Source organism: Ovis canadensis, chromosome 4 (genome assembly GCF_042477335.2).
Source record: "Ovis canadensis isolate MfBH-ARS-UI-01 breed Bighorn chromosome 4, ARS-UI_OviCan_v2, whole genome shotgun sequence".
NCBI lineage: Eukaryota > Metazoa > Chordata > Mammalia > Artiodactyla > Bovidae > Ovis > Ovis canadensis.
Window position 1 is genome coordinate 94,525,063 of NC_091248.1, and position 144,179 is coordinate 94,669,241.

The window sequence follows — 144,179 nt, forward strand, 5'->3', positions numbered from 1 at the left end:
ATAGTATTTAGCCTGATGCTCAGTATTTAGCACTGAACCTGATACTACCCATCCCCCACCCACCCCAGCTTCTTTCTCCAGCACACTCTGACTTGCAGTTGGTAATTTTTTTCTAGGTTTCAGTTCAGGAAGGATAAGCAGACTCACTTTCCTTTTTTAACTTCGAGGTTTCAGTGTTGTAGATTTGCCATCAAGTTTACTATCCATGGGCTTCCCCAGTGGCTCAGACAGTAAAGAATATGCCTGCAATGCAAGAGACCTTGGTTCGATCCCTGGATTAGGAAGATCCCCTGGAGAAAAGCATGGCAATCCATTCCAGTAGTCTTTGCCAGGAAATCCCATGGACAGAGGAGCTTGGTGGATTACAGTTTGTTGGATTTTGATCCTTTATTTTCCTTTTGAATCAGATTTCCAGGCATATAGACAACAAATCCCTTAAGAACAAAGTCCAAGACTCTTGTACAAGCAGGAGTGGGCACTAAGGGATGGCATTTGAATGAATAACCAAGAATGGATGAGTGAAAGGATTGGAAAGCCCACCTTGAGAAATGCCTCCTGGGACCTTGCATCTGACTCTTTACTGAACATGTGGGTATCACTGTACCTCCTACCCACCAAGCTCTGTTCTGAGCACTGTGGGTTTAAATACAGGATCTGTCTCTAATTTAGCTAATGCATTGAGAAACTAGTTACCACTAGTGGGCAAAATACATGTCAGTGGCTCCAATGCTGGATGTTACGGGCCGTAATGGAAGAGAAGGTCAGAGCACAGAGCAAGTCCTGAGGTCCCAGCTCAGCACTGAGCAATCCAGCCACAAGGAGATTGTCCTCCATCAATAGACTCACATCTGCTCTCAGGAACCACTGCCCTTTTCTAGGGACAGAGAACATGATTTGTGAAACTCCCCCTAGAGCTTTCATAATAGACAAGGTCATGGTCTACTCACACTATTTTTAAAATAACCTTTTCCCTTAATTACAAATAGAATGACATACAGGTTCCTTGTAGGAAATATGAGGTCATCCAGCTCGTACTGTGTGACCTTGCCGCTCTTGAGAGCATGTTTTATAAATTTTATCAATTATTTTTAAGAGTGCTGATTGGACAATAATTGTACCCCATCTCTGGACTAGGGAGTCCTGTGAAAGTGGCCTGGTGTCTAAGCTCCATTAAGCAGAGATAGTGATGATTAACTTGATAGGAATTTGACCTGTAGAGAGAGCTAACTATTGACAGAAAGGGGGAAACAGAGGACAGAGATTAGCTGGGTCAGTAGGACCCAGTCAAAAAGAAAAGAGCATGAAAAAAGGATCAAGAGTGAGCAAATGACAGCTGAAATGTACTGTTTATTATATGCCAGGTATGATGCTGATTGCACTTCACATCAATTAGCTCACTTAAATCTCACAACATCTCTAAGGGGTAGAATTTGTTTCTCTATTTACCAAATGAGAAAATGGAGGAAGACCATTTGCATTAAACCCAAACAGTCTTGCTCTAGAGTCCAAGCATCTGCCATTATACCCCACCATCCTACAATGGAATATATACATATGTATGTATCTATATGTGTGTGAATGTACATGCATATTTCGATACTGATGTATCATCAGTAGAAACTGACTGGGGATTGAGTGACCAGATTATCAGTCAGTAGATCCAGAAAACTCTGCAGGTCCCCCAATCAGTTCTCATAGTCTGGGTAGTAGCTACTATACCTACCAAAGTTCTGAGTAGATGATCAGTCATCCTAGTTGCCCAGGGTATTCCCAGTTTTACCACTGAAAATCCCATTTGGTGGATTCTGGTCTTCCTCATTTTTCTCCACTTCTCACAATAGTGTTAATTAGAAAAGCCTGACTGTCTCTCTCTCTTCTTTGAACCTTAGAAAGTCTGATTAACATCTACACTTCTGGTCACTGGATTCCCTTAGCAAATCCTCTTTCCTCAGAATCTTATTGCTCATCCTGTCCTTCTGTTTTGACCAGGGGAAAATAAGAATTCACTCTCTCCACCTCCTCCATCTTTGCAGGATCCCCTCAGGCTTCCTCCACCTTGTAACAAGAAGGATAGACTCCACACTGACAAAAGCCTTTCCTTAGAGATCACCTCACCCTTTTGAGTCTCTAGGTTAGGCGGATAGGCCAGGGAGGGAACTCACTTGGAGAATGAACCTCAGGATACAGTAATCACATCTTCCCATCCTTTGCAGAAATTCTTTCCTCTCCTGCTCTTCTTTCCCAAACCCTCTATGCTGAATCTTTCTTTTCATTTTCCACAACTTTAATTTTTAGAAAGTCCTCCCTTCTGATTATGTGAAAAATGACAAATCCCAGTTCTGCTTTCTGAGGTCACCAAGAATAAGCTCACACCAGTAGAATACTGGTTCCCTCCAAGGAATCTACAGAGATCACACAGACTGGAAGGAAAGATGACTCTAGAGACTGCTGTGATGCCCCAGGTATATCCGTGGAAATGGAAGGTGTGGTATTCAGAAGCAATGTGAGAGCCTCAGGGAAATTTATAAGCAGCAGGAGAACACATTAGAGGTTGGAATGCTCCCTTAGTAGATAAACTGTCTGAAACCCAAGTAAAGGACAAGAATTGCATCTATTTAATGATGGCCTAAAGTGGAGAATCCCAGGGACGGGGGAGCCTGGTGGGCTGCCGTCTATGGGGTCGCACAGAGTCAGACATGACTGAAGTGACTTAGCAGCAGCAGCAAAGTGGGGGACAATGCATGCACAGCCTGGAGCAAAGGTAATGAGTAAAGTGAGTAGGATATTGGAGTCCATTTGACAATCGCAGAGAATCGTCGGGAGGAACTTATGACTAGAAGGCAGCAGTGAACCTCAACCTTCAACACTAGTGAAAGGATGTCCAGGTGGTGGAAGGGCATGAGACACAATGTCCCATCAAGAAGAGAGCAAGAAAACTTTTTCAAATTAAAGGTATTCAGTCATCCCTTCGTATCTGCAGGGAACTGGTTCCAGGATGGCCTGCAGATACCAGAATCCATGTATGCTCAAGTCCTTATATAGAAAATGACATAGTATGTGCATATAATCTACACATATGGTCCTATATAATTTAAATCACCTCTATATTACTCATAATACCTAATACAGTGAAAATATTTTGTAAACAGTCTTGTAAATGTAATGTAAATTGCTAAATAAATAGTTGCAATTTCTAGTTTTGCTTTTGGAAGTTTCTGGAATTTATTTTTTTGACTAGTTCTGATCCATAGTTGATTTCATGGATATGGAACCTGTGAATTAGGAGGGCTGACCGTCTTCATTCATTATTTTTGTGCTTAAAATACTTTGAAATATATTAAACTTTGAAAGTAACTTTTTTCACCTGCAAATAGTAGTATTAACATTTTAAATTTTTCCAAGTTTATTTTATGCTATGCACAGAGATCCTACTGTATATACAATTTCCTGTCCTAATTTTATGCTCAACATTGTATGTTCTCCTTTACTCGTGTCATTGAAAACTCTTCATAAGCATAATTTAAAACCACCATAATATTCCTTAATATGGATAATCCATAATTCACTTCATTATTTCTGCATTAGGCATTTGAGTTGTTTCTAGTCATTAAAGTAATGACACCGTGATGAAAATAATCATACATTGATCCTTGTTATTTGTGGATAATTTACTTAGCGTTTTTCTAAAAATAAAATTACTTGATCAGAGAATATGTTTTAAGATTTTTAATGAAATTACAAAAAATTTTTCCCAGAAAAATGGCAAAAGTTAATACTGCCATAGTACTGTATACAGCCCTTCTTAGACATCCCTTTCAAACAATCTTCTTCTATAAAAGGTATTATCATGTTAAAAATTTGCTAATTTTGTAGATGTGTGCTGTAGTTTTCAATTCATTTCTCATTGTGAAGTTGAAAATCACAATATAAATGAGGACAAATGTCGTGCAGAAAGAAGTAGAAAGTCTGAGACCAAGCCCATAAATACAAGTTTTAAGTTCTCTTAACTACTCAATTTTCCTTTCTTCTCTCAAAAAGTGATACCTTCAAATCAACTAGGATTTAAGCAAGAAAGCTAGGGAATTTAATAATGAGAATTTGATTAATTTAATCATTTTAGTCAATTGAGAAAAATCATATGGTTATCTTAGTTGATACTGAGTAGGCATTTGGTTAAACTTAACCAAATTTTTATTTTTATAAATTGTCAACTAGAAATACAAGAATACATTTACAGCATGATAAAGATTTTAAAAAATGATATTTTTCTATTGGCAGGAACATGAATGGACTTGAAGGGTATTATGCTAGGTGAAATAAGTCAGAAAGACAGAGAAAAACAAATATCGTATGATATCACTTGTTTGTGGAGTCTAAAAAATACAACAGACCAGTGAATATAACAGAAAAGAAGGAGGATCACAGAGGTGGAGAACAAACTAGTGGTTACTAGTGTGGAGGGGGAGGTACAAACTATTGGATGTAAGACAGGCTACAAGACAAGGATGTATTGTACAACATGGGGAATATAACCACTATATTGTCATAACTGTAAATAGAGTGTAACCAGAGAAGGCAATGGCACCCCACTCCAGTACTCTCGCCTGGAAACTCCCATGGGTGACGGAGCCCGGTAGGCTGCAGTCCATGCGGTCGCTAAGAGTCGGATACGACTGAACAACTTCCTTTTCACTTTTCACTTTCATGCGTTGGAGAAGGAAATGGCAACCCACTCCAGTGTTCTTGCCTGGAGAATCCCAGGGACGGGGGAGCCTAGTGGGCTGCCATCTATGGAGTCGCACAGAGTCAGATATGATTGAAGCAACTTAGCAGCAGCAGCAGCATGAAAACTATAGAAAAAATGAAAAATTAAAAAAAAAACATATATATACCTCACACCAATATCCAACTTAAAAAATTAGTGATGAAATATTCAAGATGCTACCATTAAAGTCAGGGGAGAAAAGATGTTCGTTTATCACACTTTGATTTGATAACATACCCAAACAAAAAGAAAGATAAATGTATTATTACTCCCAGATGGTATGTTGTCTGCACAGAAAATACAGTAGAATAATATGAAAAACAAACAAACCATTATCATGCATAAGATAGGCAGACAAGAAGGCCAGTCACTTCATCTGGTAGGTTCTTTGAGAAAAGAAATAGCCTAAGTGTACTTCAGTTCGGTTCAGTTTGGTTCAGTTCAGTCACTCAGTCGTGTCCAACTATTTGAGACCCCATGGACTGCAGCATGCCAGGCCTCCCTGTCCACCACCAACTCCTGGAGCTTATTCAAATTCATATCCATTGAGTCAGTGATGCCATCCAACCATCTCATCCTCTGTCATCCCCTTTTCCTCAGCCTTCAATCTTTTCCAGAATCAGGGTCTTTTCAAATGAGTCAGCTCTTCACATCAGGTGGCCAAAGTATTGGAGTTTCAGCTTCAATATCAGTCCTTCCAATGAATATTCAGGACTGATCTCCTTTAGAATGGACTCATTGGATCTCCTTGCAGTCCAAGGGACTCTCAAGAGTCTTCTCCAACACCACAGTTCAAAAGCATCAATTCTTCAGTGCTCAGCTTTCTTTATAGTCCAGCTCTCATATCTATACATGACTAGCAATGGAAAAACCATAGCTTTGACTAGACGGACCTTTGTTGGCAAAGTAATGTCTCTGCTTTCTAATATGCTGTCTGGGTTGGTCATAACTTTTCTTAACCCTGGTGGCTCAGAGGTTAAAGAGTCTGCCTGCAATGCAGGAGACCTGGGTTCGATCCCTGGGTCAGGAAGATCCCCTGGAGAAGGAAATGGCAACCCACTCCAGTGTTCTTGCCTGGAGAATCCCATGGACGGTGGAGTCTGGTGGGCTAATCCATGGGGTCCAAAGAGTTCTACACGACCGAACAACTTCACTTTCACTTTCTTAAAAGGAGAAAGTGTCTTTTAATTTCATGGCTCCAGCCACCATCTGCAGTGATTTTGGAGCCCCCAAAAATAAAGTCTGTCACTGTTTCCATTGTTTCTCCATCTATTTGCCATGGAGTGATGGGCTCAGACAGAGACAAGACAGATACATTACTTTGCCAACAAAGGTTCATCTAGTTAAGGCTATGGTTTTTCCAGTAGTCATATATGGATGTGAGAGTTGGACTATGAAGAAAGCTAAGAGCTGAAGAATTGATGTTTTTGAACTGTGGTGTTGGAGAAGACTCTTGAGTCCCTTGGACTACAAGGAGATCCAACCAGTCCATCCTAAAGGAAATCTAAATATTCATTGGAAGGACTGATGTTGAAGCTGAAACTCCAACACTTTGGCCAACTGATGTGAAGAGCTGACTCATTGGAAAAGACCCTGATTCTGGGAAAGATTGAAAGCAAGAGGAGAAGGGGACAACAGAGGATGAGATGGTTGGATGGCATCACTGACTCAAAGGCCATGAGTTTGAGTAGACTCTAGGAGTTGGTGATGGACAGGGAGGCCTGGCACGCTGTAGTCCATGGGGTTGCAAAGAGTCTGACACAACTGAGCAACTGAACTGAACTGAACTGATGGGACCCAAGCCATGATCTTAGTTTTCTGAATGTTGTGTTTTAAGCCAACTTTTTCACTTTCCTCTTTCATTTTCATCAAGAGGCTCTTAAGTTCTTCTTCACTTTCTGCCATAAATGTGGTGTCATCTGCATATCTGAGGTCACTGATATTTCTCCCAGGAATCTTGATTCCAGCTTGTGCTTCATCCAGCCCAGCTTTTTGCATGAAGTGCACTGCATATAAGCTAAATAAACAGGGTGACAATATATAGCCTTGGTGTACTTCTTTCCCGATTTGGAACCAGTCTGTTGTTCCATGTCCAGTTCTAACAGTTGCTTCTTGACCTGCATACAAATTTCTCAAGAGGCAGGTAAGGTGGTTTGGTATTCCCATCTCTGAAGAATTTTCCACAGTTTGTTGTGATCCACACAGTCAAAGTCTTTGGCACAGCCAATAAAGCAGACATTTCTGAAACTCTCTTGCTTTTTCAACAATCCAATGGATGTTGGCAATTTGATCTTTGGTTCCTCTGCCTTTTCTAAATCCAGCTTGAACATCTGGAAGTTCACGTTCACGTACTGTTGAACCCTAGCTTGAAGAATTTTGAGCATTACTTTGCTAATGAGTGAGATGAGAGCAGTGAGGTAATTTGAACATTCTTTGGTATTGCCTTTCTTGGGACTGGAATGAAAAGTGACGTTTTCCAGTCCTCTGGCCACTGTTGAGTTTTCCACATTTGCTGGCATATTGAGTGCAGCACTTTCACAGCATCATCTTTCAGGATTTGAAATAGCTCAACTGGAATTCCATCACCTCCAATAGCCTTGTTCTCCTAAGGCCCACTTGACTTCACATTCCAAGATGTTTGGCTCTAGGTGACTGATCACACTATCGTGATTATCTGGGTCATGAACATCTTATTTTGTGTAGTTCTTCTCTGTATTATTGCCACCTGTTCTTAATATCTCCTGCTTCTGTTATGTCCATACCATTTCTGTCCTTTATTGAGCCCATTTTTGCATGAAATATTCTCTTGGTACCTCTAATTTTCTTGAAGAGATCTCTAGTCTTTCCCATTCTATTATTTTCCTCTGTCTCTTTGTATTGATCTCTGAAGGAGGCTTTCTTATCTCTCCTTGCTTTTCTTTGGAACTCTGCAATCAGATGTGGTTCAGGTCTAGGGTTTTTGAGATGTTGTATTTGAAGAGTAGTCAGTCCTCTCTCAGTACAATGGCCATTTTGCTCAGGAGCTACAACAATAGTTTACTGGTCCAAGAGCCACGGTAATGACTCAGTGGCTCCTCCATTGACTGCCTCCTCATAGGCTGATGGCCACCATTCTGGGGATTTCTCTCCAGTTCCTTAACCAGTGAGCAATATACTGGGGAATATACAGTTATTGGCAATTGTTAATAAAACATATAAAACACCAATGCCTAAACTTATGAATATGAAGGAATTATATCTTTTAAACTTTAGCAAATAAAGAGAGTCATGTTTTAGTATCTACAGGAAACTGTCTTATTTTGAGAAAGCAAATGTTAAGGAAATATAGACAATTTTCTGAACACCACAATGTAAGTGCGTTCTCCAGAGCTGAAATCAGTTTCTTTTTGGTTTGAGATCTTGATGATGGAACGCACAATGGAATTTCCAGTTCTGAAAGTGATATTAAGCTCACCCATTGTTCGAAGCAAGCTAGGGCCACACCAGAAAGCTATGTGGGTGGTAAGGAGAGGGCTAGATATAGTTCAGTGTGGGCAAATGGAAAGAAATAAATTTAGAGAAAAGTCATCTAAACTTGATTTATAAAATAATGAATGCCAAACTATCAGCTATAAACCAGAAAAAGAATGTTAAGAAAAATGAACTTTTTTCCTAAATTCCTATACTTGTGTGTTGAAGCCTCACACAAAAGTCAGCATGACTTTGGACCTTACCAGGAAGGGCACAAGAAAATTAATGGAAATTCCACATCCCACATGACATTCAGCAAACATCTAGTGAATGTCTACAGTGCACAAGGTGGCCCTCGATAAGGGCAGGTCACTGGAATAATAGGTGTAATAAAAGAGGCAAAGAATTCTCTTGGGATACAAAAGACTGAAAAAAGTAAGGATTACTTGGGGAGGAAGTCAGTATATGAACCAAATCCAGTGGTTTCTCAGTGTACAACCCTTGCAGATACCAAAATTCAAGTATGCTCAAATCTCTTACATGAAACGGCAGAGTATTTGCATATAATCTACACACATCTTTCCATATACTTCAAGTTTTCTCTAGATACTCATAATGTGTGTGTGTGTGTGTGTGTGTGTGTGTGTATGTGTGTGTTAGTCCCTCAGTTGTGTCTGACTGTGTGACATCTCATGGACTATAGCCTGCCAGGCTCCTCTGTCCATGGAACTCCCCAGGCAAGAATACTGGAGTGATCAGGTCTCCTGCATTGCAGACAGATTCTTTATCATCTAAGCCACCAGTGATCCCAGAGATAATCCACTCTAGATGCTAGAAAATAGTTGTCAGTGTGCGGCAAATTCAAGTTTTTCTTTTGGGAACTTTCTGGCTTTTTTTCCAAATATTTTTGATCATTCAGGGGTTGAATCTGCAGATGGAATCCATGAATTCAGAGAGCTGACTGTAGGTTGTAAGGTCTATGATAAGGTAGTAAGTGCTTAGCAGAAAAATGAAGCAAGGAAAGGGAAAGGAGTGAAAGAAAAGACAGGGTACAAAGAAGTCAGATTCTGACTCTTTAAAAGAAGAGTCAAAGGGGCATGCTGAGGTTTCTGATGTAGAGTGTGAAAGAAGAGAAGCATGAGAGATGACTAAACTTTTTGGACTAAGCAACTGGGGAATGGGATGGAGAGAATTCAGGAAAAACAGGTTTCTTTTGGAGCATGATGAACTTAAAATATTGTTAAATAGCAAAAGAAGATATTAAGTAAGTGGTTGCATATATGAGTCCATAATTGAGGGAAGAAGTCTGGGTTGACGGCCTAAAGTTTAGAGTGCTTACCACAAGGATGCAGATAGACACAGAGAAGTTCAAAACTTTGAGAACTCAACATGAAGATGTCAGAAAAAGGGAGGAGCCAGCAGAAGAGAATGGGAAGAAGGGATTGGAGAGGGAGAAAGAAAATCAAGCCAATAGACCATTCTGGAAGCCAAGCAGAGACAGAGATTTAAGGATGAGACAGTTATCAGCTGTATCAATTCCTGAATATAGGTCACCTAAGATGAGGATGTTTGAGGATAAGTGATTGAATTTAACAAGGTGGAACTTATTAATTACCCAGACAAGAGAAGTTTCACAGGAGTACTTGAGGTCAGAGCATCAACTAACTGGACCAGCTTCAAAGAAAATGGAAGAGAAATTGGACATAGCTAGAGACAAGTATCTCAGGAGTTTCTCTGTGAAAGGAAAGAAATAGGGCAGCAGATGGAGTGTGAGGCAGAGTCAAGAGAGTGTTTTAAGATGTGAAGAAATAACAGCCCGCTTATAGAGGAGGGAGAGACTGCTGGTGGAGGAGACACAGGAGAGAAAGTTGGAGGAATGTTTTTGAGTAGGGAGTAGTATCTAGTGCACAAGTGGGGAGGTTATACATGGATGTAGCATGGATGGTTCATCCCTGGAACAGAAGGGAAGTGGGCATGGAGAACAGGACTACAAGTAGCGGAGGTAAGTAGATGCAGAGAAGCTTATAAAAGTCCTCTCCTCATTGCTTCTATTTTCCCAGTAAAGCAGAAAGCAAGGTTGTCAGTGGAGAGTGAGGATGGAGGAGGAGGGGGTGGAATTTTGGAGTGAGAGAAAATACAAAATAATAATCTAGCAAGTAGGATGGAAAGTGTACTTGGAAAGAGTATGCTTGATGGTCAAGGATGATGGTCAAGGAGAATCAAGTCTTCCCTTGAGGTTCACGGTCATAAATTATAAAGAGGGTACCATGGCAGTGTGTATGGCTCAACACACTCCAATGAATCTATCGTCTTTAGAAAACTCTGAACGACTCACAATATGACTGACAAGGGTCGTTAAAACCTTGCCGGGGCAATCTTCTTCAGCACGGATCTGTCAGTACTTTCCTGCTAACCCTTTTCTCAGTTGTTTCCCCAAGAGCTGCTGCTTTGGCACTCCGATCACCCTTGTCCTCAATTACTTTTCTTTCAATATCTAGCTCCTAAATTGCCTTCTCTAAAAAACGACCTATGTAGTAAGTGTCCCTTGTTCCGTTATGTAACTTAATGATTGTTCCATCTTAAGATTTATCATTTGACAACTTTATAAAGTAGGTTTCATACATCATCACCACTGCCATCATCATCTTTACTTTACAATAAGCAAAGAGGAGAAATAGAGATATTAACTAACTTGATAGTTTCCTGCAAGTAGGGGAGTAAAGGTCAAAGTCAGGAACTGAATGGCAGTAGGTCAAGTCTAAATTTCATGCTCTTAACCATCAGGTCATGCTAACTCTCTTCTTTTGGGTCAAATAAAGATGATATCATTGCAACAGAGGAAGACTAAGTTGCCTGAATCTATAATTTTATATAATGCAGATTATAAGATACATTGAGTATTATGATTTGTTCGACATTGAATACAACTCCAAGGAATCTGGGATTCTTCTTCTGTGTTTCTTCTCAGATTGTGAGTGTTAACTATTGTGTCCGAGAGGCAGTTGGAGCCATGAGATTTAATGTGCTTTAATATCATTCTATTTAAAAGCAAGAATTGTGTTGTTAACATGCTATTGTAAGGTCACTGAATAATTGTATATTCCACCATAGGGTTTTGATTAAGAAATAAACATTTCAATCTTGAATTCTGAATACTGCCCCATGAAAATTCTGAGGGATGGATGTTCAAAATCCTGGCAACAGCTATCTAATTTTCTAAGCTTATGTAGAAAGAAAAGTTTTTAAGGGCAAAATATATTCTCTCATAGTTAAAATCAAAACTGCATACAAAAGAGCCAGCAGACTTGACACTAGTACTCACAGGATTTACTTCTTGGAAAGGAATAAGCTTTCCTTAAAAGCTTTATCCAATGGCATGTCTGACAATAGTGAATATAAGCAATTTGGCTTCCTGAGGCAACTTCTTCACATACTGTCTGATGGCGTTCAACGCTGTCTGCTGGCCCCCATTGTATTCAGTGCAGCAAAAGCCACGAGGAGCCTTGAGTTGCTGTTCACAGCTGAGTCCCATTAGTGTGTTCACCTGCAGAACTGCCATGCCTCCCCACAAGCCACTAGCCTGCCAGTGAGTGTGTCAATGGGATCCCTAAGATTTGAAACCAGTGCAATCAAAGGGCAGGCTTTTAATTGAAGCCACCAGAAAGAGAAGAGAAAGATGTTTGGGTCACCATGCTTTTCGTGTGGCATAGAAGGGGTAGGCAAGGGCCAATGTGGACTGTTTGTTAGATATCATTTATTGCTTACCCCTTGTTTTTGGTTGGGCACAGTCCTTTACGTAATAATGTATTATTTCATTTAATCTTCACATCAACACTCAACCTCAGATATTTCATTTAAGAAACACATGAAAAGATGCTCAACATCACTCATTATCAGAGAAATGCAAATCAAGACCACAATGAGGTACCATTTCACACCAGTCAGAATGGCTGTGATCCAAAAGTCTACAAGCAATAAATGCTGGAGAGGATGTGGAGAAAAGGGAACCCTCTTACGCTGTTGGTGGGAATGCAAACTAGTACAGCCACTATGGAGAACAGTGTAGAGATTCCTTAAAAAATTGCAAATAGAGCTGCCTTATGACCCAGCAATCCCACTGCTGGGCATACACACCAAGGAAACCAGAATTGAAAGAGACACCTGTACCCCAATGTTCATCACAGCACTGTTTATAATAGCCAGGACATGGAAACAACCTAGATGTCCATCAGCAGATGAATGGATAAGAAAGCTGTGGTACATATACACAATAGAGTATTACTCAGCCATTAAAAAGAATACATTTGAATCAGTTCTAATGAGATGGATGAAACTGGAGCCGATTATATGGAGTGAAGTAAGCCAGAAAGAAAAACACCAATACAATATACTGACGCATATATACGGAATTTAGAAAGATGGTAATGATGACCCTGTATGCGAGACAGCAAAAGAGACACAGATGTATAGAATGGACTTTTGGACTCTGAGGGAGAGGGAGAGGGTGGGATGATTCAGGAGAATGGCATTGAAACATGTATACTATCATGTAAGAAATGAAGTGCCAGTCTATGTTTGATACAGGATACAGGATGCTTGCGGCTGGTGCATGGGGATGATCCAGAGAGATGACATGGGATGGGAGGTGGGAGGGGGATTCAGGATTGGGAGCTTGTATACACCCATGGTGGATTCATGTCAATGTATGGCAAAACCAATACAGTATTGTAAAGCAAAATAAAGTAAAAATAAAATAAAATTAAAAAAAAAACACATTACATCCCCCCCCCCCAAAAGAAATATATATTGAGAGAAACTGTATCATAAGAAATGGACTATTTCCTGCCATATCAGTAAACAAGAATGTCACATATATACATACCAAGTTCAGTTGTGTCTGACTCTTTGCGACCATATGTACCAGGGCCCACCACGCTCCTCTGTCCATGGGATTCTCCAGGCAAGAACACTGGAGTGGGTTGCTGTGTCCTCCTCCAGGGGCTCTTCCCAACCCAGGGATGGAATCTGCTTCTCTTATGTCTCCTGTATTGACAGGCAAGTTCTTTACCACTAGCACCACCTGAGAAGCCCAACAACGATGTCACAGTCATCAGCAATTGCATGAATGGTGAGACAGTGAGCCCTGAGGAAACTAAGGATGTGAAAACACAAGGTACTGGCCCCAGCTATCTTAGGTGCAAACATTCTGACTTAGTTGGTCCAGATGATGAGACAATTATAGAAATAACTTTTATGAGGATAAATGTGAAAGTCTCCTAGGAGAGGTGCAAAATGAAGGGACTGTACAGAGGATAGCAGGAGAATATTAACTCAGAGGGAAAAATGAAGGTCTTACAGACGAGGTGTCTTCTCAAGTAGGTAAAACATGATGGCTACACTTTTGAGTAGCAGAAACAAGGGAAGAAGTTTTTGTTATTCTAACAGTAGAAGCAAAGGCACACCAGTAGGCAAAGACAAGTTCAGTGTGAATATGGGGAAGGAAACAATAAAATTGAGGGTTGGGGTCAGGTAAAAAAGGGCTGAAAGCCACATCAGTGGTTGTAGTCTTAATCCAGTTGGCTGCTCTTACAGGAATGAGCTACCCAAAGCTTATGATAAAAGAAAAAAACAGGATTGGAGCTGCCTTTGGGAAGGCTGACCTGGCAAGTATCATCACTGGAAAAGAGACGGAGTAAGGTACCCCAGTGGCAGGCTATTCATTGTTTAGATGGGAAGACTGAGGGTTTGAATTAGGTTAGTGACAGTGAGAATGAAAAGGAAGCAGTAGAGATGAGGAAATTGCAAGGGTCTTGGCACTTGGCTGCCTGGTGGGAAAAGAGTCAAAGTTTCGAAGTTGGTAGACAGCTTTAAGTCAGAAAACAAATATGGCAGTATAATGTGAGCTCTGGCAATAGCCTTGGCTGGGAATTCAAGGTCCAGCATCTACCTAGAAGGTTCAATCAGTGACAGCCCCTGTCCAGGAATAAATATGGTGATGACAAGATGAGTAGAATGCAAGGATTCAAATCATTTCATCTTCAGGAAACCCAAATCATTATTTTTGCATATGAACAAGTAAAATGAGAAGAATCAAGCATTATATGAAGATTACATCACTGGTTCTCAAGCTCTACACTTGTGAAGATCACCCAAGACGCTGGTGGAAATTCCAGACACTCAAAAACAACTCCTAAAGATTCTCATTCAATAAGTCCTGAGTGGGTCCCAAGAATCAATAATGTTCTGACCTATACCCAGTGATTATGGATTAAGTGATCAGAAAAAGAGACTTTGAGTAACATTGGATTTTCCATCATAAATAGTACCCTACTCATACATAAACTTCAGGTAATCACAGTGTGTATTGTGTATTCTGATGTGGTCACAAATCTTCCCAAGAGAAGTGAAAAATTTCCCACCACAGACAGCCAGAGAAGAATTCTCTGACTCATCCTAATCTTTTGTTCTCTTTTAAAACCATATTTAAACCATCTTCTCTTTGCATTCCATTTGTTTATTAACTTTGGGAGCTTTTATTCCCTTGAATGCTTTTTTTATAAGAATGTCGCTGCTGCTGCTAAGTCTCTTCAGTCCTGTCCGACTCTGTGCGACCCCAGAGACAGCAGCCCACCAGGCTCCCCCGTCCCTGCGATTCTCCAGGCAAGAACACTGGAGTGGGTTGCCATCTCCTTCTCCAGTGCACGAATGTGAAAATGTATGCAAAGTTCAGTCCATTTTAAAATAGACAATGTATACAATTGACTGCTTCTGCTCCCACTGGTAGCGTTGGAACAATAGGAAAGTGACCTAACCTCGCTAGGCTTTTCTCATCCTTAAAACCAGATCTAATTAGACCAGTTTTATTATCCCCTCTCTGATTCTATGGTCTGATGCCTTATAATCTAGATGCAAACCTATTTTAGGGTTAGAAAGAGTATTAAGTGGGATCTTGCCACTTCCAATGGGTTCTTTTAGCATAGGGACCACGATTTCCCTCTTGGTAGCCTGTTACCAGCAAGGGCACAGGACCTGCTTATGTGAGGCTGGGATGTGTCTGTGTGGACCCTCCCATTTCAGAGATGGCCCACTTGAGACATTCTTCTTGATCTTCAGGGCTTTATGATTTCAGCAAACTTTCCCCCCTGATTTTAAATGAAAAATAATAATTTCTGGACAAGTTCTCAGAAAATTGCCCCTGAGAGAGCAATAGGTTTCCTTTCTGAGGGAACAGATTTAAGTTTTTTCAGTGAACAGAAAGAAAACAGTAACAAATGGACCATGTCAATGTTTTATTGACAAAAGAGTAATTAAAACATTTTGTACTTAGGGTCCGAATCTTGAATGAGCTGTCATAGCTTCCATTTTACTTTGCAGTCTTATATAATGGCCTGATCCTTTGAGATAATTTTATGTAGTTATTTCTTATTATAAGGTAATAGAGTTTGATGGGGAAACTTCAGAAAAATATAAATTATTGAAAAGAAAATTCATCTAAATTCTTCAAAACAGAAAGAAATGATTATTTGAGTATATAGTCTTCTACTCATTTCTTTCTTTGTGTCTCTTTCTCTGGGTCTTACCCTTTTTTTTCTTTCTCTTTGCATTTTTATCTTTCTCTCTCTTGCTCTCTCTCTCTTTCTCTCTCTGTGCATATATTGTGTGATTTTATTTAAAATGGGCCAGTACCCTAGATGCTAACCTGATATTTTTCTCCAGGTCACTATTTTTTACTTTTAATTTATTTTTAACAGAAGTCTTTTTTTCCCATCTTATAAACATATCACAGTGTATTCATTCTATTCTCTTGATTTTAATGGAATTGATCTTAAGTGGTGCTTATGACATAATGATAAATCTTTGCCTTCGATTTCAGCTGTTTGATCAAACCCACCAGCAAAGGTTCTCAGTCCACCTAACAGCAGTTAGTTCTTATCAGTCAACCCTGTAGAATCAAAGGGTTGATTTCTTCATGTGTGGCTGGATTATTTCAGTTGAGCAGCAGTGGGCCCACATGCCTCACACTGGACCACCTCAGATCATGTATGCCTTTTCCTTTGGGAACTAAGCAAGAATCATGCCAGCAGAGCTTGAAAACATAAGCTGTAGCTTTATCTGAAGTGCCACTGTCCAGAGAAAAGTAACCTCTCTGACCCTATGCAATACCAGGATATATGCGCCAGAGCAGTTCTTTGGTTTCCTAGCATTACAAAGGCTTTGTCCAAACCAAGAGGCTTAAACCTTACTTTTAGTTCCTGTGAGCCTTACTAACACATTTTTGAAAGTGCAGGAGGAAACCTCTGCGTGAACAGTTCCAGTTGGAGCAGGAGAAAGTTGAATTTTTTTTTTTTTTAATTCCAATAAACCATTGGCAGACTCCCCTGCATGTACATTTGTGCCTCCTGCCTCATCCAGCTGAGCCAGAGATTCTAGATACAACTGTCTCGCACGTTGTGAAGGACCTGTGCAAGGCAGGGTCTGTCCAGAGACTCTCTTTGCGTTTAACCTTTCAAAAGGCATGCCTATAAACGTTCTCATTACAGCCAGGCTGGGCTCCCTACGGAGTAAGTACCTGGCTGAAAACCACTTGGAATAACTTTCAGCTAAAGTGTAAAAATATATACCTTGGCCAACTGCAAGTACTACACCACATGACCCAAGACACAGGCCAAGCGGAGCCATCTTGGCACCAGGCTGGACCCAGCATCCCATTCCCCAACATCAGCACAGTGACCCCTTCCAATGGATTCTCCCTCGAAATCATCTCAAACTCATTCTCCTCTGCATGCCTCTACTGCTACAGCTTAGCCCAAGTTACTGCCTTATCTCCTCTATGATACTTCTAGAGCGTTCTCTATTGGTCACTCTCAGTTGTCTTCTGTCACTGGCCTGTTCGTTCCCTGCATAACAGCCAGGGCAAGCTTTTGAAAGTGAAAGTCTAGTTATGTCTTTCCCAATAGATCTAAAAATGTGACGGTGATCCAGCAGGCCTTCTCTGACTTGGCTTCTGCCAAATCTCCAGCCTTACTAGGTGCTCCAGTCCCAGATGCAAACAAGGTCTGCCTTATGGTTTCCAAGCTTTTTATTCAACAGATATACACACTACTGTATATAAAATAGATAACCAATAAGGACTTACTGTATAGCACAGGGAACTATACTCAGTATCTTATAAAATAACCTACAATGGAAAAGAATCTGAAAAAGGATATATATAAAAATCTGAATACATATATGCTGCTAAGTTGCTTCAGTCGTGTCTGACTCTGTGACCCCATAGACAGCAGCCCACCAGGCTCCCCCGTCCCTGGGATTCTCCAGGCAAGAACACTGGAGTGGGTTGCCATTTCCTTCTCCAATGCATGAAAGTGAAAAGTGAAAGGGAAGTTGCTCAGTCATGTCCAACTCTTAGCAATCCCATGGACCGCAGCCCACCAGGCACCTCCGTCCGTGGGATTTTCCAGGCAAGAGTACTGGAGTGGGGTGCCATTGCCTTCTCCAGAATATATATATAATATAGGCTGGTAAAGAATCTGCCTGCAATGCAGGAGATGCAGTTTTGATCCCTGGGTCAGGAAGATCCTTGGGAGATGGAAATGGCAACCCACTGTAGTATTTTTGCCTTGGAAATCTCATGGACAAAGGAGCTTGCCAGGCTATACAGTCCATGAGGTCTCAACTCATCCACCACCACTACTATATATATATATATATATATGTGTCTGTGTGTGTATATATATATATATATATATGAACTGAATCACTTTGCTGTATGCCTGAAACTAACACATTTCAAATCAATTACACTTCTTTTAAAAAATAGACAAATACTGTTTTAAAATTTTAATTTAAAAATTAAAAAAAGCCACATACTGAGTGAAGTATTCCCGAATGAGGATTTTCTAAATTAGCCCCACTCCATACTCCCATCATGCGCTCAGGTCCTGCTCTTCCTGCTTTGTTTTTCTCCCTAGGATGCTTCCCTTCTAACATACTTTACATTTTATTTCTTTGTCTTGTTCATTTTTTTCTCTCCCCTCCCTGAATGTAAGCTCCATGGCACGTAAGGACTTTTGTCTATTTTGGTGGTGGTTTCATTCCTAATATCTAGAATAATTCCTGGCAAGTAAGAGATATTAAAAATATTTGTTGAATGAGTGATATTTGTTGAATAAACTCTCTGTTTTGAGGTCTACACACCAGTAATGCACATTTGTGAATATTCTATAGCATTCTGAAAAGTTGGTGGATTCATCACAAGATGTTTTATAACTAATGATTTAGAAGGGGGAGGATAGAAATAAACATTTTTTTTCGATGCTCCTGTACCACATCTTCTAAATTAAATCACGTTGCTTAAAATTCTTGCAATATGCTGTACTGTTTTTTGGCAGCTTTTATCATATTTATAATTTTAAAATATTTTTGGTTATTTGGGGTTATTATCTGTTTTCCTAATAGGTTAGAAACATCATGGGGTGGAGACCATGTTTGTTTCACTCGGAGACAGTGAACAAATAAGTGAGTGCCTCTTTTCCAGCAGCTATATGTAATGGGGCAGGGAAATTTACCCTTAAGGCTGAAAAAAATCATTTATTAAGTAAAGTCTAAAAATGGTCTTCCTGCCTGAGAGGCATTAGATCCCTGGCTTCTGAGAGAAACAGCAGAATTATCTGCCTCCAAGTCTTTCCCCAAATTGCTGGGTTCCAACATGCTAGGTCGTGTTTAGATGAAAAAGGAGATAAGCTTGCAAGAGAGAACTCCATCCCTGGGCAGCTGTCCTTTTGGGGGTTAGAAAACAAAACGGTTACAAGAGTCTTTGCTTGTATTTTCGCGAAGTCTTTGGACTCTATCGAACAACAGTTAAAAATCTGATTTAAGAAGCAGTATCAGAAACTGATCTGAAACCAAAGCAGAGCACCCTTGGCATGAGAATTAGTTTAATCCTTTGGAGGATGTTCTGCTGATCTTGGGGTGGGGGAGGAAGTTTTTCTTCTCTAATTATTCAATTTCTGCTCTAAAAACAGTTTTCATCCTACTTTACTGAATGCCAGATGGTAGAAACTTATGAAGAAGAAAGTATTTGTGAATAATCATGCAGCCTTTTGATCGCCAGCTTTCCGAGTTATCAAGTCAAACGTTTTGCTCTTCCTCCCCACCTAGAACAACATGGCAGATTTCTCGAGTGAGAGGGGAGTCGCTGGTGAACTCAGCTTCGGAAATCTCCCTTCTAGGTGGAAAGGTGCCCGGTCCAGGAAGGGTTCCAAAGTTAAGTGCAGGATACTTTTCAGGTGGTTAAAAATGCAAAAGAGAGGAGCGGGGGTGCCTATGCAATTTTCTCAGCAAGGATTTGCCACAAACTCCTCAAGCACTTTTAGCTAGAGTGAATTATGCTGACATTTTCCTTTTTCACTGTTTTCATGAGTTTTGAATATTGAAACAGATTTTGCTGGGGATAATGGAAAGCAGACTTGGGAAACACTTTTTTGTTTTTTTTTAAATCTAGATCAGATCTAGCTTTTAATGTAGGACTAACAATAGGAATATAATGAAGCAGGCAAGTGGGATTATACAAGTTGGTTTTGTTGATAGTATCTAAAAACATTTTCACTTCAAACCATTTCCTTAAATATAATATTTGCCTTTTAAAGTTCTGGACTCTGCCAAATGTTTCCCAGTGAAAAGTTTGCCTGTTATTTACATTATGGTTGCATTTTGATTTTCTGGTCATTGGAAGAAGGCTCCATGGACATCCATCATGTGGTGATCTTCATTATTTCAACTGCTTATTGGAACAAAATGAACAAGACTCACTGCAGTGATAGCCAGATCACAATGAAAAAGTGTCTTCAGTGTGCTTAAACCAAAGGAAAGTGCAAACTCAGAAAGAAAAACTGTAATGGCCCTGGTATTACTCCAAGCACTCTGTATCTACCAGCCAATTTAATTGAAGCAACACCTTTCTACAGTGGGACTATTATTACTAATCCCATTTTACAGATGAGGTAACTGAGGTACAAGGATTAAATTGGATTATATGACCACCAAGAAGTAGAGCTGGATTTGAATATGGTACCTTCAGCTGGAGTTCATATCCCTAACCACTGCCCTATACCATCTGCTTGATCATGTGACCAAAAATTCACACCAGAAGATCTGTTTTCTTAAGAGGAATCAGTTGACGTGATATACTATCCTTTCTTATAGCCTTCCTTAGATTTCTCACCTTGGAAATTTGAAAACACTGGTAACTCTCAGTGGGAGCTGGAAAAACTCTTTAAATCTCAATTCCTCCTTGCCCTGATGAACCTATTTGCAGATCATGAATAGAGATGCAGACATAGAGAACGGACTTGTGGACAGAAGCAGGGAAGGAGAGCATGGATAAATTGAGAGAGTAGTGTTGACATATATACCCAGGATAAATTGAGAGAGTAGCGTTGACATATATACCCTGCCATGCGCAAAACAGCTAGCCTAGCAGGAAGCTGCTATGTAACACAGGGAGCTCAGTTTGGTGCTCTGTGATGGCCTATAGGGGTGGGATGAGGGGGGGCATGGGAGGGCAGCTCAAGAGGGTGGGGACATATGTATACATATAGCTCATTCACACAGTTGTATAGCAGAAACTAACACAACAATGTAAAGGGAATATAGTTCAATTTTTAAAAAAAATCTGAATTCCTCATCTTCTCATTTGTGAAGTCACTGTAATCATAATTCCCATCAGTTCAATTCAGTTCAGTCGCTCAGTCGTGTCTGACTCTTTGAATGGTGAAAAGTGAAAGTAAAGTCACTCAGTCGTGTCCAACTCTTTGCGACCCCATGGACTGTAGCCTTCCAGGCTCCTCTGTCCATGGGATTTTCCAGGCAATAGTATTGGAGTGGGTTGCCATTTCCTTCTCCATGGAATTTTCCCAACCCAGGGATTGAACCCGGGTCTACCACATTGTAGACAGACACTTTACCATTTGAGCCACCAGGGAAGTCCCTTTGCATGGAAACTTCCAATTCTGGGATTTGGTTTCTTCACTGTACAAGGTAACCTACATGTGCGTATATGTGGTTGGGAGGTGCGCTATGCAGGGCAGGTGTGCACGGGATTAAGGAGATGTATGAAAAAGAATACAGTTTTTAAAGAAGGAAAAAATAGAATTAAATAACTCATTTGCATGAGTGTGAAAGCACATTGATTTCTCTTGCCAGCTGTGGAGCTTTCATAACTGACTGACTAAAATCTTCATCGCTTGGAAGTTTTATGCCCTGTGTTTACTGATGGGGATTAGGTGTTACACCCCCTGACCATTCACTAGTGGTTCAGATACATAAATGGTTTTGTTTTCACTTCATCAGACCTACACATGGTAGTAATTAGATGCTTCCAATTACAAGGGAATCCTGTTTGATATCATCACCTAATGCTTTCCCCAAGACAGTAAGCAGAGGCTAATTTGTTTTCTATGGGAAATAAATATCTTGAGAAATGCAGATACCCATTCTCCTTGGGGATATTTAGAAATTCTTTTCGTGTGATTTATAGGATTAGTAAATCACAATAACAACTAGAAAAATACCAGTGCTTTTTGGTGGGTGCCTGGTGGACATGAAAATCCATATATTCATCTCAACGGTCATATAATGTTAAAATTGTTAGCATCAGTAGATTTGAAAAATGAGAAACACTATACTGGAAAGGGCAGAGACAGGATTCAACCCCAGGACTATATGCCTTTAACTACATAACAAGTAACACAGATTCATTCCAAGAACATGTAACAAACTGCTGATTTAGTAAAACAAACTGTTATCATTTTGTGGGGTAATATTGAGACTTACATTCTCTGATTCTCTCATCTCTCCCTGCTCCCCCCTTTCCACTGTCCCTGTTAATTCAAAAGCATTCTGAACTCCTGACCAGATTGTGCAACAAAGGCCTAACTGAAGCCACTCAATATATCCTTGGACCAGTAACAATAGGCCTTACCTGGGGGTTTCCTAGAAATGCACTCTGTTCTCTAACAAGACTTCCAGGTAATTCTCAAGCAAATGATAACTCAAATTATAGCAATCCTCAAGATTCACCTGATTCAGAATTGAGTCATATAGTCTGATCTCTCAATTTTTACTATTCCCCAGTGTCAACTCAACCAGACAGTGGATTAACCCAATGTTCATGGGTCAGACTGCTTTTGCCTAAGTGGCTTTCTTCATGCTGTTCCACCTTGCCTGATGATGTTCCCTGTACCTGTTTGTTGCCTAATCAAATCCTACTTTTCAAGGACTCCTTGCTTCATGATTTAAAAGGAATCCCAGCTCTGTGTTTTTTCTGATTTTTTTTCTTTTTTTTTCTTAGTGGCTAGTGGCCTCCCTTTTGCAAACTTTGCATCACAAATAAAATTGATCCCAAGGGAAGAAAAATTAAAACTTAAAGCACACTTTGAAAATCAGGGATGAGTTCATCTCCATTGGTCCTTCTACCTTTTAAAATTGAGAATTAACTAGGATTTTACCTTTGAAATCCTCACACCTAGGGTTTTACATTTGAAAATCAGAAACCCTAGTCTGTTTGTATTGAGCACTATCAATAACACCCAGAGCCTAGTGTGTTTGCAGAAAATAATCAAACCAGGTGTGTGTCTAATGCAGTTGCTAATTTAATTGGTGGAAAAAACTCAATTAAATAAATTTTGATTTTAGTTTTCTGCAAATCTGTAGCACTATTTCAAATGAACTGGTCTTAACTGAGGGTCAACAAGCAAATAAAGGCAAATCTTGAAAAATTAGAGCATCTGGAAAGGCAGTTTAAAGGCGAGGAGTAGAAGGTGGGAGAGATTCAATTATGTTAGTTTTTATCATTTTTAGGAATTTAATATACTCTAGACATTTCAACTTATTTCACCAGTTACTTGTTTATGAATTATAGCAACCAGATTCTAGTTCTGGAAAGAGTAGAGATGCAGGTTCAAGTAATTTAGTACTTTCGGTTTTCTTTGTTACACTATTTCACAGTTTTTCTTTGTTAAAAAAATTTACAATGGCAATTAAACACATGCAGTTGAGGAAAGTGTTAACACACACACACAATCTTCTATTGTTTATATTATATAAGAGTACTGTTTAATTCCCAACAAATCTCACAAGGCTGTTATGAAAGGTAAAAACCCAAGTTTGCCACAGAACAAACAATTTCATACCAAGTGGGTTCTCAAGTTTTTTCTACCATTCCAAAAATTCTAAAATCATAATTTAAATGTTGTATTTATGCAGTTGGAATGCATTTGGAAGTGATCAATAGAGTATTCAATTCATCGTGGCATATGATGAATTGAAACTACATTCTCTTAGACAGCACCCAAAGGCAGAGCCCAGCATCTGCACCCGGTCACTGTTGAAGAGTAAAGACAATGTTACTAGAAGTCTGTCCAGTAAAACATGCTAGTCACTAGTAAGAGGAAAGATACTGACATCATTGTTTAGACTAATAAATACCAACTCCTCACTCCACCTCCACTCCTGCCCAGCCTGAGAAGGAGATCCCCAGAACAGATGGCTTCCCAGTATCAGAATAGAACTGAGAATCAGGGAGGAAGAAAAGAATGTAGACTGTTGGGTCGGCAATCAGCATAGTCTGCCCCAGATATCACTGGAGAAAGGCAGCTTTATAGTTATGTGACAAACACTATTTACACAGAAATCTTTCAAGAGCTCTTACTGAAAAGCACGTTGAAGATCTGGGATGATCTGTGCGAATGAACTGAGGAGCACAGGGATTAAATTTCCCCTAAAATATACATGGGTTTAGATTGTGGGACGGGTGTTCTTGGGAAAACATGTTCTGAGTTTTACCAAACCCAGCATTTTGGGCGGGGGAGGAAATAGTCTCTGACAATTGACAACCAAAAAACAGAGCGAGAGTCATCTACTGGGAACTCAATCCTAAGTGTGGTTTGTTGAAAGTTTTGAAACCCTGTGGGACGGTCCCCGAGGAGTTGGTGCCTCTGACCACCTACAGCTTCCTGAGATGGAAGCAACCTGCAGCAAAGCTCAGACAGGAAAATGCCAAGCTAAGTGAGTACAAGTTGATTAATTAATTCATCCTTGGATACTTTCCTCCATATCACAAGGACTTTTTTTTTTCCTCTCCTAATAGGCAGCAAGCATTGTATTGTGTTCTAGGAAGTCCAAGACAAAAAGTTAAGACTCCTTGCCCTTGAGAAGTCTGTCTCATGGAAAAAAACAGTCAGTTCTAAGTGGTGATTGGTGATGGTCATAATGTAGCATCTCCAGGTGTAATGGAAGCTGAGAAGGAGTGTCTGCTTGTCCCTATCTGCTGGTTTCAAGCTTACTCTTCCTTCCCAGTGAATTTTAAAATACAGTTCAAATACATAAGACTGGATAAAACTCCAAACACAGGTTTCCAAAGCATTTCCCCCTTTACTGTTTGAATCCACATGTATGTGGAAGGAAATTTAGTCCATATGTTTCTGAATCATTCATACTTAAATCATCATAATTCATTTTGTAAGAGCTGTTAAGGTCCAAGAAGCCTTTGGGGCTTTATTTTTTGTCAACAGGAAGTTGATGGAACCAAGAGAAAATGACCTCCGATAGCAAAGTCAGCATAGCCCAATACTATGAATTCATGAAGTTCAAATGGCCTGTGAGCTTGGCAGACACTGCCACAAACTCAAACACAGTGACTCTGGTGCAATCACAGGCCCCTTTTCCAGGTTATGACCCTTCATGAAAAATCCTTCCGGGAGGTATTTAGATTATAGTTGCCCCAATTACATCTTCTTTGTGTGCTCATATGATGCAACATTCCAAAGGCCAAGGGAACCAAAATGCTAGTTCGATCTTGAGCCATCAATGAGGCTTTTCTGAAAACTGGAAAACTGGTCTTTTCTCTGTTGCAAAAACTACCCTTAATGCCCCCAAACAACTGTTACAAAGTTTTCTTTGGGATTTAACTAAGATTCCCGGGGATTTAAGACACCTGCTGCCAGATTGTTAAAATGCATTAATGTTTATAGTGATTATGATTACAAGAACTAATAATAAATACTTGCATATATTTGGAGCAAAGCCCAAATCCTACTGTTTTCAAAGAAAGACTCAGTGTAAAGCCATAGGTTTCTGAAACTCTTCACACAGCAAAGTCTGAGATCGGTCTAGACCCACACACAGGACGGCAGCTAAATGTCAGAAGCAGGCTTATTGAATTCTCTAGAGATCCCCTTCCAATGCTTTAGTAAGTGAAAAATGGCTATCTTCGTTGTAACTTTTCCTTACTACCCATTACGATAGACTGCCGGCATAAAAAAGAATGCATTTCTGATTGTGTCAAGCACCAATCAAAGAAAGAGTTGTGGCTGAAGGCTCTCTTAAGTGCTCTACGATTAGTTCCCACGTGCTGTTGTGGTGTGAAAGGCCAGTCTCATCAGTCCGTCTATGAATGATCCGTTTCAGTACTAAAGCATCTTGCTGGTGAATGAGACTCAGGTCAGAGATTCCCCTGCTTCACCGCGGGCCCATTCTCTCTCCTGAACCACACAGGTCACACCCAGGATGGGGTCTCGGGTCCCCAGAAACCAAGTTCTTCCTGCTGCTCAGCTTGGAGAGCCGTTCCTGGTACGTTTGCTCTAATCTCCAGCCTGTAGCACTGCTGGTACGTGTGAAGGACAGCCTGATCTCTGCTCTGATTCCAAAGTCCCTGTGCCCCTCTTAAATTGCATAACACACATTAATCCACTAGAGAAGCAATGACACAGGCTGCTGACTGCTTTGTTCCCAAAACAACAAAAAAAGGTTTTCGCACCTTTTGATAGTCATCTTAATACTTAGGTATCACTCAGAATGTCATTTTTTCTTTTACCATCATAGAAAAGGTTTTCATCGTAAAATATATCTCAACAGAGATGATGATAAGGAGAACGACAATCACATGAAAAGAAGAAAATGTACTTTTCCAAATCAACGAGGTAAAGTTTACCCCAAATAAATGTTCGTTGTATTTTTTTTTTAAAAGAAAAACTGAGAAACTGATGAACTTTTTCCTCCTCTCATTCTTTATTAAAGTATGAAAGTATGGTAATACATTTACAGGAGGCTTGGAAAATACAGAGCAAAGTTACATATAGTTACCATAGTTAGGCTATATATTACAACTATTTTTAAGCAGATAAACTAAGATCTTTAGTTGGAGTTTCAATATTAAACTCTCAAAAATTAACAGAATGAAAATACAGAAAAATAGAAGGATCTAGTACACCTGAAAAGCACCATGAATCAATTCAACATAATTAAGATATATGCAATTTTGACAGAACAGTAGACTACAAATTCTATTCAAGTGAAACTGATGAACTTTTAAAGCTAATCTTAGGGGGTATTGTGCATCCTTTTTATAGGATAAAGTAACCTGTACCCCACACATAATACCAGGGACTATATAAAGCAAGTGTTTATAAACTGTGCTGGATTGTTTAATCCAAAATGTTTCCCTCTAGCCTTAGGATTGTGTGTCTACATGAAGTTTAAAGGGCTTTTAAAGATAAGGAAGGCCAGCAAGCACTGGGGAGCAAATGGGGGAAGCTCTTTGCTCGTTAACCTGATATGGACTGATGTAGTGATAGCCAATCCAGGGCTGGAAAAGTGATGAAAGAAACGCCAGCAGAGAAAAGTGTTAGTGCAGTCCCCAGAAAACAGCATGGGCTTAAGCCAAAGGGTGAGACACAGAGCACAGTGGGAGAGAAAGAGCATACTTTATAGTTTCATAGTGTAGCCACCATTTCTAAACATGTTTTTTAGAGTGATAATCAGTCCCTGGACTTGAAGTTAGAGGATCCCACTGAAGGTCTGAGGGAGAAGACTCCTACTTTCTCTTATTTAAGAGTCATTAACGGCTCACTTAAGTGGCAGGGACAGGTACCTGCTTTTGACTAAGATTTCCTCACACATACTTCTATTGTATTCACATTCTAGACTGATAGAATATTTTGGCCTTATTTTTATTTTCAACAACTTTATGATGGAGTAATTGACATACAATGACTCGCATTTGAAGTATTAATGTGGAAAGTTTTCAGGCTTCCCCTGTGGCTTAGCAGGTAAAGAATTCACCTACAATGCAGAAAACACTGTAGATGCGTGTTTGATCCGTGGGTCAGAAAGATCCCCTGGAGAAGCAAATGGCAAACCCACTCTGGTATTCTTGCCTGGGAAATCCCATGGACAGAGGAGCGCGAAGAGCTGGACAGGACTGAGCAACTAAATAGACACGCATATGGAAAGTCTGCACATTTGTATATACCCATGAAAACTTCACTACCAATAAGAAAATGGACACATCAATCAAGCCCTCCTCTACAGATGTCTCACGCTTCTTTAGAATCCCTTCTTTCTGCCCTTTCTCATCACTTCTTTCCCCAGGCTACTGATCTGGTTTCCATCACTATAGATTAGTTTGCATTTTCTAGAACTGTGTAGAATTGGAATTATATGGCATAGACTTTTTTTTTTTTTTAAGTATGGCATCTTTCATTGGATATAATTATTCTCAGATTCCTTCTTGCTGTTGTGTGTAATTCATTGCTTTGTAGTGCCAAGTCTTCTTCCCTCATATGGATAGATCACACTTTATTTTTCCATTCATTTGTTAATTAACATTTGGGTTTCCAAGTTTGTTCTATTTCCAAGAAAGCTTCCATAAGCATTCAGGTGCAAGAGCTTCATTTCTCTTGGGTAAATATCTAAGAATGGAATAGCTTGCTCATATGGTGGGTTTAGGTTTAACTTTTTCTAAAGAAATTGCTGAACTGTTTGCCAATATGGTTGTACCGTTTTACATTACCTTCTGTAGGATATGGAAGTTCCAGTTGCTCCATATCTTCATACTTTAGAATAATCAATTTTAAAATAACAGCCTTTTATTTTATTTTCATTTCTCTAAGGATTCATGATTTTGAGCATTTTTATATGTTTATTTGTACCTGCATATCTTCTTTTTCAAAATTTTTTGCCTATTTTTTGGAAGGGGATTATTTGTTTCCTCAACAGTGAGTTTTGAAATTTTTAAAAAATATATTCTGGATATAAGTCCTTTATCAGATAAATGATTTATAAAAATATATTCTCCTACTCTGTGGCTTACCTTTCCACTCACTTAATGATGTCTTTAGCAGAGCAAAATTTTTAATTTTGATGAAATCTAATTTGTCACTTTGTTCTTTTATGAATAGTGATTTGGCTACTGTGTCTAAGAAATCTTTGTGTAACTCAAGGTCATAGAGATTTTCTCCTATGTTTTTGTCTAGAAGTTTTATGGTTTTGTGTTTTACATTTGTGTTTATAATCAAGTTTGAGTATATCATTGTATGCAATGAGGAGGTATACACCGAAGTTTTTAAAAATATGGATATAAGCAGACAGAGTTAACTAGATTAGTGAAGAGATATATAATAAGAAAAAAGAAAATTTTAGCCATATTCTGATAAGGCTGAAGACAAAAAAAGAAGCAACTGATGTGATGTTCAGAATGGTAAAATCATAGTGTTTCTTTCTTCTGCTGAATCTACAAAATGTGTATGCTTTTGGAGTGGCTTTGGGAATTTATAAGTATTTTAATTAATTGGACATAATTTATAAAGGAAGTCAAGGACAAATAATGGCAATGATGAAAAATTCAGCAACTCAGAGAAGTGTTTGCTCCCATTGAATCAGAGAGTGTGCAACAAATGAAGGAAGCCATGGGAACTCTAGGAGGATAGGCTATACCAAAGAAAGAAAGAAGAAAAGAAAAAGAAAGTGCTATGTTGGGGATTGAAAGTGTCCAAATCCAGGGACAAGTCATCCCTTGATGATTGGACTAGTGTCTTTGGCTGCTGAGTCATTATCAAAGGGACTGATCCAGGCTTGCAGAGGGTGAAATTTGAAAGAACAAGAGAGGCTGTGGGAAACCAGTAAGATTCTTTACCAAGCAATACAATACCTCCCTTGCCTAGCATTTGAACACTACCTTACCAATGGCTCTTGGAATCTGGCATGAAGATAGAGCAATGACTTGGCTGAAACTAACCTAAAAGCACAACAAGCCAATATGGATTGATTAATATTAACTACTACAAGGCATTGTGATAGGTGCTATATGTGCTTTCCTGTCTGAAAACCTCCCAAAGGTCACCCCAATGCTGTCTGTTATATCATTCCTACGAGAGTAATGACATTTCTCTACTTTTAGCTCCAGAAGGAAAGATGATTATTCATCTCTTGGATGGCATGTAGGAAAATATAAAAGAGCAGAGGAAAAAGGCCTCAGTTGAACTATACTGGTCCTTTCTCTCTGGTCCTTGCCCTGTTCCTGAGATGAGGGTTGTTTTAGTAGCTACTTGAAGACCTGGGGGAAAACCCTATTCATTCTAAAGGTGAGGAGTGTGTATGTGTGTGTGTGTGCTCCTGTGTGTGTGTGTCTGAGTATAGAAGGGCATGAGAATGGCTAATGTATGATAAATTGATTATAGCTAAAACCTTTGCTGATAAATCTTGACTTTTTTTGCAAGCTAATTACATAGGTCATTTCTACCAGTAATGAAAAGTCACCAACACTTATTGAACATCTAATACCCTAGATTTTCCTGGGCCTTTTATTTATGTCATCTCAATTATTCTTCATAATAGCCTGAGAGTCAGGTAGTATTAACATTGTCATTTTACAGTGAAAACCACAGAAAGCAAAAATTGAAAGTGTTAGTCGCTCAGTTGTGTCTGACTCTTTGCAACATCCCCATGGACTGTAGACTGCCAGGCTTCTTTGTCAATGGAATTTTCCAGATAAGAATACTGGAGTGGGTAACCATTCCTTTCTCCAAGGTATCTTTCCTGACCCAGGGATCAACCTGGGTCTCCTGCATTGTAGGCAGATTCTTTACCATCTGAGCCATCTGGGAAACCAGAAAACCACAGAAACTCCAAACCATTCAGTAACTCAATTGAGATCACATGTTAAAAACTACAAGAGAGACTTGAACCCAAGGTGACCTGACTCCAGAGCCTTGGCTTTCAAATATAAGTACTACTTTCCACAATCCAATGCAGGTAATATTCTGCAAAAACTCCACGGCAAGAAATTTAAATTATTTCAGTGTAATATAATTCAATTTCTTTTAAAAATTATTCGAACTTTTTGACAACTGGAAGCATATTCATTATGAAAATTTTACCACTATCATTTTATTTTGTAAGGGTTAAATTCTGTTCCTAAAAAAATAAAAAGTCAAAGGGAAAAAAATCCAAAAGATTATTTCTGACATCTACCTTTCACTGGTGAAAAAATAAAATAAAATCATAGCTGGACCAAAGTAGCTTTATCTGAACCTGAAGATTCAATTGACCAATTGTGGATAAATGAATTAAAATTGAAATTAAAAAATTTTTGTGTGTCTAGGTTATTGGAAAGAATACTGCAGTAGGAACCAAGAGAACAAGGTTCCATTTCTGCCCCTGCCCTGAACACTGTACAATTTCTTATAGGTTACTCCTCATCCTGCAATCCTGTTTCCCATCTGTAAAATGAGGGTTGAAACTCCATAAGCTTTAGGATTCCTTCCAGCTTGGGCATTCAGTGACAAGGGACAAGCTCCTGTTGGTTTATTCTTTTATATATTTGCAGGAGAGAGGGCAGATTTTTCACGTCCTTCCCCAAACCTACCACTTCCAACAACTAAGATCAAATTTAGATTCTTTAAAGAAAGTAGAAATCTGTATCCAAAGGGCTCATTTATCCCCCCATCAACAAATGTCCGGGTTCCCAGGCTTCTCAGCTGACATTTCCAGGATGTATGTCTTTGCCTCTTCACAGCAATACTGTTTTGCACACATAGAGCAGTAGGGAGAAGATGGCTGCTGAGACACATGGCTGGACTATGGTCTGGAGACAGTGGTCCATACTTAGCTGTTTGTTGTCCAAACGGAATTTAAGAAACGGATAACTCGCCGGAGGCACAGTTCATCCTTCATGGTTCCTTTGACATCTTTGCTTAGCAATGGCATGTTCATTTCTTTGGGTACATTTTATTGAAAGAGTGTTGCGATTTTGTTTTTATTTCTTTCTCTGCCATTTGAGTGGTGATTTGATTATAAAGGCAATTGTGAGCAGACCTACATAAGAAAAGTAGGGAAAGACACTCCGAACTCTGCAGTGTGCTTCAGTGCTAATGGCACCACTTGCCTTTCTCACTCCCTAAGCCCAGGGGAGGTAAATAGATATTAACCCTCATCTCTCCTTCCACACTGGTTGTGTGCTTTCCTTAGGGGTGAGATCTAGACCACTTGGTTGTGTATGTTTATGTCTAACAAAGGGTTGGAGAGAAAAAAGATATATTGGGAATTAAGCAACATAACATTTACACAACAACCATTTATGACTTTGGGGGGTCTAAAACAATGGAGAAAACTCAGTGCAAGGCTGAGGTTTCCAGTGTAGGATTCCCAGGACCATTAATGAGAAGCGTGTGGCTGAGTCCTGTCACATCTGCTGAGGACTTAGTCTGAAGTGTTCTCATTATGCTAACCTGGGGAATTTCACAAACAGTGGCTTGAGCCTGGCATGCTTTTCTCTGGATGCCAAATGCTCGCTCATTTCCTTTTTGTCCATTTTATTGCAGCATGCAGCTTTCTTTCTATCTTGTTTGATTTTTGGCTGATTATCTCTGAGTCACAACTGGGAAGGGCAAAGGGCAGACAAATAAAACAAGTTCACCCTGAGTATCAGCTTCATCAGACCACTGCCCCATGTACAATGTTGTCTTGAATGGGAAGACCCATTTAAATGGGGTTTTTATTGTATTAAAGATAAAAATTGCTATCATTTTCAACATCTAAACTAGATTTATCATAAGAACATGGCCCCCTGTTGGGGAGTTCATTGTAAGCAGGTATTAATATTAAGGGGAGTCCAAGGATGTAGCTTCACACACTGGATAAACCGCATTGTCTACACTCCAGGGATGAAGCACAGAATCACTCTCCTCACCCTCCTCTGCCAGGCTAGAGAGGCCCAAAGGATGGTGTGATGAGATGGCTTATCTAGGAACCATGTGCTTTGGAAACAAAGAGCACCATTTAGCAATTTCTCCTGCCCTTGAAGTCTGTATCTCTCATCGTTCTGATGCCTCAAGTTGCACTTTTCACGTGGGTACCCCTAGCCCAGTAACAATGGGAAAGTCCCCGTTCAATAGCATAGCAGGTTTCAGAGAATTTAATCACATCACAAACGTTGGAACCTGGCTCAAAAACAAGGAGAAAATACCTTCTCAGGATCTGAAGAGCTTTTCTTTTCTCCATTGAGTTCACCTCAGTTTCAGAAGTTATAGCCAAGGTTTTTCTTTGGCTTGGTTTTGTTTGGAGCATAAGTGAGGGCAATCATCAGACAACTCATTATTCAAATGCAAACCTGCTCAGTGATAGGGACTTTATTTCATTTGTTTCAAAACATCCTTTCAAATAGCAAGCATGAAATTCAGTTGAATGGTAAAAAGTCCACTTGCTCCTTTCTTTTTCCCTTAAAAAATGTCTTGACTTCATGATCTATCTCAAAGTGAAAAAAAAAACATAACACGTGGGAAAGATGCAAAGTTCTGAAAAGGAGCCAATGATAAGCCAAAACTTAAAAGAAAACCTTTTCAACTGCCCAGGAAACACAGAGATACTTGGTGACTCACCCATGAACTGAATCTCCAGAGTAAAGTGTCAGATCCAAGAACCGCATCTCTAACTTTCTGGAGGAAAAGAGGGTGGCTCTAAATATCCAAATGCTAGTTCACAGTATGAAAAGATAAAATAGTCCCAATAAGAAGATCTACTAAACTTTTGGCAGCAAAGGTCCTTTTATTTTCAAGAACTATAAGAAGCTATTTTCAAATATAGTTTCTTTGTGTCAGATTGCAGTGGGAAAGAACTGAATATTGAAAATGGATATTCACCTTTCAGTTCAGTTCAGTTCAGTCGCTCAGTTGTGTCTGACTCTTTGCAACCCCACGAATCACAGCACGCCAGGCCTCCCTGTCCATCACCAACTCCCGGAGTTCACTCAGACTCACGTCCATCAAGTCAGTGATGCCATCAAGCCATCTCATCCTCTGTCGTCCCCTTCTCCTCCTGCCCGCAATCCCTCCCAGCATCAGGGTCTTTTCCAATGAGTCAACTCTTCTCATGAGGTGGCCAAAGTATTGGAGTTTCAGCTTTAGCATCATTCCTTCCAAAGAAATCCCAGGGCTGATCTCCTTCAGAATGGACTGGTTGGATCTCCTTGCAGTCCAAGGGACTCTCAAGAGTCTTCTCCGACACTACAGTTCAAAAGCATCAATTCTTCGGCACTCAGCTTTCTTCACAGTCCAACTTTTGCATCCATACATGACCACTGGAAAAACCATAGCCTTGACTAGATGGACCGTTGTTGGCAAAGTAATGTCTCTGATTTGAATACGCTATCTAGGTTGATCATAACTTTCCTTCCAAGGAGTAAGCGTCTTTTAATTTCATGGCTGCAGTCACCATCTGCAGTGATTTTGGAACCCATAAAAATAAAGTCTGACACTTTCCACTGTTTCCCCATCTATTTCCCATGAAGTGATGGGACCAGATGCCATGATCTTCATTTTCTGAATGTTGAGCTTGAAGCCAACTTTTTCACTCTCCTCTTTCACTTTCATTAAGAGGCTTTTTAGTTCCTGTTCACTTTCTGCCATGAGGGTGGTGTTATCTGCATATCTGAGGTTATTGACATTTCTCCTGGCAATCTTGATTCCAGCTTGTGCTTCTTCCAGTCCAGCGTTTCTCATGATGTACTCAGCATATAAGTTAAATAAGCAGGGTGACAATATACAGCCTTGATGTACTCCTTTTCCTATTTGGAACCAGTCTGTTGTTCCATGTCACACAGAAATATATGGGTATTCTCATTGTTCAATTTGATAATCCATAATAAAGAGTTTAGATTACCGGCCAGCATTACCATGTTCTTAAAAAATCAATACTACATCTGACTGGTATATACTGATCCCTGGGAGACTTAAGTCTGATTTACCGCAGTCTCCTAGTTGCTCAGCTGCCTACTGTCTCTTCCTCCTGTTTTATCCTTCGTGTTGTGTCTACAGTCACTTTTCTAGAATAAAAATCCTAATTTTATCACTTTTCTGATTAGTGAGCTCTGCTCTTTCTTCTCCACAAATAGCCTCTAGTGTAGCAGACACTCATATTATGGTCAGGTCTGCCTTCAGAGCTCCCCTGTGGCCTTCTGCTCTGAAAGAGGTGGATTCTTTCATGTTCCATGGAAACACCTACCTCATACAGTCTTATCTATGTTCTTCCCTTAGACCAAAACCTTTATCTTTACTATGGCACCTGGAAATATGCCTCTCACCTTCAAACTCAGCTTGGAGATCATTTCCTTCATGAACTGTTCATCATTTTCATGCAGGATCAGCCACTCTGCCCTCTAGCTTGTAGGGTGATTTTTTTGGTTGTTGTTTAATATAACATTTTGCTATCCATTTGCTTTTCTAACATTTTCCCTCTGGAATATAAGCTCTTCAATTCAGGGGACTGTGACCATATCTGAAATCTCTCGCCTACCACATAGTAGGTGGTGTTCAATAAATTTTGTTGAAATGGGGAGTGAGTGAATGACCATCAGTCATTGGATTGTCATACAGAACCTTGAATATTGAGGGCAGAACTAGTTCTTTTCTTAAAAAAAAGTTTTTAAAGAATATTTATTTTTTCACAGCGCTGCACAGCATGTGGGATCTTAGTACCTGACCAGGGATCGAACCTGTGCCTCCTGCAGTGGAAGCATGGAGTCTTAACCACAGGACAACCAGAGAAGTCTCCAAAATTAGCTATCATGCTTCATTCCTGCATCTCTGCTCTACATACTCTTGTACATCATGATTTTTAAAGGCTTTTTATAGGCATGTTACAACTGTGTCTTCCTCTTTGCTTCAGTGGATCAGAGCCATTTTCTGAAGGGAATGGAAGGTGGCATTTAACCGATATTCTTGTTGACTCTAGACCTAGCAGCTGCTATCACCTTATTAATGATTAGTGAAATGGACTCTGATACAAGAATATGCAGAAAGGTTTTGTCTCTGCCAGGTTTTAGAAAAACAAGACCATTGGAATATGAGCCTTTCTGACGGTTTGATATACAAGAACTAAACATTTATTTTTTTCCACTGATAAATGAACAGAGAAACAATTGACACAGAGTAACAATTTGCAGAATTCTTAATAAATTTGGACTAAGGTATCTCTTAAAGACAGAAGCTACCTACCAGGCCTCAGCAAGGAGTGTGAGTTTGGAGAATCCAACCTGTTTGGTGTTGGAGGCAATGGAGGCCACCTCGCAGTGTGTGCCCGCCATCACTCCATGCTTCCTGCATGTCACAGCCAGGGCTGCAGTGCTCGTCTTTTTGTTTCTCCTCCAGCAAAATGATGTGAACAACTTGGAGCATATGGAAGCATTTCCACACTGCAAGTTATTCTGAGGGGGAAAAATGTGATTTGCAAATCTTGTCAAATGAAAGAGGCATTTCCAAATGCTACTACGATGTTCAAACACATCCTTGTGTGTCAGAAGCGTCCTGCAGATGTTCTGCTTTGCTTGCTTTTTTTTGTTCAAATCCTTGTGGCTGCCACCGAGCAGGATAAAGGAGTACAAGAGGCTCGTCCCGCTAGTCATAGCTCCAGGCAGACAGGAAGACACTCTTCGGCTGCTGTTTCTGTATCCTCAGCTTCCTCACAGAGGGTTGTTTCATTATCCTCAAGCAACCACGTGGTGCAAGTGGCTGGATATCAGAAAAAAAAATGCTGCAAGAACACAGTTGTAGACAAGATGATACCTGAGGATCATGACAAAACAAACAACTTCTTGCAAGCATCTCCATGCCCCTCAAGGCTGACAGGGGATGTTCCATCCTGAGGCAAGGAGGCAGGATTTCCCATGGTGGGTTTGGAGTGAGTCTCTTTGAGCATTTGAACATGAATGGGTGGTGATGGGGGTAAAGGGAACAATAAAGACTGCATGACTGTAAATGCCAGATTGATGGTGAGACAGAGGAACAGAATTATTAGTTTCCCAAAAATGGATTCTTAACTCATTTCTTAACAGAACAAAAAATAAGATAGGGAAAATCCATTACCAGGAATGTCAGTCCATCAACAAAAGATGGAGAGCAGGGAAAAAAAAAAATCTATGTTTGTTTACTGATGGTAGAATAAAATTAGTCACCTACCAGTGGACACCTTTATCATAAGGCAATAGAATCTTCTCCAGCATATTAAAAGGGCTTGTTTCCCAACAGATCTACAGAAGAATAAAAAAGAAATTGTCCAAAATAGATGAAATTTTACTCTTGTAACAGCTGTTTCCTTTCTGAAGCAAGAAGAAGAATATACCACAAAGTAAAAAATGAATAAAACTGCATCTATCACCCTGTAGGAGACATTCTTTACAAATAGCCTTAATAAAACAAACTGACCATTTGGCCTGTGTATTTGGTTGTTTTAGACCTAAATGATATTTTAATTTATGAAGGAAGAAGATGCTGAAACAGAAGATTATATTAATAACTGGCAAGAAATTTGCTATGAGCTATCTGATGCTGCTAAATAGATTCAAAAGGAGATAAAGGAAGCTAACATTTTTATTTTTGAAAAAAAGCCGATCACAGAGTAACAATTACAGTAAAAGCCTGCATAAGAGAAATTATTTCTATGTTACAAAAAGGAGAGCATCTCTAGGAGTACACTGTAACTTGGTCTGGAGTTTTCCTGAGTTTAGGATTGCAGGTGCTGGTAAAAGCATTTATATAGATTATCTGGATATTTATATGGATAGTATTTCTCACAGCAACCTTACAAGATAGGCCTGAGGATTTATTCCTATGGGAGATTAAATCACAGGACCGAAAGGTACATGGGGGCAGAATTCTCTCCCAAGCTGCCAGAGTCCAGACTTCCCACTCCTGATTAGCCAATGATGCCCATCACAGGACACTCTCGCTTCTTCCCTGTTTAGGGTTATTTCTCTCACAGCAGATTAAAAAGCCTGGTCTTCACCTGCAAATATTTACACCGAATTTTAAAATAAGCTAATGGATTGTATTGGTTCTGATACCAATTCCAACGAGGGTGATGGTTTCCCCATGACTTCACCAAGCAGTTCTCAGACAGCAGTTGGGTATCCAAGAATTCAAGTCGATTCTGACACTGTTTGCCCAGAGACAGCATCAGATTTTACAGGTTAAGGGTTTGGTCCTACAAGACTGTCCCACCCCATCCACTTCAGACACCAGCTGCAAGTCCAGGTTATCACCTCTGCCTCTGGCCAACCAGCCACAGATTGGAGGTTCCCATAGCCCCCTCCTCGGGCTGAATTAATTTGCTAGAAGAGTTCACAAAGCTCAGAGAAACATTTTACTCACTAGATTACTGGTTTATTACAAAAAGATGTAATTCAAGAACAGCCAGATTAAAGAGATACAACAGGACAAAGCACAGAGAAAGGGCACTGAGCATCCATGCTTCTCCAGTAGTTCACTCTTCCCGTTAAATCCTAAGCCTCTAATTGCATTTTTTTGCTTTCACAGACAACCAGTCCACATCCTTAAGTGGGGTCCGAAAGTCATCTCATTAACATATCCAGAGACACCTATACCGCTTTAATCACTTAAGGCAATCCCAAGGGTTTTAGGAACTGTGAGCCAGAAACAGGAAGGAAGACTAAATATATATTTCTTATTATAACTCACAATATCACACATATCAAAGAGAATCAATATATAAATTAACTCTGGCTTATGGAAGTTCATAATGTTTCTATGAATAACATGATAACAATATCTAGCAAGCAAGACTCAAAGTTCCACCCATCCCAAGCTTCACCAAGGTTAATTATTTCTTTCCTTTACCCCATATTCTTTCTGCAGTCCACTGCTTTGGGTATCTACTTAACACAGTAAAGAACACAAAAACCAAAAAGCAAAATAACTTTCCCTGTGTTACTAAGAATATGGATGGTTTCATGGCTTTCAGTGTATGTCTGTTTCCCATAAATTGGCTTAGGAGAAATGAATTTAGCCACAAACATGTCCATTTGTAAAACAATGAAAAACATATAGAGGCAAACTCAATGAGTACATTTAAAAATAACTTCTGAATTAAAAAAAAAAAGCTTTCAGATTTTACATAATAAATGACCATTTATGAATGAAGTCATGTCAGATACACTTTTTTTTTCCCTAAAATAAAGGCTTGAGTTCAAATTTACAAAATTTCTTATTTCACTTTTTAATGTTCTCTTTGTGTAATTTGAAAATTTCTGTAAACTTTTAAATCTTTCATTAAGGTCTCCTGATTCCATTTCTAGCATATCATGTTAGATACCTTAAAAAAAAAAAGCTTTCTTTATATTGGTGTATAGTTAATTAACAATGCTGTGCTACTTTCATGCATATGGCAAAGTGATTCTCCACTTTATTCCCCTTCTCCAGTCTAGAGTTTACCATGACAGTTAAGGATTTTCTTTCAATTCTCTGGAATATAAATCCTGACACTCCTTTGTTGAGTTTTCTCTAACAATAAATTCAAGTCTCAATAAATCTGCATCTGAATCAGAAATCCCAAACCCCCTTTCCAAAATTATTTCAATAGTTGCTTAATTAATTATTGTTATTTGCTTAATTAATTCAATAATTGCTTCCTAATAGCAATTTTAAACTTACACCAAATCTGTATCCTGATGGCTATGCCCTGAGTCCATGCCTCTGCATGCTTTTTGGAGTGCTCTTCAATGTTGTGCTAAGTCGCTCAGTTGTGTCTGACTCTTTGCAGTCCCATGGACTGTAGCCCGCCAGGCTCCTCTGTCCATGGGATTCCCCCAGGCAAGAATACTGGAGTGTGTTGCCAGTTCCTTCTCTTTCAATGTTGTAGCTCCTTACCCATGATATATATTTTCTCCCCTTCTTTCTGCAATTTACACTGATTCTGCAATGCCCAGGCAAAGTCTCCCTTTTATTGGAAAATGAACATTAAAACACCTCTGATTCATTTTCATCTCTCCTCTTGAATTCCTACAGGACTTCAGTGGTTGACTGGTATAACAGAAGGCAAATTTTTACTGACTCAAATTAATTGACAGCTCCTCTCACCCTAAGGCCAGTTATTGGGGGTTTCTCTCTTTCCACCTTTTTTGTCTTCACTTCAGACTAGGATTTCATGGCCAGGAGTTTAGTTATTTTACCAACCTTTTGTGAACTATATGTGGGTTCAAAACAGACTTCCCCAAGATGTGCTACTTAGCATGTGGACTATTTTGAGCTAAAGACCCTGTGGATTCAAGAGAAACAACTACCCTTCTCTTAACTACCTAGAAGAATTTAAATTGGGGATTTTTCCTAGAAAAAGAGCTATTACTAGAGATAAATTTATCTAAGTGGTCCCATCTATATGGCAGGGTAAGCATCTAATTACCAACCATCTGCTCTTCTTATCATCCTGTGAATAACCCTCCTATCTTTGAAGCCCCAGGCCCCTTTCCCATTCCTTGCTCAGTATGGCATATAGACCTCATTTTACCTTTCTGTCTTTGAATCTCTCATGTAGGTGGGGTTCTGATATGTATGAAATCAAATTTCATTTTCTCCTATTCATCTGTCTCAGGTCAGTTTAATTCTCATACCAACCAGAAGAACCTAGAAAGGTAGAGAAATGTTTTCTTTCCCATTTTCCTGTGGGAGATGCTAATATCACGTATTTTAGTAGTAACAATATACCCCTTTCTAGCAATTTCTTATTGGTTCATGAGTGAGTAAAGTCGCTTAGTCGTGTCCAACTCTTTGCAACTCCATGGACTGTAGCCTACCAGGCTCCTCCGTCCACGGGATTTTCCAGGCAAGAATACTGGAGTGTGTTGCCACTTCTGTGATAGATATATACCATCTCAGTGGTCCTTGAAGGCTGAGACTTCCTTTAATGTCCCCCAAGAAGGACGTGATGATTCAGTGAGAGCACATGGTGGAAGGTATTACTACAAAATAACTGAAGATTTGATCTATCAACAGTCATTAACTTTATTGGTGATAGATTTTTAAAAAGCATTTTGTTTCATTAAGTACAAATTAATTCTAATAGACTGAGTATATCTCTTTAGTAAATGAACCAGTTCTTTGAGAAGAAGCTAAAAGTGGTAAAATCTCATCAGTTCAGAATTTCTAAGGAGGAGGTTTTGGTAGAGAGTGTGAGATTGACATGTACACACTGCTATATTTGAAAAGGCAGAACCATTGTTAATTTAGGTCTTTAGACCTCCAGACATGTGATATGAGTTACCATCGAGGGCATAAAAACTGTAAAGTGAGTTCATGGGTTTATCAAGTTAAATAAATACATTTATTGATTCTATAACTTGAGAGTCATGATGCCTCATAACAATTAAATTATTCTCATTTATTCTCCCTCAATTCTTCATCAAAATGTCCATGGATTCTATGGGGAGGTATAAAGTTGCACAAGCAGAGACCCCCCCCGCCCAGAGAACTTATTTATAATTTCCCCTCATCTGAATGCAATATAAAGAGTTACTTGAGTGATAGATGGGATTTAAAAGTTTCTGAAGCTGTTTGTTTTGAAAGAGAAGACATGGAGGATGTAATGTGGAGCAAGCAGGAAAGCACTCACATCTGTATGGCTGCATCTCACAGACATGAGACATTTCTGGAGCAAGGAGCCCTGCAGTAGCACTTGAAAGTGTGAGAGAGCCACTCTCTGAGGCAGCCAGGAACAACTCCCCATCCCCAGTTCCATAGCCATCAGTAGATCCCTCCATTGTTCATTTGAAGAGTAAACCCCCCATGAATGCCAAATGGTAGAATGAGGAAGCACATAGGCAATGGCACATTGCTTCATGAAATAAAAAGATCATCGAGGTGCAGGTGGACACAGGAAGAACAAGAGAGGAGCATGGGTTGGAAGACTGTAGTTATATCTACCTTTTATGGCAAATACTCATTTGCTGCCTCTTGGTATGAAGGAATAAATTATTTAATCTAAGTGACTAGGCCTAGCTATGGAAACAGAGGACTATTGTTACTGTAGCAGAGTAATGTGGACCATGACTCCACAACTTTTAAATTGGAGTAAGATTGGTAGAAAATGGACTGTTTAGTAAGGAAGAAACATCAGGTTTGCCTTGTTTGGCCTGCAGTGCTTACTGTTAGTAGTTGGAGGAAAGGTCTACAGAATTGTGAGTGGGAAGAGAAGACAAGATGTTTATTCCTTTTAATTATAATAAAATTGATAAGCTCAACAAAATTAATTTAATAAAATGAAAATAAAGGCTTTGCAAATAAAAACTTTTGGGAATGTGCCAAAGCACTTTTCAGAGGCAAATTAATGCCCTTAATAATGTTGTTAATATTAAAAGAATAAAATAAATGAACTGAACATTAAATTCAAGATATTTAAAAGTATACAGCAAAATAAACCTAAGGCAAATGGATCTAGAAAAGAATAAATTAAAAAAGCTGATGAAGTAGATAACAGACAACTAGTCAACTGGTAAATCTAGGAACTAGTTCTTCAAAAGAGGAAAACAACCAAACAAAAAGACACATTTTGAATAAGTTTAAAAGTGAAAGTGAGAGTGTTAGTAGCTCAGTTGTGTGTGATGGTCTGTAGTCCGCCAGGCTCCTCTGTCCATAGCATTCTCCAGGCAAGAATACTGGAGTGGGTAGCTATTTACTTCTCCAAGGGATTTTCTGGACCAAGGGATCAAGGAAAAAAGAGAGAAGACATTCAAGTAGCTATAATGGAATTTAAAAGGAACACTATGAATAAAGGTAAATTTTTAAAAATAAGAGAATACAATGTGAAGTTTATTGTAATGCATTTGAAAATTTAATTGAAAAGTTATTTTCTATGAACGTGTAAGTCACCAAACAAAACATGAATAAACAGAACACCAATGGGGTTAATAAAGACGAAACAAAAGAAAAGAAAAGAAAAAAAAAAGAGCTTGCCAAGAAATTCTTTCCAGAAACAACTCCAGGTTCAGATCATTTTACTACGATATTCTTTCAGACTTATAAGAAAGAAGTAATTCCCATACTTTTCAACTGTTCCATGAAAAAAGAAATGTGACAAAGCTGTCTAATTCCCGATGAATACAACTTATACTGAAAGTTGAGAACACACATTTCCAAAAAATTAACATAACAATATCAACATGGGTACAGATACGTGTTGTTTTTCAGCCACTCAGTTGTGTCCGACACTCAGACCCCATGGACTGCAGCACGCCAGGCTTCTCTGTCCTTCGTCATCTCCTGGAGCTTGCTCAAACTCATCTTTATTGAGTTGGTGATGCCACCCAATCATCTTGTCCTCTGCCATTCCCTTCTCCTCCTGCCTTCAATCTTTCCCAGTATCAGGGTCTTTTCTAAGGAGTCGGCTCTTTGCATCAGGTGGCCAGAGTACTGGAGCTGGAGCTTCAGCTTCAACATCAGTCCTTCCAATGAATATTTAGGACTGATTTCTTTTAGGATGGACTGGTTGGATCTCCTTGTAGTCCAAGGGACTCTCAAGAGTCTTCTCCAGCACCACAGTTCAAAAGCATCAGTTCTTTGGTGCTCAGCCTCCTTTATGGTCCAGTTCTCACATCCATACATGACTCCTGGAAAAACCATAGCTTTAACTGCTGCTGCTGCTGCTATGTCACGGCAGTCGTGTCCGACTCTGCGACCCCATAGATGGCAGCCCAACAGGCTCCTCTGTCCCTAGGATTCTCCAGGATTTAACTAGACAGACCTTTTTCAGCAAAGTAATGTCTCTGCTTTTTAATATGCTGTCTAGCTTGGTCATAGCTTTTCTTTCAAGGAGTAAGAATCTTAAGTTCATGGCTGCAGTCGCCAACCATCTGCAGTACCATCTATTTGTTATGAAGTGATGGGACTGGACACCATGATCTTTTTCTGAATGTTGAATTTTAAGCTAACCTTTTCACTCTCCTCTTTCATCTTCATCAGGAGGCTCTTTAGTTCTTCTTTTGCTTTCTGCCATAAGGGTGATGTCATCTGTATATCTGAAGTTACTGGTATTTCTTCCTGCAATCTTGATTCTAGTTTGTGCTTTATCCAGTCTTGCATTTCGTATGATGTACTCTGCATATAAGTTAAATAAGCAGAGTGACAATATACACCTTTGATATACTCCTTTCCCAATTTTGAACCAGTCCTCTGTTCCATGTCCTGTTCTAACTGTTGCTTCTTGACCTGCATACAGATTTTGAATTTAAATCCAGGTTGGTTAACATATCTATTAAAAAAAAAAACAACTTGTAATTATGTGAAGTGATTGATATGTTAACTGAAATTTTTCTCTTTTAGGATTTTAAAAAATGGCAAATTTCTCTTCCCCATTTAGTTACTCACTGCATTATTTGCTAACTCCTAAAACAAAGAAGGTCTTCCCAGGTGGCACTAGTGGTAAAGAACCCGTTTGCCAATGTAGGAGACATAAGGACACTGGTTTGATCCCTTGGTCAGGAAGATCCCCTGGAAGAGGGCATGGCAACCCATTCCAGTATTCTTGCCTACAGAATCATATTGACAGAGGAGCCTGACAGACTATAGTCCATGGCATCTCAAAGAATCAGACACAACTGAATTGACTTAGCATGCATGCATGCATATATATATATACCACACATGAGACGAATGTAATATTATATTAGTAGTATGTAAAAGTGACAAACAGAAGTGCATTCAGAATTTGTATACTAGAGAGATAAGTTTAAACCAAAGCCACTAATAACAGATGTGGTTAACCCTCTAAGGAAGTAAAGAAAAGGGTTGGGGGGAGGGGAGTATATCTGCAAATACGTGAGTAAAGGTTTCAATGACATCTTTCATCCACAATTAGCACAATGGAGGATTTTGTGTTTTCTAGAGGGCATAGGTACCACCAGGACACCTCTCCATCCTTCTGAAAAATCTGAATATATGGCCCAGCCAGGAGGAAGACTCTGTTTCTCAGAGAAAAGTGGAGCTTTTAGAGGCCTGAGTAATTCATACTCTTATAGGTGCCACCTAGCAAACAATAGAGGAGCCACAGAAAAAGACAGAGGATTGGAAGGGTGGTGTGGAGGGGGTGACCCAAGGTACTGGTGGATCATATCTTCCCTTCTTTTCACTGGTTGCTTAATTTTCTCTCTTTTATATATTGCACGGAGTTTCATGACATTGTACAGGAGACAGGGATCAAGACCATCCCCATGGAAGAGAAATACAAAAAAAGCAAAATGGCTGTCTGGGGAGGCCTTACAAATAGCTGTGAAAACAAGAGAAGAGAAAAGCAAAGGAGAAAAAATAAGCATCTGAATGCAGAGTTCTAAAGAAAAGGAAGGAAACATAAAAAACCCTTCCTCAGCAATCAATGCAAAGAAATAGAGGAAAAAACAGAATAGGAAAGACTAGAGATCTCTTCAGCAATACGTGAACCGAGAACTTCCTGATGTTCAAGCTGGTTTTAGAAAAGGCAGAGGAACCAGAGATCAAATTACCAACATCCTCTGGATCATGGAAAAAGCAGGAGACTTCCAGAAAAACATCTATTTCTGCTTTATTGACTATGCCAAAGCCTTTGACTGTGTGGATCACACAAAACTGTGGAAAATTCTGAGAGAGATGGGAATACGAGACCACCGGACTTGCCTCTTGAGAAATCTGTATGCAGGTCAGGAAGAAACAGTTAGAACTGGACATGGAACAACAGACTGGTTCCAAAGAGGAAAAGGAGTATGTCAAGGCTGTATATTGTCACCCTGCTTATTTAACTTATATGCAGAGTACATCATGAGAAACGCTGGACTGGAAGAAACACAAGCTGGAATCAAGATTGCAGGGAGAAATATCAATAACCTCAGATAGGCAGATGACACCATCCTTATGGCAGAAAGTGAACAGGAACTAAAAAGCCTCTTGATGAAAGTGAAAGAAGAGAGTGAAAAAGTTGGCTTCAAGCTCAGCATTCAGAAAACTAAGATCATGACATCTGGTCCCATCACTCCATGGCAAATAGATAGGGAAACAGTGGAAACAGTGTCAGACTTTATTTTGGGGGGCTCCAAATTCGCTGCAGATGGTGACTGCAGCCATGAAATTAAAAGATGCGTACTCCTTGGAAGAAAAGTTATGACCAACCTAGATAACATATTCAAAAGCAGAGACATTACTTTGCCGACTAAGATCCATCTAGTCAAGGCTATGGTTTTTCCAGTGGTCAAGTATGGATGCAAGAGTTGGACTGTGAAGAAGGCTGAGCACCGAATAATTGATGCTTTTGAGCTGTGGTGTTGGAGAAGACTCTTGAGAGTCCCTTGGACTGCAAGGAGATCCAACCAGTCCATTCTGAAGGAGATCAGCCTTGGGATTTCTTTGGAAGGAATGATGCTAAAGCTGAAACTCCAGTACTTTGGCCAACTCGTGCAAAGAGTTGACTCATTGGCAAAGACTCTGATGCTGGGAGGGATTGGGGGCAGGAGGAGAGGGGGATGACAGAGGATGGGATGGCTGGATGACATCACTGACTCGATGGATGTGAGTCTGAGTGAACTCCGGTAGTTGTTGATGGACAGGGAGGCCTGGCGTGCTGCGATTCATGGGGTCGCAAAGAGTCAGACACGACTGAGAGACTGAACTGAACTCAACTAAAGGGAATATTTCATGCAAAGATGGGCTCGATAGAGGACAGAAATGCTATGGCCTAACAGAAGCAGAAGATATTAAGAAGAGGTGGCAAGAATACATAGAAGAACTGTACAAAAAAGATCTTCATGACCAAGATAATCACAATGGTGTGATCACTCACCTAGAGCCAGACATCCTGGAATGTGAAGTCAAGTGGGCCTTAGAAAGCATCACTACAAACAAAGCTAGGGGAGGTGATGGAATTCCAGTGGAGCTATTTCAAATCCTGAAAGATCATGCTTTGAAAGTGCTGCATTCAATATGCCAGCAAATGTGGAAAACTCAGCAGTGGCCACAGGACTGGAAAAGGTCAGTTTTCATTTCAATCCCAAAGAAAGGCAATGCCAAGGAATGCTCAAAGTACCACACAATTGCACTCATCTCACACACTAGTAAAGTAATGCTCAAAATTCTCCAAGCCAGGCTTCAGCAATACATGAACAGTGAACTTCCAGATGTTCAAGCTGGTTTTAGAAAAGGCAGAGGAACCAGAGATCGAATTGCCAACATCCACTGGATCATTGCAAAAGGAAAAGAATTCCAGGAAAACATCTATTTCTGCTTTATTAACTATGCCAAAGCCCTTGACTGTGTGGATCACAATAAACTGTGGAAAATTTTGAAAACAGATGGGAATACCAGAGCACCTGACCTGCCTCTTGAGAAACTTATATGCAGGTCAGGAAGCAACAGTTAGAACTGGACATGGAACAACAGAATGGTTCCAAATAGGAAAAGGAGTACGTCAAGGCTGTATATTGTCACCCTGTTTATTTAACTTATATGCAGAGTATATCACGAGAAACGCTGGGCTGGAAGAAGCACAAACTGGAATCAAGATTGCCGGAAGAAATTTCAATAACCTCAGATATGCAGATGACACAACCCTTATGGCAGAAATTGAAGAGGAACTAAAAAGCCTCTTGATGAAAGTGAAAGAAGAGAGTGAAAAAGTTGGCTTCAAGCTCAACATTCAGAAAATGAAGATCATGGCATCTGGTCCCATCACTTCATGGGAAATGGATGGGGAAACAGTGGAAACTGTGTCAGACTTTGTATTTTGGGGGCCCCAAAATCACTGCAGATGATGTTTGCAGCCATGAAATTAAAAGATGCTTACTCCTTGGAAGGAAAGTTATGACCAACCTAGATAGCATATTCAAAAGCAGAGACATTACTTTGCCAACAAAGGTCCATCTAGTCAAGGCTATGGTTTTTCTAGTAGTCATGTATGGATGTGAGAGTTGGACTGTGAAGAAAGCTGAGCATCGAAGAATGGATGCTTTTGAACCGTGGTGTTAGAGAAGATGCTTGAGAGTCCCTTGGACTGCAAGGAGATCCAACCAGTCCATTCTGAAGGAGATCAGTCCTGGTTGTTCATTGGAAGGATTGATGCTGAAGCTGAAACTCCAGTACTTTGGCCACCTCATGCGAAGAGCTGACTCATTGGAAAAGACTGATGCTGGGAGGGATTGGGGGCAGGAGGAGAAGGGGAAGACAGAGGATGAGATGGCTGGATGGCATCACTAACCCGATGGACAAGAGTTTGGGTGAACTCCAGGAGTTGGTGATGGACATGGAGGCCTGGTGTGCTGCAATCATGGGGTTGCAAAGAGTCGGACATGACTGAGCGACTGAACTGAACTGACATATTGAAGTGAAGTCTCATTGTTAATTAAAAACAAACTTTGAAACTCACTCCTTAACCACTTGTCGGTATAAGCGTTCACACTATACATTTCAAACACTCTTTTTTATGTTTGAAAGTCACAGCTTTTTTGAGATTATTAGCAGGCACACATCCTGAAAAATATTCAATATAAAACATTATTTTGCTGACTCATTTCGACTGTCTGAGTGTGTGTGTGTGTGTGTGTGTGTGTGCATCTCTTAGTCTTACTCTCTTGCACATACAGACACAGAAAAACTTCTAATAGTTTGTGAATCACTGGACTCTCTATCAGTACAATTGTGATAATATTAAGAATGGATGAGTGGTTGCCAGGGGCCATTGGTGCAAGGTGGGATTAACTGAGGGAATTTTGAGGGGAGATAAAAAAACTCTAAAACTAGAATGTGGTAATAGCTGTGTATATGTTCAAATTTACTAAAACCTATTTAAGTGTAGATCTAAAATGGGTGAATTTTGTGTTATGTAACTTATACTTCAACAAAGCTTAAAAAAATAGAATCGATGAAATGCATTACAATACTCCAATGGTGGTGTGTAATAGGACATGTTTTCCAATTTATTGAGATATAAATATGACATCACTGTGCAAGTTTAAGTTGCATAATGTGATGATTTGATACACATATAAAGTGTGAAATGATTACCACAATAAGGTTGGTTACCATATCGATTATCTCACACAATTACAAGTGTTTTGTTTTAATGGTGAGAATATTTAAGATTTATTTTCTTAGTAACTTTCAAGTGTATAATATGCTGCTAAGTCACTTCAGTTGTGTCCGACTCTGTGCAACCCCATAGATGGCAGCCCACCAGGCTCCCTCGTCCCTGGGATTCTCCAGGCAAGAACACTGGAGTGGGTTGCCATTTCCTTCTCCAATGCATGAAAGTGAAAAGTGAAAGTGAAGTTGCTCAGTTGTGTCCGACTCTTAGCGACCCCGTGGACTGCAGCCTACCAGGCTCCTCCATCCATGGGACTTTCCAGGCAATAGTACTGGAGTGGGGTGCCATTGCCTTCTCCAAGTGTATAATATAGTATTGTCAATTACCCTCACCATGCTGAATATTAGATTCTCAGAAATTATTCATCTTATAACTGGAAGTTTGTACCCTTTGACCAACATATCCCAAGATTTTATGCATCCCCCTCCCCAGTCCTTGGAAAACACCATTCTAATTTTGCTTCTATGAGTTTGCTTCTTTTTAGATCCCACTTATAAGTAAGATCATGCAACATTTTCTCTCTTTCTCTGACATTTCACTTAGCCAAGTGCCCTCAAGATCTATCCACGTTGCTGAAAATGTCAGAATTTCATTATTTTGATGGAGGAATAATATTTTATTGTGCCTATTAAATATATGTATATATACCATGTTTTCTTTGACCATTCATCTGTTGATGGACATCTAGGTTGTTTCCATATCTTGACTATTATAAAAATGCTGTAATGAATGTGGGGGTGAATGTATCTTTTTGAATGAGTGTTCTCATTTTCTTTGGATAAACACCAGGATGTGGAATTTCTGCATCTTATGGTAGAGTTCTATTTTTAATTTTTTGGGAAACTCCATGTTACCCACAGTGACTGCACCAATTTACATTCCCACCAATACCATTTAAGGGTTCCCTTTTCTCCACATCCTCACCAACACTCATTGTGCTGGCTTATCTTTTTGATAACGGCCATTCTAACAGGTGTGAGGTGATAGTTCATTGTGGTCTTGACTTGCATTTTCCTGGTAACTAGTGACATTAAGCATCTTTTCATATACCTGTTGGCCACTTGTATGTCTTTGGAATAACATCTATTTAGGTCCTTGTGCCATTTTTCAATTGGATTATTTGGAGTATTTTTCCTATTGAGTTGTTGGAATTCCTTATATATTTTAGATAATAACCCTTTATTAAATATGTGGTTTGCAAAGATTTTCTCTGATTCCATAGGCTTGTCTCTTCATTCTGTTGATTGTTTCTTTTACTGCGCAGAAGCTTTTAGTTTGATTCAGTCCCCCTTGTTGACTTTTATTTTTGTTGCTTGTGCTTCCTATTCAAAGTCCTCAATAGCTTTTTCTTGCTTAAATACATAATATGAATCATTTTACTCTGGCTTTCATTCACTTTTTTTTTTCATTCACTTTTTGATTTTTTGTTTCACTGTTCCACATCATATATCTTATGCCCTAAATAAACTAAGTTATTTACAATTTCCTTTATATGCCCTAAACCCTTGAGCTTGATCTTGGAAAACAGTGTGGAATTTTCAAGTTGGAAATGATAATGAAAGACAATTCCTCTGGCTACTGGAAGACGGGCCTCATGAACACCCCCAGCTCACAGGGGAATATTTTTGGTTATGGAATTCACCACTTCCCAGAGAATCCATGGGCCTACCCTGGTAATGATCAATATTGCAGGCAGATCAAAGCAAATGAAATACTGGCATCTCTCTATTGTATGAAGGAACTGATTTCTCTACTGGCCAAATGCAACATTTGCAAACTGAAAGTCAAGATTTCATAGTTAGCAAAGTGGCAAGGGGTGAAATCCTATGTAGAAAGTAAATTCTAATTTCCTGATAACTTAACACTATTAATTTACCTTCAAGTAATTTTTCTGAAGCTTAATACATGTATGAATTGAAGGATAACAGATTCTTTTATTATTCCAACCCCAAACTACTTATATGCTCCTTTCTCAGTCTCAGTCGGGATCAAGTATCTCTTTTGAAGAGTAATGAGGAGGCAGTTAAACAGTGAGGTGAAGATTGTGTAAAATAAGGAACAGTGGCAGATATAAATTAAATTCTACTTTACTCTGGATCTTGACCTGGTTATGTGACTTAAATTTCCCCATCTGGAAAGTGGGAGAAATACTACCTTCCTGGAGCAACAAGCGCTCAGTGACAGTGGGTAGAAAATCTACCATGATGCTTAGTTCCTTGATGTTCAATATTGATGCTCATTACTGTATATAATCCATGCTCTATGCTCACAATTTCAGTGCCATTTTCCTGTTTGAGAGGGTTGGGCTTCTGTACTCTGGAAATTCCTGATATATGCAGTATGATTTTTCTACATCTTTCCTCATTGAATCCTAAATTTCTATGGCTAAGGCTTACTGCTGCAAGAAGATCCTCTCCCCTTCATCCATGTGCTGTACCATATAGCACCAAAGCCCACTGGGGTGTCTTCCTGCCAGACTGTCAGTGTTTGAAACCCATCTTGTCTTTCAAGGCCCACTTTAGGAGAATTCCCGTGGGCAGTCATCTATACATTTCTAGACAAACAGGACCCAAGAATCTCAAGAGGCACCAAGTCAAAGTTAATATGGAGATGGGAGCCATTATTCCTTCAGCTCATTCATTCATTCCACACATTTTTGAGGAATCTTACATTTTGCCAGGCACTATTCTAGGTACTGAGATACAACAGTAAATTAAACCAGCAAAAGACCACTGCTGTTAAGGAGTTACTTTCATTATCTATCATTCTATCATGTGAATAATAACAAAAGAATATGGTGAGAAAAAAGTGAAATATATATTTTATTAAATGATTATGGTCCATAAAGAGAGAAATAAAAGTAGTAAAGGGTGCAAGGAACAGGAAGGGTGGCATTGTGATTTTAGATGGGCAGCCAGGGAAGATGTGCAGAAGGCATCGACTGAGTGAAGATTCAGCCAGGGGAAGGAAGAAGTCAGAGATGCATGGAGATAAAGCACTCCCTGAGGCAGAGCCTGGAAATTCTGGAGAGGGCAAAGAGTCCCAGGGAGCTGGAACACAGCAGGAGAAGTAAGTGAGAAAACGCAAGGTCAGAGATCTATGGAGGGTAGAAGGGGTGCCTCTTGGATGCCATTGGCAAGATTTTGGCTTCTACTGTGAATGACACATGAGGCCTTTGGAGAACTCTGAGCAAAGAGGGGTGGTTTGACACACTTGCAATAAGACGTTTCTCTTGCTGTGCCTAGAACAGATTGCAGGGGCTGTGGCCCCACATGAACCATCCCCTCAGCATCCACAGCCTTTCATAGTCCCCTCCCACACTGAATGTGGGCCAGGCTTATGACTGACTTTCACCAAAGTATTCATGTGCTTATGAGGACCTAGTAACTCCTACGCTGGCAATTTTAGGAGCCCTAAGACTCCATGTTATGAGTTGGGCTACACTGCTGGAAAGCCCATATGAACGGACCACATAGAAAAACAGAAACGAAGACGTCCTAGCTAAGTACAGTGGAACCCAGACAAGCTGAGCTAAAGGCATGGACAGTTTTTTGCCCTCCACTTCCATCCATGCTTCATGCAATACAGCCACAGAACAGACCCAAGGAGACCAACATGAAAACCAGCCAGCTGAGCCCCAGCCAACCCTTTAGAATCATCAGCGATAATAGAAGTGGTGTTGTTTTAACCCACAAAGTTTGGGGAAGGCTTGTTATGGGGCCATGGATCCCTGGAATGGGCAGCATTGGGAAAACCGGTTCAGGAATGGTAGTAGCTTTGGCCATAGGAGAAGCAGTAGAGAGGGGAGAAATGATTGATCTCCCTGGTATCTTGGAGGCAGAGGATTTTCTGATGCTTGGATATGAACTGTGAGAAAGTGAAGTCGCTCAGTTGTGTCCGACTCTTTGCGACCCCATGGACTGTAGCCCACCAAGCTCTTCAGTTCATGGGATTTTCCAGGCAAGAGTACTGGAGTGGGCTATGAGAGGAAGCAGAATTAAGGATGACAGGGAGGGAACACTTGGCACTGAGCTGAGGACAGACCATCCCCATAGGGGGCCTCAGGGCGTGACACAGAAGCCTGGCAGCCTTCAAGTGGTCCCACACAGAGGGCTGAGCGGGGAGGTAGAATCCTGGCCCCAAGGCTCAGGGAGATAACAAAATCAGAAACCAAAGCAAAAGACGGTGACCAGACCCCACAGGAATTCGCTGAGCCAAGCAGTCTGGTTCTTGAGTTTTATAAGGTGCCAGTGGCTTCAGACACAGGCCTTGAAGGAGCCCTCAAAGCTACTGATCTGGCCTGGACACTCTCAACTTCCCTATCACCACAGAGCTTCATCCAAAGCATTGGTTCTGCCTTTCCGGGAAGCCTAATCTCCTTAAGCTAGGCAGGAGGCCTGTTTCTTCTTCAAGTGCCCACCACACCCACAGGAGCACTTACACATGAAAGAGCTGAAATGAGTCTTCTCCAAATTAGACAGCGACTTCCTTCTGCCACAAAAGCCCTGCAGATCCTGGGCCATTTCCGTTTCCTAGAGCCAGGGTTGTTCAGAGATAAAAGATAGTATTTTTATGTGTGAAAACCCGCCTTACTAAATGTCCCACTTCCTTGGGAAGCAATGCATTATTTTCTCCATCTGGCATATGCTAAATGGTTGTGAAAATACAGGAAGTTCCTGTGAATTTCCTCAAGAAAATCTTGACAGGCTCTGCACTATTTTGGACTATTCTGATTTTTATTATGACATTCAAACTGTTAGAAAAAAAGGTAGCATCATATAAAATAATAAAAATAAAGTAAAACCTAATCAGGCAGCATGAAGCTCTCCTCACCTCTTGTGAGAACAAGTAAGAACATTGGTATAAACAGAAAAATAAGAGTGAAAACAGAAAGAAGGGAAAATCGTGGTTTTGAAATGCATAGAGTTGAAATTAACACCATCAATGTAAGTTGTTTTATCAACATTTTAGGAACATTTGCTAAAATATTTAGTTTGTTTATATCATGGAATCATGGAGTATCTGAACTCCATCGAAGCTTAGCATCATTCTCCTTCAGACTCTAATTTTTACAGATGAAGAATCACAAGTCCAGAGAGGTTATGATTTTTCCAAAGGTCACACAGTTGTTTCAAGACGGAGGAAGTGCCAGAATGCAATCTTTATAATTCTTAACTTAGTTTTATTTTTTCCCCAGAGAGCTCCTGAAATGTTTCTGATTTTAGTATAAATATCATTTGTAATGTTGATATAAATATAAATATTGGTACTGAAATGGCCACATCCAAGCCAGGGAGGGAGGAGGAAAAACTGACAAGATGGGATAAAGAGTCATTTAAAGGAGAGTGGGAAAAGATGAGAGAAACTGCATATTTCTCTCACTTTCTTCTCTCATTTTTGTAGGAAGCCACAAAGGTGTGACATGAGAAGTTGAAAAGTGCTGTTATATAAGGATGACTCCTCTTTAACCTTACTAACCCCACCTCCTTTCACCCAGACCTGGAGCTTCACTGGGAAAAAGCCATAGGGTATTGGTTAAATACCCAGACTACAATGATTTCTTTCCTAGCTCCATCAATCAGAGCTGTGTGACCTTGGGCAAGTTTCCTTACCTCTCTGTTCTTCAGTCTCTTCAGCTGGAAAATGGGAGTAAAAATAATAACACCTAACCCACAGGGTTGTTGTGATGATTAAGATCAATATTCTTAAGGGCTTAGAACAGTGCCCAGCATGTATTAAGTATTATATAAGTATCTAATTGGTGGTACAAAGGAATTAAGCTTATTTCATAGTACTATACCCATCTTCCTTGAAAATTTCCTATCATGCGAGGGCTTTTCCTAAGACAGTTCCTGTCCTGTGACCTTCTTTCTGTTGGCCAGCCCCACCTTCTTATTACCCTGTTCTTAATGGGAGGGTCAGAACAAACATGGGAGAAGGCAATGGCACCCCACTCCAGTACTCTTGCCTGGAAAATCCCAGGGATGGAGCAGCCTGGTAGGCTGCAGTCCATGGGGTTGCTAAGAGTTGAACACGACTGAGCGACTTCGCTTTCCCTTTTCACTTTCATGCATTGGAGAAGGAAATGGCAATCCATTCCTGTGTTCTCCAGGCAAGTGTTCTTGCCTGGAGAATCTCAGGGACGGGGGAGCCTGGTGGACTGCCATCTATGGGGTTGCACAGAGTCGGACATGACTGCAGCTACTTAGTAGCAGCAGCAGCAGAACAAACATATAGAACATTAAGAACTGTATGTAACTAGTGGTCTTGAAGCTGTCACTGCCATCACTATCACTGAAGTGTTAGACTCATGGATGATTCATCACCCAACACAGGAACCTGGCTTCTTACACAGCGTAGAACCCCATTGCTTCCAGGTCTGAAGACACCAACAAGGACAGCACCTGTAGAACCCAGGGCCCGCTGAGGGAGAGGAAGTTCCCAGCTGCACACACTGACACTGATTGCCCAGTTCTTCAGCCCCTGCCCTTGTGTTCCTGATCAATGAAAAGGTCCTTGGTTCTCTTCTAGTATACTTTTTGTTTTTGTTTTTGTTTTAACTCAGGATCCTTCCTGCAGTATAGTTATATGTCTTTTTTCTGCTAGATTTCTAGGTAGCATCAGAAATTCTATGCAAATTTGATTATATGCTCTGCTGGCCCTTGCTAGCCATAGAAAATGAAGATATGTTATTTTCTGATGATTTGTATGTATATCCCCAAAGAATAAAAGTTTGGACATCCATTTGTGAATTCAGTCATCAACTAACATACATTAAATACTTGATATGTGCCAAACACTGTGCTTGCTTTCTTAGCCTACATCTGTTAGGTGGATTAACAGGGTCTCAGAGCAGAGATTGAGGCCAGACTTAGAAATGGAATGGCTTCATGAACCAGAAGTCTTATGTGTTAGTCATTCAGTTGTGTCTGACTCTTCATGACCCCATGGACTGTAGCCTGCCAGGCTCCTCTGTCCATGGGATTCTCCAGCCAAGAACACTGGAATGAATTGTCATTTCCTTCTCCAGGAGATCCTCCTGACCCAGGGATTGAACCTGGGTCTCCTGTATCACAGGTGGGTTCTCTACCATCTGATCCACCAGGGAACTCCATGCCAGATAACTAAAAGGTGTAAACAATAAGGAATCATGGGATTTGTAGCAAATTGGTAAGCATACCCCAACTTATTAAAATATAGTAAAAAACCACTCAAATATATATATTTAATTCAAAAATCATCGTCTGTGCCTAAGAAAATTTGTAGGGATGGTACAATTCAATAGGGAGCCAGTTAGAGTTCCCTAGGTCTTGACTGTCTGTATTTAGACCTGTCCAGGTGTACCTGGAAGATTGGGTTATGCCTGGAGCTACTCTGAAGTATTGATCTATAATTCATCCTCATGGGAAAGGCTAATGTGCTCCTCCCTAAAACCTACTCAAAGAGGACTTGGGGAAGTTACTACCTCCTTATCTCACCAACAGCATTCCTAAAAGGGAAGCCTCTTATACTGAAGAGAGAGGTTTAACAACTGATGGCTGGAGAGGAGGGACAATTGGATGTCACAGGACACATGAAACCGATGACTTCTAGCTCTGCCATGTTAAAAAAAAAAAAAAATTGAGTATCTGCACGGAATGAAGATGGGAGGGGCAAAAGACTCTACTTCTCGGTGCTAGTAGTAGGGCCGGTGGAGGAAGGAAGGTGAGTCCTGAGTTTAAAACTGTAGCATTTGTAACAGAACAAAACAGCACTGTGCCGACAACAGACAAGAAATAAAATTCATTCCTGGAGTACCCTGAGACCTCAAAGGGATAGGAGTGGTGCACTTCATGGGAGACAACCTGTCTGGAGTGTACTGAAGAAAATAGTGGGTACCAAGGGGTAGAAGAAATAGATCAAAATATTCTGAACATCTATCGAGGTGTGTGGGAAATCCTCTGTGCTAAAGAAATTTTGCTGTAGGAGGCTGAACCCATTAACTAGATCATTACTGTTACACTCCAGGGCCTGGGAGAGCCCAGGAGGAGACTATGGGGCAGCCCATTTGTCCCCCTGTCCGAAATGTCACAAAGTGAGAAGTGGCAGAGTTGAATATCAGAGCTAAAATAGTCAGATCTGTAACAGAAAGTTGAAAATGCCTAGAAGAGTGTTTAAATGGCGTCATCCCATGGCTGTGACTCCACAGCCTGAGACATCACGCAAAAACCAACAGCACAAAGAATGTTACGGGGAGCCTCTGGATGTCGAAGCTATGCATACTTCATAGTTTCAATATGACATCTGTATAAATGTAAATAGGCATGAAATTAGATATTTTTCACCATGAAATTGGATGATTTAGGATTTCCATAGGGTCCCCTCTTCAGACAAGAATATTAGAATGTGGCCTGAAGGCTCTTCTGCCTGCCCTCGTCAAGAACCAGATAATTGGTTATTTTTCTCAGCGAGGCACAACTGATTTCAGTTTAACTGAAGGTTGGGAATGGGTTCTGCCAGTTGGCTGATGATTGGCTCTTCTTTGACATTGTTCTTCTCCACCAATGGGTACCTGTCTGTCTCTCTCACTGCTGCTATCCTCTCTGCAAACCTTCAGGCATACCTGTTTGTTGTGTTCTATTTGTCCCTCGAGGATCCCCCCTGATGATAGCCACCACTGCATCTCATGGAACATCCCAAATCATTCTGTATTTTAAGAAGAAAGCCTTCCTTTGACCCTTTCAAAGGAGGAAGGTTGATATGGTTTCACAGGAAGCATTGCCCTCAAATATAATGTTTTCCTCTCACTTAACTATCTCTATATGGAAAAACAAAAATAAGAAACTCTAGGAAAATAAGATACATTATTTTTTTTGAAAATGAGAAAAACATACAGATACCCTCAACACTTCAACCTCCCATTCTAAATAATTCCCCAAATGAATACTAGAATAATTTGCATCATGCTGAAAACCTGAGCATTCCATATCTGTGCATGGAATGGGTCACCCTCAAGATCCTTTAAATTTTTAGAATCTATGATGTTAAGACTTTTAATTGTCATGATCCCTTTGGGGCTGTGTTCTTTAAAAGACAAAATGGAAAACAAGATTTAAGTTTTCAGCTCTTTGGTTTTATGGGCAATTAAATCCCCATCAAAAAAGCAAGAGAAATGAAGAAAGCTAAAAAAAAAAAAAAAAAAAAAACACAACTACATCTTGCCTGCAGTCCATGGCTTCCATTTTGTATTTCTTCCTGTCACTTTTTCTAAAATCTATATCCTCTTTTACTTCTGGTAGAATAGTAATTGATTGATGAATGAACAAATGAACAAGCGAGTGAGAAAATTTATGTATTTCTTTGGAAATATATAGAATATGTTTATAAATTTGTTGCAGCTTACAAATCTGAAGATAATTCCATGCGTGTACACTTTTAAGGATGAGAATTCATTCTCTTCTGAGACCACTTGGGGTAAGGTAAATATTTTGTACTAATTGGAATTGAAAAAGGAAGTTAAGGGTGACCCTGCATAATAAGAAATATTCATCCAGGTGAGGAAGAAAATGTCTTATCTTGAAGGGTGTCTCAACAGCAGGCCTAACTGAGAAATAGGAGATCCAGGAATGAGATTCTACAAAGCCTGGATCAACATGTACTAACTTTGAAGTTCCCTTGCAGTATTCTTTATGGTTGTGGCCAAGAGTGGATGAAAGTCCAGGTTAGAATTCTACTTGGAAAGATAGACCACCTTCAAATAAAGGAAAAAATATGTATCACTGTGAGACTGATATTATAGGTGACACCTATGGCAGAAGGCAATAAACAATGTAGTTCATGTGCAGATACAAAATTGGCACAGAGAATAGGTTGAGTACGGATGGAAAACCTCTCTCTCAGGACACCTGGAAATGCTAATCTTGCAAAAGCTCAGCTTCTGGCATGTCTTAACTTTCTTAGCTCTCATTTGTACCTGCTAACTGCTCCCCAGAACTTGGGTGACTTTGCTAAGTGGAAGAGATCAGAACTGAGAAAATGCATCCATGTGACTTGAAATTTTTAACAGCTAGGGAAAAAAAACAATTGGATATACTGGGGGATGTATTTTAAGTTATGCAAATGACAGATTAAACAGTGAAAGAAGGAATCCCTTGGCAGTCCAGTCCAGTGGTTAGGAGTCCACGCTCTCACTGCCAAACGCCTGGGTTCAATTCCTGGTTGTGAAACTAAGATCCCACAAGCCAAAAAACCAAAAGACAGAACAAAACAAAGCAGTGAAAGAGAAAAATAAATATTCCATAGTATGTGGCAGAAAATGATGGCAGCTCAATTGTCGGAGGTGACATTTATTGGAGACTAATTTCATGCCAGGCATTGTGCTAAATCCTCTACAAGGATTACTTTATTTAACAGTCATAACAATCCTATGATGTAGCTACTATTGCTTTATGACATTCTATGCTAATGTTGATACTCAGATTAAGCAACTTGCTCAAGATCACCCAGGTGGTAAGTGGCAGGGTTGGAATTTAAATCCAAGCAGCCTGACTGCAGAGTCTGTGCTCCTAACAACTTCAGCAGATTGCCTTCCGTCCTTGTTAGAAAGCTCTCAAAAACATAGTTCTGACTGATTGCAAATGATCTCAATGAAGAAGAAATATGAGAAGTGCTGTGGTAGAGCAGGAATCTCAGATCTGGTATCAGATTGGAACAGATTATTAAACAGCCTGATTCATGGGGTTTCTGATTTGGATACTGGAAAAAATATTAATTGTCTGCTGTTGCTGCTGCTGCTAAGTCACTTCAGTCATGTCCAACTCTGTGTGACCCCATAGATGGCAGCCCACCAGGCTCCCCCGTCCTTGGGATTCTCCAGGCAAGAACACTGGAGTGGGTTGCCATTTCCCTCTCCAATGGATGAAAGTGAAAAGTGAAAGTGAAAAGTGAAAGTGAAGTTGCTCAGTCGTGTCTGACTCTTAGCGACTCCATGGACCTGTAGCCCACCAGGCTCCTCCATCCATGGGATTTTCCAGGCAAGAGTACTGGAGTGGGGTGCCATTGCCTTCTCCAATTAATTGTCTAACAGGTTATAATATCTAAATTCAATACTGTTGTGCTATGTGACTCAACCAACATCTTCATAAAATATAGATGCTATGTGAAAAAATTTAGGGTTTTTTTCCCCCATGGAATTCCTTTAAATATTTTTTTTTTAATGTACAACACACATACTCCAATTTTTCTTCCAAATAGTGCTAGTCCAATGGAATCAGTAGTAAATTAATTTTCACAGAAAAGCTCATAAATAGGTCATCATGCTTGAAAAATAACTTTTTTAATGAATAGTGTGCACATGACCTTTTATTTCATATGCAAAATAGTTTATATGTTTTATTGACAGCTAATTTTGCTTTGGGGCTTCCCTGGTGGCACAGATGGTAAAGAGTCATCCTGCAGTGTTGGAGACCTGGGTTTGATCCCTCGGTTGGGAAGATCCCCTGGAGAAGGAAATGACAATCCACTCTGGTATCCTTGCTTGAAAAACTCTGGCCTGAAGAGCCTGGCAGGCTCCATGGGATCACAAAGAGTCGGACACAACTGAGCAACTTAACTAGAACTAGAATTTTGCTTTGTGTTATGGAATTAAGTATCTCGTGTTGCCCTGTAAAGAACAACATAACTTTTCAGATTCCCTCTTCCCTAAGTATGTGGAGAACCATTGATGTATAGTAGATGTTAGTAAGTAACAAAATTCTTCTATCATGTTTATTGCTATTATTACCCTCAAGAAATCAATTGTGTTGACTATGAATTAACATTTCTGTGACTTCAGATATTAGAAAGTTTCGTTCTAAGTGGGGCTCAAGATAAAAAATAAGATTTTCTAGAATTTCTGAAAATTATATTAGAAAGTTGCAAGTATAAAATAAACCTGGGCTTCCAAAAATCACTGAAAAACTACCAGGGCTACTCTGATGAGGTTTTTATTAAGAGGAAGCTCAAATATCTGTCTTCCTTAGGAGAGCCATGTGGGTCACATAGATGGAAAGAGCAAGAAGAAAACTTGCAGGATAGATTATTGATTTTTTAATAATATTTGAAGAATAACAGTGATAGGAAAAGTATGCAAAGATTGGAGATCAGAAAATTTATTTAATTTTGAGAAAAGGATATGTGAAATATATACTAGTTTAGTAAGGTGACTCACTAAATAGATGGGTGAATGGAAACAACTTTAAAAGAGATGAGTATTGAAATCTGTCTCTGTACTCAACAGCACTTTTCCCAATAACTTTATTATCAATTTCTAAGTTATATATTATTCATTTTATCACATTATCAACAATATTATATTGATAATAATGTTATCAAATTGTTGGTTATGTGTAATACAATGTACAGTCAACAATATTATAAATTACTTGGTTAAAGGAAACAGACGTGAAATTTTCAGAAGAAGTCAGATGGGGAGGGTTATAAAATATATACAACAACAAAATTAGATTTTAAAAAATGATCTCATTGAATTACAGAGAGTGACAAAATGGAACAACATGAAATTTAAGAGATTAAATTGAATAAATTGAAATAAATTGAATAAAATGTCTACACTTGAATCAAAAACTCCTCTAGGTTTCATGGAAAAGTATTGCAGAAAAGCTTTGGAAGTCATTTAACTCATTGTCAGTTTCCTTTTCTTAAACATTTCAGAATGAGTTGTTCAGTTCCTATTTAAACATTTCTACTTTACTTAAAAGAGCAGCTAATTTTGTTTTGGAAGTGCTGATTTTTTCAAGTTTCATTACCCCTTCCTAAAGTCTATCTACTTGGAACATCCAGACTATTGTTTAATACTAAAGCTAGAATTTTTAAATTGACCAAGTTAGCCCATGTTTTGCTGTTGAAGCTTCATCCACCATTTTCGTGCCCACTGTCTGACACCCAGACCATGAAGGCTACATCCTGGCTGCACAGAACAACCTCATCCTTCACCTGTTTCACCCAAACCATAATCCAAGCTCTCAAGGTTTTCCCACCTAATTCTTTATCAGAATTTATCTATGCCAATGACTGCTTTCTTTATGATTTTCTTTATCAATTAAGCAACAAGTCACAAATCTAAGTTAATATGATCAAATATGCTAGCAGATTATCTCTTTCAGGAGTCTTTGCATGATGCCATAATTCTCACATAATAATGGAATATTCAAATCCTTCCTTGGCCCTCAGATCACATCTAATGCCTATTTCAGGCAAGAGCAAGTCCATTCCATCAGCTCCACTTCAAACTCTGCTTATACGGCTGGCCCCATTTTTGGTCCATTACACATTTCTATTTGGTTGATGTGACCTTTGCAAACCCAGAGCAGTCTGACCATATCAGAACAACACTCATGGCTCCTGTGAGAGCTGGTTTCTATATATAGACTCAGTAAGGACTCTCTTTTCTTTTCTCATGGAAAATCATCAGATGCCTTTATTTACTAATATATTAAATTCTCCAAATAATTTCATTTTATAGACTCAATGGATGAGTGAATAAGAGATGGGATTGGGGCTATAACCTAATAATTCTACATAGATAAAGTCTTGTGTGACAGAAACTATAAGTGTTACGAAGCAATAGTTAAGAGACAAGCATACAGCTAAAACTCTGGATACACAGTAGCTGCTTCAACTGACACCTGTTGAAGGAACAGGACTACAAGCCCACCCTTCAGGCTCCAGGAGATTGAGGCTGAGGGCCGTCCTGGCTCACGCTGCAACCCCTGATTGGACAAAATGTCACAGTTTGCCCTACAGGAAAGAACAATGTCAGCCGTTCTCTGATTCCACTTCTCTATGGTGAAAGGTAGAATTAGGAGTGGAGCTTAGAAGTGATTTCGTCTGCTGCTAAAAAGTAGTTGTTAGTATCCTGAGCCTAAGAATGCTTGACTAAATCTCTGTGCTATTCCCCTAACTGGGACTCCAGGCTACACTGGGATGTTGATGCACCGTGACTTTTTCTCCATCCCATTCCATCTTTGGGTACACTTACAACAACCCTGCTGACCCTAAAGCCTCATGACTTCATCTGCCATCTCTCCCATTGATGTGATCCTTCCCTGCTTCAAAGACCTGTTTCCAGCATTAGGTCTGATATATACTGATAAGCCAGTGTCAATGATGTTGACATGCATTGACAGGACAACCATTTGCTCCAGGATGGAACAGGTGAAGTACAGGTGAAATCTGGCATCTGAATAGAGATCTTCTGCTGTGGTGGAGGATTGCTCCTTGAGGGGATCCACCAGATTCTAACTGTGGGGTACAGGTGTGATGGGTGTTCTTTTCAGGGTGTGCGGGAGTGTGGAGTTTCAGAGAGGATATTCAGCATTATCATGGCCAACCACAGAATTTAATTAATGCAGAAATTTTATAGAACATAAAAAGGAAACATTAGATATGTATGTTATAAAAGAGAATACAGTTCAATAAACAGTTGAACTGTAAAAAAAACAGTTAAACTTTGTTCTGAATTCACTTACATTAGAAGCGTCCCTGCAAGGGGACTGACCCACCTACTCTTGGTGGAGTGAGCCCAGTCCCTAATGACTGGAGTGACTGCAAGCAACAGGATAGAGCCTGGCCTGTAGTAAGTAGGCACTTGGTTAAGTATACGCTGAATATGTTATAGACATCTCAGGAATAGCCAGCCAGCCACACCACCTGCCCTAATATGCAGCTGGGTTCTGACTCAGGTTTTCTTATTTTATTATATTATAATCATAAGAGATACCTTGGCCAAGGGATAAACATACAAACTCCAGAGCCCTACCACAGGCATTCAGAATCAGTCTCCAAGGATGGCCCTAGAAATATGAAGGTTTCACTAAAGCCTCAGCTGTACATCCATAAGAAGAATTTACATTATAGTTGTTAACATAATCACCTAAATCTACAGCTGGGCTTTTAAAAAACTTAATCAACAGACTCTAGTTTCCTTAATTCTGCAGGGTAAGCTTTTATGTCTTTATTTAATACATACGTCCATTAGTCTCCCATATATGCAGATTTCTAGATGGTGAGATTACAGGAAGGAGAAAAGTACAACACCTGCTAATGAAAACTTGCAGTATAGCAAAGAGGGGGCTTCCTGGGTAGCCCAGCTGGTAAAGAATCTGCCTGTGATGCAGGAGACACAGGTTCCATTCCTGGGTTGGGAAGATCCCCTAGAGGGGGACATGGCATCCCACACCAGTATTATTTCCTGGAGAATCCCATGGACAGAGGAGCCTGTCCACGGGGTTGCAAAAAGTTGGACATGACTGAGTGACTAAGCACACACAGGGAAGAGACTGGCACATATAATACCAACAACTAAGGGAAAATATGGCCTGCTTTTGTCAGAGGAGAGTTTTGGTCATTGCTGCTGAGGTCAGACAGAAGTCAGGAAACCCACTCTGCCTGGATGATCAAGACATCAACGAAAAGGAACAATAAGGCACTGTAGGAAAGGAGAATGTACAGAGCACTCTGCCTGGGGAGACTTGATGTGGCTTTGCTGAGCAAGGATGCGATTCAGAGTGTTGTGGCAGTCCATAATGGAAGCAGTAACACCCACTTTGACCACAAGACAGCTGGAGAGAACTTTAGGGTCCTCATTTCTTAAAGTCCTGAAACTCAATCTACTTTTCTAAAAAGTGGTAATGTGCTGTGCTTAGTCGCTCAGTGTGTCCAACTCTTTGTGACCCCGTGGTCTGTAGCCTGTCAGGCTCTTCTGTCCATGGGGATTCTCGAGGCGAGAATACTGGAGTGGGTTGCATGCCCTCCAGCAGATCTTTCCAAACTAGGGATTGAACCCAGGTCTCCCACATAGATTCTTTACTATCTGAGCCACCAGGGAAGGCCAAAAAGTGATAATGGTTTTAGTTGAAACAACTGGTATAGGTATAAAGGGATCCTGGGTTCTTAAACAAAAATCTTCTTATAAATCCCTAACTCCCTCTATCAAGGGAAGAACCCATATCTTAATTTTATTTTTTTCCCCCAGAAAAATGACACAGCTCACATTTTGAATTTTTAAACCATATTTGAAAACAAAGCCTCCATAATTTGTAATCTCCTCTCTAACAAGTTTATTTCTCACCCTCTGTTCATAGAAAGAGAGACAAAATGTGGCGTTACTCCGACATGCCCTTTTTATTATATGAGCAAAAACCTTTGAAAAGATTAACATGGAGACTTTCATCTACCTGTGTGAGCTAGAATCTCCATCTGATTCTTCTTTCATGCCAGTGCCATGGTCTCCCTCAGTCAATGGACCCCATGGGAACACACGCGCATCTCAGCATGGATGGCTATCTGGTTTCCTGAGTTTGCTCTCATCGCTGCTCACATGTTTGCAAGCCATCTCCCTCTCTCTCTCCCCACCACCTGAGCATTTGTATAGTAGGGCTTTCCCTGCCTCAGCAGACTCTGTGAGGAGTAACTGACCTTCTGTGTGCGTGTTAACAAAAGATCGCTGTTCCCAAACAAGAAGGCCCCTCAATCCCCCTGAGGAGGCACTTGGAGAGTGTCCAGGCTGACACCTGACCCCCACTCCTCCGAGGTGAAAGGCAGCATGCACCACGTCACCCTTTGCCTTTGCACTTAGCCCTCATCCTGATAAAGGCGTTTGTCTGGAGGAATCCCAAGGGCACCATGTCTGTGCTTGCCCTCCAAGTTCTCACAGACTAAACAGCCAGGTTGCAGGACTACTGTCAATGACCATTTTGACCCGTTCAGAGGCTCTGCCCACTGCAGTGAGCTCTGCTGATCCTGGCACCATGCTCCCTGGACACCTGCTCCTTGGGAGGGAAGGACCCCCAGGCGTGGTCTGCATTGCTAGAACACAGACTCAACACTGCTCCCAGTGATAATCTTCTCCAGCTGGGTTCCAAGAGCTTCTATTGAAACAGGGGATACCACCAAATGCCCAAAGGACATTTGGGCATGTAGTTGCACAGAAATTATGCATCAGAAGTCTTTACAAATAAATACACACACACACACACACACATACACACACAAAACATAACCTAAAGGATTTGACTTTTAGCCTCAAATGGAGCAACTGAGTTACATGGTCTTAAATCACTGCATTGTTTTGAAAAGCTGATAATATCCATTTTTGTTGGCAAGGGTGAGGAGAGCTGGGTACTATTTCTTATATACTGATAGTGGGAATGCAAACTAGAGAACCCTATTTAGAGAGAAGTTTGACAATACTTTCCAGAATCTGAAATAAATGTATATTTTGACGCAATAATTTCACTTTAAAAAATCTACCCTGTGGAATCTTTGTATTTACATGTACACCAAGATATGGGTTTAAATACATATTTTGCAACTTTTTAATGAAGTGACCAAATATTAGAAACAGCTAGATAACCATTAATAAGGGGCTTCTAAAATTAAAAAATGAGAAATTATTTAACACTGTGTACTAACTACTGACAAAAAGTTGCCATGTTACCCTGTGAAGTCAAAAAAGCAAAAACAAGAAACTTACAAAACAATGTATTTATATATTATTCTCTCATATAACAAACAAAAAATGACATGTTTATGAAATCTCTCACACACATACACACACACACCCTTTTGCACTAAACAGAAGAATAGGTCAAGCCTGTTTTGAGAAATTACTTGTGGAAGTGATGTTGAATTAGGAGATGCAAAAGAAAGCATTAAACTTCAATATATTTCTGAATTGTTTGAATTTTTATAATTAGCTGTATTTGTGGACTGCTGCTGCTCCTGCTGCTGCTGCTGCTGCTGCTGCTAAGTCGCTTCAGTCGTGTCTGACTCTGTGCGACCCCATAGACGGCAGCCCACCCGGCTCCCCCATCCCTGGGATTCTCCAGGCAAGAACACCGGAGTGGGTTGCCATTTCCTTCTCCAATGCATGAAGGTGAAAAGTGAAAGTGAAGTCTGTCAGTTGTGTCTGACTCTTAGCGACCCCATGGACTGCAGCCCACCAGGCTCCTCCATCCATGGGATTTTCCAGGCAAGACTACTGGAGTGGGGTGCCATTGCCTTCTCCGGTATTTGTGGACTGATTTCACTTTTTTAAAAATAGAAGTATCTGTCTCTTTGTTGTTGCTGCTCTTTAGTTGCTAAGTCATGTCTGACTCTTTGCGACTCTGTGCACTGTAACCCGCCAGGCTCTTCTGTCCATGGGATTCTTCAGGCAAGAATACTAGAGTGGGTTGCGATTTCCCTTTTGAAGGGATCTTCCCAACCCAGGGATCAAACCTGCATCTCCTGCATTGCAGGCAGATTCTTTGCCACTGTGCCAGACAGATAGGGCTTCCCTTATCTCACTGTACTTTAACATTAGTGAGACAAAACATACAAAGTAACAGGAAGAGGATAAAGAGATTATTGCACAGTTAACATCCAGAGCTCCACAGCAAGGTAGGAGTCACAAGTGCTTTACTCTAAACCACATACTCTAAACACGTTTCTTACATCACCCATTTCTTTTTTGGTATTTATACATATATTGTAAATGTTTTAAGAATGGAAAACCTTACTTCTCTTTGATCCCCAGAATACTGAGAGTCTGGCAAGAATTCAAGTTGATAGAGGTTCATTCAGTTCATCAGTTCAGTTCAGTTGCTCAGTTGTGTCCGACTCTTTGCGACCCCATGAATTGCAGCATGCCAGGCCTCCCTGTCCATCACCAACTCCCAGAGTTTACCCAAACCCACGTCTATCGAGTCAGTGATGCCATCTAGCCATCTCATCCTCTGTCGTCCCCTTCTCCTCCTCCCCTCAATCCCTCCCAGCATCAGAGTCTTTTCAAATGAGTCAACTCTTCACATGAGGTGGCCAAAGTACTGGAGTTTCAGCTTCAGCATCAGTCCTTCCAATGAACACCCAGGACTGATCTCCCTTAGGATGGACTGGTTGGATCTCCTTGCAGTCCAAGGGACTCTCAAGAGTCTTCTCCAACACCACAGCTCAAAAGCATCAATTCTTCGGTGCTCAGCTTTTTTCACAGTCCAACTCTCACATCCATACATGACCCCTGGAAAAACCATAGCCTTGACTAGATGGACCTTTGTTGGCAAAGTAATTTCTCTGCTTTTGAATATGCTGTCTAGGTTGGTCATAACTTTCCTTCCAAGGAGTGTCTTTTAATTTCATGGCTGCAGTCACCATCTGCAGTGATTTTGGAAACAAAGTCTGACAGTGTTTCCACTGTTTTCCCATCTATTTGCCATGAAGTGATGGGACCAGATGCCATGATCTTCGTTTTCTGAATGTTGAGCTTTAGGCCAAGTTTTTCACTCTCCTCTTTCACTTTCATCAAGAGGCTTTTTAGCTCCTCTTCACTTTCTGCCATAAATGTGGTGTCATCTGCATATCTGAGGTTATTGATATTTCTCCCCGCAATCTTGATTCCAGTTTGTGCTTCTTCCAGCCCAGCATTTCTCATGATGTACTCTGCATATAAGTTAAATAAGCAGGGTGACAATATACAGCCTTGACACACTCCTTTTCCTATTTGGAACCAGTCTGTTGTTCCGTGTCCTGTTCTAACTGTTGCTTCCTGACCTGCATATAGGTCTCTCAAGAGGCAGGTCAGGTGGTCTGGTATTCCTATCTCTCTCAGAATTTTCCAGTTTATTGTGATCCACACAGTCAAAGGCTTTGGCATAGTCAATAAAGTAGAAATAGATGTTTTTCTGGAACTCTCTTGCTTTTTCCATGATCCAGTGGATGTTGGCAATTTGATCTCTGGTTCCTCTGCTTATTCTAAAACCAGCTTGAACATCTGGAAGTTCACAGTTTACGTACTGCTGAAGCCTGGCTTGGAGAATTTTGAACATTACTTTACTAGCATGTGAGATGAGTGCAATTGTGTGGTAGTTTGAGCATTCTTTGGCATTGCCTTTCTTTGGGATTGGAATGAAAACTGACCTTTTCCAGTCCTGTGGCCACTGCTGAGTTTTCCAAATTTATTGGCATTAGCTGAGGAGAAATTCACACTCCAGGCAGAGAGCCTGGGAAGTGTGTTATGTGTCATATGAATTGTGGTCACGGAGCATGCTCCCTGCACAGGTAGGTGGAAACGGAAGTCCAGCACAAAGTCACAGCACTAAGGGGCAAAACCAGAATCTGCATGTGAGTCCACCCCCAAGCTTGTACTCCTTATTCTGAAACACATTCATATGGCAGTGGCACCCCTGATGGTGGAAATAAAAAGTACCCGAAATCAATGGTAAACGAAGATGATAACAAGTTGATTAGGGAGAGAATGTAAGAGGTTCTCTCTCCTAAACTCCTGTGGATTAGAATTGACATATATACATTACCATGCGTAAAATAGATAGCTAGTGGGGAACCTGCTGTATAACACACGGAGCTCGGCTCAATGCTCTGTGGTGACCTAGAGGGGTGGGTTGGGTGTTGGGGCAGTGGATGGGAGGGAGACTCAAGAAGGAAGGGATATATGTATACATGTGGTTGATTTACTTTGTTGTACAGCAGAAACTAAAATACCACTGTAAAGCAATTATACTCCAATTAAAAGAAAGAGGCTCTCCTGTGATTCCTACTCTCAGGAGGCGATGTTTTTCTGTCTCATAGGGAAGAACAGTGTGTGTTTTCACTTGCAAGTGAAAAGAGCAAATCTGATTTGTACTTGAGGCTCTCAGTTTGTCTTACTGTTCCTAAGGCACCCTATATCTATGCCCTAGGCAGAGGCTGCTGGCATAGCTGGGCTTCTAAGCTAAAGACACTCCCTATGTCTTCCTTGTGTTCTTAGATATAATTTTAAATTATTTACATAGAGTACTCTTACATAACACACAGTTTTTCATAACTTGTGGTCGATGACTTTCTACACTTTGAATCCTTTTTACCCTTTAAAGTTTTTAAGCTCAGTTTTCTTTAGATCCCAGTTTTCTGCTCATCACCAATTTTATCAAGCTTATCTTCCATCCTTGAGTACTCTAAAATGCCCACTCTTCTTAGGCAGGTTGAATTGTTAAACTGTCTAATAAGGACATCTATTTCAGCACAAAACTTCAGAATTCTTGGTAGAAATGTTTATATATACACACACATTATCATTTTCTAGGAAAAATATGTGGGTAACAGCAATTGTGTGCTGGAAAATTTTTTTAAGAATTGACTCTCCAGGAAAAAAAAAGAATAGAAAATTCCTAAAGTCCAGCATTTGTGATTTCTGTGGTGTAAACACTTCCAACATGGCCAATTTTAAGTTACCAACTTGATGTCAAGGAAGGCAGAGTTGGAAAGGAAAACACACAATCAGTTCTCCTAAGCCAGTTCCAAGCACCAGTGGAAGACCTCCGTCAGCACTTGGACTACACTAATAGTTTATGCAGGAAAGCTCCAATCACTTCAGTTTCATCCATGTATTAATTCCTGGGATATTTATTTAGTGATGCATTGTTGTACTAAGCACTTAATGTATCAAACACTGCTTTAGGATGTGGCTAAGAATTTTGTAGCAAAACAAAGTTCTTGTCCTTTTGTAAATTATACATGTTCTAGTTGGGGGAGATAAATGGATAGATAGATAGGTAGGTAGAAAGAGAGATAATTTGTTTGTCATTTGGTGATAACTGCCAAGGAGAAATGCACAGAGTGGTAAGAAGGACAGAGAATCTGCTGAGAGAAGAGGATGGGAGAAACTTCTGTTTGTTAAAAGAGAGTTAGGTAAGGGCCACATGATGAAGAGGCTGAGAAAAATAAGAAAGCCAAATAGACATTTAGGCAAGAGCTTTCCAGGCCACAGAAACAGCATGTGCAAAGGTTCTGTGTCTGGAATATTCTTGGCCCATTAGAGGAATGGCAAGAAAGCCAGCAGAGCTCCAGCAAAGTAATGTCTAAACCTTCCAGTTTGGAAATCCATCGACATTTCCTCTACAAATTTGTTCCTCATTTCCCTTTTTCTTCCCAATGACATCAAAAATGTTTCTATTTAAAAGAACAGTTGACATTATTACTTTTCACTTTCTTTCAAAAGGAAATGAAGTATATAGAAATAAAACCAAAGCCCTAATTACAGATCCAAAATAATGATTGGTCTCTGTTTTATGTACACTGTAACAAAACCGGTGCCAGGCAAGTTCCTGCCTGACCTTTCACTGGGTCCAAAAACCACATGTTGGCCACTTCATGTATTTGTCTCAACATCTGCAATCCTCCAGAAAAGAAAATGTTCTGCAGCCATCAGCAGACTGTCTTTAAATTGTGTGATGTGGTTTCCATTAAAAAGTCATTTTTTCTGTAGTGAACTTATAATACCATTTGTTTACTTTTTAATTCATCCAACAAATATTTACTGGACAAACACTATGCTCTAAAAAATGTGCAGGGAACTAAAGATATAGCAATGAACCAAAAGTATTTTTCTCCCTACCCTAATGATGGTGAACATTTGGTGGAACAAGCAAACATTCAACAAACTTTTAGATCTTAATCCTATGTCTTATAGTGATGATAAGCACTATAATAATATTACATATTAGAACAGAAATGTTATTGATATATGATACATGAGAAATTAAGATGTTTCTGACAAAAGAGGATTTTTAATTTAAAAAATGCCTTGGAGACAAAGACATAATGAATTGAGTTAGAAGCCTGGGGTGGTGTGCTAGGGCCGAACCCGGGTGTTCTTTGCTTCTATAGTGAGATGAGTTGCCACAATGTGGCAGGAAAGGTGGAGACAGAATTCAGTAGAGAAATTGACCACTTCAGAATATGAATTAGAGAGGAATCCAGGGCAGCAATCTGGATAGAAGAGGAATGGCTAGAAACTTGTTTCAAAGAGCACCTCTCATGTGATGGAGAATGGTGTCAAGGGCTCACATTAAAGAACGGTGGGTACCCTGCTACGCAAGACCAGTCCCCAGGCTCTCCCCCATCAGAACAGCCAGGGAGAGCTTTTCTTTCAGGATTGGATGTGGGGCACCTGGTGGTGGTCTCTCTTCTAGAGGGGAGGGGGTGGGAAGCATATTGGACTTTTTGAGATGAGTCACCCCTCTCAGGAGGGGAATCTGGCAGTCTTCCCAGTTAAACCCCAGTGACCCTACTGAAAGTCCTGCCTTTGCAAAATGCCTCTGGATGAGAAGTTAAAATCTCTGTCATGGCTTGGGGCTCAGCCTAAGGTGAGTGTAGACATCCCATGGTTGCCCATATTATTAACCCTTGATTTGATTTTATTGTTTTCCACTGAACAACTGCCGAGATAAGAGTTTTGCTCTCTCATCAGTGTCAAGTCCTAACCATAGGATCTCATTCTGACTGTTAGTACTTAGCTTGCCTGGGTACCACACCCACCAGTTCCTGCCTCTCCTGTCAGAGGATTTGGAATGCACAGGTCAGGAGATACAAGATGCCAGGGTTCCTGAGCTGCCTTTTGCCCAAACAGCAAGCCATTGGTGTCCAGCATGGCCTGAGCTGAGGAAGGGGAGAGTTTACAGTGCTGGGCAGGAGCCCCAGCCCACCTCTACTGTGGCAGAGGGAGGGGATCTCAGACCTCCTGCTAATAGGGAGCAAGAGAAGGGTGAGGCATAGGGGCTCAGGATTGGCAAACTTAGACTGATGGAAAGTTAGTTCCATCTCCAACCGTGTAGAAGATACCCTGTGAAGGCAGGTAAAAACTGGATAGGAAAATATCAGACACATTTAGGTCTATCTTTCAAAATCATTAGGAGATCGAAGAGCTTTTATTCAACAGCTAACTCTCGAGCTAACCCAAGGTATATTTTTACTGCTTTCCATCACAATAATGATTTCTCATGAAACTTAAAAAAGAAAGAAAGAAGGGAAGAAAGAGAGAAAAAAAGGGAGCAGGAAGACTATATGTATCCAGTCTGAGTCTCATGTAATCGGAAGTGTGGGATGTAAAAAGGCTTCCTTGCCAAAAAAGAAATACTGCTGAAATGATACAGAGAGAATAAACCACAAGCCCCCAATTAACAGCAGTGTGGAACACTGTCAGGCCACACACACAGAAGGCAGGCTCTCTGGGCAATGTTAAAGAAAGTTGAGAATTGGAAATTCTCAGAAAAAAGATAGAGAGACAAGAATGAGTGGTGGTGGTGTGTGTGTGTGTGGCGGGGGGTGGGGGGGGGTGGTGAGCTTTGAGAAAGGACATTTCAAATAATCTTAACTAGTCTGAACCAGATGCAACTGTCTTACTTCCTAACACAGCAACTTGAGACAAAGCACATGTCTGTACCAATACCAACATTTTGGTGGGGAGTAAAACCAGGGCACATGTCCTGGGAAATGGCATTGAGATCATCTATGATCTTGTATTCAGCATACTGGACGCTCTCCCACCCGGCATCCTCCACACTGGTGGACCATCTCTGTGAGGCTACCCCCAAAAGCTCTCAGCACTTTTAAAATTAATTTTTATTGGAGTACAGTTGCTTTACAATGTTATGTTAGTTTCTGCTGTACAGCAAAATGAGTCAGCTGTACATATACATATATCGACTCTTTTTTGGATTTCCTTCCTAGTTAGATCACCACAGGACACTGAATAGAGTTCCCTGTGCTATACAGGCGGAGAAGGCAATGGCACCCCACTCCAGTACTCTTGCCTGGAAAATCCCATGGACAGAGGAGCCTGGTAGGCTGCGGTCCATGGGGTCACTACGAGTTGGAGACAACTGAGCAACTTCACTTTCCTGCATAGCACAGGGAACTCTATTCAGTGCTTGTCTACTTTATATATAGTATCAATAGTGTATGTATGTCAATTCCAATCTCCCAATTCATCCAACCCCTGCCTCCATTCTCCCTTCAGTGTCTGTATGTTTGTTCTCTACATCTGTGTCTCTATTTCTGTTATGCAAATAAGATCATCTGCATATTTTTCTAGATTCCACATATATACATTAGTATATGACATTTGTTTTTCTCTTTCTAACTTATTTCACTCTGTATGACAGAATTGAGATCCATCCATGTCTCTACAAATGACCCAATTCCATTTCTTTTTTATGGCTGAGTAATACTGCAGCCATGAAATTAAAAGATGCTTACTCCTTGGAAGGAAAGTTATGACCAACCTAGGTAGCATATTCAAAAGCAGAGACATTACTTTGCCAACAAAGGTCCATCTAGTCAAGGCTATGGTTTTTTCAGTGGTCAAGAGTTGGACTGTGAAGAAAGCTGAGCACCAAAGAATTGATGCTTTTAAACTGTGGTGTTGAAGACTCTTGAGAGTCCCTTGGACTGCAAGGAGATCTAACCAGTCCATTCTAAAGGAGATCAGCCCTGGGCATTCTTTGGAAGGAATGATGCTAAAGCTGAAACTCCAGTACTTTGGCCACCTCATGGGAAGAGCTGACTCATTGGAAAAGACCTTGATGCTGGGAAAGATTGAGGGCAGGAGGAGAAGGAGATGACAGAGGATGAGATGGCTGGATGGCATCACTGACTCGATGGATGTGAGTCTGAGTGAACTCCAGGAGATGGTGATGGACAGGGAGGCCTGGCATGCTGCGATTCGTGGGGTCTTAAAGAGTTGGACACGACTGAGCAACTGAAATGAACTGAACTGAACTGAATATTCCATTATATACATATACCACGTCTTTATTCATTCCTCTGTTGACGGACATTTATTTAGGTTGTTTCCATGACAAGGTTATTGTAAATCATGCTACAGTGAACACTGGGGTGCATGTGTCTTTTTGAATTATTCCTTTAAATAAGGGTGACCAAGCAATCCCAGGTGGGGATTGTGGGGAGTTCTTGTGAAATAGGACTTTCAGTGTTAAAACCAGGAAAATCCCAGGCAAACTGGGTGATCTGGTGATCCTACTTCAGACTCTGGTTTTGACGAGTTTTTCATAATCCTCATGCTTCTTTGGCCAAGGTCTCAGCCTCGCAGATGGTATCTCTTCCCCAGATTAGTGCCTTAGACTTGGCACCATAAGCCCCATGGAGAGATGATGCAGACAGGCTGAAGGAGACAGTTATACCAAGGGCTGGAGGTGAGCAATTAAGAACAAAGTGTTGCAGCAAGGCTTGGAGAAAGGGGAGCACAAACGCTTCCTTTCCCTCTGGCCTTTAGTGATGTGCAGCTCTGTGAGCCTGGGGCCAGCATCAAGGACCACATTCTCATCCACAAAACTTCTGAGGGCTGGCCTCAAGTGACTCTGTGGGCCCTGGGCATTGCCTTTAGGACCACACAGAAAAGTCTCTCAGTGAGTATGTATAAGATGCCCCCAAAACCTAGAGGCAGAACTTCTTTGGCAGTCCAGGGGTTAAGACTTCAAGCTTACAATGCAGAGGGTTAAGGTCTGATTCCTGGTCGAGGAACCAAGATCCCACATACCATGTGGCATGGCCAAAAATAAATGAATAAATAAATAAGTTTTTAAAAAAACAACAAAACCTAGAGGTAACTAGGAGTCTAGGAGGAGGAGAAAAGAAATGGGGGATGGGGTACTAGATAAGGAGCAGAGAGATGGAGTCAGTCCTGTGAGATTTCATTATTATGGTTAATGGGACCCCCACCAGTGATTTTAAACTGCAGAAGCCTAAATAAATCTGGACTGCATATGGGTCTAGTAGAGCTGAACAGTTTGGTATAACAATCAAGAAGAATATAGTGATTATCTTTTTGTGGATTACTCTGCATCAGATATTGTGCTAAGAGTTTATGTGAGTATGATTTTATTTGAACCTCAAAGAAATGTAATGAAATAAGTACTATTACTATCCATTTCTATTTTAAAATAAGGTACAGAGAGAATGGGTGACTTGCCCAAGGTCACACAGTCTTTGCAACTTCTCAGTGGTGACACAGGGCTGTGTTGCAAAGAGGTGAAGCTGTGAGGTCTGGATTTCTTAAAGAGGAACCTTGCGTTCACTCTCTTACCAGTTGCTTGTTTTGATAACACAGTAAATCTGGAACAGGACTTGGTATAACAATAAATGATAAATAAATGTTGGCTATTGACTAGTTGACTGGTTTGATCTCCTTGCTGTCCAAAGGACTCTACAGGAGTCTTCTACAGCACCTAAATCAAAGGCATCAGTTCTTTGGTGCTCTGGCTTCTTTAGAGTCCAGAGATCGAATCAGTCAATCTTAAGGAAAATCAACCCTGAATACTCATTGGAAGAACTGATGTTGAATGAAACTCCAGTATTTTGGTCATCTGATGCAAACAGCTGACTCCTTGTAAAAGTCCCTGATGCTAGAAAAGATTGAGGGCAAAAGGAGAAGAGGGCATCAGAAGATGAGATGGTTGGATGGCAACACCGATGCAATGGACATGAACTTGGGCAAACTTTGGGAGATGGTGAGGCATAGAGAGGCCTGGCATGCTACAGTCCATGGGGTCACAAAGAGTTGGACATGACTGGGAGACTGAACAGCAACAACAACATTGACTAGTTGTTGATTTATTATATACAATACGTACATCACAAAAAACCTCACTGCAAAAGTCTGAGCTTTTAACTTTTGCTCTTGGATGAGCCCTAGTTTGGAGACCCAGAATCTAGGCTGTCTCAATCACCAGCTGCTCTAGCACAAGGATCTCCACTGGACCAGTTATTTTGTCAACAGTTAGTACATTTGCTCCTCATCTTTTTCTCTAGGAACTGTCTCTTTTTGTTGTTTAGTTGCTAAGTCGTGTCTGACTCTTTTGTGACCCCATGAACTGTACCCACTAGGCTCTTCTGTCCAAGGGATTTTACAGGCAAGAATACTGGAGTTGGTTGCCATTTCCTTCTCCAGGGGATCTTTCCAACCCAGGGTCGAATGCACGTCTCCTACATTGGCAGGCAGATTCTTTACCACTGAGCCACATGGGAAGTCCAGGCCCTGTCTCCACATCCAGTTTTAAATGGTTACACGGTAACTGCAGAAATATACATGGCTGAATGGTTCTGCTGTTGATTTTCTACAATGTGGGGCAGTTCTCAGGTCTTGTAGCTTCCTCCTACATTTTTACAGAACTGCTTGGAATAGAAGTATTTCACAGTGTATTCCCTTGAGTTTCATTGTGTTAAAAGTGATCCCTGGAAATAGCCCTCACTGAACTTCTCTGTATAGAATTCTTCAACCAGTCTCTTCAGATCTCAATCATTTCCTAACATTTGACATGTAATCTACTTAAATATAAAGAGGCGGCTTTTTTTTTTTTTGGCATTCTGATTTATCTGTAAGAATGGAATCTTCAGTTCTTTAGCATTTGACACAACACCATATGCCTTTTCCAGAATTTCCTAGCATTCAACTGCTGTTCAGTTGCTGTCTTTCCCACAAGCTAAGTGTTAAGCTTGAAATAATGGATTTGCTAACAATTCTGCTTCTCTTATCTCTTATAGAAACAATGTCATTTCGCAATACTTTTCCTGTGCTTGTGGGTATCTGAGATGAAAATGCTAGAATGTGATTTTTATTTTCTGGGTAAAGCTGATACTAGTAACATCCAATTACTGGCCACTTCCTGCCCTTTCTCAATAAAAAAAGCCAATCCCAAAAGTGGCTTTTTTTTTTTAATGGTTTTGACCTTCAGGAATTCAAAAACCTTTCTGAAATATTTAGTGTTTATAATAAATTAATGTTTTTACAAACTTCATTTATCAATTACTCATCAACTTATGGTTATCACTAACTTTTAAAATCTCTTTTTTAATGAATATATACTATATTTTAGACATATGTAATTAACCAAATTCATCTTTTATTTTCTTCATTTTGGACAACTTCTTAGATTATACAATTTCTAGATAAGGCTAAAGCTGAAAACATATGTTTAAATTCCCTTAACATCATTTTACTTTTCTTGCATACAATCTTTTAATATTTTCAATATAACTCAATAATCAATAGCGTCAATATTTTTCTTTAAGTTCTAAGGATGTAGTCAAAAAGGATGGAACCTTTGAACTGACATGTTCAGTTAAAAGTTGAAGATTTTATCATAACCCTAGATACTTTGCAGCTTCAGTGATATTGCAAATAGAATCTATTTAAATAAGGCTTTAGCTGCTCAGGACAAATTACCTAAAGTTGAGTGATTTTTGAGTGCCACTTTGTAAGAGGCACTTCTAGATGAAAATAGTCCCTATCTAAGCACAGTCTATGGAGAAGGAAATGGCAACCCACTCCAGTGTTTTTGCCTGGAGAATCCCATGAACAGAGGAACTTGGTGGACGACAGTCCATGGGGTCGCAGAGTCAGGCACAATTGAAGAGACAGCATCAGCAGCAAGCACCTTCCTGTAGGGGTGAAATCGTAAAGACTTCACTGATATTTCCACTGAGCTATCAGAATGCTATAATGCATTTTGGTTAGTTTCATATACTTCTTGCCCACTCTTGAGCATGGGTTAGTAACCTGAATTTAACAGAGAGTTGGACTGTGAAGAAGGCTGAGTGCCAAAGAATTGATGCTTTTGAACTGTGGTGTTGGAGAAGACTCTTGAGAGTCCCTTGGACTGCAAGGAGATCCAACCAGTCCATTCTGAAGGAGATCAACCCTGGGATTTCTTTGGAAGGAATGATGCTGAAGCTGAAACTCCAGTACTTTGTCCACCTCATGCGAAGAGTTGACTCATTGGAAAAGACTCTGATGCTGGGAGGGATTGAGGGCAGGAGGAGTAGGAGACGACAGAGGATGAGATGGCTGGATGGCATCACTGACTCGATGGACGTGAGTCTGAGTGAACTCCGGGAGTTGGTGATGGACAGGGAGGCCTGGCGTGCTGCGATTCACCGGGTCTCAAAGATTTGGACATGACTGACAGACTGAACTGAACTGAACTGAAAAACACTGTGGATAATGGATAGAAGAAAAACCTTGTCCACTGATGCAGAGATATAATGCATCATAATTATCTTGTCTAAACTTATTATTATTATAATGCATATAATTATCTTTGTCTAAACTTTGCCAAGTGTTCTTGTGAGATGTATTGTGGCCTCCTAAAAGATACATTGAAGTTCCAACCCTTGGCACCTGGGAATATGACCTTACTTGGAAATAGTGTCCTTGCAGATGAAATCAATAAAGATGAGATCTTGATGGATTAGGGTGGACCCTAAGCCCAATGGTGGGTGTCCTTATATAAAGAGGAGAGGACACATGTGCACCAACAGAGGGAAATTGGGCTGATGCAGCCAGAAGACAAGAAGTGGCCAAGAATGGGAGGCATCCATCAGAAGCCATGAGGTGCGAGGATGGATTCCTCCCTAGAGCATTCAAAGGGAGTGCAACCCTGCTTGGACCTTGACTTTAGACTTTCTGGTTTCCAGAATGGTAACAGAATACATTTCTACTGTTTTAAGTGACTTGACTCACTCATTTGTTATGGCAGCCCTAGGAAACTAATATAGTGTAAAGTTGAAATTGTAATTTTCTATGTAACTTAGAAGAACTGATGTAAAAACTCATTCCAGATGAGGGTTACTTTTGGAATGCCTTGATGTAACAAATACAAAAGTTCTCCAACCTCACTTCCATTCCATCCTATATCAGACACACACACATACACACACTCACACACATATACGTATGCATGCACAGAGAAGATAAATTCATTAAAAAACTATCACAAACTACACAAAGAAACAATCTTTCATGAGAAGGAAATCACAAACAATCTTATAAGAAGATTACATTCCCAATTAAGATAAGTGGGAGACTACAAAAGAAGTAGGTTTGGGAATGATTTAAGAAATATAAAGAAAAAAATAAGACACTATAAAAAAAAAACAGAGAGTTTTAAAAAAATGTTTTTTAAAACTTCTAGATTTTAAAATATGAAGTAAAATAAAATGAAAAGTCCAGTGACTGCAATGAAAAACTTAATGGACAGATAAGTAGCAATGAAGTGTAGCTAAAGAGAGATATTGATCTAAGTAAATTATAATAGAAACTAATCATGGAATTTAAAAAATTTATTTCTGCATATCTTTGTAAATATCTTAAATATGTTCTTATTCCCTACAGTAGTGTATAACAGTAAGAAAGTGAGTGTCATCTCTGTTCACATTGCTTCTACTTTATTTTTAAGCAGAAGGAATTCCTAGACCAAATTTCAAAGAATTTTACTGCTGTGGTTGAAGCTATTGATTCCGGATGATAAGCTCCTTTCTTAGACACCAACTTGCCATTTCTCCTCCACAGTTGTCTATGCAACAGCATACATGAATTTAAAGACAACACAAAAGACCTATAGCCAAAACTATCTTTTCTCCTAGCACTAACATGAAGCCAACATTTACTAAAAAGTAAGAACTCAAAATTCAGTAACAACTGATTCAATAAGTTATTGATCAAACATCTAACACAATGCAAAAAGTGCTATAACACAGACTTCTGGCAAATTCTAGCTTCGATGATCTAATCTAAAAGGCACCTGGAGTCAGAGATGGCTGCATTACAAGTTTGCCCTGGGCTCGACAATAGCTGGTCAACAGCGAAAAATCATGCTAAAGAAGTGTTAGGAATTTTAAGTAAAGAGACTCAGTTTGTCACCAGTAGGAGGAACTGTCTGTGCCCTGACCCAAATTCCTTCTTTCTCCTCTCTTCTTCCTGTCTTAGCTCATTTATTTACATGGATCATTGAAAAATTAAATATGTAACAGTACAGTTTAGATATAGATATGGTAACAATAAAGACATTTAATGACTGAAATCTGAATTTTAAGCCTATCTGGCAAAATGAACAAATACAATATTATTGCAGTTCCAGTGAAATATCGAGCACTCCATTTGTAACTATATACATTCTTTTTGTAAGTGTTCACAGCAATTGAATATAAAGTTAAACTTGAATAATAATGAGGCAGAAATCACTTCTGTTGCTAGCTTTTAAAGAATAACGTGGTGAGATTTCCCTAGGAGGTATTATAACCAATTAAAATAGCAGATATGCATATTTAATAATCTTAATATAAATTACAGAAAGGATTAGCAATCAATAGGAAGAGATGAACAATTGAATAACCATGTGGGTAAAATTGGTATTTTTTAGAAGAAACAGAAACAAGACTATTTTATTACACCTTAAGCTGAAATATGCTCCAAATAAAGGTTTACTGTAACAACCACAACAACAAACCTTAGAAGAACATATAGATTAATATACAAGTCTTATCTTTGATCATTAACAAAAGCCTTTGAATACAGTTTCTGTGGGGAGCAGGAACTGAGAAGATGAGGGACATAGGAATTAAGAAAAGAATGCCATTCTTTGGGACAAAGGATGAGGAAAGCAATAAAGAATCTAGATATGCTAAAAACATCTAAAAAATGATACAAATGAACTTATTTACAGAACAGAAACAGACTCACAGATTTAGAGAATGAATTTAAGATTACCAAGAGGGAAAGGATTGGGGGAGGATATATTGGGAGTTTGGAATTGACACATATGCACACTGCTATATTTAAAACAGATAACCAGTAAAGACTTACTGTATATCAGAGGGAACATTGTTCAATATTCTGTAATAACCTAAACAGGGAAAGAATCTGTCCCATTTGATTCCAATATTAGACTAAGGTGATTTACAAAGTTACATATACTATAGCAAAACAAAATAATTGAAAAGTCAATAAGATAAAGGAAAAATAATTCTAATTGTATCATGTTAAATAATAAATTATGTATTTATGTTATAACTACAATTCGTGTTGTGAATTTTGATACACTTTTAAAAAATATCAGTCTGGCTATAAGTTTCTCAGAAGTAAGTTGGAAGCTTGAACATGGTCATCCATGGAATTTCTGTAAAAATATCATTATCTTCATGTCTATAATTTTCATATAGACTAGACATAACTAATTAGAAGATATGATGACTGGTTTCAATGGTAACCCCAATTGTATTAGTAACAAAAATGATCAAGTTAGCAATGTCATTTTTCCTAAAGAACCATCATTTTCAAATACCGTGCAATGGATACTTCAACAAATTGATATCAAGTCATCAAGTGGTACACATAAATTCCAGAACATCTTTTGGCAGCATGTAAGAACTTTAAATAAGTTCACATGCTGCCCCAGAACTCAAAATCCAAGAAACTATCAAAGGTAATAATTGTAGATGCAAACAAAGATTTATGTTCCAGGTAAATTATAGTACTATTTATACTAGTATGAAAATTGGAGACAGATTACAAGTTCAACAAAGGAAGAAATGTTACGTTACACCCATTTAATAGACTGTTTTGCAGGCATAAAAATGATGGTAAAACTTTTGAATGATATAATGTTATACTTAAAAGCCATTGCATACAGTTTGATTTCAACAAAAATAAAGGACATAGACAAAATAAAAGGTATTTGGATAAGAGTTTAGAGATTCTTTTTTCTTCTTTAAATTTTCTCCATTTTATTTTCTGTAGATATATAGGGCTTTCCAAAGAGCCGGAATATTTTCTTCTGTTTGGAAGACATTTTCTACACATGGGAGAGGAGGCATGGATGGATTTTGTTTGGGGTTCACATGTGTTTTAGATATGGAGACTGAGGTTTGTTCGTAGAGAGCCAAACATTCTAAACAAAGAATGGGATTAATCAGAAAATAAACCCAGGAATCGTAGCAAATGGAAGAGGATAGAATTAGGCTCAATGCTACAAGGATTAACACTGAAGAAGGGAATTCAGTGAGGGCCCACACTAGCACGGAAACATTTAAGGAACAAAATGGTTAGAGTGCACATGCCTAGTACCTCAGAAACCCTCAGAAAAGCAGAAGCAGGCATCAGAGGTACCCGGGGTGATGGGAAAATGAGCAGAAAGACTTGAGTGGAGGTTATCTTGAAAAAGGCCGTGTCTAGAATGGCAAATGGAGCTGGTCAGAACTTGTCACGGCACTGCTGTAGGGTGCACGCTCAGAGCAATAGTAGTAGATGGTTTGCTGGGGGACGATACGCCCAGGTACTCAGGTTCATGGCGCCGGCCATGTCAAGACCATGCAAGGCCACATCTTACAGGCTGCAACCAGATGGAAAGGACATGGAATCATGACAGAGATGATGGGAGGGGATAAGGGGAAAACTGGAAGAGTGGGTACCCCCAGGGATTCCTGTTAACATGAAGATCGCTGGATCCCCATCCTCAGGTTAATCTGTTGGTGATTTGCAGCTAACTGTGCTGTTGGGAATGAGTCTGGGGTGATTATTAACGAGATCATGGGTGGTCTATGGGCCAGGCTTTGAGAAATCTGGGAATAGATGTTATAAGGCCCAGAAGACTCGTATGATGTATAACACTTGTAAGACTTGAAAAGCAAGGGTATCCAGAAAAAAGAGGTGAGAAATATGAGCCTCTGCTCAGAAATTTAGGAATTGACTTTATTTTTTGGTGAGAAGTTCAGAAGCAGGAGGTGCTTGATGACAGCAAGATCCAGACCGAGCGTGGAATACCTTGCAGAGGAGGGGGAAGCACGTGGGGCTGTGGCGGATCGGGGAGCTAAGGAACTCTGCATTTTGGTTTTGGGGAGTCTTCCATGTAGTTGGTCAACATAAACTTTCTTTGTACGAAACCAGTGTTTCTCCAACTCGTGTTCCATGGAAGAAGATAGGCAGTTGTAAGCAATACTAAGGAACAGCAATGACAAGAAAGTGTTTTATGGTCAAGCCATTTAGGCAAATACTGGTTTATAGAAAAGACAAGAAGATTTGTTTATTGTGTATTTCCCAGAGGCTTTCCTATGTTACTGTGTTTTATGAATGACTAATGAGACTTCAGCATGGTGCTCAAATGCATTTAACCAGAGGAAACTTTTTTCCTAAAAATGTATTTTAACAGGAATTGAAGTAACTAGAGGAACTCTTGGGGCTGAAGTTCTGTAAAAAAGGGAAGGGAGACATGGAAAAGGAAGAGACAAGAAAAGAAGAGAAATGCAGGATCTAGGTGCCTGAACTCACACCAGACAAGGTAATGCTGCCAGGGTCTGTCCCCACCTGCCTCTCTCTGTTTTCTCTCCCCTCCTGTCCCCCACAGGCACGATCCATTTCTGCACAGTAGACAGCAGACCTCTCAGACACCCTGCACATCTTCTCAACATCTGGAAATTCTTATCAACCAAGCTTTTCTAAGAAGTGTGTTCATCATAAACTGTTCTCAAACAATTTAATGGAATAATCCAAAGTTCTCTATTTGCTAGTGGTTTTAGTACATCCCTTTTTGAAAATTGTTGTTTTTTTTTGTTTTGTTTTCCTTTTTAAACATCTTGAACTTCAATTAATGCTTTTGGGCATTTACTAAGATAACAATTTTCTCTTTAGTCTGTGAATGACAATAATAGATTTCTACAATTGGATCTTCTGTGCATTCCTCAGTAAACTCTAGCTGGTAATGATGTATTATTCATTATTTTTAAAAATATACCAAAGGTGAGACTTTCCTGATGGTTAAGACTCTACACTGCCAATGCAGGGGTTGCAGGTCTGATCCCTGGTTGGGGAACTAAGATCCCACATGCTGTGCAGCATGGCCAAAAGATAATACACACACACAGATCTATATCAATGGGTAAATGGATAGGTATGACTAATTTTTCATTGAAAAGTTTTTCATTTGTGTTCATAAGACTCAACTATAGATTTATTTTCTTATTTTGTTTTTGTCCAATTTGTTGTTAGAGCCAATCCTAGTCATATGAAGTAAAATAGAGTGGCTTCCTGTCACTGTCCGTGCTCTGGAATTTTAAAAAATGCATCATATGGGAATTATGAGTCCCTGATGAATGGTGTAACTTGTGCAAAACCATCTGGGCCTAGGGGGTTTGGACAATACTTTACCTTATTCTAGGTTGGTATATTTAGACCTTCTATCTCATCTTCAGACAAATTTGTAAATTTGATTTTCCCAGAAAACTATTTATTTCCAGCATATTTCCAAATTATTAAAATGAATCTGGACATAATTTTAAAATTCAAAAATTTGTCAAGTATAATATGTACTTGATAAAATCAAATTATTATAAAAGAGGGTGTATGGTAAATAATTAGTCTTCCTCCGACCCCTAGTTATAGTCCCCACTTTTCTCTGCCACTTATACACTCACAGGCTGTGAGTTCCCAGCTTTCTTGTTCAGACCCCAGGCCAGAGATATTTCGTGCATATTTGTGTGTGTGTATGTGTTCATGTACAGACACACTTGCAGACATATTCCTTTTAAAAATACAAGCATTAGTATATTATATACACTGTTTGGCACTCTGACTGTTATTCTTTGAAGAGAGTTACATATCAGTACTTGTAGAAGGGGCTTCTTAATGGAAACAGAATATAGCTGCTGATTACCATGATTTACTCAATCTGTCCTCTTATTTCCAGTCTTTGGTTCTATCATTAATAGTCGTTTCTTATTCTCCACTTATAACAACTAATGGGTTTTGTCACAAAATAAGAATCAATAAAAGTAGTAGGTTATAATAAGGTTGCAAGAGTCAGACAGGACAGGGACAAAACTACCACCATCACGTTTCATATGCTAATGAGGAAACACAGGCCTCCAAAGATCTAACCCAGGACAACGGAGTAACATGGGCATGAGGCAGAAATGGACAATGGAGGCTCCCTGGTACATTCTACCAAGAGGAGCAGCTAAACTACTATACTTGTAGAGTGAATGGATGAGCTACCGAGACAATCTGCTGACGTGGAATTAGCTGGACAGAGAGAAGTTTTAAATTATAAGGCACCACCTTCTGACCTATATTCAAGGAAATCACCAGTCTTGTTGCTTTCTGGGTTCATCCACTCATCCCTGAGTGCCAGGCATGCAGCGGGTGCTGAGGATGTCATGGAAAAGAACAAATACTCCACTCCCCCTTATTTTGTTTGGGTTTCACAGTCATACCATTATTTTGCATCAGTCTATATTCCCTATAGTAGGTCTGAGGAATAAGGAAGACGAAAAATAAAGAAAGGATGTTGAGAGTAAAGATATCTGAGATGCAGTTTTGTAATAGTAAGGGTTAGGGGCCTATGGAGACAGATATTTTTCTCTCTGATTTGACTCTTCTGTGATTGAATGCTTCAACTAAAATGGGGTTTATATAATTGTCATTCAACATCATTTATAGTTTTATTGGAGGAGTCATGTAAATTTTGATTTTTTGGTGTGTGCACACATGTGTCCTGGAATCCCACATGTGTAGTGGATTGCAACAGAGTAAACCTTCCTAGGTATGTTAGTAAAGATAGAAGTGGAGGCAAGTCACTCAGCCACTACCGAGGTCCTTGAAGTTGTGTAATCACACCAAAGATGATGGTTATGTTCACTAGGTCTCACGTTGTCAGTAAAAATAATACTTTTACTCTATTTACTATTTTTACATGTATCTTGATCACCGAACTTGATACTTCAGAGAAGAGTTCACATTCTGAATCATCCCATAAATTATTTAATGTTACATAGCCTGAATTACACCAACTTTCAAATTTTTGAACATTATAAATTATTAGGCATGTTGACCAGTTAAATAGCATATGTGTTTCTTGAACAATTTCTACCTTCATTTAAAAATCCACTATTTCTCATATGTTTCTGACTCATCTCCACATCAGTCATCAAGATAGAATCATTTAATAGCCATTTGATCTGAGGTTCCATTTTTAAGTTTCAAGCCTTTCCTTTTAAAAGCAGTAAGCAGCATTTTGTCAGTGGCAGGGAATCGAAAACACCAAAGAAGGTTCAGACTTGATTCTGAAACTTGAAATGCAACTAAAATTGGTCCAACAAGTTCTTCCATCCTTTCTTGCAACATACCGACTGCTCTTCTAAGTGAGGCTTTCCATTATTTTTAATAGACCATTGCCCTGGTACTGTTTCCAAGCCCACAAAGGGTAAACAAAGAGAATGAGAGCGCTCCACCCTTTCAGAGACTGGTTTTGCCTCATACCACGAATGCTGCAAGCCTGAAGACCTCAGAACAGCATCTGTTTAGGAACCCCAGGTTGCTAACAAATAAATAGTTAGGAGTCAATTACTTTGGTATCTGCACGGAAACAGTAATATGGGCAGCTCTCTCCCTCCACTGGACTTCAGTCTAGACTGCCAAGAAAATCCCATTGCCCTAGAGATGAAAGGAACACAGAAATGGCAAATAACAATGTCGCTAAATATATAACATTCCATTCCAAGCACCATAGGCAACTGGAACATTTCTTGTACTCTGAAATAATTCAATGGCCCCAAAACACAAAAGGAACTTTCAGTCTCTAAATACCATCATTTTGCATTACCTCTAAGTACAAGTGGAGACGCTGAAGAGAAAGGTAGAGAGAGAGAGAATGATTGAGACAAAGAAGAGAAAGAGATTAAGAACGAAAAATATGGAATTACATGGGCTTCCCAGGTGGCAGAGTGGTAAAGAATCTGCCTGACAATGCAAGACATGCAGGTTTGAGCCTTGGGTTGGGAAGATCCCCTGGAGCAGGAAATGGCAACCCACTTGAGTATTCTTGCCTGAAAGATTTCATGGATAGAGGTGCCTGGTGGGCTTCATGAGGCCACAAAGAGTCAGACAAGACTGGGCAACTGAACACGCATGCACACACGGAATTACTAAACTGCACTTCCCATTAAGAATCCAGATGATGTGACTATAACATAACATCAAATTATGTTTTTTATCCAGAAACCAGTGTCACCGAGACTCTTTGATTATAGCTCCCAGAATCCGGGCCTTCCTGGTGGCTCAGGGGTAAAGAATCTTCCTGCCAGTGCAGGAGGCATCAATCCCTGATCCGGGAGGATTCCCATATGCCTTGGAGCAGCTAAGCCTGTGTGCCACAACTACTGAGCCATATGGCAAAACTGCTGAAGCCCTTGTGCCCTAGAACCCATGCTCTGCAACAAGATAAGCCACTACAATAAGTCACTGCACAGCAGCTAGAGAGTGGCTCCTGCTCTCCACAACTAGAGAAAAGTCTGTACAAAAACAAAGACCTAGCACAGCCAAATATAAATAAAATAAAATAAAATTCTGGAATGCAATACAAAGTGCTCACTTGTATTAAAACAAACATCAACTGGCCTCCTCTGAAGGAGGCCAATTATAGCAAGTCCCCTGGAAGCAAAAGAGGATTGGGTTCTCCTATCAAGCATCTCTGATGTTACCAAGCCCCCACTTTATCTTTAAGAAGTGTAAGAGGTGGCTGTTAGCAGAGAAATATTTCCCAAGTTCTCACAATAGATGTGGCTCTCCAGAGATGCTTGACAGCTACTCTTCTCTGTGAGCATATCTGTTCTCCAATTTAATTTGGAAGTAATATGCATGCATGCATTTAATTAATTCTATGAATAACCTTTAAAGACAGAGATAGTTATTGAAGAGCACAGAAAAGGCAAGGTGAACCTTTCTATGAGGATTTTCCTTAAATCAGTCAATCGTACGAGCAATCAGTTGTCTCACTCAATTCTCCTTCTTGCTCTCTCTAAACAATTTCTCTCCTTGGTTCATGGTTCTGTGATTTAAGAATGCTTTTAGCACATAAAGTAGATTTATTCCTTGGCCTGTGGATACTGGTTTCCACTTAGATGCAAGTTGGACTTGCCAACTCTGTTCTTTAAGGTAAGGAAGGGCAGGAATTTTCCAAGACACCTAGGAGAATCTCTGGGTCCATCAGACAATATTTTAAAGGCACAAGAGAGCTCCATGGTATGTCCATGATCCTATTTGATTTATTTCCCATGCAAGCAATCACCAGCCTTATAAACAGTTTCTATACTCCTCCAAATTTTGGTAGTGCAAATCCACAATTTTAGGATAAAATTGCAAACTGCTCTTTAACATCACCAAATAAAAAGTGCATTTGTATTAACAATATGTATGCTATTTTCAGTCTTGGACCCTATTATTAATTTTATTTGTGCTATTTTTCATTGTTTTAATTATTATGGGTTAAAGGTTTTTATTTTCCATTCTCTCCTATACCTTTCCCTACCCTCAACCTTTCTGGCTACCTTTAAAATGTGATTGATTTATGGCATCTTTTTAAAAAAAGATTGCTTGTGTAGTTTGGTTGAGGTATAGATAGTTGTCCTCTTTTATTGGTTTATTTAATTGGTTGTTCCCATGGTAACATTTTTAGTACGTATTTTCAGAAGGTTGAAGGATGCTTTGGGGCTTTTGTGCGGTGGTCTGTTAATCTTCAACAGACCCTAACAGGATTCCTTTGTGCATTTTTGTCCCCTGTTTTTGAGTGATTTGACTTCTTTAACCCTTCAGAGGCTAAGTAAGAACCATTGCTTCTAAGCATCAAATTTTTATACAATGGTGGTCTGATGGGAGTTGAGGGTGGAGGCCAGTCTGTAACCATGGAATCCTTTTCATGAGAGATTCAAAAGAGAGACTGTAAAGAGGCATCTAAGGTTTTTATACTATAATTATGAAGTTTATATAATATAATGTGGCTGTTTATTTTATATTTGGTTGTCAGTGAAAGGAAGTGCAGCTTTTTTTTTTTTTTTACCTTAATTGTTGTTGAGTAGCTGTTCTTGGTGAATTGCTTTTTGAGACACTTAGTTGTGTCCTATGGCTCAGATGGTAAAGCGTCTGTCTACAATGCAGGAGACCTGGGTTCGATCCCTGAGTTGGGAAGATCCCCTGGAGAAGGAAATGGCAATCCACTCCAGGACTATTGCCTGGAAAATCCCATGGACAGAGGAGCCTGGTAGTCTACAGCCCATGGGGTGGCAAAGAGTCGGACACGACTGAGTGACTTCACTTCACTTCACTTAATGCTTAAAGGAGGGCTTAAAGATGGTGCTAGTGGTAAAGAACCTGCTTGCCAGTGCAGGAGAAATAGAGACACAGGTTCGATCAGGAAGATCCCCTGGAGGAGGGGGTGGAAACCCAATACAGTATTCTTCCTGGAGAATTCCACGAACAGAAGAGCCTGGCAGGCTATAGAGTCCCAAAGAGTCAGACAGGACTGAAATGACTTTGTATGTGAGCATGCAAGCTTAAAGGATGCTGTAAGAAGGAAGATAATTCATGATATATAGTAACTTTCCTATCTACAAAACTTCAAGTTGTGAACTTTCAAAGATGTGAACAGGCATTCCATCAATGTCAGGTATAAGTAGAATTGCAGGTTAGACTTACAAACTTACTATTGGATTTAAGAACAAATTGGACTTATGAATGCTCTCTCAGAATGAAATGCTTTGGTATGTAGGGGACTTAGTATATTTGGATATTTGTTCACTTCAATATATCCGCTCAGCAAAGGACAACTCTGAAATCTGGAAATCAGTACAAAGATTTTTGAAAATGCAAGTTTCATGGGGCAGCCATTTTGGAAGACAGTTTGATAATTTCATACAAAACTAAACATACTCTTACCACATGGTCCAGCAATTGTGCACCTAGGTATTTACCTAAAAAAGTTGTACATGGATTTTTGTAACAGCTGTATTCATAATTTTCATAACTTAGAAGCAAACAAGATGTCTATCAGTAGGTGAATGGATAAATAAACTGTGGTACTTCCAGACAATGAAATAGTATTCAGTGCTAAAAAGGAAATGAGCTATCAAGTCACACAAAGATACAGAGAAAACTTAAGTGCATACTGAGAAGTAAGAGGAGCCAACATGAAAAGGCTGCAAACTGTATGATTCCACCTATACTACATTCTGGAAAAGGCAAACCTACAGAGACAGTAAAACGATCAGTGGTCAACAGGGGTTTGTGTTGGGGAAGAGATGAATAGGCCAATCACAGAGGAATTTACAGCAGTGAAAATACTCTGTATGATATTCTGATGATGATGAAGATGGATATATTATTATATATTTGTCCAAACCCATGGAATGTACAACAAAAAGAGTGAATCTTATACTACAGATTTTGAGTGATTATTATGTGTCAATAGGGTTCATCCTTGGTAAAAAATGTACCACTCTGGTGAGTGACGCTGATATTGGGAGAGCTATGAATGTGTGGGGACAGTAGGTGTGTGAGAAATCTCTTACCTCCTTCTCAGTTCTGTTATAATTCTAAAACTGCTCTGAAAAATCAAGGATTTTAAAAAGGAATTTTCAGACCTTAATACATATGTACTTAAATATTAATTGTTGAAATAATGGCATGGAAGAGTTTTATTTTTGTTACTTTTAATGATAGTTATAACCTAAAATATTTACCACACCCATCCTAGGTGCTAAAACTTTTCATGGATTCTTTATTAATCCTGATGCACTTAGGAGAGATCACATATGATTCGAGATTCAAACGGTACAATCATGCAATGTACTCTAGCTCTCTATATTTTTCCTCCTTGATTCATTACATTTTAGTGAGGAAATGGGCTGTAAAATACACAACAGGGAGGGTGCTTAATAACTGTTTATATTTAATGTTAATAAAAGCTCTCCTGTCATGAAATGGAAAATATGTAAAACAATTATAAAATTGAGTTTTCATTAGGTATTATGAAATGATCTAAATGTGGGATGCCTTTGTCAGTTTCAGTAGTGGGACAGGTTATTCGGATAGCCTTCCTTCCAATTGGCCAAAGTCCACTATAATGGACATTATAATGGATTATAGGATCTCCAAGTGGTTTTATAGCAATTAAATTTTATCACAGTAATTATATTGCCAGAAATCGTATATCAAATTTACAGGATGTGGGAATGAAATGGAGCTGATACCCTAGATTGCATAATTTAGGTTAATAAAGATACTCTGAAAACTGTGAGAAGATTCTTCCTTTCTCCTTCTTTATGTTCCTTTAGCATGTATTCTATCTGGGTGAGTACCAGGGCTTGGGCTCACTGTTTTGTGTGTATTGCTGCTTTCAAGGTAGTGAGGAGGCCAGCCTGTAGGCTAAGCACATGGATGTTGAACTCAGGTTGAATCCTGCCTCTGCTAATTACTCTCTGTGCCCAATTTGGGCAAATTGTCTAATATCTATGGATGTCTGTTTCCCCATTTGTAAAATGGGGACAATAATTGTGTCTACCTCATAGGGTTCTTCTGAGGATTAATTGAGATAAGTAAGATTGCTGCTGCTGCTGCTGCTGCTAAGTCGCTTCAGTCGTGTCCAACTCTGCGTGACCCCATAGATGGCAGCCCACCAGGCTCCCCCATCCCTGGGATTCTCCAGGCAAGAACACTGGAGTGGGTTGCCATTTCCTTCTCCAATGCATAAATGTGAAAAGTGAAAGTGAAGTTTGCTCAGTCATGTCTGACTCTTTAGCAACCCCATGGACTGCAGCCCACCAGGCTCTTCTGTCCATGGGATTTTCCAGGCAAGAGTACTGGAGTGGGGTGCCATTGTATTGAGGAGATTAGTTGTGTTCTACCTTCTTTTGGTGGGAGTGATTAGTATTTCCGAGGCTCTGAGTGGCAAAGAAAAATAAAAGGAGGTGGTAATTTGATGGCAAGACAAAATGACAATGCCAGTGGTAAACAATAAGGTGTTTTCTCTAAGAAAAATTGCTTTTATGAATTAGGATTAGAAAAAAATGATTTGTTATTGAGGTTATAGAATTATATAGCTATTAGAAAATTTAGGGAGAAAATCACTAGGACCAAGAACACAAATCTACCACAGAGAATGCTACTTAATATAGCATGTGCTATATGGAACTGTTCTTGGTCCCTAACTCACTGATAGTACCATGACTCATATGCTATGGGGGTCCTAGCGTTTATTCATACTGCCAGAGATTAAATCCTATATCATTATAAGGAAGATTACTAACTCTAAGTTACTTCCAATTGGTGCCAATACCTATTGTTTTTGAGGATCAGAAAAAGATGAAATTATTAGCACATAGTTTATCCTCAGTAGAAGATAAGAAAGGTGAAAGGTCAGCATTTGGTATAGACTTTTGGGCAAGATTACAAAATCAGAAAGTGTTTGTATATTAAACTGTCAGAAAAAAAGCATATAGGTCTTAGATTAAGAATTGAATGATAGAAATCTCTTTTGCCATTTGCTTTTTAAGGAGACACTGGAAATATATTTAAATATAAAATTTTAATATATTACAAAAGTATATTGTAGGTACATTGTAGGTACATTGTAGGACACTTTTAAGATATACAATAAAAGATGAAAACTAAAATTATCCTTAGTGTCTTAATCTTAGCTCTGGTTATTTCACCTTTTCTTAGGCTCAACATAGAATTAGGTGAGAAGTCTCTTGTAAAATTGACATTTTAATTTCAGTATACTACAAACAAACTTCCTGTATCATTATATGTTCTCTTAGAACCATATTTTAAATATAATAGCTGCATTTTATTACTCTTTATAACACACTTAGCTTCATTGATTCAGCCCCTAAATTATTTACATTGAGTGTGGTTATTTAGTTGCTAAGTCACACCCATCTCTTTTGTGACCCCATGGACTGCAGCCCATGTTCTATTTTATTTAAAATATTTCACCACTAGAAACCAACTGTTGCAGCTAAATCTTTATACTAATTTACCACTACTCACTTTTCATAGACTTCTGCAGTTAAACTGGTAAATTAAAAGGAATGTAGATTTCTTTGACTGATGCTACACAGTGTTATACATGCTATTCAGTTCAGTTCAGTTCAGTCGCTCAGTCGTGTCCGACTCTTTGTGACCCCATGGACCACAGCACCAGGCTTGATGGACCACAGGACCAAGTCAGGCTTCCCTATCTATCACCAGCTCCAGGAGCTTACTCAAACTCATGTCCATCAAGTCGGTGATACCATCAAACCATCTCATCCTCCATTGTCCCCTTCTCCTATGTTCAATCTTTCCCAGCATCAGGGTCTTTTCTAATGAGTCAGTTCTTCACATCAGGTGGCCAAAGTATTGAAGTTTCAGCTTCAGCATCAGTCCTTCCAATGAATATACAGTACTGATTTCCTTTAGGATTGACTGGTTGGATCTCCTTACAGTCAAAGAGACTCTCTTTAATTATAAATAGTTCACAATTTGAGAATTAATTTTCCCTTTAGTACTACCATTAATGTTGTGCATGTAACTTTTGGCTGACATAAAATATTCATAGGGGGAAAAAACTGTTCACTGACTTTTCAGCACCATAGTGTGGTATATTCTGAAAGACAAAAGGGCTCAATATGTGATGCCCAAAATTACTGTGGAAAGATACAGAGGAAAACCCAGGGTGAAAGCCTCACATGATATCAGTTTTGTAAATGTCTGGGTGCTTATAAGTGAAAGCAAGGTTTGGAACAAATAACACTCTCCACATAATTAATCCCTTCCCAAAGTATACTTTTGTCAGTAGTTAAGGAAATAATTCTGAGACCTTCCCCTAAAAGGCTGCATATTCTTTTCTCCACTTCCAGTGTCTCATAGGCACAACTTTACTGTCTAAATAAGCTGAGTTAGGTTGAGTTTAGAACCCATTTCAGGAACTGACTATCCAAGAATGCTTGGAAGCTTGCATGTGACAGTATGCCCTTGGGGTGCTTGGGGAATAGGAGAGAGAGCAGGATGGCCACGTGATGTGTGTTGTGTGTGTCGTGTATTGAGAGGAAGGGGAGTATTGTAAATAGACTTTGAAGAGTATCATTTATTTTGGCAGAAAGATTGCTAACAGAAAAGGTCATAATTTCATGAACTTATATGACCATGGGAAGACATTACATTTAACTACCTGGTGCCTGGGTTTTTGAGCACAAGTATGAACATACCCTAATTTAGAAATAAATTGATAGGTGTGGGCTGAGGGTTTAACAGATTCCATCCCTTGGGGTTAAAAATCGTCTGCTCCCGGCAAAATTCAACTTTCTGTTTTTTTCCTTTTGCAAGTGAGGGACAGAGCAGGAGGAAAAGAGAAGGGAGACCAGCTTTAAATGACTTATAAAAAGGACTCAGAAAAAAAACTTTCTGGACATCAAAAGCTCTTACAAAACAGGCTTTTAATGATTTAAGTGTAAATGAATCAAAAACATATGGGTAACATTTTCTTTTAAAATACCCTTGGGTTTAAAAAATTAAGGGGAAAAGTAAATGGAAGAGAATGTTTTAGATTTGGTGGAGTAGAAAAACATTTCAGAAAATAGCTTGAGGAGTTGGAGATGCCCAGTAGCATTTGGGTTTGTTCGAGAACTCTAGAAGAAGGATGTGATGAAGACTTTAGACCCTACATTCAGGAGCCCTGCTCAGCAGCTACCTGTACCTAAGAGGCATGACAAATAGAACCACAGGTATGAGATGATGTGTTATTCTGGCCTTGGTTTGCATTTCTCTGGTGATTAGTGATGTTGAGCACCTTTTCATGTACCTAGTGACAATTTAGACATCTTTGGAAAAAATGTCTATTCAGGTCATTTGCCTCTCCCCCCTTTTTTTTAAAAAAAAAAATCTGGTTATTTGAGTTGTTTTGCTGTTGAGTAGTAAGAGTTCCTTATATATTTGATATATAGTTTGCAAATATTTTCTCCCATTCTATAGATCACTTTTTCATTTCATTGTTACCTTTGCTGTAGAGAAAGCTTTTAGTTTAATGTTATATCAACTGTTTATTTTTGCTTTGGTTGACTATGCTTTTAATATCAAATCCAAAATGTTTTAAGAACAACTTAAAGTTCCTCTTCCCTTTGTTTTCTTTTAATGTTCTATAGTTTCAGGCCTTACGTTTATGTCTTCAGCACATTTTGAGGGGATTTCCCTAGCAGTCCAATGGTTAAGAGTTCACCTTCCAGTGCAGGGGTGCAGGTTTGATCCCTGGTCAGGGAGCTACAATCCCATATGCCTCATGGCCAAAAAGCCAAAAGGTAAAACGGGTACAATATTATAACAAATTCAATAAAGACTTTAAAAATGTTCCACATTAAAAAAAAAACATTAAAAATACATTTGAGTTGATTATTGTGTATGGTATAAGGGTCCCAATTTCTTTTTTTCATAAGAGGATATCCAGCTTTTCCAACATCATTTATTGAAAAGACTATCATTTCCCCATTGTGTACTATTTGCAATTTGTTGAAATTAGTTGATCACACATGTGTGAGTTTCTGTGATTTCTAGTCATTTTCACTGATATATGTGTTTGTTTTATGCAAATACCATACTTTTTGGATTACTACTGTTTTGTAACATAGCTTGATATCAAAAAGTGTGACTTCTCCAGCATTTATCCTCTTGGCCAAGATAGCTTTATCTTTTGGGGAGTCTTTTATGGTTCCGCCCAAATTTTAGGATCATTTTTCTATTTCTGTGAAAAATGCCATTGGAGTTTTGGTAGAGACCACATTGACTCTGTTGATTACTTTGGGCACCGCGAATAACAATGTTAATTCTTCCAATCCATGAAGATGGGTTTTTTCCATCAGTTGTTATATTTTTCAGTGTACAGATCCCTCACCTCCTTGAACAAATTTATTTCTAAATATTTTGTTCTCTTTGATTACTTCCTTAATTTCTTCTTCAGATATTTCATTATTAGTGTGGTACACCAGAGAAGGCAATGGCACCCCACTCCAGTACTCTTGCCTGGAAAATCGCATGGATGGAGGAGCCTGGTAGGCTGCAGTCCATGAGGTCGCTAAAAGTCAGACACAAGTGAGTGGCTTCACTTTCACTTTTCACTTTCATGCACTGGAGAAGGAAATGGCAACCCACTCCAGTGCTGTTGCCTGGAGAGTCCCAGGGATGGCGGAGTCTGGTGGGCTGCCATCTATGGGGTCGCACAGAGTTGGACACAACTGAAGTGACTTAGCAGCAGCAGCAGTAGCAGCAGCAGTGTGGTACACAAGTGATTTTTATATGTTGATTTTGTAGCCTACAACTTTACTAAATTAATTTTATCAGTTCTAACAGTTTTCTTTTTTTCCCCTGATGGAGTCCTTAGGGTTTTCTATATGTTATAATATCACCTGCAAACAGAAACAATTTTACCTCTTTTCTGACTTGGATGACTTGTATTTCTTTCCTCGCTTAATTGCTCTGGCTAGGACTTCCAGTGCAAGTGATGAGAGTGGATACTTTTGTCTTATTATTGATCTTAGAGGAAAAGTTGAAAGCTTTGCACCACTAAGTATGATGTAAGTTGTGTGTGTCCTATATTCCATCTATACCTAATATTCCTTATATTCCATCTACACCTAATTGCTTGAGAGCTTTAAACATAACAATGTTCGTTTTTGTCAAATGGTTTTTCTGCATTTATTATATGGTTTTTACCCTTCATTTTGTTAATGTGGTACATCATATTTATTGATTTGCAGATGTTGAACCATCCTTGCAACTCTGGGATAAATCTCACTCAATTATGGTGTATATTGCTCTTACTGTGCAGTTGTATTCCATTTGCTCATATTCTGATGAGAGGTTTTGCATGCATGTTCATTAAATATTGGTTTTTAATTTTCTTTTTGTGTCCTTGTCTGGCTTTGGTATCAGGATAATATTCACCTCACAAAATGAGTTTGGAAGTGTTCCCTCCTCTTAAAATTTTTGGAATATTTTGAAAAGAATTTGTATTAATTTTTCTTTACATGTTTGGTAGAATTCACTGTTTGGTCCTGGACTTTTGTTTGTTGGAAGGTTTTTGATTGCTGATTAAATTTCCTTACTCATTACTGTTCTGTTCAGATTTTCTGTTTCTTCATAATTCAGTCTTGATAGGTTGTATGATTTTAAGAATTTATTTATTTCTCCAATAAATTATCCAATTTGTTGATGTATAATTTTTCACAGCAGTCTTATAATCCTTTGTACTTCTGCAGTATCAGTTGTGATGTCTCCTTTACTTTTGATTTTACTTCTTTGAATCTTATCTCTTTTTTCCTTAGTCTTGCTAAATGTTCATCAATTTTGTTTATTTTTTGATAATATTATCTGTTTTATGGACCTATTCTAGTGTCTCTATGTCGTTTATTTTTGCTGGATCTTTGTATTTCCTTCTACTAACTGTGAGCTTGTTATTTAGTCGCTCAGTGGTGTTTGATGCTTTCTGACCCCATGGACTGCAGCACACCAGGCTTCCCTGTACATAACTATCTCCCAGAGTTTGTTCAAACTCATGTCCATTGAGTCAGTGATGCTATCCAACCATCTTATCCTCTGTCATCCCCTTCTCTTCCTGCCTTCAATCTTTCCCAGCATCAGAGTCTTTTCCAGTGAGTTGGCTCTTTGCATCAAGTGGTGAAAATATTGGAGCTTCAGCTTCGGCATCAGTCTTTCCAATGAATATTCAGGGTTAATTTCTTTAGGATTGACTGGTTTGATCTCCTTGCTGTCTGAGGGACTCTCAAGAGTCTTCTCCAACACCACAGTTCAAAGGCATCAAGTTTTCGGAGCTCAGCCTTCTCTATGGTCCGACTCTCACATCTGTACATCACTGCTGGAAAAACCATAGCTTTGACTATATGGACCTTTGTTGGCAAAGTAATGCCTTGGCCTTTTAGTACGTTATCTAGGTTGGTCATAGCTTTTCTTCCAGGGACCAAGCATCTTTTAATTTCATGGTTGTAGTCACCATCTGCAGTGATTTTGGAGCCAAAGAAAATAAAGTCTGTCACTGTTTCCATTTTTTTTCCCTACTTATTTGCCATGAAGTGATGGGATTGGACATCAAGATCTTTGTTTTTTGAATGTTGAGTTTTAAACCAGCTTTTTCACTCTTCTCTTTCACCTTCATCAAGAGGTTCTTTAGTCTCTCTTCACTTTCTGCCATTAGAGTGGTGTCATCTGCATATCTTATTGATATTTCTCCAGGCAATCTTGATTCCAGCTTGAGCTTCATCCAGACCAGCATTTCTCATAATGTACTCCGCATATAAATTAAATAATCAAGGTGACAATATACAGTCTTGACGTACTCTTTTCTTAATTTTGAACCAGGCCGCCTCTCTTGAACATTTTCCAAATCTTGGTTGCTATTCTCCCTGCTCATTTCCACACCTCAGTCATGTAGCTCACCTTGGTACCCTGAATGGGGCAATAAGGAGGTGGAACTCTTTGGCAGAATCCTGAACAGGTGGGGAATCCAGCCACTCATTCACACACACTTATTTTCCCCATGGGAGAAACTTCAGGCCAAGATGGTGAGGGATAATGGTAGAGTTAAACAATTCCTCTTACCCTTTTTAATATGTCTAACCATGGACTTTTGTACTCTGTGTGCTGAAACTTCTCTGCAGGACTCTTGTTCTTCCACAGAGTTATTCCTGTCAAAATCAGTGTTCTTTGGGAAAAAGATGTAAAAAAAGAAAAAAAAAACTTTTTCTATCATCTTGCTTAGTGATTTCTTGTTTATTTTCAAAATGCACAAAACGTCAATAGAGTTAAATGTGTCCTCCAAAGTTTGAAAATTAACAACTCTTAAACATACAGTGATGTTTCTTTACTATCTTCACAAAAAATTAAAATCCCAAAGCCTAGAAAGCTGTGAAAGAAATGAAAGAGGTTATCATGTAATGTAGACTATCATCCCTACATTACCTTTTTGATTACTGCACAAAGAATTTGAGCCACAGTGACAGGAAGGCATCCTTTTCAAGGGTTCAGGAACTCTTGCCCCTACAAAAAATCATTCGTTCAAATGTGTGGTCCTTATTGATTAGTGAAAATTTTTATACACAGGCTTTGATCACCAATAAAAAAGAAATCTCCTTCTAAAATTTTAGTTTAATAAAACCATCTTTTCTTACTAGAGGGAGACATGCGAATGTTTGGAGTAGTTTGTAGACTTACTGGTCATGTATTTGCATGACTGGGAGGACAACAGAATAAACAAATCCACTTTAGAATCAGTCTTTTGCACACATACTTTGTTACCTGAAAATTCTGTACTTACCATCAACATTAGACAATGGCGGTATCTAAATAATCAGCACAACCATTTATTGGTTCAGGAAACATCTTTGGTCCTTGGTGGGTTCAACTCAGTCGATTTAGTTTTAGCAATATTTATGGAAACACATGAAATATTAGGACTAGTATGCCTGTTTTCATTCCCAGGCACATCATAAATATTTGACGTTCTTTTCCTGATACTACACTGTTCTCTGTCTCATAGAGAACCTCAGTGTATCTTTCTTTTCTCATTGACTGTCCAACCCTCCAGTATGATTTCTTCCCTGATCTATCCCAGATGAAAAGGTGACATCCAAACTAGTATTTTTCTAATATGTTTAACCTTCCCCCTCCGCCACCCCATGCTCCTTCAATCCCCACCCACTTCCCTGCTGTACCTTCCAGGAAAAGTCCCCATGTCTCATCCACATTTGATCTTTTCTTTTTTATCCCTAAATTTCTGCATTCTGCTGAAGAGATTCACTCAATAGGACAGATTATCACCTCACCACACTAGTGAACTTCAGCCTCAGATGGGCCACTTTCAGCTGTGTTCACCAATCTTTGAATTTGGTCTGAGCAGGCTCCCATTCCTGTTGTCCCAGTTTTTCATTTGACCCACAGCCTGTCTGATACATGATCTTATCTTCTAATCTTATATGTCATCAGGTGTGAACTCCCTCAACCTCCTGTCTTTCCTTGCCTCATAGAAACTCATCTTCACCTATCCCTTCCCTGCCTCTTTGTCTCCATGGTCAGAGAATAAATGCCCTGTCTCTTGTCCAATGCCAGAATCTTCAGTGCTGCCCTTGATCCCATCTGTTTTCCTTCAAGACCATGATCAATCAAATACAATATTTACTGTTTCATCATCAACCAACCCTTCTGTCTTGGCTTCTTTCCCTTGGGCTAAATAAATGTTTAAATCTTTGCACACTTTAAAAACAAAACAAGCACAGTAGAAAAAAATCTCCCTGGGCTCATATGTCCTCTGTGAGTCCCTCTCTTATCCATCTCTGTGTGGTGAAGCTTCTTATAAAAGTCATGGCAAGACTCTCCACTCACTGACTTCATCTTTTTCACTCTCAGTTCAGTTCAGTTCAGTTGCTCAGTCGTGTCCGACTCTATGTGACCCCATGAATCACAGCACGCCAGGCCTCCATGTCCATCACCAACTCCTGGAGTTCACTCAGATTCACATCCATCAAGTCAGTGATGCCATCCAGCCATCTCATCCTCTGTTGTCCCCTTCTCCTCCTGCCCCCAATCCCTCCCAGCATCAGAGTCTTTTCCAATGAGTCAACTCTTTGCATGAGGTGGCCAAAGTACTGGAGTTGCAGCTTCAGCATCAGTCCTTCCAAAGAAATCCCAGGGCTGATCTCCTTCAGAATGGACTGATTGGATCTCCTTGCAGTCCAAGGGACTCTCAAGAGTCTTCTCCAACACCACAGTTCAAAAGCATCAATTCTTCAGTGCTCAGCTTTCTTCACAGTCCGACTCTCACATCCATACATGACCACAGGAAAAACCATAGCCTTGACTAGACAGACCTTAGTCGGCAAAGTAATGTCTCTGCTTTTGAATATGCTATCTAGGTTGGTCATAACTTTTCTTCCAAGGAGTAAGGGTCTTTTAATTTCATGGCTGCAGTCACCATCTGCAATGATTCTGGAGCCCCCAAAAATAAAGTCTGACACTGTTTCCACTGTTTCCCCATCTATTTCCCAGGAAGTGATGGGACCAGATGACATGATCTTCGTTTTCTGAATGTTGAGCTTTAAGCCAACTTTTTCACTTTCCTCTTTCACTTTCATCAAGAGGCTTTTTAGCTCTTCTTCACTTTCTGCCATAAGGGTGGTGTCATCTGCATATCTGAGGTTATTGATATTTCTCCCGGCAATCTTGACTAGATGGACCAAATTGTTTCAGCCTCTAGCCTTTACTACCTCTGAAAAGGTCACCGAAGACCTTCTTTCTAAATGCAGGGATGCTGCACTGGTGTTTTTCATGCAGGGTCTCTTGACTGTCTTTGATACAGTGGAACATTCATTCTTCATGGAATCTCTTCTCCATGCTGATGGGCCTCACTGGTCTTCAGAGACTAGTTCCTCTCTGTCTTATTCTTGCAACTCTCCTGCTTCTCCAGGTAGCTGTTTGCTCACTATTTTCTCCAGATTTCCTATTTTCCACTAGATTTTCTTTAGTTCTCATTGTGTCAGCATCCATTTGAACCTTATTATCATCTGTTTGCCAATAGCATCCAATTTCATCTTTGCTGATCCATCCCACCTTTGTTCTTACATATCCATACTGTTGCTTACTTTCTTTCCTATCTCTTCTCATGCTATTCTCCTTTATCTTGTTTAACTCTTAATCATCATTCAGATTGGGATCATGCATCTTCACTTACAGGAAGCTTTCCCTGAAACACCAGGTTGCCAGTGGCCCTCTTTCACGCCCTTTGGCTCCAGAGGTGTACTTGACTCACAGCTGTCCCCACATCAGAGGGAAATTATTTGGTCTTGTGTTTCCTAGTCTCACTGCTCTGCAATACCAAGCATATTCCGTGCTTGGTACCTAGTAGCTATTTAATGACTTTTTGAGAAAATATCAGCTTATTTCCTTAATTCATAGAGTGTATATCACATATAATTTTTACTATCACAGATCAAAATGTGAAAGTAATAAATAGCTTAAAATTTGACTTTTTGACTGTATGATCTGTCTAAACTATATACACATGATATGTACATTATAATTTACATTATATATTAATTACACTCATATACACACAACAGGCACGATTTTATAAGAACTTCTCAATCTCAGAAAATGTGTTCTAATTTGGGTAACTATTTCCTTTTTCTTGATTGTTTTTCCTCTTTCCTCTTTCAAAATGCTATTTCCTCAGAGAATCCTTCCGTGACCTCACACGGTCCTAGCACATTCATTCTCTAATCTTTATCCTAACCTTACTTTTAAATTTACACATTTAATGTTATACATTTATATAAGTCACCCTCTTATATAGATGTCTACATAGTTTTGTGAACATTTGAACTTGTAATTTTTCCTTTTTAAGTGACTGGTTTTGAGTTTTACTCTTCTTTACTTCATGAAGAAGGTAAGTACTTATCTATCTGATTCCTCGCCCTATCAATATGCCTGGCACATAGAAGGACTTAATAAGTAGGTACTGACTTAATCAAATGAGTGAATGGGTGAAGGGAGGACAAGCTAAATGAATCATATTGGAAGAAGGTCATAAAGTCACTAGGCTTGAAAATTAACCTTACTGTAAAAAAAGTAAAACAAAACACTTCCACACAGATGTGCTTCTGGATCAGCAAAGAGCTTAAGTAGGCTTTGAGTTGTTTATGAGAAACGGAGCCAAAGTGAATCCAACCTTTTTTGCAGCTTTCAAACTTTCTCTTTCTTATTTGGAAAAAAATGTTCCCATTGCTCACATTTGCCCCTAAATGGTGTCTTAAACAACAAGACTCAAAGCCTTCTACATACCAGTGGCATGGAAACTCAAGAGGGCTGTTAGTCATGGTGCATCTCTCAAAGATTTGGCCTCTTCCTCATTTGGCCTACTGTATACCCTGCACTTTGCTGTATGTTGCCAAAGAGCTGAATCTTAACAGGTCAATCTGGGCAGAGCAAAATTTTCATGGAGCAGTCATACAAGAGAAGCAACAGACCCAAGCCACTTTTGAGGAAGGTTTCAAAGCCAGGCTAAGGTTTATAGATATTTATTTTATAGTGTTACAATTATACTGAAATTATTTTAGGAAATAATGTTGGGATTCTAATTGTAAATTGAAGTTTTTCCCAGAGATTAAGGATAAATAAACCTGTTAGGACACTGTAGCTCTAATCCTGGTTTTATGTAATAAAAATTTGAATTACTCCATTTATCTCTATCATGTTATAATGAATTATAAAATATAGAAAAATAAATATTTCAATGGAAAAATGAAACTAATCAGAATCAGAGAATAGGGATAGAAAAGTCACATGGGTAACAAAAGATATAGTAATTAGGCATAAATGTAATTTCTAAAAGGTAATTATAATTCAGCCATAAATCTGCCTTGGAACTTCCTGGAAGGCAAAGCAAAATATGAAACATAATTACTTACATAATTTAGATTGTATGTGTAATAATAAAAGCTAATATTTGTGTTCTAACTTTATGCCAGACCCTTTACAAGTATTCTTGACATATAACTATTTCTACATATATTTGAAGATCTCACATTCTTGGGAGAGAACCCTATTAACTAAATAAGCTGATAAAAAGATCTTCTACAATGAGGAAGTGAAAATTTATGCTGAAAACCATCTCCCTTTTTTTTCTTTAGGGAATAATCCACCGAAATTAAACTTTTAAATTCTTGATTTAAGGCAGCCAGCCTGTTTTAGCAAAGTTGCCAAATATTCTTAACCGAAAGGAAGCATTGCAAGATATGACAAACAGGCAAGCTAAACAGAAGTCAACAGAGTTGCAAATCATGCATTTATGGGAGGAAACGCTCCAGCCTTGCCGCCAAGCCTGGGACTCAGATCTACAAGGCGGACCGTGCTAACATCAACAGGGCCTTAGGCTGCGCAGAGCTGTGAAGGAGCACCCTCGGAACGGGTGTGCAAGCAGCCAGTGAGCAAGGCAGCCTGTGGCGTAGGCCTTTAGGAAGCCAATGAGAACACTAGCCTCCAGCTGCGCTGTCAGAGGCTAACAATACTTAGAGAAGACTGGACACGCGTTTGACATTAAACTCAAATTACACCCTGTTCTGTTCCCAATCGGACTCCTGGAAATGAGCTATAAGGTAACCACATCCTCAACATCTTTGGAACAAATCAGTGGGTATTTTTCATAGCTTTTTCTTATAGCACATCTCCGTGTATATGTTAATGACCCTTGTTCCAGTAGTAAAACTGAAGTCAACCAAGGTCACCAATTCAGATGCCTAAGGTCGGGGGCGGGGGGGGGGGGGGGAAGAAATGTGAAGTCCAGACTTTTAAATGAAATCTCCCAATTTTTAATTGTTAGTAATTCATTCAAATATGTCTAAGACCTTAAAGAGTTAGGTCAATGCAATTCGCTAAGAACTGAAACCTTCAGTTCAACACTCCTCATAGGAACATGTACCTCCATGCATTAAATTCTCTTCATAGAGCTTTTAATAAAAGTTGTGCAGCAAACCAAGGAGAATAAGTTTGCCTGGTAAAGACTTCAGACTTTTGTTCCTGATTCATGACAGATACATGATCACTCGTGCTGACATCAGATGTGACATCCTTTTGTGAAAACTGATTTGGCACCTGGACTTATCTAAACCAAGATGGGCCACCTTAATATGGGGCAGAGCTGAGACAGTATCTCCAAGTCAGGCCAGTGTTTTCTTGCTGCTAATGCTAGGTTTCCCACTGGATGAGCAAATGGATGAATCATTAAGATTCCATAAAGGAAGAAGAACCATGCCAAGTGTCATGTGATAAGGGATTTTTGTAGGAAGTAGACCTTAAATAGGACTTCCTTGGTGGCTCAGATGGTAAAGCGTCTGCCTACGACGACGCAGGAGACCTGGGTTCAAGCCCTGGGTCAGGAAGATCTTCTGGAGAAGGAAATGGCAACCCACTCCAGTGTTCTTGCCTGGAGAATCCCAGGGACGGCGGAGCCTGGTAGGCTACAGTCCATGGGGTCACAAAGAGTCATACATGACTGAATGACTTCACTCACTCAGACCTTAAATAACTGGGGAAGGCATTGGGGAAAGAAGATACAGATAGGCTTTTGGGACATGACTGAAAACTCTGGCCTGGGGAGAGAGCATGAAATTTGCAGGGAAATCTGAGAAGCGAAGGACATTTCTTTACAAAGGGATCACTCGCTGAAAGGTTTAGGAAGCTCTGATCTCTGTGTAACTTCTACTTCTAAGTCAGCAGGCAAGCATCAAACAGGGCCTGGGCCTCTGTTGGTCATTCTTGAGTCTGGAGGAAATTCTGTCCATGGTGGGGAAGAATGCAAAGGTAAGCAGAGGGGCCCAACGTCAAGCAGGCCTGCTGGCCCCTCTGGATTTCTCCTCACCACATCTAACCACAGAAACTCCTCAGAGTGTAATGGCCTCTGCTTCACCTCTGCCTCCCAAATTTCACACCAGCTTCTCTTTTGGACACATCAGCCCAGGACAATAAAGAGCAGGTGATTTGGGTCGGCATAATGCCCAGCTCAACCAGATTGACAGCAGAACAAACCAGCATAGTAAGCATGGAGACCTCCATTTCCATGAAATAGGCCATGATCATTATAGCTGGAACATCTCCAAATCTATTTGACTCTATATTACAAGGAAAAAGAAATAGGGGGTGGCAAGGCAATTAGACAGCCTTGTATTTCAATCTTGATCACCTGCTTGCTCTACAGCCTTAGGAAAGATATTCAATCTCTTTGAGTTATAGTTTCTCTATCAAGAAAGTGGGGCTCATAATACCATTATTAAAGTTTTGTCTTAAGAATTAAAACAGAGTTTGGGACAGTACAAAGTGTGATCCATGAGGACAAAGGCTACATTTAGATTATCCATCTTTGTAGCCTCTAGGGCCAAACAAGTGTCTGATACCATGTAAGCAAGCAATATGTTTAAATCCCCAATATTACTGCTTTTAATAAGAGGGTCTCTGGAATACACATGAAAATTTAAGGCAATGAATGGATTGCAGTCAGTGAAGTTTTTCTTGATCTTTTTGGAGGTTGATGAAAATGAATTCTCTCAAAGGTTTGTTGTGTGCTAGGAAATTTTTGGAATTAATTAGTTTTTATCCTCATAGTTAAAAAGACTGGGGAAGTGGACAGTAGCACAGATTCTATATGTAAGCATTCTTTCATTCTTTCAAAAAAAAATCCTCATATAATCTCCCTCAAGTTGCTTCCTCATCTCCATTAGCATTTAGCATAGCATTTCTGAGCAGAATCCAGCTTACATCCAGTAAGTAGGAGACAAGCACACTGACCACACACACTGCATCTTTCTCCTTGAACACATACACACACTGGCCTTTGGTGAGAGGCAGGGCATGAATAGGAAAAAACAGAGATGCATTCCAACAAGACATTAGCTAAACAAAAGTCAAGTCCACCAGACAAAGTCATCAGGAAATTGGTTAACATATTTTCCCCCCATTCAACAAAAGATAGCAGGCACTTGTCTCAATATCTCCTTTCATCCCTGAAAGCTTTAAAATTGATTCATGGTTTCATAATTACAACAAAGTAACCTTGGATAGATTAAAATCAAGGCTTTTTTAAATTTGGATATCAACAGCAAGAATCCCACCCAGGTCTTGCTAAAAACGACTTTGGCTGACGTTATGAAATGCTTCCTCAAGCTCTTCCTCAGCCAAATGAGAAGTCGTCTGGAAAGGATTCATCCTTTTAGTGTACACAGAAGATCTTCTTCTTGGATCTATAAACTAAGTCTTTAAATTCCACTGTAATTACTCCAAAGACATAAATAGAGCCGATACTATTTCTGGCATCCCAGCTGGCCCTTTAGACAAGGTACACAGCATTTTCAAATAAAGCTTCCTCAAAGTGTGTAGGTATTCTAGCAACAGACAGATGCCTGAAAATTCTAAAACGTAGTGTCTAAAAGAATGGCTTCCAAAAATGCTAGTGTGTAAGACAGGTCCCTTTCTTCATTTTAATTCTTGTACCAGTTGTTAGGATTGAGTTTCTTTGTAAGAGTTGAAACCTATTCTGTTTTCAACCACTAACTTGGCTCTCTTTGAAGGTTCTGTATACTGAAACAATTCATTAAAATACTCATACATAAAGTTTTATTAAGGGGGTATGTTATTGCTCTCAGATGTACTCTGTAGTTATTAACTGGTGCAATTTAAAAGCTTTGTTTCAAAAGCCAGTGTGTTACAAAACCATCTTAGCATTAGTGTTGATGAATGCCAACATCGTATGCATGTTCAATGTGAACACCATCCTTATCTGGAGGCTTTCTTGGACCTGGACAGGAACATTTTACTCTTGCTCTTTGTGAACATTCTAGGCTTGCTTTTATGAGCAGACTTTTCAACTCCCAAGGCATTCCATGCCTTTTCATGTTTCCGATCACAATTTTTTGCTCAGAATCTCACTAAAGTCTGAATTCAAATTACTTACTCTACTGTTAACAACAACAACAAATCAATTGCATTAATTTCCATAACTTATGGTTACTTTACATTTTTTTAAATTTAATAACAAAAAAGATGAGAATTAGCACTTTGTTCCTATTTTATTATTTACCTGTACCTTTTTTTCTTTATCTATAGAATAATGGGTCAGGGCAGCTGTTGTTTAAATCTCTAACTTGGAAGGCAGAGACTCTGGATGGAAACACTGTTAGTCATTTGTGCCTCTAGGCCCAAGATAGCTTTGTGCCTTCTGGCCCACTTATGGTAGGGTTGGGTCAAGTGGCTAGTTTTGACTAATGAGTCATGAGCATAAATGACATGTGTCCCCTCTCTCCTAACAGCTTATTGCCAGGAGAGGTCTTCTGGAGCCTTCTTTCCCTCTGCATAGTGGCAAGTGGTGTTTCAGACAGTAGCTGACGGTCCACCAGTTTGGAGGAGCTTGGAGATTGTCAAGGCTGGGGAGAGAGCCCTCAAGAAGAACCAAGTGTGAGCAAGATCTGAGCCCTTGGCTGCAAGCCATGAGGCATCTGGAGCTTGATATGATAGTTTGCCTAGTCTACCCTGAGTGATATAATTTATTAGCCACCCAGATCTTACCAAACGAAGCCAAATTCTTTTTTCCTCAAAAGAGGGAAAGCTGTATGAATTCTGTTATTTCCCATAGCAGCATATTTCTATCTGGAGATAGAAAACTTGAGGAGAGGTTCAGTTATCAGCTACTATCTTCAATTAACAAAGATGAGGCTCTTCATCCTTTAAGGGCATGGGATAAAAATTCATTTTGAGGGATGACTACAAACGTTCACTGCCTTTCCACATCTTTTCCTTAGTTCCTTGTGAGTAAGTGCTTTTGCGTGTGACATTTGAGTACAAGGCAAACCCAAAGTTTCAGGACAATGTGGTATGAGCTTGTCCACAGAGGGGTTCAGTTCATTCTTACTTAGGGTCATACCTGGCCACACTGATTGAAAGAAGAGCTCTGAAGTTACCCAGACCGGGTTCAAAGCTGAGCTCTTAGTGACTATAGTATCTTCCATAATTCGCTTAACCTTTATGCATCCCAACAACCTCTTTTATTAAAAGGAAATACCATATTTTAGTGTCTGGCACACAGGGTGGTTTGTTATTTTTGACTTTGCTACAGTCATTGGCTGTACTTGCTCATAAAGGAAGCTCCTGTTCACCAGGAAAAGCAAGCACAGCCCATGCAGAAGTGTAGGCGCACTGTGGCCAACAGACCCTAAGGCGGCTCCCCTGTTGGCTCCACCTCTTGGTGTTTTTGTGTGTGCGTGCTCAGTTGCTAAGCTGCGTGAGACTCATTGGGACCCCATGGACTGTGGCCTGTCAGCCTTGGTGTTTAACTTTGTTTAATTCCCTCCTCTAGAATGGAGGTGGAACCTGCAGCTGGCTTCTATCCAATAAAACACAGCCAAGGTGATGGGCTATCACTGCCATGGTTAGGTTACATTCTATAAGAATCTGTCTGAACAGACGGGAGCCAGAGACTTTTCTGTGAGGTTGATGAAGGGAGAGGCTGGGCTGGAGACACTTTTGTATAACAGAGTGTGGGAGGCCACTGTAAACTACAGTGGCTGCTAGGAGCTGAGGGCAGCTTTTAGCCAGCATCCCAAAGAAAGCCAGGGCCTTCAGTCCTCCAACCATGACGAAGTCGGGGACTGTGTGGGAATGCTTCCCCAGCAGAGCTTCTAGAAGAGAATGTAATGTAGCCCATGTCTTGGTTGCAGACTCGTAAGCCGCAAGCAATGGACCCAGCTGAGCCTTGGTTACACCACTGACCCACGCACGCTCTGAGACAATAAACACATTGTTTTAAATTCTTAAGCAAGTCGTAATTTGTTATTGCCATGTAGTAAATGCCCATGCCAGACTGGAAGATTTGGCTATTTTATCATGTAAAGAAGGAGATTTTACTCCTTATTTAAGTGATTGGATATGGAACTCTTTTTCTTTTCTGAATCAAATGAAGTATTTGAGATTTCAGAATTTTTACCGACAATCATGGTCATACAAGAAGATGGAGTTTTAAACTTAATTTGGATATTATTTAGGTTTCTGTTTACCAGCTTATTGATACTTGATCAGGTAAAATTTGCTCGTTTGAAAATACTTCTGCAATGAAATTTTATAATAAAAATCCTTTGTTATGAAAAACACTCAAGAACATTTTTTGCTAAGAAGGGAACAGTCATTTATTCACTGGTCCAATCCTGTTCATCATTAAAAATCAAACTTAATGTCATTTACTTTTTTTCCCCATACGTCCATGCGCTCGCAAAGAGTCAGACACAACTGAGCAACTAAGCACAGCACAGCACAGCACATAATTGCTGTACAATGATGTGTTAGTTTCTACTATACAACAAAGTGAATCAACTATATGTATACATCTATCCAATGATCCAACGGATGTTGGCAACTTGATCTCTGGTTCCTCTGCTTTTTCTAAATCTAGCTTGAACATCTGGAATATCATGGTTCATGTACTGTTGAAGCCTGGCTTGGAGAATTTTGAGAATTACTTTGTTAGCATGTGAGATGAGTGCAATTGTGCAGTAGTTTGAACATTCTTTGCATTGGGGAAACTGGCATTGTGGGAAATTCTTAAAGAGATGGGAATACCAGACCACCTGAGCTGACTCCTGAAAAATCTGTATGCAGGTCAAGAAGCAAGTTAGAACTGGACATGAAACAACAGATTGGTTCCAAAAAGGAAAAGGAGTACGTCAAGGTTGTATATTGTCACCCTGCTTGTTTAACTTCTATGCAGAGTATATTATGAGAAATGCTGGGTTGGATAAAGCACAAGTTGGAATCAAGATTGCTGGGAGAAATATCAATAACCTCAGATATGCAAATGATACCACCCTTATGGCAGAAAGTGAGGAAGAACTAAAAAGCCTCTTGATGAAAGTGAAAGAGGAGAGTGAAAAAGTTGGCTTAAAACTCAACATTCAGAAAACTAAGATCATGGCATCTGGTTCCATCACTTCATGGCAAATGGGTGGGGAAGCAATGGAAACAGTGACGGACTTTATCTTTTTGGGCTCCAAAATCACTGCAGGTGGTGATTGCAGCCACGAAATTAAAAAATGCTTACTCCTTAGAAGGAAAGTTATGGCCAACCTAGATAGCATATTAAAAAGCAGAGACATTGCTTTACCAACAAAAGTCCATCTAGTCAAAACTATGTTTTTTCCAGTAGTCGTGTATGGATGTGAGAGTTGGACCATAAAGAAAGCTGAGCATCGAAGAATTGATGCTTTTAAACTGTGGTGTTGGAGAAGACTCTTGAGAGTCCCTTGGACTGCAAGGAGATCCAACCATTCCATCTAATTTCCATTAGGAAATCAATCCTAAATTTTCATTGGAAGGACTGATGCTGAAGCTGAAACTCCAATACTTTGGCCACCTGATGCAAAGAACTGACTCATTGGCAAAGACCCTGATGCTGGGAAAGATTGAAGGCAGGAGGAGAAGGGGATGACAGAGGATGAAATGGTTGCATGGCATCGCTGACTTGATGGACATGAGTTTGAGCAAGCTCTGGGAGTTGGTGATGGACAGGGAAGCTTGGAGTGCTGCAAAGAGTCGGACATGACTGAGTGAACTGAGTTGAACGGATGCATATATTCCCTCCCTCTTGACCCTTCCTCCCATCTACCCTCCCCCTCCATCCCTCTCGGTCATCACAAGGCACTAAGCTGAACTCCTTGTGCTATCCCACAGGTTCCTGCTAGCTGTCTATTTCACACACGGCAGGCACCCCACTCCAGTACTCTTGCCTGGAGAATCCCATGGATGGAGCAGCCTGGTAGGCTGCAGTCCATGGCATTGCTAAGTTGGACATGACTGAGCGACTTCACTTTCACCTTTCGCTTTCACGCGTTGGAGAAGGAAATGGCAACCCACTCCAGTGTTCTTGCCTGGAGAATCCCAGGGATGGGGGAGACTGATGGGCTGCCGTCTATGGGGTCGCACAGAGTCGGACATGACTGAAGTGACTTAGCAAGTGTATATATGTCAGTCATAATCTCCCAATTCATCCCACCCTCTCCTTCCCCAATGTGTCCACCAATGTATTTACTTTTGAATGCACTTTCCATGTTTCTCCCAGAATGAACTGACTCTTTTCTTTGGGTTGACAGGACAGCTTAGTTATAAAATATCTTAGACTGTGTTATAACTGCCTATTCCTATAGACCTTATCTATCACTGGTCCAGGAGCTGGCAAACTATGGCTGATGGGCCAAATCCTTCCTGATGCCTGTTTCTGTAAATAAAGTTTTATTGGAACAAGCCGTACCTATTTGCTAGTATATTATGCTATGCTTATTTTCACATTACAGCTCAGAGTTGAGTAATTGCAACAGAGAGTTTATGGCTCACGAGTCTAAGCTATTTACTATATGGTTCATTACAGAAATAGTTTGCTGACCTCCACATTAGATCATGGACTTCATGAGGTGATAGACTGATTTTGTCCATTTCTGTAGCCTCAGAACCTAGCCCACTGCAGACCCTAAATTTGTAACTGAGTATATACAAAGATGCATCAAACACCGGAATTCAAGCCAAAATTAGCATTTATCTTCCTTCTAAATTAGACCTTCCCTAGAGAGACCCTAGATTTTCGTTAAGACTGGCTGTCTTGAAGAAACAGTCTGCCCTCATATTCTGTATTCCCTTGAAAGCTGAAAACAGAATTAACAGAGCTGGCTATTAGAGGACATTACTACCCTTCATTAGAAGGCTGCATTTAGACCAAATTGCCGTTTATTAAACAATTTTCACATTAGTTACCAAGCCCATGTGCCTTTCAGGGGGCAGTTATTCTGTTTTCAGATTCACTTAGGACCAATTTCCAAAATACTGCTAGTGTATTTGCTGTCCAAGAAACCTTTTAATTTTCGTTTGTAAACCTTTTTTGATGTCGCTCCCTTGTCAAAAACAGGAAGCCATTATTTTCCAGCAGTAAACAAGTTCAAAATCAAGTTAGCCACTCCACTCCCCAAATCAAGACTGTGCTTTGTGTACATGAAAAAATCAACTTTCTAATCTTCATCGACTGTATCAAAACTCTCAAGGGAAAGCCAAGAGCATTAAATTTTTGTGGGAATCAAAGAATGTGAAGATCCTTCCGTCACCCCCCTGGATTTGGTTCTTCTCCAACCTAGGGAAACCTTTCAAATCTCTTGTGATTCACTCCCTCACTATTTCTGTCCCAGGAGATTAGTCTGAATGCTTTTTTCTTTATTCACCCACCCACAATCTTTCTAACTCCCATATGGGATGTATACAGTAACACTAACCACCGAGAACAAAGCAGAACAAGATGTTTGCCATGGATATCAAGTCTCAAAAAAGACAGTTAAATTGATGCAAATCATCATTGCTTCCTGAATCACTGTGGACTGCTGTATTTCAGAATGCCAAGGAAATTACTATAAAGCGTTACCTAAAGGTTTTGTAAATAAATGTATTAAACTCATAAGAGAAGCTTAAAATGAGTAGGAAAGTTTTTCCTGGTTTCATCATGATGTTTGGAAAACTCCAACACACCTGATGAATGCCTCCAGGAGAAAAAGACTCTGCTCTCCCACTGAGGTCAGATAGCAAAGACTCTGACACTTCCCTGGCCCTCAACTGTGGCCTGGGATCTGCCTCCCACCTTCATCACCACCATCACCTTCTAGTCGCTATGCATCCTCAGCTGGAAAGACCTTCCCCTCTATGGCAACCAACAGAAAAAAAAAAAAAAAAAAGAATCTCTACGTAAAGAGCTTTGTCTATATTTACTTACATACATACATGTTTCTTTTGTTATAAGTTTTCCTACTTAATTTGCAGAGGATGTTAAAATATCTCTTATTCAGTCAGATATGAATGTCACAGAGTATAATTTTTAACAGGTAAAGTCATCCTATCAGTACCCCCAATTTTTTAAACTGATCCATGAAGCCATAAAAGATCTGAAGATTTAGAACACTGGAGAGTCACTCTAACTGAGGAAGGGAAGGAGATGGTAGAGAGTACTTCTGGCTCATGGAGGTCAATGACTTGTTCAGGTTCACTCAGCTGGTTATAGGCAGTGAATTACAACATGGATCACTTGCTCCTGGGCCACTGAATCTCTTAATAATCCAGACTGCTTTCTGTGAAACTACTGTGGCAGCCCACCTTAAGAGTGCAGTCAGATCTTATATGTTGTCAAATCTTTTGGATTAGTTCTATCCCTTGTTCATTATCTCTTTATTTAATATCCTTAACCAATGTGTATATGTAGGCATCTCTGCAGCTCATGAAAATTACTTTGAAATGAATCCTATCTTGCTCCATGATTATCTCGGCACATGAACTACTTCTGGGAGCAACTGTCATGTAAACGTAAGCCATAGGAGCTATGGAGGAAGGTACAGGATGCTCAGAGAAGCTCACAGATGAGCCTGGCGGGGGTCAGGGTGGGGACGAGGGGGTTGGAGGGGAGGAAGGTAGCAGTGGTCTGATAAACTAGAAGATGAAGAATGGGCATCCTTATCCAAAAGTGGAGGAAGGGCAGAGAAAACAGGACCTCCTAAGAGGCCTGAACATATTCTGGCATCACAAAATATTGGGCAAAGAGTTAAGGTGAGGGGGGAAAAAGTTGCTTTTCAGGAAGAACTTAGCAAGTTTCATGAGATACAATATTTGCCAAATGTAATACCTTTGAATAAAAAGGACCAGAGTCCCATGAATCATCCTGAAAAAAGAAAAAAAAAATAGAGAGAGAGGGGGACTGGAGAACAAGAAAGTTTGAAACAGTTTATATTTACAATAGATACTTCAGATACCCAGAAGGAAAGCAGCTTAGTGTGTCCTAGGGCACTTTTTCACTCCATGTTGTTTCACTCCATGCTGTTCTAATGTTCATATTCATATCAGGTTTCTTAAGAATATATAAAGATAGCCTTCTGAAGGCTAAATAATTGACATCAGTTCAGCTCCGTTCAGTAGCTCAGTTGTGTCCGACTCTTTGTGACCCCATGAATCGCAGCACGCCAGGCCTCCCTGTCCATCACCAACTCCAGGAGTTTACTCAAATAACATCCATTGAGTCGGTGATGCCATCCAACCATCTCATCCTCTGTCATCCCACCATCTCATCCTCTGTCATCCCCTTCTCCTCCTGCCCCCAATCCCTCCTACCATCAGAGTCTTTTCCAATGAGTCAACTCTTCGCATGAGGTGGCCAAAGCATTGGAGTTTCAGCTTTAGCATCATTCCTTCCAAAGAACACCCAGGGTTGATCTCCTTTAGAATGGACTGGTTGGATCTCCTTGCAGTCCAAGGGACTCTCAAGAGTCTTCTCTAATACTACAGTTTAAAACAATTCTTCAGCACTCAGCTTTCTTCACAGTCCAAGTCTCGCATCCATACACGACCACTGGAAAAACCATAGCTTTGACTAGACCGACCTTTGTTGGCAAAGTAATGTCTCTGCTTTTCAATATGCTGTCTAGCTTGGTCATAACTTTCCTTCCAAGGAGTAAGTGTCTTTTAATTTCATGGCTGCAGTCACCATCTGCAGTGATTTTGGAGCCCCCAAAAATAAAATCTGACACTATTTCCACTGTTTCCCCATCTATTTCCCATGAAGTGATGGGACCAGATGACATGATCTTCGTTTTCTGAATGTTGAGCTTTAAGCCAATGTTTTCACTCTCCTCTTTCACTTTCATCAAGAGACTTTTTAGTTCCTCTTCACTTTCTGCCATAAGGGTGGTGTCATCTGCATATATGAGGTTATTGAGATTTCTCCCAGCAATCTTGATTCCAGATTGTGCTTCATCCAGCCCAGCATTTCTCATGATGTACTCTGCATAGAAGTTAAATAAGCAAGGTGACAATATACAGCCTCGATGTACTCCTTTTCCTATTTGGAACCAGTCTGTTGTTCCATGTCCAGTTGACATAACTAGATATTTGTAAACAACCCTGGTGCTTTAAAACAGTACATCAGTTCAGCCGCTCAGTCATTTCTAACTCTTCGTGACCCCATGGACCACAACACGCCAGGCCTCCCTGTCCATCACCAATTCCTGGAGTTTAGTCAAACTCATCTTCATTGAGTCGGTGTTGCCATCCAGCCATCTCATCCTGTGTCATCCCCTTCTCCTCCTGCCTTCAATATTTCCCAGCATCAGGTCTTTTCAGATGAGTCAGCTCTTCACATCAGGTGGCTAAAGTACTGGAAGTTTTAGCTTCAACATCAGTTCTTCCAATTCCAATGAACACTCAGGAAACAGTACATACCTATGTATATATATTATTTTTCTCATAGATGACCAAAATACTGAAGTACTGTGGAGGGGCAGAAGGTACCTGGGCTGGCCGTACTTGCAAGATTAGAATTAGAATCTTGGGGGTTGTGTTCTAAGCTTTGGAATTTTTCAAACAAACTTCCCAGACGTTTCCTGGATCCAGATCCATAGTTCTAAGGCCTGTGATCTAAGGCCTGTGATCTATTGAATAGTGCCAGAGATGGGCACTGACCAAGAACTGGCCAGGGCTCTTTGCAGCCATGAGGCTCTCTCCTCATTGGGTTTGATTGCATCTGCCTGGAAACCAGAATCTAAACACACAGGTGACTCTCCCACCATGAGATTGTGTGACTGGAACAGAGGGAGCATTGACTCTTGTATACTGTGGAGTCTGCCTGTTCCCTCCATCCCCAGTGGGTCTCATTCTGGGCATCACCACTTGGTATCCTGTGATGCCATTCTCTCCACCCAGGAGCCCCCCTCCCTCTTCACATACCCACCTTTCCCTTTTGTTTCCACATCTCAGGGCAGGTACCACCTCTGCTCTCACAGAGTTGAATTTATCACACTCCTACCTCTGAGGCTCACCAGCATCAGAATCTGTGTGAAAGCCTTCTTTATTTTGTGACTTTTCCTCTTCATTCCTCAACCACATCCATTCCCCAAGTCACAGCTCCTGCTCAGACACCCTCTCTGGTGTATTACATCCTTAAGCATGTGTGTGTGTTTTCTCACAAATGGATTATTAATGTACATATGTGGTCTTGTATGTTAATCTAAATCGATTTTGTACCTTATCGTTGATGACTGGGCTTTCCCACTTGTTCTGTGGTGCTGTGTCCATTCTTTCCTGCTGTTTCACCGTGTACATCACTGTCCCTGTGTCCATGCTGTGACAGAGGACTGTCCGCACTCATACACAGAACTGTGGATCTCTTGTGAACATTTCTTGGAATCATGTGAATTCTCAGGCCTGAATCTGTCAGACCTGAACTAGATGGAAAAGAAAGAACTGCTAATTAGACAAGAAATAGACTTCTTTTTAGATTATGCATACCAGTGATATCATATGATATTTGTCTTTCTGTGTACAACTTATTTAACTTAATATGATAATCTCGAAAAAAATTGATACAAATGAACTTATTTACAAAACAGGAACATTTACAGACTTAGAGAACGAACTTACGGTTACCAGGGGAAAGGGTTTCGGAATATATTGGAAGCTTGGGATGGACATGTAAAAAGAATAGTTACTCATATGGGTGTAACTGAATCACTTTGCTGTATACATGAAACTAACACAACATTGTTAATAAACTGTACTCCAAATATAAAATAAAAATTAAGAAAAAGAAATAAACATTTTAACACAGATGCACTATAATAGATATGACTTCTCAGTATCAGAACGATGACTGAAAATAACCAGAAAGAGGGAATCTCTTTGTGGTACCATCAAGGGCCCGGGATGGGACACTACAAGAGAATGTATTTGTTTGAAGGCAGAAGAGGGAGAGAAATACAGCTGTTCCCTGATGGCATTCTACCAAGTCCAGCTTGTTTGGTAACCTAATTATAGACCCAGTGGTCTATATATGTGCACCAAGGCCAATGTCACATCTTTTATTTACTGCTCTGACAGTATAGTGTATCTTAATATCTGGTGGGAGGTAACACAGACCTTATTCCATATAAAATTTTAAATGAGCTTGTCAAACCCTCTATCTATATCCCCAACATCCTGCTAGAATTATGCTTGGAATGTCACTGAATTTATGGATTAATCTGGTGGTTTCCAATTGAACCTTTCCAATGTTAAGGTCTTCTATTCATAAATATTTATCTGGGTTTTCTTTTAGATCTGCTAATAGACTTGTGGAAATTTCTCCATAGAGGAATTTAGTCAATCTTGCTAGGTTAATTCCTAGACATTCTATAGATATTGATCGCATTTTTAATGACACTTTTTTTCCTGTGATGCATTCTACTTAGCTGTGCTTCTATCTCCATTTCTTTTTCCCCTAGACTGGGTAAGGTTATGCATTTGTGCTCGCAGTTCATCTTTACAAAACTCCAATGTAGCAGTGATCATTGTTAAGATAGCTACTTACTCAGCTGGATTGTGAATGCCTTGAGGGCAGGAATGGTCTCTTATTTGCCTTTGTATCCTCAGCAACGTGCAAAGATACACTTATTTTCCAGACCTTTTTAAATGTACCTGAAAATACTTGAAATCACTTTGCTGTACATCTGAAATGAAAACACTATAAACCAACTATACTTCAATTAAAAAAAGAAGAAAATGAAGACACATAATTCAAATATTTAATGAAAAAATCTTTAATACATATTTATCCATATTTTATGTTGAATGTATCTTAAACTGTATATAGAAAATCCATTAATTGCACCCACTACTGGTTTGGAATTCTGGGAAATTTTGAGACAACAGGAATAAATTTACAACAGTATGCAAAAAAAAAAATACAAGAAACTATTATGTTATAGGGTTCTGTCAGCAGTTTTCTCTGTTGCCTGGGTCACTTCCTAGTAGCACTGGGAAAAATGAATCAATCATTCTCTCTCTCTCTTTCTCATGTTCCATCCTCACACGCTTGATAAATGACATGGTGTTCTGGTTGCTGGGACAAGGATCCAACAAGGATCCAAGCTTCTTTATGATGGACAAATAAAAGGTATCTGGTGATAGAAATGACCAAAGGTGTCTTCCAGTTCTAGTATAAGCATCTTTATCTTTTTTAAGTATCTAAATATCTGTTATCTTTTGCTTCTGTGATTTCCCTCTAGTTGAGTCTCTTAGTTGTCTAAATCTAAGTAGAACTACTTTCCTACCATCAAATCCAAATAGAGAAACCAGGGTTATAGGAAGCCTTTGGATAAAAGACCCATTTTGCAGATTTTAACTGATATTGCTAATGGTAGCATCAATTGATCATCTGTTTCTCATCACATCCTAGCTTTGTGCATCCTGACTTCAAATTTGATGACAGTTCAGGGTTCTGCACATAATCAACTGGGAACTTACAGAGTGAGGTGTCAGGAGGCAAGTGAGCAAAGGGACACAGGAAAGGGCACAGTGATAGTTGAGAAGGCCAAGCCTCTGATTTCACAAGCTCTGGCTTCAAGGGTCAGTTCTCCTAGGAATACTCCCAGCTGTCATAACTCTTAGGTCACCATCACCCTTTCAGTTCAGTTCAGTCGTTCAGTTGCATCTGACTCTTTGCGACACCATGGACTGCAGCATGCCAGGCCTCCCTGTCCATCACCAACTCCCGGAGTTCACTCAAACTCATGTCCATCAAGTCGATTAGGATGAACCAAACCGAGACCTTCAGTTAAAAAAAAAAAAAAGAAAGAAAGAAATTAGAAGAGACAAACAACAATAACAACACAGTTTCTTGGGGGACAACCAGCAGCAGCAAGATAGAAGGGACTTGTCCCTGTCTACATGTCCCTCTCCACCACAAGGAGCTTTCTCTCAGAAGCCATTGCCTCTGATCCTTCCACCCCTGGTAGGCAAGCATGCAAATAGACCAGAATTCTGACATCTGGAAATGTTTTAGTTATCACAAGGTTTAGTAACTTTTCAAAGAGAAACATAAAGTTGAGTGAAAAGTCAAACAAAGATTTTGGTTCACTAGAGGGGTAGGAACCTTCCTTCCATGACCCTGTTCATCTCTCATTTGATGGGATTACCCAGGAAATGTCTTGCTATTTTGCTTTTAAATTGCTCCCAAATATGTGATTGCATAAGTGCAATCTAGAATGAGCCTCGGCAGAAAAAAATGTTGGGAAGGATGATGATTTTATTACATTTATTCCATTCTCTTTCTGTTCCTTGTGTATGTCATGAAAATCCATCAATCTGTATTATCATTTGGGGAAAACATCCCAGAAAATGCTATGTGAAATATCCAGCAAGCCTAGGGTAATCTGGCTGTCAGATGTTGGCTCAGTGATTGAAGATTCATAAAAACAAACCAAGTCCTAATGTCATCCACCAGTCTGATTTTTGCTGAAATTACTAACAGAGATAAAGGAGTATTTGTACTGTGTTCTCTCTCTTTTTTGTAACTGAACATGTAACTTGATACAATTTTCTGGGTTTTAAGTTTATCTGTATAGCCCCTAAAATGCTACCACATTGCCTTGCACACAGAAGCTTTGATGAAGACAGATTCCTGGGTCCATCTCTACCCCTACCTAACTAGTTAGCCGACCCTGAGCCTGTTATCTTTTCTCCTAAAATTGAGGTAATAAAGGAAACCATGATGATGTAATTCTTAGGTTTATTGTGATGAGTAAATGAGACAAAACATAAAAAGTAATTAACCGGGGGCTCAGCATCTGCCATGACAGTAGTTGCTAGAATTAAAAGATTTTCAAGAGCATCTAGTCCAAAGACTACAGTATGAATTTCTAGGGAGAGGATCCATTAATGTTTCTCAGAAGAGTTTGTGTCTCATCCATCAGTCTTTTTACGGACTTATCTGCAAACTCAATAAATTTGCTAAGTTGGAAATCTGAGCCTGGAGAGGGGAAAGTGACTGCACAAGGCCTCAGTGGTAGAACAAAACTGAGGCCAAGTCTCCCCGCACTACGTTCAATACTCTATTCTATTATTCTAACTGTTCAAACATTAAAGTATACAGATATCAGTGAGAGAGAATGATGCGAATGAAGAGCAATTAGTGAGTGCCCACAGTGAACAGCACAAAGTAAATGATCCTAGCCCAATCTCAAGGATCATTTTAATTAAATTCAATAACAGTAATAGAGGAAAACATTAAAAAATATACCAAATATAGTAAAAGTCAACATCTCATCTTGAGATATTTGCAATCAATCCCAAAGAATCCATCACTGACCCCTAAGAAAGAGATGAAGCAAAGGCCTGCCCCTAGGAATCTCCTGTCCAGGCAGCATGGCTTCAAGTCAGAAGGCAGGAGAATTGTGCTCACAAATGCACAGAGAGGGAAGGGAAAGTAGAAGGGGACACACTGAGAGAAACATCCTTCAATGTATCATCTTGGTCCCCAGGTTATTTAACTGCTCCTCAATGCCATAAAAGTGTCCACATCAGGGTAAGGAAAGAACAGCTCAGACTATAATGTCCTTATCATTTGGTCAATGCCCCCCAGAGCTCTTCCCCATTAGCGCAGAAAACCATTTCTCCTTCAATTCCTATTGGTCTTGGGTTTACTCTTCAAAGAAGCCAGCATAGTATTTATTATGTCTCTTCTTTCGGTCCTAAATTTTTTTCATGTAATGGGCCCCTGAGAAATGGTCCAGAGCAAGTCATGTTATAAGGTGATGTAATAGGGTTGCAATTATAATCAATAAATTTGGCTGTGAAAGCACATAACAATAAAAGGTCTCTAAGGTTACATTTATGTCAGGGTGAATGTAAGAAAATACTAAGGAAAGAAACACCATAAGCCAGGGACACACACAGCAGTCATGAGCTTACACTAACTTTGGTAAATGTGGGCTAACAGGACCTGTATTTCTCCTCCCAGCAGAACAGACCTGGCTGCATGTTCAAACAACCTGGGGTGTAAATAAATTCCAAGGCAAGGAGGGAGATCTAAACAGAGATAGCTGTTAATTACTTTCCATCAAACTTAAAACTGCAATGTAGGATGATAATTTGAGCACTTTGATAACTTTTCTGATAAGAAGGGCGATTAAATGATTTCCTGGCAGAGTCTTTACAGATAGTTTTTCCATCTCAGGACAATAAATTGAAGAGCTGGAGAACTCTGCAGAGATTTCTTAACAGATTTCATGGCTGTTTCCATGATACAGAGAAGCAGTCTCTCAATGAACTCTTAAGAGCTCTTGTAAAATCTTCCTGGTGTGCTAGACAGAGAGCTGGACAAGTGCTGGAATTTGGGGCCCTGGTGCCAAGCTGCCACCACATGCACCCAGTGGGCTTCCTCTGCTGGATTCAGTCTTGCTCAACACTAACATACTATGATTTATTAGATGATGCTGTAATAATTAAGATATCACCTCCCCCTCTCTAAGGTCCATTGAGTTGTCTCCAGAGAATTCTATTGATATGTGAAAACCAGGTGTGGTATGCAGAACAATGCTATCCCCCTTCCCCAAGATGTTCACATCTTAATCCCTGCAACCTGTGAATATGTTACCTTATCTGGCAAAAGAGATTTTGCAGCTGTGATTAAGTTAAGGGTCTTCGATGAGATTTGTCTGGATTACCCAGGTGGGCCCAGTGTAATCACAGGGAAAGAGGGAGGCAGGAGTGTCTTTCACAGAAGGAAACGTGATGGCAGAAGCAGAGGTCAGCGATGCGACTGCTGGCTGAGGGCCATGAGTCAAGGTATGTAGCAGCTTCTAGGAGCTGGAAAACTAGGGAGCTCACTTCCATATTTTTCTATGTGTGGGTTTTTTTTTATATTTAAAATACTTTATTAATACTTTTGCGTATTTTGGGATAAAAATAGCATCCTAAGGAAAGAAAATATGCCTAAGATGCACTACCCAAAATCTTGTGTGTGTGTGTGTACATATGCAGCTATGCATATGTGTGTGTGTGTGTGTGTGTGTGTGTGTGTGGATATATGTGTGCATGTGATGATAACTTTAGGAAGTCAGTTTTCTTACCTGTAAAATGAGAATACTACTTTAGGTTCAGTACTGGACAAACTAATGTGGATGAAGGCAATGATGGAGGAGGTGAGAAAACTGGTCACAAAACCACAGGAAACTGAGAATCCCCCTCACGCTCCATTCTTATTGTTCCACCTTGAGAAAAAAGCAGAATCTTCTCTTGAAGAGAATCCAAGTGTGACTGTGCACCAGGCTCTAGCATCCATCCACCAGGACCTGTGAATTCTCTCAGAGGAGGAAAAGACCATGTTCTAGTATTTTCCCTTGACTCCATTAAACAAATATTGTATATTAACACATTATATGTAGACTCTAGAAATGGTACAGATGATCTTATTTGCAAAGCAGATATAGAGACATAGATGTAGATACCGCCGGGGGAAAGGAGGGATGGGAGGACTTGGGAGATTGGGATTGACAGATACATATATATATATACCTCCTCTAGACCCTCCTGTGCCCACGCAGCTACTGCTCCTTGGACGTGGGGTTGCTCCTCACGGCTGCTGTCCCTGGCCTCAAGCCTGGGGTAGCTCCTCTCGGCGCCGCCCCTGACCTCGGACGTGGGGTACCTCCTCTCGGTCGTTCCTGTGCCGTCGCAGCCTGGCACTATCGGCTGCTGCCCCTGACCTTGGACGTGGGGTAACTTCTCTTGGCCGCCGCCGGGCATGGGGTCCTCCTGGCTTCTGCCGCTGACATCGGACGTGGGGCAGCTCCTCTCGGCCGCGCTCTGTGCGTCATTGCAGCCGCCTATACAAAAAATACCTTCACGACCAAGATAATCACAATGGTGTGATCACTCACCTAGAGCCAGACATCCTGGAATGTGAAGTCAAATGGGTCTTAGAAAGCAGCACTACGAACAAAGCTAGTGGAGGTGATGGAATTCCAGTTGAGCTATTTCAAATCCTGAAAGATGATGCTGTGAAAGTGCTGCACTCAATATGCCAGCAAATGTGGAAAACTCAGCAGTGGCCACAGCACTGGAAAAGATCTGTTTTCATTCCAATCCCAAAGAAAGGCAATGCCAAAGAATGCTCAGACTACCACACAATTGCACTCATCTCACATGCTAGTAAAGTAATGCTCAAAGTTCTCCAAGCCAGGCTTCAGCACTACGTGAACCGTGAACTTCCAGATGTTCAAGCTGATTTTAGAAAAGGCAGAGGAACCAGAGATCAAATTGCCAACATCCACTAGATCATTGAAAAAGCAAGAGCGTTCTAGAAAACATCTATTTCTGCTTTATTGACTATGCCAAAGCCTTTGACTGTGTGGATCACAATAAACTGTGGAAAATTTTGAAAGAGATGGGAATACCAGAGCACCTGACCTCTCTCTTGAGAAACTTATATGCAGGTCAGGAAGCAACAGTTAGAACTGGACATGGAACAACAGACTGGTTCCAAATAGGAAAAGGAGTACGTCAAGGCTGTATATTGTCATCCTACTTATTTAACTTCTATGCGGAGTACATCATGAGAAACACTGGGCTGGAAGAAGCACAAGCTGGAATCAAGATTGCCAGGAGAACTATCAATAACCTCTGATATGCAGATGACACCACCCTTATGGCAGAAAGTGAAGAGGAACTAAAAAGCCTCTTGATGAAAGTGAAAGAGGAGAATGAAAAAGTTGGCTTCAAGCTCAACATTCAAAAAACGAAGATCATGGCATCTGGTCTCATCACTTCATGGGAAATAGATGGGGAAACAGTGGAAACAGTATCAGACTTTGTTTTTGGGGGGCTTCAAAATCACTGCAGCCATGAAATTAAAAGATGCTTACTCCTTGGAAGAAAAGTTATGACCAACCTAGATAGCATATTGAAAAGCAGAGACATTACTTTGCCAACAAAGGTCTGTCTAGTCAAGGCTATGGTTTTTCCTGTGGTCATGTATGGATATGAGAGTTGGACTGTGAAGAAAGCTGAGTGCTGAAGAATTGATGCTTTTGAACTGTAGTGTTGGAGAAGACTCTTGAGAGTCCCTTGGACTGCAAGGAGATCCAACCAGTCCATTCTGAAGGAGATCAGCCCTGGGATTTCTTTGGAAGGAATGATGCTAAAGCTGAAACTCCAGTACTCTGGCCACCTCATGCGAAGAGTCAACTCATTGGAAAAGACTCTGATGGTAGGAGGGACTGGGGGCAGGAGGAGAAGGGGACAACAGAGGATGAGATGGCTGGATGGCATCACTGACTCGATGGGCATGAATCTGAGTGAACTCCGGGAGTTGGTGATGGACAGGGAGGCCTGGCGTGCTGCAATTCATTGGGTTGCAAAGAGTTGGACACAACTGAGCGACAACTGACTGATATATGTGTGTGTATATATATATATATACATATATATATATATATATGCACTACTATATATAAAATAGATAAATAATGAGAATGTTTCTCTATTTTAATAGAGTAGTAATGTGCTCCTCTATAGCACAGTGAGCTCTTCTCAGTGCTTCATAGTGACCTAAAAGGGATATGTGTCTATGAATAGGTAATTTACTTTGCTGTATAGCAGAAACTAACACAACATTGCAAAGCAATTATACTTCAATAAGAATTAATGAAAATAAAGGTAATATCCTCAAAGTGATGCATTTCCTTCATCTTTACCTCTGTGATGAGAGACCTAGGTCTGGAATGCTGTTAAAGAAAGAAAGAAGACTTCCCTGTTCACTCAGCAGTAAAGAATCCACCTACCAATGCAGGAGACACAGTTCGATCCCTGATCTGGGAAGATCTCTCATGCCATGGAGCAACTAAGCCTGTGGGCCACGAATACTGAGCATGTTCTCTAGAGCCTGGAAGTTGCAACTACAGAAGCCCTTGTGCCCTAAAGCTTGTGCTCCACAACAAGAGAAGCCACCGCAATGAGAAGCCTGCTCACCACAACTTGAGAGTAGCCTGCACTCTCAGGGCAACTAGACAAAAGCCTGCATGGCAATGATGACCCAGCACAGCCAAAACAATAATAAAAGTAATAATAATAAGTAAATAAAATGTTTAAAGAAGAAAAGAGAATCTTAGGCTTTTAAATAATATTACATGGGCCCCTCTTCAGCCCCCTATCATGCAGGCAAGACCAGAGTCATTGTTAAAACATTTTATAATGAAAACAAGTCCCTTGTTAAAAGTACTAGAAGTCATCCAAGTCATTTCATCTGCCCTAACACTTGGTAAAAAGTGAATGGCTTTGCTGACACTGAAGACAGTATTGTGGTTTCTCTCTCCGTTTCAAATGGGTGTTAAGGATCTGTCTACTGTGACTAGCACTGTGCCAGCCATCAGTGGGTTTGCAAAGAATAGAACTATGTCTGGCAACTGTCTTCCAGTATGGCTGGTGCTCACGTGACAATTCCCAGCACGTCCATCCAGCAAGGCAGAGATGATTTTCATGTTGGTTTGTTTTTCTTTACAAGTGTTGTTGCAAAAAGCATGCTATAAACCAAGAACAGTTATAAAATAAGAATAAGTAATAAAAACAATTGTAAAACACATTGCAAACATGAAGTGCCATGAAAATGCTTTAAGTAATAAGTCTTCCCCTCTACCCTGGCTAGTCTACAGCATATTTTATAAATCCATTGGTAAGACACAGCTGCCAGGCAAAATTACAGAATGCAAGTAACAGACAGACCTGGGTTCGAATTCTGGCTGTTCTTGACTCTGATGAGTCATTGAAGTTTGAACATGTTGCTTAACATTTTTGAGCTTCCGTTTTCCTTTGTGCAAAATGGAGCTAGCAATATCTGTCTATGGGGTTACTATGAATCTCAAATTAACTAGTTCCCTGCTACGTAACTTGTAACTAGTTATAATTAGTAACTAATTATAACAACTATAGTTATAACAACTATACCAATTGTAACTAGTTAGTAAGTAGCTCTCTACTTAGTATAGAGACTAGTGAGTTGAAGGTGGCCCTGTGTGTGTGCATGCATGCTAAGTTGCTGCAGTAGCACCTGACTCTTCATGACCCTATGAACTGTAGCCAGCCAGGCTCCTCTGTCCACGGAATTCTTCAGGCAAGAGTACTGGAGTGGGTTGCCATGCCTCCTCCAGGGGATCTTCCTGACCTAAGGATCGAATCCATGTCTCATGTCTCCTGCTTTGGCAGGCAGGTTCTTTACCACTGTTGCCATCTTGGGAAGCCTGAAGGTGGCCCTAAAACTTACATTTCAGGGAAGAAGTTTTCTTGCCTAGGCTAGATGACAAAACTACTCTCTAAGAACTCTTAAGAAGGAAATTTGAGGACAAAATATTCAAAGAGAAAGTAGAAAGAATGGGGAAAATAAATAAGAAATTGCTATAAAGATCATGATCTTTATACTTTGACACTGAGGGGGTGAGATGGTTAAGACCTTGACTTCAACCTATGGCCCATGTAAGCTGAACAAACTGCTAGATGTAACTTTCATTTCTTATGAATGTGTTCTAATATGTACTTTCTGGCCACTACCCCAAATGCATTTTCTTTCCTTTTGCTTTAAAATTTTTATTAAAAACTAATAAAATCCTTTGAAGTACTCCTATCCCTACCCAAACCATTTCCCTTCCCACCTCAGAGAAAGAAACCGTGAGGAAATTGGCATATACCCTTCTTCTTCATGGTCTTACAATTTTTTTTCCACAGTTATAATATATGCATAATATATAACACCATGAAATTTTTTTAAAAACTTCATGCAAATAGTATACTGTGAGTCAGCTGGCACATTTCTGTTCATGTAGCCTACTTTCAAGGTTGATTCAGGTAGATAAACGTATATTTTGTAGTTCATTTTAAAAGTTATAGATCAGCTTTTTAAATTCATCATGATTTATTTTTCTCATGCCTCTATGGATGAATATTTAGTAGTTTCTGATTTTTCTTGTTATATATGTTTTCTAAGATTGTCCTAGGGTGTGCCCTTTTCCGTGTGTGCTAGAATTCTGGAAGTGGAATTGCTGAGTGGTATGATTTACTCATTTGTAACTGTATCAGATAATGCCAAGTGGCCATCTGAAGAAGTGAAAGCAATTCAGGCTTCCACTAGTAACATAATCAGTGAATTTGATTGCCCACGTCCTCATCCGCATTTGGTAATGCCAGACTCTTAGATGCCTCCCAGTCCGATGGGTGAAAACTGATCTGTCACTACTGTTTAACAAGTTACTTCTGTTTGTGTTAGTCATTTTAACTTTGCTCATGGTGCCTTTTCTGATAATGGTTGTTTTCTAATTTTTAAGTTGAATTTATCAATATTTCTGCTAGGGTTTGTGTATGTTGTTTCTTGTGTAAGAAATAATTAGCAACCAGAAATAATAAATTATTCTGCATTTTTTTCCTAAAAATTTAAAATATTGCCATTCTTGATTGAGTCTATAAGCCATTGGAATTCATTCTCATATATGATCTGAGATAGGGGTCTAATTTACTTTTTCCACATGGATCGTAATTTTTCCAGGATCATTTGATGAATCCTGTATTTTTCCTATGGTGATTTGTAATGGCACCACTCTCAAAAAAACGCACATACACAAATTTCTATATAGAAGGAGGCTTATTTCTTGGCTTTCTAGTCTTTCTGTTAGTTTATCAACTACTACATTAGCTTTCTAAAAATCTTGATTTCTGCATGGTGAGTCCTCTATAAGTCCCCTACATACAGATGAGTTCCATTCTCAGAGTGTGTTTGTAAGTCCGATTTATTTGTAAGTCCAACAAAATTGCCCTAGATATCCAACTAACACAATCAGCTGTAAAGTACTGTACTGTAATAGGTTTGTAATACTTTTTACATAAATAATACAAAAAACACACAAAAATAAAGAAAATATGTTCAGTTTTACAGTACAGTACCTTGAAAAGTACAGTGGTACAATACAACAGCTGGCATCCAGAGGCTGGCATCAAGTGAACAGGCAAGAAGAGTTATTGGCTGGAGGAAGGAGAGAGGGTAGGAGATCGTAGAGTTTGAAGGATCTATAAAAGTAGCATATTTATGATTTAATTTTTTCTGATATTCCAAACAACTTTCCTCAGTGATTTACAGTGTAAACACAGAATGCAGAGAAACCCAGAGAACAGGAAAGGGCTTGGAGCACAACAGTTAAACAGATCTAGGTTCTAACTCTGGTTGGTCACACCTCTAAAATTAGCCGTGTATCATTGAATGCATTGCTTAACCTCTCTGAGCCTCAGTTTCCTTATGTGTACAATGGAGCTAAACTGTAGCTATCCTGTAGGGTTCCTGTGGATCTAAATTAGCTAGTAATAATAATTAATGTTAACATTAATAGCATCCAAGAGGCATAACCTGTCAAATCCTCTGCTAAATACTTAGCATAGAGGTTAGCATATTAAAAAGTGCCCTGATGTCTTCTTTCTTTCTTTCTTTCTTTGCAGGTACATGCATGTGTGCATATACACACACACGCGCACTCACACACACATCCGTCTGTGCTGAGGAAATATGCTAGAGGAAAACATACAAATATTAAATGTCATTTCCCAGGGTTTAGCAGAAGAATGGGCTGCTGCAGAGGTTAATACTGGAAAATGATTCACATTCAGGATTTCTAATTCTACCTTAATTGTATCTGGCTCCAGTTATACTATGGGATCTCCATAAATCTCAGGAAACATTCACCAAATTGTTAACCCAGCCCCACCCCAGCTTACCAAAAGCAGTCTCTCGGGACCCTCTTTTATACCTGGAACAGCTGTTTGGCCATCATGCCCAATGTGAGCAACTAAACTTTGCCTCACTATGGAAACTCTGTGGATGGAGGATGAGAACAATTCAGTGGAACCAAAAAGAGTCCCAGCATAGATCGAAGCAGCCTTCCGATTCAGCTACAGAGGAAACCCACACGAAGTTACAAAGGGAGATAGAGGGGATGTGAAAAGAGGAGAACACTTCTGAATTTCAAAAATGATGTAAGAAATCTGACAGTAGAAAAGGACAAATAGCTAACAAAAATGACAATCATGTGTTTATAGCATATTTACAGTAATAGTGACCTTGCAGACAGTAAAACTGAACAACTGACTGCCACCTGCGTGGATGTTTCTGTAGTGCCAAGAATATTTGCTGCTTTCTTTCCAGTGTCAGTCCTGTAGAAGACAATAGCTATGGTCTTGGTTTGGACATTCCTTCTTTTTTTAAAAAACTCTATTCACGTTACCTGAGAAAGCCTTTGTTTAATATCGGTCAAGAGATGGAACTCATACCTGGGATTACGCTGGCACACAGGTTGTCAGAGTGGGTACAGGACTGGTTTGACTCTTTAGAACAAGTTCTGAACTTTCGTGGAAATACTCAGAACACTCTCTTTCTTAGCTCAGAGTTGTGAGGATGTGAGACTGCAGTAGCTATGACCCTAAGTTGCTGTGTTATTTTTCCGTGGCTGCTGTAATAAATTACCACAAACTTCATGACTTAAAACAACAGAAATCTATTCTCTCACAGTTTGGGGGGCCAGAAATCTGGAACCGAGGTGTCAGTAGGGCCATGTTCCCTCCAAGGCTCTAAGAGAGAAACTTTCCTTTCTTCTTCCACCTTCTTCTTGGGTTGTGACTGTATCATTCCAATCCCTGTCTCCATCGTCACAAGGTCTTCCTCTTCTGCTTCTTATAAGAAAACCTGTCATCAGATGCAGGGCACATCTGGCTAATTGAGGGTGATTTTATCTCAAGATCCTTCATGATATCTCCAAAGAACCCTTTTCCAAATAGAGTGCCATTCACAGATTCCAGGAATTTGTAGATGACATATCTCATTGGCTGCCACCATTCAACCCACAACTGTCATCCTGAAAGAAGTCTGTTTCAAGAATGCAGCCAACCCAATGACGGAGAGAGAAATCTTAGAGCTCATCACTCACAAGAGGACCTTATCAAACTGTGTCTGAAGTCAACCCTATTCCCACTGTGTGAGCCATGGGATTTTATTATAATTCCTTAGGCTGGAAATTGGATCCAACTGGGCTTTTTGTTATTCACATCCCAAAGAGTTTTCACAAATTAAACAAAGAAAAAAGATATTTTGTAACAGAACACCCAACCTTCCTCTTTTAAACAAAAAGAATATCTGCAGGATTCTATGTAATTGAGGAGGATTCAGACTGTCTCCCTTTGGTGACAGACTCTGAAGGCATCCCCCTGCAATGTCTTGCACTGCAGGCTCAGAGGATGTGCATGCTCCCAGAATGAACACTTCATTCTCCTCCAGCTTTGGTGGGGCTGACCTGAAGCAGGATTCAGAGTTACAATTAGCTATTGAAAAGCTACACTGGCTTCCCTGGTGGCTCAGTGGGTAAAGAATCTGCCTGCAATGCAGGAGACACGGGAAATACGGGTTCAATCCCTGGGTTGGGAAGATCCCCTAGAGGAGGAAATGGCAACCTGCTCCAGTATTCTTGCCTGGAGAATTCCATGGACAAAGGAGCCTGGTGGGCTACAGTCCATGGAGCTGTAAAGAGGAGTCAGACATGACTAAGTACAAGCACAGCAGTGTTGAAAACAGGGAGATAGTCTCATTGTAAGAAGGCAGTGTGGGATCATGAGAAGATAGTGGCTTGCAGATCAAAAACATCTGAACTGGCATCCAGCTCTGTGGTGAAGTATGTTGAGCCTCAGATTCCAAAAGCATAAATAAAGACCCTCCTGGAGAATGAGCTGAGGAATGCAAGTGTAGGGGGAAGAGAGGATGTCCATGTATCCTCCATGCCTCGTGGCTACTAACCCAGTGTCCTAGTTGGGGAAGCAGTGGAGGTGAGGATGGAGGCGCAGGTGGGACTAATGTTTCTTTAGTATCTTTGAGGTGCCAGACTGTGTGGTTTTCTCTCCTTTAATCGTCTAAAGTATAAAGTAATCTGCATTGCACAGTCGAGAAATATGAAGCTCCACGTGTTATAGAACATCCCCAGTTCACACAGGTAGCAAGTGGCCAAGCTGAAATTTGAACTCAGGTTGGTCTGAGTTCAAAGACCACAGTGTTTACATTACTCCACCCTCTCTCATGACACCTAAGAAGGAGACAGTGAGGGCAGAGAAACCATCAACACCACCAAGCAGAGAAACCAAACTAACTCTTACAGAAGCTTACTATGAGCCGGGAGCTCTACTAAGCACTTTTTAAAGTTGCCTTTGATTATTAATGGGGGGGGGGTGGAAACATAGCCAATGTTTATTGAATGCATGCTATATGTCAGGCAGTGTTGTGAGAGCTTTATATGCAGTATTGCACTTAAATCTCGTAACAGCTTTTTGAAAAAAAGGTATTTTTGTTATTGCTGTTATTATTATTGGTTCTGTGTTACAGGTCAAGAGAGTGGCCCAGAGAGGGTGAATAACTTAGATAAGCTAGTAAGGAGCAGGATTTGGACCCAGGCAGTCAGTTCTAGAGCTACAGCCTGTAGGTGTAGGAAAATGCGTCAGAGGGTGGTTAGACCCCACACATCACAGGTGCATCCTTCCTATGAGACAAGCAGGTTGCACAGACTGGGCTTGGGAAGGTCCTACTGCCCTCCCTCTGCCACACCTGACATCTTCCCAGCAGCTTTGTGAGGAGATCCGCCTCTACCCACTGTAGTGGGGACGGGCTGAGCAGAAGGTGGGGAGTGGGCCTTCTCTGTCCTTGCGCTTCCCAAGTGGGACTGGAAGTCTCTCCCCACAAAGATTTAAGAATGGAAGGAAGGAGGTAAAAGAGCCTCATCTGCTAAGGGTCGGGGAGTTTATTACTATTATCATTATTATTGTTATTCTAACGCTGGAACATACAAAATGTTCACCATTAAGTCCATTTCAGAACACCAGAGTCCTTTGTGATTTTTAGAAGAAAGTTTGTTAAGATCTTTGAAGTTCATGATTCCAGACCTGAACCAGACTGTACTTCTTTTGAATATTACTTAGAGAATATTATTAGGGAAAGCCCTGGCACAATAAATTAGGCATGCTGTTACTATTAGTTTCATTATGAATATCTACACTGTGATCATAGGACAAATCATGCACCAGATAAAAATGTCTCAGCGCGAGAGCTAATCATGTTTATTTTCCCAGCTAAGGCCTGGCCTTTTTTGTACCTGCCTCATGTAACACACTGGGCATCATGCAATACTGAGCGCTGGAATTCTGGGTGAGGTCCACCCCAGGGAGCCCTAACACCCACATGTCACATGGTTTGCTGGTGGGTTTGAGTCTGCACACAAGCTATGGCTTCTGACATGCAGCTCTCTTTTGTCTGCTTGAAGCTCTGTCTTTGAAGTTACCGGATTTTTTTTTTTTTTTAAGCACAAGATTATAGGGATTATTTTTGGAGAGTTCTAAAAAAACTCTCAAAACATTATTTCACTTATTTTGCATTAAGTAAAAAAAAGCAGGATAATATATATTTTGCCATTATAACAAAATAGGTGTGAATAATGCCTGTAGGCACCGCCTTGTATGCTTGCAATGCCTTGTAGGATCAGAATGTGATTTAAAGTGATGTGGAGAGTTGGGATTTAAAAATTTATGTACCATTTTCTATCTTGTTTAAATAAAATATAATTTTCTAAAATAATAACAGTAATAGTAGGAATTTTTAATTACCATCAAACACCAAATTTTTCAGCTTATAAACAAATGTTATTTTTAAAAAAACTTTTTATTGGAATATAGTTTATTTACAATGCTGTGTTAGTTTCAGGTTTAAAGTAAAGTGAATCAGTTATACATGTACATATATCCATCCTTTTTAGATTCTTTTCCCATATAGATCATTACAGAGTATTGAGTTCCTTGTGCTTAAGCTCCATTATTTTAAATGTGTGAATGAAGATGAGATTTTTCAGAAGCTATGTATAACTATTTTGGTCAACAAGGACTATGTGTGGCAAATAATTGGTTAATAAACAAAGAATTTGGTTAATGTGTATTGATCAACATAGATATTAGAGATAATTTGTATGAAACTAGTGGTTTCAGTTCTTCAAGTGATTAGGAGCTGGGAATAATGACTCAAAGTCTGGAAATTGGTCCAAGGGAAGTCTCCTGTAGGATAGGCAGGAGCGAAGTATAAGTGCTGTGAATTCATGATGCGGCCCCAGACAGGTCACTTTACATCTGCAAACTCAGGAGCCCAGATTGGGCATCACCCAAGGGGACCGCTGGTGTCAACTTTGAGGTTCTATACCGATTTTCCATTTGTATATGTGATTTGTCAGAATGCCTTGGCTCTAATTACAACCTACAGTTCAGTTCAGTTCAGTTCAGTCGCTCAGTCATGTCCAAATCTTTGTGACCCCATGAACTGTAGCACGCCAAGCCTCCCTATCCATCACCAACTCCCAGAGTCCACCCAAACCCACGTCCAGTGAGTCGATGATGCCATCCAACCATCTCATCCTCTGTCATCCCCTTCTCCTTCTACGCTCAATCTCTCCCAGCGTCAGGGTCTTTTCCAATGAGTCAGCTCTTCACATCAGTGGCCAAAGTCTTAGAGTTTCAGCTTCAACATCAGTCCTTCCAATGAACACTCAGCACTGATCTCCTTTAGGATGGACTGGTTGGATTTCCTTGCAGTCCAAGGGACTCTCAAGAGTCTTCTCCAACACCACAGTTCAAAAGCATCAATTCTTCGGCGCTCAGCTTTCTTCACAGTCCAACTCTCATATCCATACACGATCATTGGAATAACCATAGCCTTGACTAGACAGACCTTTATTGGCAAAGTAATGTCTCTGCTTTTTAATATATTGTTTACATTGGTCATAACTTTCCTTCCAAGGAGTAAGCATCTTTTAATTTCATGGCTGCAATCACCACCTGCAGTGATTTTGGAGCCCCTCCAAAATAAAGTCTGACACTGTTTCCACTATTTCCCCATCTATCTGCCATGAAATGATGGGGCCAGATGCCATGATCTTAGTTTTCTGAATGTTGCACTTGAAGCCAACTTTTTCACTCTTCTCTTTCACTTTTATCAAGAGACTCTTTAGTTCCTCTTCACTTTCTGCCATAAGGGTGGTGTCATCTGCATATCTGAAGTTATTGATATTTCTCCTGGCAATCTTGATTCCAGCTTGTGCTTCTTCCAGCCCACTGTTTCTCATAATGTACTCCGCATAGAAGTTAAATAAGCAGGGTGACAATATACAGCCTTGACGTACTCCTTTTCCTATTTGGAACCAGTCTGTTGTTCCATGTCCAGTTCTAACTGTTGCTTCCTGACCTGCATATAGGTTTCTCAAGAGGGAGGTCAGGTGCTCTGGTATTCCCATCTCTTTCAGAATTTTCCACAGTTTCTTGTGATCCACACAGTCAAAGGAGCATAGTCAATAAAGAAGAAATAGATGTTTTTCTGGAACTCTCTTGCTTTTTTGATGACCCAGCAGAGGTTGGAAATTTGATCTCTGATTCCTCTGCCTTTTCTAAAACCAGCTTGAACATCTGGAAGTTCATGGTTCACATATTGCTGAAGCCTGGCTTGGAGAATTTTGAGCATTACTTTACTAGCATGTGAGATTAGCGCAATTGTGTGGTAGTTTGAACATTCTTTAGCATTGCCTTTCTTTGGGCCTGGAATGAAAACTGACCTTTTTCAGTCCTGTGGCCCCTGCTGAGTTTTCCATATTTGCTGGCATAGTGAGTGTAGCTGTTTCATAGCATCATCTTTTAGGATTTGAAATAGCTCAATTTCATCACCTCCACTAGCTTTGTTCACAGTGATGCTTCCTAAGGCCCACTTGGCTTCACATTCCAGGATGTCTCGCTCTAGGTGAGTGATCACACCATGGTGATTATCTGGGTTGTGAAGATCTTTTTTGTATAGTTCTTTTGTTTATTCTTGCCACTTCTTCTTAATATCTTCTGCTTCTGTTGGGTCCCTACCATTTCTGTCCTTTATTGAGCCCATATTTGCATGAAATGTTCCCTTGGTATCTCCAATTTTCTTGAATAGATCTCTAGTCTTTCCATTCTATTACTTTCCTCTATTTCTTTGCACTGATCACTGAGGAAGGCTTTCTTATCTCTCCTCGCTATTCTTAGGAATTCTGCTTTCAGATGCTTATATCTTTCCTTTTCTCCTTTGCTTTTTGCTTCCTGTCTTTTCACAGTTATTTGTAAGGCCTCCTAAGACAGCTATTTTGCTTTTTTGCATTTCTTTTTCTTAACCTACAAGCAGGTAGGAAAGAAAATGATTTCTCTATTTCTTGTCTCATCCTGTTCCTGTGGACTTTCTTTCATTCAGAACAGCTATTTTACGAATTTAATCTGTGAGTCCTCTTTTGTGGGGAGAGGGGTTCATTATTTCTCTTTCTTGTAGAGTCCTCATAGGGCAGTGTTTTGCCCAATAAGTGTTAAGAGATTGATGATGGTTATCACTTTGTGATAAACCGAATCTGCAAAAATGGCTCCATCTCCTCATGCAGGTGCTCACAACCTGAGGTGCCTCTTCAAGCCCCAGCATATCACGTTGGTGCCTCTTAAAAGCCCTCTCCAACAGACCATCATTTCTCACTTTAAATGGTTTCTTTCGAATTTCCAACTTAGTCTTGTCTTTCCTTTCCAGTTATTTTTAGTGGGAGTCAGAGCTCCTTTATGGGTCCCTGAGAACTTCTTCTGGGCCTTTCTAGAGCAAAACAGTTCTAGCATGGAAAGGGAGAAATATGGTGAAGGAATTCTTGGCCTCAGTATAGTTTATTTAAAAAGACCAGTTTGGAAAACACAGACTAAGGTGACAGATAGAGCTTGTCACTGAGAGGTCAAGAAACACAGATGGTGTTCAGAAGTGTGGCAGTGGAAATACTTGCTGAAGATTGATCAAGGTGATACCACTCATGTGCTCCCAAATGGGGACAACTCAGAGCAAAGCCATACAGCTACAGTTTGGGGACAGGGTGGTATTATTTTTAATCAAATTTGCATGCTTTTGTTAAAAAAGTGAATGTTTTTGTGAAGTACATATTCTTTCATCAATCAAACATCACGCTATTCCTTATCGTATCTATGTAATTTGAGCAAACTCCGGGACATAGTGAAGGACAGAGAAGCCTGGCGTGCTACAGCCCATAGGTCATAAAGACCTGGACATGACTTAGTGACTGAACAACAGTCTATGTAAGGCACACATTTACATTTCCTACCTGGTAATGTAAGATCTGAATGACAAGATCCTTTGACTTTGATTGATTCCTGAAATTAGATGAGAAAATGACCTTATAAAGTGACTTCACTTATTCTCTTATCTTCAACCATGGAATGTTCATCAGATGAAAAGCAAAAGAAATGGCTCAGTGAAGAAAGTACCTTATGAATTATGGCAGGACTTGCAGGACTATCCCTCCAGTCTGTGGCCCAGAATCCATCGAATGCTCTGGAAATGCTACAAAGAGCAAAGCTGAACTGTGTGCTTTGGTAGTTCTATGGTCCTGAAGGTGGAGAGCATGTCCAAAGTCTTCAGTGATCTGGTTCATCTCAGAGAGGAGCAAGGCTGTTTGAAAGTGTTCTCTCCCTAGAAGAGGCATGGTGGAGGCTGAGGGGTGATACTGATCCTCCCCCAAGTTCCTCCAGTAACTCAAGGGGTGGGGGAGAGCATTGTTTGATATAGCAGTAGGGTGCCATGTCATCATAACAGATTGGCCTTACCAAGCCCTTACAGGCTCTACATTGAGATTCTGCCTATACCTGTGGCCTGACTGCCTGGGCTTGCGCCATCCTGGATTTTGGCCCTAGTTGTGAAACTTTATTTGCAAGTTCATGTAGTTCTACAACATCACAGGCTAGAAGTACATACTGGGATTAACCTCAGAAGTCATTCGAGGTCACCCCAGCAGACAGGAATTTTGCCCAGCCACCTTACTTGATCTTTTGACTCTCTCAGCTACTCTAATCCATGGCAGCTAGCCTCTCTACATCAGAATGCACACTGCAAGCTCAATGCAAAATGCTGGGCCCAAGGTGCCCAGGGTAAGTGTGATGCCCATGCTTCATGCAATGCAAGTACTCTCTGATCTGGCACTGCCCACCTTCACGCCTTCTTCTCTCATCACTCTCGGCATTACATTTTAGGTTCCAATACATTACGATGTGGAAGGTCCCTACAGAAGCCATGCTACTCCTTGACCCCTGGCCTTTGCTCATGCTGTCAACTTGAAATACTCAGCTATCTCCTCTTTAGCTCTTAATAATTCAGTGGAACCATGCAGTTTCCACCTCTTTCAGGAAGGCTTCCTAATCTCCCCCATTCACAGCTGAATTACATACTCGTTATCTCTGCCCATAGAAACCAGTGCCAATTTCTATCCCTTCTCCTTACCATATTACATTATAATTACCAGTTGATGTCTATCTTGCTCAAAATGAGGACCTCACAACGTTGTTCTCCAGTGCCTTGCACAGGGCGTATAGTGTTGGATCAGTGATTAGGGAGGGAATGAGTGAAGAGGGGATTTGAAAACCAACATGGAATACTCATCTGCTATGTGCACGATACTGTGTCAGATGTGTTATTTAATCTTCACAAAAATATGCAAAGTGGGCATAATTATTCAATCTCATCAAATGAGGAAAGCTCGCAGAGCACAAATACCTTTCTTTAGGTCCTATAATTAGTAACTGACAGCAGCATCTTTTGAATCAAACCCCCGAGGATGAAATGTCTGTGCTGTCTTCATGATAGCATCCACCCCTCCCTGACAGCCTGATCTCAAGTGCCCAGGCTGAAAGTATCCCGGTCAGACAGAAAGCGCTAGTGTGTAAGGTAGTACTCAGCAAGCTTCTTTCCAGATAAGGTCTTTTGCTCTTGACTGTCCACGTCTGACCAGTGCACAAATACAGTTGTGAGATGGCCAGTCTCCTTGGAAGAACTGCCCAGGAATCACGTTTCCCTCTTCACCCCTGTATGACCTAGGGTTATTGCCTCAGATTTTTTTATAACTTCACTTCCTACAGATAGCGTTTAGCTTTCATAAAACCCACCCAATTCGTTATCTGCTCACATTTCTCCAGATGTTTTAACTCCCACTCCTGTCTTTCTTAATGACTCTAGGGGTTGATTACCAGCAGGGTTAAAGCTGTCAAATTATTCTTGGCTCTATTCCACTTCTTCTTTTTTTTTTTTAAATCCATCTTCAAAGTTCAATTCAAAATCTTCATCCATGGATCAATAATCTTTTTTATTTCTTCTAATTTTAGCCAATTCACAGTACTGGAGCTAACAATGGAGAATGGTTTCATTTTCCTATAATTCTACTCATTCTGAAGATTCTGCTATTGGCTTTACCTCTGGGCTTACATCTCTCCTCCTTTCTGCTCACAAAGAACAGAGAACTGAAAAGACAAGAGAAGGATGAACTCTTCAGGAAGGGTCTTCATATGACAGTCCAGGCTTCCTTGGTCTCAGGAGAAGAAAAAGGGTATCACCTGGATCCCAGAGAAATCAACAAATTTACACCTGTTGATCTTTAGAGAGTGGAGATTGAAGACAGATATCTTATTCGTGCAATACATTTAATGGGGCCGGCAGACATTCTTCATTCTAGATGTCATCATCTATCCACAGTGAGTGAAAGTTGCTCAGTCATGTCCGACTCTTTGTGACACCATGGATTGTAGCCCACCAGGCTCCTCTGCCCATGGCATTTTCCAGGCAAGAATACTGGAGGGGTTTGCCATTCTCTTCTCCAGGGGATCTTCCCAACCCAGGGATTGAACCCAAGTCTCCTGCATTACAGCAGATTTTTAACTGTCCGAGTCACCAGGGAAGCCTAGAAATATGACAAATGGAATGAAACTCGAGACTCACAGAATCATAGCAAGAACTTCACCCTGTCCTAAACCCAGAGGTTGGCTACTAACCTCCAGAGGGGGGCTACACACATCTCTTCCAGCAGCTGGGAGAAAACTAAACTAGACAGTTCAGAGATGAGACCTGATTTGAATTCAAGACCCACAAAGTCAACAATGGGAAGCAGGAGATACTGCTTTCTCTGAACTTTTTTTTTTTAATTGAAGTGTGGTTGATGTACAACATTACATGTTACAGGTGTACAATGCAGTGATTCACAATGTTTAAAGGTTATACTCCATTTACAGATAATATAAAATATTTGCTATATTCCCTGTGTTGGTCATTATATCCTTGTAGCTTATTGTATAACTAATTGTTTGTACCTCTTAGCCCCCTGTGCCTATCTCACCACTCCCCACTTCCCTGATAACTTCTTGCTCTAAGCTCTAAGTTGATTCCTTTTATCTCCAAAGTTTTGGATCTGTTTTAGCGAGGGTGGTTTTAAAGGGGCACCAAAGGAAAACCTGATTCTGAGGTCTCAGGGAAGCACTCCAATTGTTCTCTTGTTGAGTACTGATGGGAACTAGTGACTCCCTTCGCCATTTAGGGACACAGAGCCTTGGAATAATTTCTGTGATACTCAAAGCATAGCATTATTTAAAATACTTAAAATATCAATAATTAAATATTTATATTGCACTTACTTTACAAAGCACATTTTCATTCATTACTTCTTTTGTGCAACTGAGAAAGCTCTGCACTGACTCAGAGTGAGGGCTGCAACATATGATGAAGCTGGATATCATGTTTCCTTTGAAATATCTTTATACATTTTCATAGATATAAAGTTAGAGACCATCATATGGACTGGGTAATCACAGAAGAAGTTTTTGTAAGTATAAGTAAAAGACCTTGCAACTTCATCTCAAGTGATTCTTGCCATCCACATATTCTTTTCTAAGGCTGGCATTATCCTTTATTTGATACTTTATTTTTAACCTACAGTAAAAAACTTTTTTAATGTTTTTCATCCATGGGAGCTACTTATATCTTCCCTCAAATATACACACTGCAATAGCATGCTTCTTGTCATTAGTTTTCTAAGAATAAAATTTTCCTATCTTTTTGACAAAGGAGTTGGAGTGAATACACACACACATTAGATAAGATTTTAAAATAAAATTTTGTTTTCCAGCAAAGGATTGTAATGAAAACTTTCTCAGAACTAATTCACTGTATATAAGACAGCTTTAGGCTCATGTTTTAAAATATACCACACTGCTTTGGCAGGCCAGCCATGTTTGTCAAAAAGGTATTTTTTATGTCAACAGTGCTTCATAGGCTGATAGGTTTTTTATACATTAATTTTTTTAATCCAAATATTCAAATCCAAATATTGAATATACTTAATTGGATTTGACTATATCTGTTTATTTGGCCAGAATGTTATCAGAGTAGATGAAACCAGATAAAATGGTTAGTCTTGGACCACGCTTGTCATCTCTGATCAGTCTTTTAGTCTGTATATAATAAGCTGGAACACAGAGACATTCCTCATTTGAGTAAGTCACATAAGTTCCTCAATACCTTTACTCATATGCTATCCTCATATTTCAATAGAAATATGAAAAGTCATCTATGTATTAGCTTGCTAGGGCTGCCATAACAAACCACCACAGCCTGGGTGATTTAAACAGCAGAAATTAATTTTCTCACTGTTCTAGAGCCTAGCAGGCCAAGATCAAGGTGTTGGCAGGTTGGTTTTTCCTGAGATCTCTTTCCTTGGCTTGCAGATGGCGATCTTCTCTCTATTTCTCCACAGTCTTCCCTCTGTACATGTAGGTCTCCAAATTTCTTCTTCTTATAAGGATATAGTCATAGTGGATTAGGGCCCACCCTAAGGACTTTGTTTTAACTGAATTACCTTTAAAGATCCTATCTCCAAATATAGTCATGATCTAACTCTGAGATACCAGGGGTTAGAACTTAGACATTTGAATTTTAAGAGGGGTACAATTCAGCCCATAATAATATATGTTCAGGTGCCCCTTTCCACAGAGAAGAGTTTTTAATCAAAATGTCTGCACATTCTCCAAATAACCAGATTACTACTTACTTTGGCCCAAGGACCTCAATTAGGAGCTAAAAATCAAGTAGTCACACTGGCTCTCACTAAATCCAAGTGTTCCCAATAAGTCTCTCAGGCTCTTTGGGAACATTTCATGGTGGTGAGATAGCAATTAAATTCTGTTTAAGAGAGGAAATGGTTAACCGAAATGTATAAAGCAGTCCCAACAAAAGGAGTTTTGGGTACCTCTAAATCAATCTTTGAAATGTCATTGTTAAAATGTCTCTGTTTGGACACTACTAATACTATCAAAATGAGTTTCCTCTCTGCCTTCCTTATTACATACTTTCTGAACAGTAAGCACTTTTATCTTTTTTTTTTCCTTCTATTGTCACCTGTGCCTCAGGTTCAGAAAATGTGGGTCCAATAATTAAATTCACTCTCTTTCGTGTTTTTCTTTACATCTGAGATCTGTGCCACACACTTAAAAGACTCCTGCCTTCTTCTAAAACTTATCTTTTTTGTATCCTCCTTTCAGTTCAGTTCAGTTGCTCAGTCGTGTCCACTCTCTGAGACCCCATGAATTGCAGCACACCAGGCCTCCCTGTCCATCACCAACTCCCAGAGTTTACTCAGACTCAGGTCCATCAAGTCAATGATGCCATCTAGCCGTCTCATCCTCTGTTGTCCCCTTCTCCTGCCCCCAATCCCTCCCAGCATCAGGGTCTTTTCCAATGAGTCAAGTCTTCTCATGAGGTGGCCAAAGTTTTGGAGTTTCAGCTTTAGCATCAGTCCTTCCAATGAACACCCAGGACTGATCTCCTTTAGGATGGACTGGTTGGATCGCCTTGCAGTCCAAGGGACTCTCAAGAGTCTTCTCCAACACCACAGTTCAAAAGCATCAATTCTTCAGCACTCAGCTTTCTTCACAGTCCAACTCTCACATCCATACTTGACCACTGGAAAAACCATAGCCTTGACTAGATGGACCTTTGATGGCAAAGTAATGTCTCTGCTTTTTAATATGCTGTCTAGGTTGATCATAACTTTCCTTCCAAGGAGTAAGCATCTTTTAATTTCATGGCTGCAAGCACCATCTGCAGTGATTTTGGAGCCCCAAAAAATAAAGTCTGACACTGTTTCCACTGTTTCCCCACCTATTTCCTATGAAGTAATGGGACCAGATGCCATGATCTTAGTTTTCTGAATGTTGAGTTTTAAGCCAACTTTTTCACTCTCCTCTTTTACTTTCATCAAGAGGCTCTCTAATTCTTCACTTTCTGTCATAAGGGTGGTATCCTCCTTACCTAGAATATAAATATTGAGGATATGGGCATTATCTTACATTTATTTAAGTCCCAGTGACTAATTCATCCCTGTACACAATGGACTCCAGTCTTGTCTATTGTTCACTGACTCAGTTAATAAAATCATATTGCAAATTTCAAGATTTAAAAATCTTTTTTTTTTATGGTAGAATGGTGACAGCTGAAGCTGTGATGAACACGAAGGGTTCTTTCAATTTTTGTGTATATTTGAAAATTTGCATAACACAAAAGTGAACAAATTAGAAGAATATGAATACAATAGTAAAATATCCTTTGAATATATCATATTTTATTTTTTAAATATCCAATTTATGCTAAAGATTTTTAATTCTCCACCACTCCAACTCAGATTTCATTATTAAATTTCTGGGTGAAATATAACTCAAATAACTTATTTAACATCATCAGGCTTCATTCACTTTTTTGTAGAAGTTTTTGATAGACTAATAATGTTAATAAAAATGGAAGGGATACCTTTAAAGACCAAATGATTTTCCCTGATTTCAGAAGAGATGGTATGGAGAAAGGAACAGGGAGGGTGTGAAACGGACACATATCTGAGGCCATGCAAAGACGCCAGCAGTAGAAAACAAAGGCAGCTTGTAGTGAGCATGTGCTGCGTTTCTCTACCCTTGCTCCACACCCCAAGGACTGGAAGACAGACAGCCAGAAGGAATAAAATATCTAGAACTGCTCTTTAAGGGATGGGAGAACCCAGTGACGCTTTGAGTGGCCTGACAAAACATCTTGAATTGCTTCTTAAACCTTCAGGACTTGGCAAAATTCAAAACACGTTTTGCCAGGCGCTTTTTCCCTTAATTTTTAAGCCCCTGTGTATTTCAAGGGAAATTTAATCCGTATGTTTCTGATTCATTTACACTTAACTCATCAAAATGCTGTTTTTTGAGAGTTATTTGATGTCTGAGATGCCGTATAAGCATTTTGTATAAGTTTTTCTTTTTATTCAAACCATAAAGTTGCCTTTTGCCAGCAGTGTACAGAACCTCAACCACTGGAGACTTAATCTCAATTTTTAAATAAGGACCCACTAATTTCAAGGGTCTTTTTATTTTCCCGAACATTTTCTCTTGCTGCTACATGACAATGAATGATTTGTCGAGGACTGTAACCAGTCACTGAAGAAACACACAAGAAACAAAACAGCCTTCCTTGAAATGATGTTGTTTTCAACTAAAGGACATCTTTTCTGCACACTTTTGGGAAAGTTTCTTCCAATGAATCAATGTGACCTATATATTTTGGTATCAGCCTCCATTGTAACATTGATTCAACACTCAATTGCAGTGATTTATATATGAGTTTGTCTTCCTTTTCAGACTGGGTGTTTATTAGGATTTTTGGTGGCAAACAAGCCACCTCTTACAAACCAAAATGAAACAGGGAATTCACTGAGGGTATTTTAATTACACCAGAATAGGTGAAAGGATATAGAATTGAACCTGGGCAATCCTAGGCATTCAGGCATTTCCAAGGGAAAATGAATGACTCTTCCATTCTTTTATCACTAAACCCAAGATTCAGACAAGGTGGGGGTTCAGTTCTTTCAATTTGCTTTATGTGCATACTTCCGTGGTAGAAGGTGGACAGAACATCTATTTTTCTCTCTTAGATAAAAAGCTCATGGTGGGAGA